This window comes from Haliotis asinina, chromosome 14 (genome assembly GCF_037392515.1).
Source record: "Haliotis asinina isolate JCU_RB_2024 chromosome 14, JCU_Hal_asi_v2, whole genome shotgun sequence".
Lineage (NCBI taxonomy): Eukaryota > Metazoa > Mollusca > Gastropoda > Lepetellida > Haliotidae > Haliotis > Haliotis asinina.
The window spans coordinates 1651575-1795568 of NC_090293.1; the positions used below are offsets into that span (position 1 = coordinate 1651575).

General features: G+C 42.1%; 4 protein-coding genes across 4 annotated transcripts; 3 read left to right on the plus strand and 1 right to left on the minus strand.

Annotated features, from left to right (window-relative positions):
* Positions 1–8082: 8082 nt before the first annotated feature.
* Positions 8083–10204, plus strand: LOC137261505 (acetylcholine receptor subunit alpha-L1-like). The gene is made up of 4 exons (XM_067799260.1): positions 8083–8214; positions 8892–9025; positions 9143–9297; positions 9597–10204. Exons 1-4 carry the CDS (start codon positions 8088–8090, stop codon positions 9958–9960), a joined length of 780 nt encoding a protein of 259 aa, XP_067655361.1. The 5' UTR covers positions 8083–8087; the 3' UTR covers positions 9961–10204.
* Positions 10205–20189: 9985 nt separating this feature from the next.
* Positions 20190–47849, plus strand: LOC137261874 (atrial natriuretic peptide receptor 2-like). Its single transcript, XM_067799682.1, has 25 exons — positions 20190–20636; positions 29013–29122; positions 29761–29895; positions 30048–30251; positions 30454–30560; positions 30698–30805; positions 31046–31153; positions 31509–31647; positions 32052–32188; positions 32294–32402; positions 32641–32743; positions 32864–32960; positions 33634–33799; positions 34102–34178; positions 34491–34595; positions 35122–35193; positions 35851–36013; positions 36232–36378; positions 36708–36888; positions 37353–37493; positions 39419–39542; positions 40143–40211; positions 41960–42122; positions 42879–42989; positions 43755–47849. Exons 1-25 carry the CDS (start codon positions 20434–20436, stop codon positions 44801–44803), a joined length of 4128 nt encoding a protein of 1375 aa, XP_067655783.1. The 5' UTR covers positions 20190–20433; the 3' UTR covers positions 44804–47849.
* Positions 47850–52018: 4169 nt separating this feature from the next.
* On the minus strand, positions 52019–106076 carry LOC137261110 (1,5-anhydro-D-fructose reductase-like). The gene is made up of 10 exons (XM_067798791.1): positions 105891–106076; positions 90489–90653; positions 89503–89619; positions 82820–82900; positions 58637–58753; positions 57320–57426; positions 55802–55880; positions 54460–54543; positions 54267–54349; positions 52019–53181 (listed from the first exon to the last, which is right to left on the minus strand). Exons 1-10 carry the CDS (start codon positions 105975–105977, stop codon positions 53139–53141), a joined length of 963 nt encoding a protein of 320 aa, XP_067654892.1. The 5' UTR covers positions 105978–106076; the 3' UTR covers positions 52019–53138.
* Positions 106077–133293: 27217 nt separating this feature from the next.
* On the plus strand, positions 133294–142327 carry LOC137261216 (uncharacterized). The gene is made up of 8 exons (XM_067798926.1): positions 133294–133678; positions 134839–134894; positions 136014–137153; positions 137884–138037; positions 138242–138352; positions 138673–138813; positions 139725–139874; positions 140244–142327. Exons 1-8 carry the CDS (start codon positions 133603–133605, stop codon positions 140546–140548), a joined length of 2133 nt encoding a protein of 710 aa, XP_067655027.1. The 5' UTR covers positions 133294–133602; the 3' UTR covers positions 140549–142327.
* Positions 142328–143994: the final 1667 nt, after the last annotated feature.

A 143994-nucleotide genomic window follows, 5' to 3' on the forward strand; every position in this document is an offset into this window, starting at 1 on the left:
AGAAATTCGTGGTCTATGCTGTCCCAATATCGGACCACCTCTTGTTTCCTTTAGGCATTATTTGTCATATTTTTTTCCTATTGACACTTTCCTTCATGGGTCCCCAGACATCTTCTATTGGATTTAGGTCAGGGTTTGTAGTTTAGACAATCTAATAATGTCATATTTTGGGTTCGTCACCAGGCCTGTGAATACTTTGAACGGTCAAACAATTTCCATAGAACACGTGAGCAGGTGGAAGTAAACGTCCCTCGAGAATATCTGGGTACCTCTTACTGTTCATGTTCGTTGCCCCTAACACAGAACACAGACTGTACTTAGGGCACTGATACAAAGGCTTTTCACTTTGTTTGGTCCAGAATTTCAGTTTATTTGGAAACAGACACACAGAACCTTCATTTTGAGAAAATCACAATGTCCCAGTTAAATGTTGTATGCTTTAAGCACCACTTGAGCCGTCGCTCCTTTTGTTCAGGTTTCATGATCGATGAAGGAATTCCTCGACTTTTCTGCCAAACCATTACATGCAGCTTAGTTCTAATGGTTTCCACAGTTCCCCTGTCAATCATATCCAGCCTTAGGTTTTCTAAACTGAATCGTCTGTTTTAAGAAGGAAGAATATCAAGCCGCCTTCTATCACCGACTGTCAATTTTCTGGGCCTACCTGCGCCTCGTGTGCTCAATGTCATATCCATTAGAAATATTTTTTCAAAGAACGATAAACAGTGGACAAAGGGATGCCTGTTCTACCTGAAATCACTATAGCTGATCTCATGCCCATGTCATACTCTAAAATCAACCTCCTCTTCTCTAAATCATCCATAATGAAGATCATTGAAAATGTCGTCTGCTAACAAGTAAACAAAAAAGGCATAACTCTTCACAAACTAATGACAAATTATTCACGGATGAAACCAAGCACTTGATAGCTGGTCAAGATTGTTTATACTAGAATTCCAATTAAACATTTTCCTAAAATTCGCAATAGTTTCTGGCCATGCTATAACATTGTACGCCGTGACAAGCAGGTATCTGAGAGGCATGCAGACTTTGGTATGCAAGTATTAGACAACATATCTTCATGTCAGCTTATTCTTTATTGTATACACGAATAAACAATAAGGATGAAGTTGACATCCACCTTTATCTGGCTTACAAACATGTCACTGAAAAATAGGCGTACATAATTGGAAGAGGCCAGGGATTAAGTAGAAACAACAAAACACGTCACAAGTTAGTTCTTGACTTACAGAAGTCCAGAACCTCTACCCATTGTGACCACCTTCTGGCACGGGACGTGACAACATGCAGCAGCGGTGTGGTTTACTCTCACTTTGTCAGTAGTTACTCCAACTATAGTTAACGAATTATAATTAACGCCCTCATTAACGCAAGGCCACACCTGTCTGGTTATTGCCAGTTTCTGAGCGTTCTGAAATACGTTGTTCACCACATGCAAAACAATTTTAATCAATATGTGTTCACAATTTCAATGTGCTCAACTTCAATGGTCAGTTTCTAATGGTGTCTCCCCTTTGTGGGGTTGTCAATACATGCACATGTATTGTGTTTGTATTTGATTAAAATGACATGACATGATCATAAGTTACATATGTATCATTCATTTATCTGTATGTTTTAACACTAATCATCTGCTTAAAATGATAAAAATGTTAAAGAAAAACGTGACTGTAAGTTATATATGAATAATTTATTTTGGTATATATGTAGCTTTACTTATAGCATGTTTGTAAAGTTTTAAAGTTTGTAAAATGAAATAAACTGGCAAAGTTTTGAAATAACGAGAGTTTTAATCCCCTATTCCTTACTAATCCCCTTTGTTGCACCATTAACTAAAACTTTAATTGCTTGACAGTGAAACTGGCAAAGGGGAGGACACCATAAATATATGCAAAGGATGAAAAAATTAAGCAAATTTCTTTTTTGAAAACTCAAACTTTAAACTCGCTCACCCATTGGCCAAAAATGTTCATTTTGCTCAGACTTCATGCGTTTGGGGTTCACTTTTTTGAGTCCAGAAATAAAATGTGATGTGTGTGGAGGTTTGTTGGGGGTGAGGGGAAGGATTGCTTTTTGGATGGTGGGCCTTCCTCTTACCATCCAGGATAACTTCCTTCACACTCGCAATCGCCCCAAACAAATTTCCTAGGGTAAATGTTAGTATGTAATATCTACTATAACACGTATATGCAAAGACTGGTTAACACCTTGTTATTGAATGAACTGCCTTGGCACAAATAGCATCATATTGACTCACACCATGGTGTGTGTTGCCATCCTCGCCATGCTCGAGCTCCAACACAAGTCCGCGCTTAAAGGGAGAAGTCCCATTTGCTGAGTGGGCTGCTTTCACAGAGGGGCAGGGAACAGAAGAGCGGACAACGGAACATAAACATGATGAGCCTAACCAGCTTGTGAAAAGTGAAACATACGATACCCCAGTATCTGTCCTGTCCTGTATTATTGTATCTACGAAACAGAGCAATAATAATGCACACATTAACTTCAGTCACAGTTTTTAATGAACATCCCTTGTGCTTTCCCAGCTCCCTGTCTCAAAATGGCACTGACAACATTCTCTTGGCGGCATCATCGTTAAAAGCATACATTAGATGACCAGTGAGATTCAGGGACATGACACATCATGTCATCGCATATCGTAATATAACTGGACATACGAGATAACTTTGTTATGGTGTCATGTACAATCCAAGGACGATAACTCAGTTTTGTCTCCGGCCATACTCACACCAGTCTGAAGTCACCGACGAAGGAAGGAAGATGGTGCTAACAGTGGCAATGCTATTTATGGCGCTCCTTGCTGCAGGTATGTATGTATTAAACAACTCCGTCATGTTATTCCGTCATGTTGCGTTCCTTGGTGCAGGCATGTAGGTATAAAGCAGCTCCGTCACGTAGTTGGATATGGCGTTTTTGCTGCAGGTATGTACGCAATAAAGCAATACCGTCAGGTAGACGAATGTGGAGTTCCTTGCTGCAAGTATCCATGTATAGGGCAACTCCGGCAGGTAGCTGAATGTGGCGTTCTTTGCAGCAGGTATGTACGTATAAAGCAACCCCGGCATGTAGTTGAATGTGGCGTCCCTTGCTGAAATCATGAGACACGAAAAACACCATCCCCATTAGCTCTAAAGGCGACACACTCAGCGTAACAATCATTTAAGCCTATTGAAGATATCATCTCTGGTAAGTGTCCATTATGACGAGGGTGGTTTGTTTGGATTCAGTTGTATGCCAGATAAAGCATGTTTTGTTTTTGGATAAATCCAGTTTCCATTCAATAATTGTGTCATTGTTTCCAGGACTTGAGATCTGGGGACATTGAACTTGACATGTGGACCTTTTTATGAGTGGTTCGACAACAGGTTGACTTGGGAGCCCTCGGAATATGGTCTTATATCCACCTCCCTCCCTCCGACATATGGCGTCCTGACATTGTTTCCTGACAATGTCCTGACATTGTGAGTATATTAGTCAAGACAGAGTTCAACTGATGACATAAATCACATATTGATACGATTATGTTCGACATTACAATCAAAAAGTGTAAAGAAAAGCCTTTCTTGTTATTACTTTTATCTATAAGTGTAGGTAGGTATGTGACGTGTCTTTCAGTGGATCCCCAACACGTCTTGATGAGTGAGTTATTTGTCTTTCAGTGGATCCCCAATACATCCAAGATGGTTGGATTCCTTGTCTTTCATTGGAACCCCAGCACATCCATGATCAGTGAGTTCCTCGTCTTACATTAGATTCCGAATACTTACATGATGAGTGGTTTCAGTGTCTTTCACTGGATCCCCACTACAGGATGGGTTGGTAACAGGTCCTTCATCGAGACCCAAATACATCCATGATGAGTTGGTTCCTTGTCTTTCATTCGACCACCAATACATCCACGATGAGTGGGTTGTTATATATTGCATCCCCAGTACATGCATCATAGGTTGGTTCCTGGTCATATGTGTGCCCGATACACTCACGATGACCCCCTTCCTTGCCTTTTATCGTGTCCCTAGAACAGACGATACATCCACGCTGCGTGTGTTCCTTGTCTCTGGTTCAGACATGCTGATGTCAAAGATGCCCCTGTGGTTTTGTTCAACACCGGACATGTGTACTTCATACCAGCTACCAACATCACGACACGGTGTGACGTATCCAAGTACACCACTGACAGCACAGTCAGCTGTTCACTGAAGATTGGGTCCTGGACGTTTAATGGGAACATCATGGACGTCCAGAACAAACCCCCCGAAATCAGCGTGTCCGTGTTTCCTCGATGGCCAATGGGAAATGATCGAACATTCGATGCGGAAATTGATGTCTACTATTAATGTTGTCCCGAACCCTATCCTGCTATCATTGCCACCATGACATTGAAGGCTAAAAGACATGGTCTACTGGGCTGGAGCCTGTTTCACTGGATACAGTGGTTTTACAAACGGAACATAGATGTGATTAACTTGGTTCTATTTTAAAGAGACCCTATGTTCTGGGTTATAGCAGAGGTGGTTTATGTGGCTTTGGCAGTTATACAAATACAAATGTTGTGAACTCACCCAGAATCGAGTCTGTCTTTCTTGAAAGACAAAAACTAAATAATGTCCATCAAATCTACCTTTAATTGGGTTTGAAAGAACACATGTAGAAGATTATATGACATCACAGTGACCTGTCTTCACTACAATTGGTTGTTTTGTGTTTTGGCTCGAATTTGGTTTTCTCTTGAGTCTATGAGTGCGCGCGCGCGTTTGTGTATTTGTTTATCAGCGTGTATGGTTGAGTATATTCATGTGTGTATGTTTGATTAATGTTTGTATGTGTGTTTCAGAACGTATGTGTGTGTATGTCTGAGTGTTTATATGTGTGTGGGCGTTTAACTGTGTTTGCGTATGTGTGTGTGTGTTTGCATGTGTATGTTTGACTGTGTTCATGCGTGTGTTTGTTTGTGTGCATGTGTTTGTGGGTGTGTGCGTTTGTTCAAAGTTTCTGAAGAGGAGAGTGCATCGTCATTTGAGGAATTGGTCCCCACTGACCTTAACTCATTGTGGAAATCGTCACCTGGTGTGTGCGTCCGCTGCTGATGCCGTCAACAACTCATTGATGAATCACAGAATTGCCTCATCCACAGACACTGTAGTTTACCACGCTTTAACCAGTCACCACGAAACAGGTCAGTGTCTGGGTGAGCTCAAAATACAGGTATGGGGTTACAGTGAAACTCTCGCGATGAGACTGAAGCTAAAAGAGCAAGGCCGAATGCCGAAGTCCACCGTCAGGCAGATAGTGGACACCACGTCTGGGAGACGTGACAAATGGGAAATACGAGTTGATTTGACACAGCAGTGGTTGATATGGGGGTTATTGATGAAGCCCCTTTGTCCCTTAACGTGATACCGCTAAACGCGGCTTATAAACATATTCAATCACTAGACGAAGACGACTGATAACGACATGTTTTATTGATGTGATATCTGTACGTGTGGCATCTTGTCGACATCGGTGACAGTACACAAACAGTCTGATACCGTCTCCTGATTGTGGAACGTCACCTCTAGACTGTGTCTCCACAAAGAGTCTGATAATGTGTCCTGATTGTATGACATCACCTCCCTCTAGACGTTATTTACATTAAACATTAAAATAAAAAATAAAAACAATGGTGGCTAAAATTGAACAAAATGTTAACAATACCAAACGTTTTGAATACACAATGCCTTTCAGACACGGATAGAACTCATTCCCATTGTTACGGTTAAGAATTTACCGTGGCAAACAATGTAAGAAATCCCCTGTGAACCACCAAAACAGAACAAAGAAAAGTTTATAACATTCAGATATTATATTATTTAGCAACGAGAGAGCAAGTTATACAAAGTCACAAGTCAATTTCACAATATCGATTGCAAATACAATAGAATGCCCTCGAAACAATGTCTCCCAGACGTAAAGAAACAGGAAGTCAGGGGCAGATAATTCCCGGAAAACCTGAATCCTAAAAATACGGATCATCTATCATACGAAATGCGACCCACCAAATTTATTATTCAAAACACTAAACATTGTGACCCAATAATAATTATTACTGAATTGATAACAATATATACAAAAATACACACTCGTAACACCATTTACTGCCAGAACCTGTACGTTACTGGAAAAGCGTTATCCCATCAACAGTGTGTGGTGCACTGGGTCGCTTTCTTGAAGGCATTTTTCTCTTGCCTTGGAAATAAGTGTGCACTCAATATTTCTTCTCAGGCTTTATTCTTTCTTTAACGTGCAACATGTTACACACATGGAGTCTGTTCATAACATGCATTGGGGATGATTTTCTTGCATGATTACCAACATTCCGAGGAGCTATTTGATTGCAATGAAAAGGACAAGAGCATTCCAGTATGTACACCTCGGCCACTTTTGAAAACATTTTACAACGGTCTGATGTATACTAGCCACAAAAAAACAAACTGTGCATTGTCAAAATATTATCCCAGTTCGTTAGCACGATAAGAATGTCAAAAGAACATACACACTTTAATATAGGGATCACGAGACCATAACCAGTCCGGAGAATTTCCGTTGAAAAGTCGATCACAATCACGTCACGAGTCCACAAGCGGGACGACGTGAGACAACGTTGTGGTGTTGCAAGAAATCCATACCACCCCTTGCTGTGTGAGTGCGGGCATTGTCCTGTTCCAATGTTAACCCAGGGCCATGACGTTGCAGAAAAGGAATTGCCACAAGTCGAAGGATCTTATCCCAGTGGCCAACACCAGTGACGTTGCCCTGACCAATCACCAAAGGAGTTCTTTGGCGTGCTGTTAATCCACCCCAAATCGTGACGGAAGCACCACCAAAGCGATTCCCTCCAAGACACAGGCCTGTGCATTACGTTCTCCCACACGTCTATGGGCACGCTGACGCCCATAACTATGGGAAATGTTAAACCTGCACTCATCTGTAAAAACATTTCTCCACCAAAATATGATTTCGGCATAACACATCGAGCTTGTCGATGACGTTCTGTGAGGATAAGTCGTAGAGCGGGACGTCGTAGTCTGATCCCCTGATGACGCAGACGTTGTCGAACTGTCGAACCTTTCCTGGGATGGTCCGGGCAATCATCACTGCAGTCTGAAACCTGTGGCGAAGATGGGACACCCTTATCCCTTTGTCCTGTCTTGGCGTTGTTACACGTGGACGTCCAGAACGTAGTCGATCGATAATGTCATTTATGTTCTGATAGCGTCTCACCAGAGCAGAAATGGTGTTCCTGTTGCATTGGAAATGTGCAGCCACTTGTCGTTGAGACATTCCCCTACGGATCATCCCAATTGCCTAATGACGTAGTGCAGACGTTAGCCTTGACATGCCATGCGTTTCAATAGCCGTTTAATTTTTTAACGATCGCAAGGGCAGGGGTTGAGCTTTCCAAGTGACAGTATTGTGTGGTATTCATTTGATGTTTCTCTTTCCCGAAATGCACGTGCAACAACTTATTATACGTCTCAAGGACGAAACTACTGACGTCACGGAACGTGGCACTTGCATGTATGATGGATACATGTCACAAATCTCTGAGTTTAAATTCTTATGTGTCTACATAGGTTTGATAAATATAGATTTTAAATTTGTGCATGCACAGTTTCCTAGTTTCCTGCTTAGTATATATATAATAATGAAACATACGACTGGACTGACAACTTCTTCTTTACGGTATTGAGAAACGTTTCGATATAGATTATCAAGCTAATTTTCATAATCCAAGTTCATGCACAACCTTTACCGTTTCACTGGTAATTAAAGCGTGCTGTTCGAACAACAACAGAAAGCATAAAAGGTTAAATATAAATAATAATCTATTTAAAATGAATAACCTAAAAAGCAACAATCGTTTGCATTGTTTATACACAAGCATCTGCGTTAATGAACATTCCTTGTGCTTTCCCAGCTCCCTGTTTTAAAATGGCCCTGAAAACATTCTCTTGACAACATCAGATAACTAGAACATATGACATAACCTTTGTTATGGCGTCATGTGCAATCCAAGTACGATAACTCAATTTTGCCTCCCACCATACTCACACCAGTCAGAAGTCGACGACGAAGGAAGGAAGATGGCGTTAGCAGTGGCAATGCTATTTATGGCGCTCCTTGCTGCAGGTATGTAGGTATAAAGTAACGTCGTCAGGTAGTTGAATGTGTCGTTCCTTGCTACAGGTATGTATGTATAAGGCAACTCCGTCAGGTAGATAAATGTGGCGTGTGTATGCAATAAAGCACCTCCGTCAGGCAGTTGAATGTGGCGTTCCTTGATGGAAGGATGTATGTGTAAAGCAACTCAGTCAGGTTGCTGATTGTGGCGTACATTGCTGCAGGTATGTAGGTATATTGCAACTAATTCAGGTTGTTGAATGAGGTCAGGCACTGGATTGTCAGATACAGAGTCACGTCTGTACAGACTGCAGCGACATGGCTTCGTGGAATACTGCCGAGTAGTAAATGTTACTGTTAATTCTAAAACACCGACGTTTGCAAATAGACAGGTATGCTTGTTTCTTATTTCACACTTCATGAATGAATACATGTTGAACCTGACAAAGAATCGTCACACTTCAACTGCATTGCTTGCGAAGACTGTTTCCGATTGTTCATTAAGGTAGTTTGTGAGGAGTTAATATCGAGGGATGGACAGATTGGAAAGAGTTCAAATTCCACGAAGCCCCTTCAAGATGTTTCATTTGCCTTTGCCTCTTTGTGTTACATATGTTTCTCAGTCCAGTGATCAAATATACGTTTTAAGGGAAATGATGGAACATGATCTAATATGTGTGTTACAGCCCAAAGTCAGCTGTACGATCCTCTGTACAAAGAACTGAAATCACGAGACACGAAAAACACCATCCCCATTAGCTCTACAGGTGACACACTCAACGTAACAATCAGCTTAACCCTACTGAAGATATCATCTCTGGTAAGTGTCCATTATAGTGAGGGTGGTGTGTTTGGATTCAGCTCTATGCCTGATAAAACAAGTCTTGATTTTTGTATAATCCCAGTTTCCATTCAACGAATATGTCAATGTTTCCAGAACCTGAGAACAGGGGACGCTGAACTTGACACGTGGCCCAGCTATGAGTGGTTCGACAACAGGTTGACCTGGGAGCCCTCGGAATACGGAAACGTGTCCTTGATCAACCTTCCTCCCTCAGATATATGGCGTCCTGACATTGTTCCCTACCGAGGGTGAGTATATTCATCAAAACGAAGTTTGACCAGCACTCGCCTTAACCATCCACCTTTCTTATCTTTTCAATTGATAACATGAAAGATCCATGATGAGTGAGTTCATTGTCTTTCATTGGAACCTCAATACATCCATGATGGGTGCTTTCCTTGTCTTTTATCGAGTCCCAAATACATCCACGATGAACCCCTTTCTTGTCTTTCTTAGAATCCCCAGTATATCCACGATAAGCCCTTTCCACGAGTCCTTAGTACATCCAATACATCCACAATGAGTGTGTAGCTCGTCTCTGTTTCAGACATGCTGATGTCGAAGATGTCCCTGCGGTTTTGTTCAACACCGGACACATATACTATATTCCACCAACAAGCATGAAGGTTCGATGTGACGTATCCAAGTACACCACCGACGGCACAGTGACATGTTCACTAAAGATTGGGTCCTGGACGTTTAATGGGAACATCATGGATGTCCAGAACAAAACCTCCGAGATCGACGTGTCCGAGTACTACCACGATGACCAATGGGATATCATCGAACATTCCATGCAGAGAGTTGTTGCCCACTACTCATGTTGTCCCGAACCCTATCCCTCTATCATTGCCACCATGACTTTGAAGGCTAAAAGACATGGTCTACTGGGCTGGAGCTTGTTTCACTGAATAGAATGCAGTTGTTTTACAAACCGGGCGTGGATGTGATTCTATTTTGAAGAAGCCCTGGCTTATGCAATTATACAAATACATTTGTAGTGGGCTTACTTAGAGTCGACAGTCTGTCTTTCTTGAAAGACCAAACCTGGAATTTCTTTCACTGAATCGGGATGCAGTATGTTTAGAAATAAGGAATGAATGAGCTTAAAGTTAAAAGAAGGAGATTATTAAAAATACTTCTCTTTGCTACAAATGTTCCTGTTGGTTTTTGCTCGGATTTAGTTTTCGCATCATTCTATGACATTCAGTGTCACCCGGAGTACTGATCCACTGCTGATGCCTTCACCTACTCACTCATCTGTCACGTAATTACTTGGCCCAGACACAATAATTTACAGGCTGTTAAGCTAAAGCTGGGACCTTAGTGTGCCATTTCACAACACTCAGTCTCTCTCTCTCTCTCTTGACTCCTTAACAGTTACGACCCGTGAAGGTCCCGGGGTAGAATAGGCCTTCAGCAACCCATGCTTGCCATAAAGGGCGACTCAGCTTGTCGTAAGAGGCGACTAACGGGATCGGGTGGTCAGGCTCGCTGACTTGGTTGACGCGTGTCATCGGTTCCCAATTGCGCAGATCGATGCTCATGTTGTTGATCACTGGATTGTCTGGTCCAGACTCGATTATTTACAGACCGTCGCCATATAGCTGGAATATTGCTAAGTGCGACGTAAAACTAAACTCACTCACTCACTCCTTAACAGTTACACAAATGGAGAATATCTGACTATGGAATAATGAAACGCTCACTGGTCAGGAAGGTAGTGAACACCAGGGGCCGCAGGGTGCAACAGGCACTGACCGCAGGGAATTATGGCATACGCTTTCATTGAGATGGCTTCTTTGAGTGGCATTTTAGAAGTTAGGGAGTACAAGATTGGCAAACTTCATGGATAACAACTTCTTTATTACGGTAGCGCGACGTTTAGGTACAGATTCTTGCACCGTTGTGAAGCAGGAGTGTAACATACAAGTGGTGCCAAACGTATATATAATGGGGCTAACAATGATAACAAGATACCAAAGTAATTAACACAATAGGGTGGGGACTTAGGTGATGAAGATAGTGGGTAGACAATGGGGGAGGGGGTAGGGGGGTGGTTTAATAAGGCAGAGATGTTTATAGAGCTGATTGGAGAAGTGTATCATAAGCTGATTTAATGAAACACCCTTGATCTGGGTTGATGGTAGGCTTTTGACGTTTGATATAGATGGCTTCGGTGAGTTTGCGTTTGGTGAAGTCCTTTTGGTTGTTGACCAGGATGGTGATGTCAGTCCAGTTAATGAGATGATTGGATTAGACTGGATGTAATCATCGATGGCTGAATTGCTGTTGGACTTTGTGACTAATGTCTGGTGTTCTTTCACACGGGTGTTGATCGGTCGTGATGTTTCGCCTATATACCTCTGTTCATAATCACAGTTTATTTTGTAAATCACACATTTCGGGATTTTGTTGTCGACAGTTGCAGATCTTCTTCTGTTAGCACGGAGAAGGTTGTTGAGGTTGGATGATGACGTAAAAGTGATATCGATGCCTGCTTGCTGTTTCGGGATGTGATTGATGGTTTGCCAATATAGGGGATGGTGATCTTGATAGGGGCTGACTCAGGTTTGGGCTTTTCAGAGGGAGGTGAAAGGGTAGCATCTTTGGTTCTGTGGACTATTTGGGCTGGATAGTTGTTCGGTTCTACGAAGGTTGTCTTCAGGTGTTGAATTCCGTCATGCAGGTTTTTTGAGCATATAGTTTTCGCTCTTCTAGTAAGTGTAGATATGATGGCAGTCTTAACTTTGGGAGGATGAATAGAGTTGTAGTTGATGTACTGATCCGTATGGGTGGATTGTCTGTACACGGTGGTCTTGGAGATGGTTGGAGGAGGTGCGGGTTACAAGAACGCCTAGGAAGGGTAGTTGGTTGTTCTGCTCTGTCTCCATTTGATGCGGGGATGCTGGATGTTGAGGTGGGTGAGGAGTTGGGTGGGGTCATGTTCAGGCTGGAGGATGGTGAATGCATCGTCTACTTTGCGGTACCAGCAGGTTGGTTTCACGGGTGAAGTTTGTAGTGCTTTGACCTCTAGTTCAGTGATGTAAATTTCAGTTAGAATAGGGGTTGCAGCCTCTTTTTCTAGCCTCATGTAAGAATGTCGAGTTTTGATTGGTCCACGTGACTCTGATAAAATACCATGTACATCCATCACGATCCGCCAGCGGGAGTATAAAAGTCGTTTATCGGGCGTCGACACAATTTCAGTTTCTTACTCGTTCATTCTGGTGCCGTCCTTGTCCATGCTTATGGTGTTGACACAGCAGGGCAATCTATGGTACGACCCAGAATATAGGGAAAGCGTCTATAAATGATGACAAATACCATATTTTGGGGAACAGCCCCATACACAGCTTCTGATGTATCCAAGTCAACAAACATGATAATGTCGTTTTAAAACCTGACAAATTATTTAAATCATTGCATTTTCTGCAATGCTCTGCATTCAAGTGATCAGAGTAGGTCCGCACAAACTTACTCTTGACATCCGATTGGTGTGAAATACAATATATTGTTAGATTCTATATGTTTACTAATGAACCTTGCAATATACATTCTATTTGAAGTATGGAACTGTAAATTGGTACGAACAGTTTTAGAGGTTATAAAAGGCATTTGATGTTGATTCATTTTCAGGAAATAATATTCATAAGTATTTAACCTCTAATATTATTCTTACCATTTTACCGCTCAGATCACTTGAATGTCAAAGCCATCTATGGCCGACAAGAGATAATGATTGCCGATGATATTGGATAAAATGTCTGTTTACTGTCAGGGAAATGCTATGCAGATATTGCAATAAGTTTTTAGACCCGTGAAATGTTGCTGCCGATCGAATATAGCCCTGCATATGTGCTGAAATTAATACACGAGTTTAAAAGGCGAGTTTACGCTGTCTTGGGTTATCCATGATTTTGTCGAGGAATTGCGGGAGTAGCTGTTTCCGGTGTCGGCCCGGCGTCTTTATTATTGAAGGCAGCTTGTAACTGAACTATTAGCACCTTGAATTTAAAATTGTTTTTGACATGTTTGCTTCTCGAATAAACTGCAGTTTCACGTTCTCTTGGCGTTAAAACGTTACATAATGTTGAGGGTCATTTTGTCTACATAGCACGTTATACTGAAATCGTGCCTTTGTTAATATGAATGTTAATGTTGCTAGGAAAAACATGGGATGATGCGATAGTTTTCACTTTGTACGCATATTTGAATATAATTTATGATCTTGTAATTTAACCCCAGAATTCATTCATTCATTCATTCATTCATTCATTCATTCACAATTGCAAATCTAAAGCAATAAATGCCGACACAATTTGTTTTGAAAACTAAAAGCATTTACTTTTCTTAACAAAATAAGATATTGTATAAAATAAAAGTAATTTGAAAATATTCTGACAGTGTATGGAAAAAGGCGCGAATTCATTCCAAAAAAAACCCAAACAAAAACAAACAAACAAAACAAAACGAAAATGGATCAGTGGTGACAAGCATCACTCTCCAAACCATTGTAGCGGTAGGACACTGCTGAAACAGAAACCAGTAGCTATAATGTTATTGTGAATAGGGTGTTGTTGCGGCAAGCCTGTGACTAATATTGGATCTATGACCCGCATCAGTGTGACAAGATAACACAGTGTCACTAGACCAGACAACGCATCTCTTCAAACCTTACAATCAGCACAAGGTTCAGGGTCCAGTTGTAGTGTTATCGCCCGAATCCACTCGGCTCATATACACAATAGCAACTTCGGTTCTTTTCCATAGGTAAATCCTGAAAGGATACTGATATTCTGTACATTATGAAAATTGTAGAGCAAAGTTTCAATACAAGTAGTTGCACGAAAAGCATGAAAAATTGCGAACAGACAACTCGGGCCAGTTGTATCTGATCACAAAGTAAGCTAAACTGTGTATATTAGAACTATGGGATAAACACAGACAAACGTTAGGAATTACATTTTCGTGAGTATAAAGTATAAAGTATAAAGTCTATATTGTCCTGCCTAACGTCTAAAATGCCACTCGAAAATGGAGAAGGTGTACGGGTGTTGGTGATCGTGGCAGCCAGGCGATAAGATGTTATCAGAATCTATCAAGTAATGTCTTGGATGTATTTGAACAGCAGTTGACAACGGCGAATTTTACCGAACTGTTTTGTGTTAACTTTAGGATGATTCGTTCACGATCTGATCATTCAAGAAGATTTTTCAATGCATTTTTATCACTGGTTATGGACACAAACAGTAATTGTCAATGACAATCTGACGGATGATTTGCTTGAGTGGCATTCACGGTGGTAGGCGCACACTATAAGATTTGGTGAAATGACTTTTTTACACGACATCTCTTTATGGGCCTGTCGCCATGCCTATATACAGTTCGACATTTTCCTGTGAACAGTAGCTCAGTGATTTAGGAGGGCTCCACAAAATATGTTATTATGTTTTACAGATTAAGATTGATATGCAGCAGAGAGGGTTCGGGTGATCCTGACACAGTCAGGCTGGTACAGCTCATCATCAGCTGAGGGTCCTCGCCCCCTCTACACGCAGCCCAGACAGCGAATGGGACTACTCTCAGGAAACACTACCTAGTCGAACCCACCAACAACTTTCCGGAGAATATGATGGCTCCCCAACACTGCAGCCTTCTACACTACCAAGATTGTCAGAAGAGCTGTGCTCCCGGTGGAGAACCCGGGCACTCTCCTCATCTGCGTCAAGAGATCAGGAGGTACCAAACCAAGGGCACCGAGAACAATGGGGAGCATGACGACTGTGTACTTGGGATGCAAGCGAGACATTTCAAAGGCGAGGTCCGCATATTAATCATGCTTTTCCTGAATCTTGCCAATAACATTGCTGTCAAAAGGGACAGAAAATTCAATGATATATGATAATAATGGGTCAAAGCCACAGTCATGGCGGAGACGAAAGTAAAAGCAGCGAGCCATGCCATCATGTCTTTTAAGGTATGCTGTTTGTGCAAAGGAAGGGAATCCACTAACAAGGTGTTGGACAGTCTCTGTAAATTCATTGCAAAGACGACATTTCATGTTCACATTTTGGTTAAGAATCACATCCTGGCGACTGCGAGTGGGAAGTGACTGGTCCTGAGCAGCAAAAAGGAAGCCCTCAATTTCACATTTGAGACCAGCCGACTTCATCCAGGCGAAGGAGTCGGTTGGATTGCTGTTCTGTTCCACATACTGCATGTACACGCGATGCAATGGCTTCTCAGACAACTTCTCCACAAAGGACCGACTCTGGGCAGATTTGGTAAAGGACTTCACCTGGTTTACTCCCATCGCCGTACCGTCCAGCAGTACATCACCATCAACAAAATCACAATTTCCAATTGTGTCCAACAACCTTGGCACGCCTAAAATAGCTGTGGAATTCCTTCACGTGCATCACCAGAGGATCATCCGATAAATAGATATGTGCAAAAGCACACAATAAAATTCTATCACGAAGAGCCTCCACATTAATCAAACCCCGACCTCCAGGGTAGATTGGCATACATAAACGAATAAGAGCGGAACGAGGGTGGTGTGCTCTGTTATCAGACATGATCCTTCTGGTCAGGCGGTCAAGACTCTGGATGTCTTGTTTTGTCCAATCAACTACTCCAAAGGAATAGGAGAGGACTAGCACAGCAAAAGTATTGGTGGCTTTGACTTTATTTCGTACAGTTAGCTCTAGATCTGAGATCCAGATACGCTTTAAACGAGATTTATACTCAGCCTTCGAATAACATTTTATCTGTTCCTCCAAAGTGCGACACGCGACATAGCGACACTTTTCAGGGTCAAAATATGTCGCGTTGTCGCATTGTAGCCCTATCTAAGATATGTAAGAATTCACTAAAACGAGACACGCTACAATGCGACATTTCATCAAAATGTCGCGTTGTCGCACTGTCGCATGTCGCGTGTCGCATGTCGCGTGTCGCGTGTCGCGCTTTATTAAAATATTGACCATAGTATGCATTTAACAAATTGACTAAAACGCAACACGCGACAATACCGGTTTCGAATGCCATCAGGCCCTGGAGCTGTATCAGATTTGGACTTTTTAATGACACTTTTCAGGCAGTCTGGTGAGATGTAACAGACAAACGACCTAGTTATTATGTTTTACAGATTAGGACTGACATGCAGCAGACAGGGTTTGGGTGATCCTGACACAGTCAGGCTGGTCAAGCTCATCATCAGCTGAGGGCCCTCTCCCCCTCTGCACGCAGCTCAGACAGCGAATGGGACTTCTCCCAGGAAACACTGCCTAGTTGAACCCACCAAGAACTTTCCGGAGAATATATTGTTATTATTATCATGCATTAAAATGACAGTTACTTTTCCAGTAGTATATGTGATGTTGCTTGGGTTCAAGCCCAAGATCTAGCAGGCTCGAGACACTGGCAGGGAGGTGTGGAATAATGAACGGATATTCTGTAAACAGGCCACAGGCTCAGAATACAATTACATCATCAATTAACATCGCAACGCATCGCTAGCGTCATAGTGAGTACGTGCAAACATGCATCTATACATTGTCACGACACTGGAAGAACTTACTGCGCATCATACAATCCAGGAAAATGTACTTGGGTAAAAGTTTGACGATACATGCTTTTGCTGATATCATAACTTGAATAAATTTTGCTCCTCGTGGGTTATCATTGTAGTATCTTAGACCTTGATCATGATAGGACAGTGAGGAATATGTTGAGAAATGCTTGGAAATGTTTAGAGACACGCAGAGTTACTTGACTACATGGTTATGAGGGTATACGTTAGTGCAAACGTGTGTTATAGTGGACAACCAGAGATCAGAAGCATTCCATACCTCACGTAGGACTAAGCGAGGATGCATTCTAAGTCCATTACTATTTCTTCTGTTCATTAATGAACTTGCAACTGAACTGTGTAAGTCATGTCATCATGGGATATTCGTCTCTCTAGGAATAGAGGATCTTCTTCTTCGATGAAGACGACATCGTTCTGTTCTCAAATAGTGTCATTGGTTTTCAGAGTCCATTTTATGTCGTAGAACAGTTCTGCCTCAAATGGGGACTGGAAGTGAATAAATCCAATATCGTCGTGTTTAGTAACGGAGGAATCCTCACCCAGTTTCAAAAATGGACATATGGCAAAAAGCCAATAAAACGTGTGAGGTGTTACAAATACCTCGAGACAAAGTTTTCTTTAAGACTGCAAACAAAGAACTGACGTATTCCCCCGCGTCAATCGTATTTGATAGGAAAACAACACCGATATTTCTGTAGGGATCTCACATAAGGGTTTCAGACTGAGCGGATCCAAACAACGTATTTCAAAAGGTTCCTAAAATTTAGAAAATTTGCATCAAACAAGGCCATTCTTGGTAAACTAGCACGCCTTCCTATGTTCGTGCTCACACAGGCTAAAGTAATAAAATGCTCGTTCAAATTGCTACACATGGAGAACAATAGATACCCTTTACAGTCTTATAAGATGCTTAAAACTCTCGACGATATGGGCAAGAACAGCTGGGTGTCGAATGTAAGAACCACTCTGTTCCAGAACAGATTTTCACACGTAAGTTATTCATGGGAACCTTTCAACAACGACTCGCAGATATAGGACACAAAAACTGACATAACAGTATCACCACATCAAAATATCTATTTACAGTTAAAATTGGAACTTCACCTGCCCTCCTACATCACAGAACTAAAAAGTAAAGACCTTACTCGAGTTCTCGGCAAATTTTGAATTGTCCATAACGATTTTAAGATAACATCTCCTGTCATCAGCATGTGCCTGTTAATGAGCTCTTCTGTACACTTATATTCATTGCTGCTTTATTCATACACCAAACATGTCCTTGCAATATAAAGCTAGGTAAAGTGAATGACCACTGTCCATCTATATCCGATATAATATAGCTGTATTATGGGCCACTAAGCCGACATAACAAAATAAAATCTGCAGATCTGCAAAATAAAATCTAGCACAATTTTTAATGAGTTGTTAATGGCAAATGAACACATGTTTATTTACGTATATAAATAAGGTAAAACTTTGGCAGGCATGAGTGTTTCATGCTAAATCTATGCGGAGGGGTAGCCTAATAGTTAAGCGTGTGCTCGTCACTCCGAGCACCTGGGTTCGATTCCCCCAAATTTATTAATCCTATTTCTGATGTGACCTGCCATAGCGTTGCCGTAATTTTGCTACAAGCGCCGTATGACCATACTCATTCACTCACTCACTGATGTTGAATTTTTCATGTCTCTTACTATTCTACTTACGCGAGCATGCAAGTTGCATCTGTCATTTGACATTCAGCACCTTATGGAAATGAATATTGTCATAGACTTATAAGATGCTTTATAATTTTAACAGCTTTCAAATGGTGCAAATATTGTCAATGCGACGTTCGGTTTTAACCCAATATGTCAAACTTATAACAAAAATATGCACCTTGGTAAAAGTCTAGAAACCATTAATCACCTATAAATTGTTGGTGTTTGTGAGTGGCAGCCTGGTGCCGTGTCAGATCTATTCCAGTTTATATGTCACTTTGAGGACAGCATTGATTGATTGTTGTTTCAAAGTTGGAAGTGTGAAGAGGAATGTACTCGGTAATGGATTTCATTCCGTTTTAATTGTCTAACCTACAATTTCAGTCCAACCCGGGTTTCAGAAACGAAAACAGGGTGGAACCTTAGTGATATTTGAAAACAGGATAGACTTTTTGTGATGCTGAATTGAAGGAAATAGTTGGATATAATACCGTACAAATTTCCACACTGAGTTTTTATCACTCATTGAATGTTTGTTTTTTTTTTGTATATTTATAACTATTACTCCTGACACCGCGGGATTAACATTGGTCCTCAGTTGCCTATACTTATCTTACTTGGCAACAGAAATGAGCACGTGATTTGGTACATTCAGTATACAGGAAGAGAATTTTCCATAAAAATGTAAAATAATTCACAGAACGTGTCCGGTTAACAAATGAACGCCTACTCCTTTGTGCGAATATATATTTTTTCGCTAATCATGATCCCAGCCCAGGTGCCCGTGCATGTTTGTGCTTGGTTCCATTCTTCACTCCGCCATATAGCTGGAGTATCAGTGTGTCATTACGTAACATACAACTACAACGGCAAAAGTTTTGTGGTGGTAACATCCCCTTGTAATTACATTTTGTCCGGATAACTGGAATCTCAGTGTATTGGGGTTTCCATCAACAACACAGATGTGTGTGATCAAATCCCCATGGCCCAACACTTCACGTGCTCATAAGTCCCATATTTCCCTCTTATCTTGATTATAGTTCAATGTTGACCAAGATTAGTTGATCAGCAATTTGACACGTTTGCAGTTTGACTCCTGAGAGTTTCTAGGACGTCGGTCCTGCCCCACAACGAAGCACATGTGAAACACGTGGCCTCACCTTAGGCAAGTGAATTTGTTCAAGAATTGCCTCTGTTCACCCAGCAGAAAATGTGTACCCGGTGAAATAAAGTCATGTGACTATAACCAACTAGCGCCTAACAGTTCAGTATGTTATGCGCTTAGAGCATGTCCCTTAGTAATATGAATGAGGCGCCATATAAGTACTCTTATTATATAATGACGGTACTGGGCGTTGCTCACATCAATCACTGTTTTTTTCTGGTTCACATGTATTTACTGGTTGCCATGAGACCGTGAACATGAAGTAATACTGTAAAATATAGCGCTGCCAACACTTCACACTCGGTAAAAATTTAAACATGTACATACCTAACTACACGCAGCTATGCGAATAATGTAGGCGATATTTCATAAAAGTAGACATCGTTTAATTTCGCTTGCGCGAAAAGATCGTCCTGGGGCCTAATAGCTGCCAGTCGCACGATATGATTTCTTCAGTAATACCTGCAAATGTCCTACACCCTTAACTTAATAATAATCCAGAATGTCTCGGTGTATTCCAAACATGAACACACCAAATATTCCAAAGTGTCATTTTTATCTCTCCAGGCAATGAAAGTGTCATGGTTGTACGCCTAAGTGGCCCTCCATTTCCTTTCCTGATTGGTCCACTCGATCTGACGTCATCAGGTAGATGCAGAAACGGAAACGGTAGTGTGCCATTTTTGGACCACTGTCCGAAATTCCTAGACCATACATATAGTGGTCACTACGTCTGGTGTCATCCCTGGGGCCATAGGGCTGTAACAATCCTGAATTAGCTGGTTTGTCACCCTTCCCGCCAGGAGTGATGAATGAGAACAAGCAGACGACTTGTCATCATTGCGCTAGAAGCATCTACTGTTGTGTGTTACCTGCCAGATGAACAGTGAACAGCCAGGCTCAGGCTGGTAGACCAGGGACAATGTACACCTGGGGAGTGTTCCTTCTTCTCCCCACTCTCCTGCTACACACCCCCAGTGTCCAGGGGGACAAGCGAGAGTTCAGGATTGCCTGGATGGCACCAAAGAGGGAGTACAACAAGTTCAGTGCTGCCACTACTGTGAATGCTTTAAAGTTGGCTTTGTATTCCATTGGGCAAAAATATCTTAAAGGACATCCTATAAGGTAAGTCGGGCGATTTGACTTCTATCTACGTAATAGCCAGCAGTCAATACACTCTATGGTAGCCCATGGCGTCATTATTTCGGCTCGTCTAATTTTCTCTTTAGGAAATACTCTCAGGTTAAACCAACAATGCATAACCTGTTTTAATTTTTCCATATTGCCAACAAGGTACATGAATTATTTGTTTACTGTATGATCTTGTTGGAGACAAAACATCAATTGAAATCCCATTCCTTTATTCGTTTATACAGGAGAACAATATATATCAAATTTTAAGAAGACAGTAGAAACATTATTATATGATTTTTTCCTCAAAAGGCAAAATAACAAATAACTAATCAAATTTTAATTTTGAAAACAATACAGTCTTTTTTTAAATACAAATTTGTGTTTTATGAGTGAACATGTTGTGCATCGATTATTTGAACATAAGGTGTATTTCTTTTCTTCTTTTAACGCGTCACAATTTTTTGAATTGGTCTATCTTTCCTAAGAAACTCTTTGATTGTAAGGTAAATGTTATGATGTCGGATGGGAAAAAAACCAAATCAAGCAAAAAATCAAAAAACACCAAAACAAATATAAATCCTAACGGATATGTCTTTAACATTAAAAAAAACCATATCCTCTGTGGTTTTTGAAACGAAGAATATGTTAAATAATTCCCACACATTTTCTTACGTCCCGCTGAAGAAAATCATGTAGGAAACCGTCGTTACACAGATGTTCACACAAACCACAACAGTCTGTATCTAAAATATTCCTGACTAAGTTTATTCTCCCATGCCATACCTTACACATGAACGTCGATTCATCATGGTGAGACACCTGCAGTGTCTTACGCTGACCGATTATGTAACCGACTCCCACACAATACATAGGCGATGACTGTACCACGACTACGGCTGTAGAAAAACGTAATGACGATCTCAAATATTTGTGTCATAAGCAATTCCATACGAATGTTCTAGTTACAGGGCGTGTCAGTATCCTCCTAGCGCTTGCTATCGGTATAAGATAATGGTTAGACCTGTAGGTGTGGCAGATCATGTATTTTGGAATGAAGATTTCGTAGTTTGTGACGACGGAGTGGCAGTGTTTTTTTCCAAAGAGAATTAACGTATGTATTACTGTCATAGGCATGTAAAGCACCCAGTCATAAAGTATTCCGGGATAGCTTAAATGGAATGAAAAATGGGGAAACGACAGGGTTGTATATTTAGTCCTATTTTTTTCACTCGTAGTTGATAATTTTCTTCTCGATCCTAAACAACACAGAGACGCGTGCATATTATGTAAACAAACAAACAAGCAAGCAATAAATCACTTGTCCTTCAGAGTAAAGATTACTGTTAGTGTCTTAATTCACTCAAGTGCCCGTAGGGTGCATGGACAAGGGCGATCAACACTGTTCAGCTCTGCATCTCACAGGTCTCGCACACAAACACCCTTCAGCCATTTACCCTCAAGAATAAACCGTCTCAGTGGCCAAGACAGCTGAAAGCCTTGTTTGACAGTCTAATGTTCAAGTTTGAACGATTAATTGCACATTGTACTAACCCATATTTCATATGCCTCTTAATTTGGAATTTTTATTGCCCCAAGAATCCAAGTACAAGGCACTCGGGCTGTTTTCTAATAAGACGAGGCGAATCTATTGTTCTTGCTCACACATTAGCGTGCCGACCTGCTCAAGATTAATGAGTTACCTGCTCATACGTTTTTGTAATCATGGCGTGACGAATCTTCCTATTATTTCGTGTGTATTCTGTCCTCACAATCACTGATGCAGAAAGTCTGTATTATCAACAAAACAAATTCAAACATGGCAATATTTTTAATATCCGCTACTACTTCTTAAAATATTATGGTTAAATATCTTAACATGTAAACAAAACATTATTACCCGAACAAGCTTCATGAAACGTTGATTTATGACACTGACTAAGTCTTTTCATATCCCGAAGTAACTGATACTTTATTTCTTCATAACAACGTATGTTTGAAAAAAAAGAGTCACTTGCAATTAATTGAACGGAATTGTGGAACAGAGTCGTTTGTCAAATTTAACATTAAGTGTGGACAAAAAAGAATCGATTTTTACGACATTGTTCAAAGTGCACAATTCTGAAAAAAATGGAAGTTCATTGTTATTTAAAGGAAACATGATGTCTTTTAGCGGCATTTCGGGGCCATTTTGGGGTCATTTCAGACCACTTCAGATCATTTCAGGATCAGTCCATCTGATGAAGTGGTCTGAAATGACCCCGAAACATTGTGTGTCAAAGAATTAAATAGAAGATTTATCCATAAAAGATCTTGGCCTTAGAGGAATAATATGAACACTGCAGGTTTCGGTTTTCTTGAGTAGTCAACATTCACAATAATACTAATGCTTAAATCCAACTACTGAACTGTTTGTGATCAGTGATTTGTCAATATCATACCTGTGTTTTTAGGTTTCATCGGTAATTATTGTATTTATTTACATCTTCATCACCTTGGACATCATCAAAGAAAATTCGAAACTAAGGTTTTCAGTAGAAATTCATCAGCAACCATGCTGTCACACGATGGTAACATAAGTAAAAAAGTAAAATAATGCTTCAAAACGGTATAACATTTTAATCGCTCTTTTCATGAGATGAATACTAGTGTATGATAGAGAACTTGAGTTTTTGCTGTTTTCACGAGCAAGAACAGCTTCATGACCACAGATCCTGGCTATCAGGTATGCTCGGATCAGTGTAAAGAAAACATTATTCCATTTTTCCAAATGTCCATTTCACACTGGAAGTTCTGTTTTCGGGCAATTACCGTTATAAAGGTTTCATAACTGATGTTACTCTTCACTCTTAATCCGGACTGGAGTCGGTGACGGAACTGTCCTATGAACAAGCTTTCACTAGGATGACATCGGGTAATATGTTTGTTGACCTGTGTCGCCCAGGTGACAGACACGTTGTCCTGGCAACAGGAAGGCCAGGAGGAGGAAGATGTTTACATGTCTATATATATTCTAGTGTACATCATGTCAGTGTGGCGACCCCTCGCCTTCGCCCACGGCCATGTTGAATTGACGCCCATGGCCACATATTGTCTGTTTATAAACCTGAAACAAGGATCTGTCAGTGAATGCAGCGCTTTTTCTTTGTCTGGAGGGGAATATTTCTTAATTTTGTGTCTGTCGTGTAATGATGTGACTGCATTGTATGCACATTAACAATACTGTTCCGTGTTTCGAAAATTTTCCACAGGGAGAAATATTCAACTGGGATCGGTCACCTTTGTCTTAGGGTGCTACCATCTATTGTATCGTTAAGAGAATGAACCGATAAATCCACGTTTCTGTGTTATAGTTATACTCGGCCTCATCTCAAAAACCCACTTTAACCAGGAAACAAAGGTGAAAAATGTGAAATAAGAGATACATACACGACTGAAACAAATGTTAGTGTTGACTTATAACAAGCGGGTGTTTTGTCCGTTAAGGACAGGAATGTAGAATATTTAGGGGCGGACGTATTTCACAGTGTATATGTGTAAACAAAACATACGAGATGACATGAGAGTAGGGTCATTTTTAAAATGAATCTTTCTCAACATGGATTAACCACTAGTACAGGTTATGACTAAGGTGACCCACATACTCTTCCCTTCACGTGCATAATTACACATAACCTTCGGTTAAAATTCTGGCTATGAACTATTCATTGCGAGCGTTTTGAAGACTCACCTTTCTTGGGGGTGATGACCTGACAGTAAAACGAAAATATGGTAACAGTACATGCGTTGCATGCAACCAGAAATATTATGTTGTGGTTCCCTACATATATCATACGTTTGCCATACGTGAAACACTTGTATGACAGTGCGTGCTGGTTGTGCCAAGATGTGTGTACAGTTACTGTTGTTTTCCTGCATTGCTGGCCTAAAGGAGAGGCAGGTTAAAGGTCACACTGCTGCATGTCAAGGGAGATAACACTAATGCGAGAAAACCGTTTCCCTCGAAGGGAATTTATGTAGATCCTGGTGTTACCTTGACGACACAAACTCACTCACTCACTCACACACATACATTTACACACAAGCACACACACATACACACACTCACACACAAGCGCGCGCACACACACACACACACACACGCACACACTATGACGCTCCCTCCCCTCCCCCGATTTTATAAACATTTATAGATGTTCATTGATGTCTACACATGTTTGCAGATGTTTATGCTTTGTCTTGTTATGGATATTTTGTACGTGGGTGGGTAAGGGGACGTAGGGGCAGGAAAGTTTAAACCAGCACTCCCCAAAATTCACTTGGTAATGTTTTTAGCTGCGTGAAAACAACCAAGTCTTGTCCAGCTTGCGCTGCAGCCTGACGATACAGTCCCTCTTATTACCAACGTTCATTGGTGCGTTTCCACTCTCTAATCATGGCAACCCAAAGGTTGATATCGAGAACACCACTTACAGCGTCGTGGTGCAATAGTTGCATTCAAACAGGGCCTGGGGTCCTGTCCTACTGCTGACATAAAAAGACAAAGCAACACGTCTTATGTCATTTAACGACGTGACCGTGTATGTCGCCCTCACCATAACCTGAGGAATACTACTACAGAAGAATATATCAATCCGGCAAACTTGTTCTACAAGAGGAGCCGTTGACGTGAGGGGCGTACACCCTCGACTTCAGTGTCCTGCTCATCTCACTGGAGCCCCTCGGTCTCGCGTTCATCTCCTGATGTGACCTGTTTGATGTTGAGTTGACTGGGTACATGACTGCTATAACTGGTGATGTGACGTTACGGAGATACGCCAAAAGATGGATTGGGTGAATACTTCCAAGCGGATGATGCTGTACCTGTGGGCGAAGAAATGCAGGAACATGTACATGTTGCATGTGATTTATGTAATCTAGTCCTAAATGGTTATTTATACCACACCCTTCCCAGATGTATAGCTCTATCTATCCATCTCCTAACACGTCAGTTCTCCAAGGAGCCGCATCACAGACGCCACAGGAGACCTTATCAGATTGTTATCTTATCTTATGTTGTTCATTGTCGGTGCGATTTTGATGTTAACGTTTTGCTTGCTGAGCAGTCTGTTTTCTTTTACAAATAATATTAATTTAGGCCATACGCTCCGTGTCTAGGAATGTGTCTGAAAGTAACCAAGAAGATGAAACCAGGCCCTCTCCTACCTGTGTCCCAACTGTCCCACCCTCATTCTCCTACCTTTGTCCCCACTACCCAACCGCCAGTCTTCTACCTGTGTTCCCACTACCCCACCCGAACCTGGTATCCGTGTCCCCATCCCCACACACTTCCACCTCTCAACCTGCTACTTGTGCCCCAAATGCCCCATCACCTACAGACTCCTATCTGCCTCCCAGCTGCCTCACCTGCAGCTTCGTATTCATCTCTCCTAGCCCCTCTTCCCTTCCACCAACTGACACTTCAGTTTCTCCTTCAGCTACCGGCCTGGGTCCCTAGTGCCTTGGTGAAGGGTCAACGTGTCAAACTATTTGCACATTACCGTATATCCTATCATATATGTGTTCATACACGACATTGCCCCTATATCCTACCACTTAACCAGCCGTTGTCACTTCAGTGTGCGCATCTCTGGCGTCTACATCGTCTAGATGACACTGATTGCACAAATAACCAAAAACAACAAACAGAAAATGAGGAAGGCTAGAAGTCCCAGTCCGCATACTTTCTCACAAAGACGCATTCTCTAAACTTCTAGTAAACAACCCCATTAAACCTTTCAGGAAAGAAAGTGACGCATTTGAAATAAATTTCACCATAAACATGTTATTTCATGAATAATACGTGACACTGTGTATATGATGTGGCCCTTTACGCGGACACCACCACGAGGCCTGTGGTACTATAACTTTACGTCCTACACACTGAGCAAGCATGACGGGATGACGAGCGCCACATGCTGAGCTAAAAAGTCCCATGTGGAAAGTCGTACACGTGAAACTCCTTGTTTCATGTTAATGTTGTCTTTAGGTATATATCACTGCCATAATGCCTGCTCGACAGATGAAGTACCAGGTGCGCGTTCTTCCAATCTATCACGTAATGAGACTTAATGGATATTTTCAGCTATGTATGTATGTATGTATGTATGTATGTATGTATGTATGTATGTATGTATGTATGTATGTATGTATGTATGTATGTATGTATGTATGTATGTATGTATGTATGTATGTATTGTGTGTGTCTGTCTGTCTGTCTGTGTGTGTGTATGCACGAACGTACGTATGTAAGTGTGCACTCATAGTTTCAGAAACGTGGTATGTCGTGTTTGTCTCAGATAGGTATGAACATTTCTTTTGGAAGTATTTATGTGTATTTTTTCTGTTTAATTCCCTACCAGCAATGAGATGTCGGACCAACCTTGAATGTGACATGTTAGCCTGACACTTACGGCGTGTGTTTGACAAGCAGTACACAGAGAGGAGTTGAACGGCTTCTCAGAAGTGTGTCGTTTATGCGACTTTTCCCAGTTAGACGCTCATTTTGTTTTTTATGGCTGCTGTCTTGGACCTAGCTGATCAGTGACAACATTATGAAACAGCACTTTGAAACTTGAGTCACGACATTCTATTATATCTTTTCGATTTGTATTTGGAACTACACACTCAAAACGACTGCGTGCAATCAGAGCTGGGATTCACGCATTGTACCCATGTGGGGAATCGAACCCGTGACTCGGAGAAGGGTCTGTCCTGCTAGACATAGTCGTAGAACCCCATAGCTTGATGCCACTAAGATCACAAAGATCCTCAAGGAAATGGCCGCTTGAAAATTTCCTTTCACCGCTCCCCATGCAAAGGCCCGGTTCGAATCTGCCATAGCCATGAACCATATGGCAGTGCCACTTTGGTTTCGTGAAGTACCATAAACGATTTTCAAATCTTTGCTAAGGCCTTTTATGATCGAAAAACGTTTGAGCAAGATTCCACCGCTCTTTGAAATATCGCAAGTAGCTCCGTTGTCTCGTTGTCCTGGTCATGTCAAACTCCACCCATCGTAATAACAACAGAAGGTCAATCTCCAGTAGCAGTTCACACATTCGGACGACATGTGGGCCATCCAGTGTCCACTTTACTTTCATCGAGGAAATGCCACTCGTGGTACATACAGGAACAAAGTAGGCCTGGGAGGAAAACAATATGCAGATGACAGAGGTCTTGGCAGTTGTGTTGGCAATGACTGCAGACCTCATTGTATGTTTCCAATAAAACAGTCAAAATGTCAGCTACGCCCAGCTGATACTTACACGTAACCTGTTGAAACTTCTGACAACAACTGCCTTTTCCGCTCCGCGCTAGTCCGCTACGAATGTGATATCTGTCATGTCCCGTGAAGGCCACATGAAGTTTATGTCTCATTAACAGTCATACAATGGCAATATATTGCAAAAATGAAATAAAGATTCAGAATTCCATGAAATCTTTCAAAATGGAAACCAATGAAAGCATTTGTTTTCAAGTATTTTATTGAACGTAAATTATAATAAATTGAAAAGTTAGTTGTGATCCAGTACTGTGACCTGTAACAATAGAATGAAGCAGCAAAAAAATCAAATGTAAATAAATGTTCAGACACCTTAACCAACAAGGCTGCCCTTGTCCATCACACTGTGGGTCAGCAGAGACATCAAAAAGCTAATAATTACAGGGAGGAACGATTCGGGTTGGGTGATAACCACAAAGTAAGTCAATAAGATTTTGAAATAGTATAGTGTGTAGCTTTAGGTAATTAAGACAAGAATTAAGTTTGTAAAATTGACAATCATTTTGTGAGTCAGTATGACATGAAGTAAAAACCGTAAACTGATGTAAGTAGGAAAGAATAATGGCGGGCTGTGAGGATACAAAGTAGTAAGTTTGGACGTAACATAAAGTGTACGTGTAGGGGAACAGGGACACATTTAACATATGAAGTTTCACTGAAGTGCAGTGCAAAGAAATGAGCCGTGCAAGGAAATGAAAATATTCATTAAACCTCATTACGTGATGAGAGGGTTGGAAGAACGCACACCTGGTACTTCATCTGTCGAGCAGGCATTATGGCAGTGATACATACGCCATAGTTTGACAACAGTTGCACACCCTGTACACATCAAGCATGTGAGGACTGGTGTGGGGGAGTCAACATTTATCTGTTTACTGTACGCAGGCCAACAGTAAGTCCAGGGCTTTCATCTGAGCGACTGATTGTCCTAAAATATCAGTTGTGTAAGCTGGCGTTGATGTATCACGGATAATTCATACATACGATTCTATTTGGGAGGTCATTGTTCGTATTTAATGACCAAACATCTATTTTTGTGTGTCCAGGGTGAAATGGTACGACAGTGACTGCAACTCCAAGGCCGCTCTCACCTCCGCCGTCGACGCCAAGAGCACGTTTGACCCACATCTTTTCCTCGGACCTCCGTGTTCCGCAGGTAGTTTGAGTTGTATATAATAAGATAATCATGTTTTACAGGTCTGTATTTCTGTAAACTGTCGCAGGACGATCCCTGTGGTAAACATTCAGAATGGTGGCATTGCATTTTCACTTTTTCTTCTGATTCTCTAATTATTATATTTCCATAAAGGTAAGAATGGAACAATGTGAAGTATGCATTAAAAACTTCAGTGCATTGCCAACATTTTCCCGATCACGTACTCGTCATGTGGCCTATGATATGTGAGAGCAGAGCCCATTCACTGATACCAGCTGGGAGGCTACAATGATGCGGAATATATCTGAATTAACATTACCACCGTACGGGAGTACATTCTTTCAACTCGAAATACAACAAAACCCCAAACTGTTAAGGCATTTAGAAACGAGGAGTTTCACTGTAACATACAATCTGAATTTTCAAATTTACACTTGACAGAATAGAACACTAGAAATGATGTCAAATGTTGCATGTAGTGCTCCAAGCTATTTTTGGGTGGACATCGTATTTTCCTGTGTTGTCAGTGTGTACTTGGTTAACTAGTACTGTGTACAGTAAAAGCAACGATTTAGGCCGTATTCTCAGACCATGTTGTCTCAGACCATGTTTACATTTATTGCCCTCTTTACATATAGGCATGCGTCCCGTCGCGCAGCTGGCGTCTCACTGGAACATCCCCGTCTTCGGCTGGGTCTCCAACGACCACGACCTGAGAGACAGGAGCATCTACTCCACTCTCATCAGACTTCTCGGACCCCTGAACCAGTTCTGTAAGTACACAACTCTCTATATGTCTGTCTCTTGTTTTGTTTGCCAGTCATTCATTCATCATTTCGTTTCCAGTATGTTTGTGACTCAGCGTTCTTTCCGCAGACATGTAAGAATGTCCATTTCCCTTGCTTACCCAACGTTTTGTGCTCAGCCACAACAATGCGCTACGTCTCTAGCGTATTCAACTGGAAGCGGTACGCCATGATCCACGACAAAGACGAATCCTACAAGTCAGTGTATGAAGCATTGGCTGGTGACACAACCAACTTCTTCACGTCTACGCACTCTGTGACCCCGACCATGGACGACGAAGAAATCAAAGAAATCTTCCTTCAGGTCAAGAAGTACGCCCGAAGTAAGTGATTCTTAAAGTTATGAACATTATTGAAGAATCCAAACAGGCTTTATTGTTTGAACATTAACGAACTGTCAGCGAAACAGCAAGGAGATACGTTCAGGAGGGTCTCAGAGGAGCACCCTTCACTCCCGTGGACGTGACTAGTGTAGGTGTACCTGATGTAGGACGTATACTGATGCATGACCCTTTGTCTTCCCAGTCATCATCTTCGCTGTGCCGTGGTTGACGATGAGGAAGTACATCCTGGTGGCTCACCGCCTGGGGCTCACGACGGGGGAGTTCGCCTTCATCTGCATCAACGGAGATGTGAGTCTATCTCTCATTCACTGGGAGTACGACGAGGCACTTAAAACAACAACGTTTATTTTGATAAGTACAATAGTCAAAATTATTAGTGCAGGGAGAACAGAAGATTATTTCACTGAGATTTTAATTTTGTTCAGGTGTATTCTGGCGAGACGCTGGAGGCAGATGTTTTATCAGACCGTGTGTGGCGACGAAACGATTCCTTTGATGAAGAGGCGAAGTTTGCGTTTGAGTCTGTCATTCACGTAAGTAACTAACAGACAGTTATGTATATCAACGTTATGAAAACATTTGCAAATTGCTGATTACAATACCTCCGAGAAACAAGATTCCGAGATAGCATATTTTACACGTCAGGTCATGTTTGTAATCCTTGTTTTGTCAGTACCATGGCACCATTGATAAATTTGTCCCATGTAGAAATGTCTAAGCATCCACGGCATCACGCCATTGTTCAATTGTTACTCACTCAATCTTCCCTCCAGGTTATTTTGGTGGGTCAAGAACAACAGACGTACAAAAAGTTCAAAAACCATGTACAGAAGATGAACACACTGACTGACGAACTGTGGGACATCCCTCAAGGATCAGACGTAAGTGCCTGCAGGAATGGAACAACCCTGTCTTTCCGTCAGCCATAATCAATACATTTTTTCATGTTGACGTTTGAATATTACCAACACATTTCGTCCAAAACCTTTCAATAGAACGTTTCAAAGTTTCAGTGCTACTATTCGGATTAATTAGAATGTGTTTTTTGCGAATTTGCAATATCTGGTTCAACGATAAAGTGTGTGGGTTGTTCACTGGTTGAAATGTTGGCCCGCACAACTAAGGGTTTGATTACAATATCGAAACAATAAATGAAATCCTCTTGCTTTCTCCCTTCAAATGTTAACCAGCCTAACGCCATAATTCGTATTCATAACCAAACCTTCATCTCCACAGCAACTTGACGCCTATGCCCCGTTTCTGTACGACGCTACTCTGCTGTGGGCGATTCTAGTCAACAAGTCAATGGTAGCGGGGGAGAATCCGACAAACGGCACCCACATGTTCTCCATGGCGCAGGGGGTGCAAACAACAGGTAAGACGTCAATGTTTGTAGCTTGGTGTAATTATCCCGGAACTCACAAGTCTGGAATAGGGACAATATTTCCAGTTTTCGGTATTCCTTATGTATCCTCTGTATCTGATAACCCCACTTACGATATAAAATATCAAGCAATGTCTCTGCCTTTCCCAGAAAAGTGCACCCGAGTGTCTGTTCTTATGACATATACACACTCGTTAAACGTGTGTATATCGTTCACATCTCCGAGACTTGTAGAATTTAATGTTAAAAATTCTGTCAGTATCCCTTCTTAAGGGTGAAAACACAACAAAATACCCCTGACAGCCAGGAACTCGGCGACACGTGCCTTGTTGATAGAGCTGTCCACTATGCACACGTGGAGAATACTTATAGTGACATGAAACTTTTGTCGACAGGTGTGACGGCTAATTTGGTTCTAGACACCTTCTGTGACCGTCTCGTCAATATCTGGTTGCTAGACATGCAGGAAGATGGCAACTTTACCACCATCACCAAGATCTACAACACCCTTACAGGGGGGATGGTCTACTCGGTAAGTGATGTACCCGTTTGTAAAACTGTCATACTCTATTGTTTCCCCTGTGAATTCTCTTTGTATTTAACAATTTCACAAATGATGCTAGTCTTCTTTTTGCAGCAAATGGAGAAGAAGATCAGTGCCCGATGGCCGGACGGGAAGGTTGGACAGGAGAACGCTCCACCAGATATACCCAAGTGTGGCTTTGAAGGAGAGAAGTGCAAGATAGGTAAAACAACACCCTAGTTAACAAGCTAGCCTTGGACTTGAAGAAGGATTGCGTAGTTTCTTAATTAGGTTGTTTATACAATCATTCGTTGAAATAACTTTGTTATTTAACTTTGGCATTGGTACCTTCCTCCAATGGATTGTTGCTGATGTTGCAGACAGCATTATTCAGTTTTAACCCCAGTGTAATTTACTTGATTTATCACGCGGTATTACAACACAACTATATGTCTACACAGAGCCTGAAACCCACGACCTCGGCTACGCGGACACTATCACGGGGGCGGCGGCAGGGTCGTCAGTCGTCCTTATCATCGCCATCGCCGTGCAGGTGTCTCTCAGGTGAGTCACATCTCTTACTGTACTCATTTACAGAAATATCCTTCTCGTTTGAAGGGGTTCCGCATGTGTGTGTACTTGTTAATACATTTGTGACGTACGTATTTTGTCATGGGGTTTCAGACGTTACCGACGTCGCCGACAGCTGGAGAGTATGCTGTGGCAGGTGAAGTTTGAAGAGATCGACTTCGTCACGGCCATTCTCTGTGGCAGCGTCAGGGTAGGTAACTCCTGTTGTTAGTACATATGCCATGTATGTAGGGACATTCTAAGAGTATCGCAGACTCTACCATCCACCTCAACCACCCACAAACAGTATAAGAATACTGCAGACCCTACCATCCACCTCAACCACTCACACACATTGTAAGAGCACCACAGACCCTACCATCCACCTCAACCACCCACACACAGTGTAAGAATACCGCAGACCCTACCATTCACCTCAACCACCTACACACATTGTAAGAGTACCGCAGACCCTACCATCCACCTCAACCACCTACACACATTGTAAGAATACCGCAGACCCTACCATCCACCTCAACCACCCACACACATTGTTTCAAACAGTTATACACAGACACACACTGACATCGTTAGTGGTCCACTCGCACCCAGTGTAGTGTAGGGACGGTGGGGTAGCCTAGCGGTTAAAGCGTTCGCTCATCACTTCGTAGACCCGGGTCTGATTCTGCACATGGGTGCAATGTGTGAATGCCAATTTGTGGTGTTCGGCTCCGTGATATTATTGGAATATTGCTACAAAGCTAAGTAAAGCTAGACTCACGAACTCGCTCACTAGGATAGTCAACCACGCATTTATTTGTGTATACGATACCTTTTCTACATTAGAATATCGCTAAAAGCACTAACATCCATTACGTCCTCAGTCCAGCTTCAAGAACCTCGCACGACGTCGCAGCTCCAAGAACGTGAAGGCAGTAACCAAGCCACGCAATGTTGGGAGTACAGACGATTCCTACACAGACTCGCCAAGGTCACATCACTGCACGGAGACTGGGACTACTATGTTTGGATCTGTGGCATATATCAGAGGTAAAGCATGAGGCATCGGTGATGGTGTATAATGACAGTGTACCATAACAGTACATCAGGGTAGTGTACAATGGTAGTGAGACGTGACAGTATACCAGGACAGTGTAAGCTAACAGTGTACCATGTTGCTGTACTGTAATTCAGTGCCGTGACAGAATACAGTGAAAGTGCTTGGCATATAGGCGTACATGTGAATGTTCTGAAATGGAATACGTTTCAAGCAGTTCATGAGAAACCAGTAATAAATAATGACTCCCAGTATAGAGGTGAAGGGTACTAACAACATGACGGCTTGTGTTCAGGGAGCCTGGTGTCCGTCAAGAGGATGTCCAAGAACAGCGTCAGTCTGACTAAGGAGGTACTGCAGGAACTCAACCAAGTAAGAACATATCTTCAAGCAGCCTCGTGGGTAACGTTTACTTTACCACAACAACCCCTATTCCTAGTTCACCTTGTAGCACTATTTTCAGTGTAAAATTGCTGGGACATTGCTGAAAACAATATAAACCGGCGTTCACATAAACAATCATCCATTCACTCTTGCTATGTTTCATCTGAATCAGAATACTTTGGTAAATTGCCTTCACACAGCAGAGAGGAAAGTTGAGTCATGATGGATAACCCTTCTTTCCACCCACTACCTCCAGGGAGTTCTCCAGGGAGTTCTCTAGCTATACACATTGTCTTGCAGTTGATGGAACTCAAGAACCAGAACGTCTGTGCCTTTGTTGGCGCATGCGTAGATCCAGGAAGGATTCTCCTGTTGTGGGAGTATTGTCCAAAGGGCAGTTTACAGGTAGGTCATAAACATGACCCAATATTGATTATGCCCAAAGCGTCAAGATGATTAATCACTATCCCTTGTCGTGATTAATCCTTGACATCAGGGCCAGAAAAGATGTGAAATTGCTGTAAAATAACTTCTGTAAATAAAAATCATAGAAAATCTGTCCGCGAAACGAGTCAGTATATGCTCGGTATCCTCCACTCTCACAAACGGCAAATCTACACCGATCTGGGTTGTCATCCTCCACTCTCACAAACGGCAAATCTACACCGATCTGGGTTGTCATGGTTCTCAGTGAAGCATTTCCGACCTAACCTTTCCCCCTTCCTGGTCACAATCAGCATCATTTCAGTTCACAGTTAACCTGGCTAGACCAACTAAACTTTGATTCCCGCCCGGTTGATATAATCTTTCTGCATCACGTTCATTCTCCTGAGGTAAGACTCGGGTACGTTTCTCAGTCAAAGAACAATGCTACATATTCAGCGGATTTTGATCGTTTTCTCTTTTTCACGGCAACTCTTCATGTTCACAGGATATCATCTGGAATACCAACATCAAGTTGGATCAACTCTTCAAGTTCGCCCTATGTCAAGACGTCGCCAAGGTAGGATGTTCAGTTGGGGTCACTTTGTAGCACTTTGAAACTAGTAAACCTGGTCAGAACAATGAAGGAGACTTCAAAACCATAAGTGCTGAACACTTGTCTGGGTCGTGATTAGGTATATATGCCACGAGGTTTGACCTCCGGTGGAAGAGACATAGACAAAATTCAATGTATTCTATAGGGGTGAATATTGAAAGGGTAACAGCTTTTGCGATAGTCTATTGTAACATACTATTGCTACCAACTTTAGAAATATTATTTGAATAGTTTTTTTCTTTTCTTGAAATGTATCATTTGAAGTCATTTCCAAAATAAATATATACACGTTGAGATAGTTTCAGTCTCTGTTAATAACTAACAAGACACTTAAAAGGAAACTATGAAATACAAAATAGGATAAATATCTAATAAAAGTCAGTTACTAAACTATCGATAGTCACACATACAGTAGATGCATCGATAGTTTTTGGTTTCTACCATCGATTATTTCCTATCAGAGACTCAGCAATTGCAATCCATCGATACTTCGATACGTTGTTCCAACCCTGTTATTCGACATAGATGGTATGTAATGGTTCAGCTCATGATACCACCTTACGGTTCAGGGGAGAACAATGATTTGTCGCCAGTACATATTCAAATGTTATTTAATTTCAGGGACTGGAATATATCCACAAGAGTTCAGTCAATTACCATGGCAACCTGAAAAGTTCCAACTGTGTTGTGGACAGTCGGTGGACATGTAAGCTCACGGACTTCGGTGTCCCTAAAATTAGATCGATGGACAAGGCGTCTATACCTTTCGAGGAGAACGCAGACAGTAAGTGTACCGGAAGTGACACATTGCGGTAACTGGTTGTCGTTTTGGAGAACTGTTCAGCCGAAATGAAATCGTCTAGTCCCATTTAATGAAACAAACTAAAGAAAATCTTAATGACAAGAAGTATTTTGTGATGGCTATTACAAAACGAGTCCATGATGGAAATGATGTGGAGTAAATAGGTCTGGTATTTAACTGTTGCACAAAACACCTTGCAGAGGAATTGTGGACGGCCCCTGAGATTCTGCGTGCAGAGAGGAATGTTGAGTTCCAGAAAGCGGATATATATGCCGTGGGCATCATTTTAAAGGAAGTGTTCACTCGGTCCGGACCGTACACTGAGTACCCCTTCTACTGTTCCTCAGGTAGGTAACGAGTACCAACTCTCTTGCTCCTCAGGTAGGTAACGAGTACCAAGTCTACTGCTCCTCAGGTAGGTAGAGTACCAAGTCTACTGCTCCTCAGGTAGGTAACGAGTACCAACTCTACTACTCATCAGGTAGGTACCGAGAACGTCTTCTTGTGTTCCTCAGGTAGGTCCTTTCACAAAGAACGCCCTCCATCTGTTCCTCGGTTAGATCAATACATCGACTCCACTGATAGGATGGATTTGCTTTTGTTAAGTGCATTGTTGGTTCCCCTCACATTTACCCACAAAGGAAAGTATCTCACGTTGTTGTTTTTCTTCCCTCAGAAATCATCAGTAAAGTTCGGGAATCATCGCTACAGACGCGGTTCCGTCCGTCAGTTGCACGTGAGCTTCGTCAACATCCGGATTTAGCAGCCCTGATCGAGGATTGCTGGAGTGAGGACCCCAGTGCCCGTCCCTCCGCGCCGAGGGTGGTCAAGTCGCTCACTAGGATCAACCCGTCCAAGTATGTACACTCACTTCAGAGGACTATTATTGGTCATTTGTCATCTTCATTATGTGTAAGACATATGGTTAGCATTTCCTGTGTTGCAAAGATGAGACATGTACTAAGTCAGACAATAAGCTGTCGTTATGAAACATACGAATATACTGACATACTGGCTGTCCAGATAGGTTACTTCTTGGCTCGATTTCAATGATGCATGATGATGCCTTATGATGTATCTAAGATTGTACAGACGCATAACTTGTGATATATGTTGTGATCGTACAGACACATGGCTTGCTGTGTCATGATGTATGCTGTGGTTGTACAGTCACATGCGTTAAGGTGAATACTGTGGTTGTACAGTCACATGACTTGAGATGAATACTGTGATTGTACAGACACATGAGGATGGGTTGACTTAAGATGTATGCTGTGGTTGTACAGAGACATGAGTTAAGATGCATGCTGTGGTTGTACAGACACATGACGATGATCGACAACATGATCGCCATGTTGGAGAAGTACGCCAACCATCTGGAGGAGCTTGTAGCGGAGAGGACGAGTGAGTTGGACGCGGAGAAGAGGAAGACGGAGAACCTCCTGTACCGGATGCTGCCTCAGTGAGTGACACGTGTAGCTAGTGTTCTGTTGGGTAACTTTGGAATCCAGTACAAAGATGAAACAATGGCCCTTGAGTCAAGAGTAAAGTTCCATCTGCTGGTTGAGTAACGTGCCACCTTCTGGTTGAGTAACGTGCCACCTTCTGGTTGAGTAACGTGCCACCTGCTGGTTGAGTAACGTGCCACCTTCTGGTTGAGTAACGTGCCACCTGCTGGTTGAGTAACGTGCCACCTTCTGGTTGAGTAACGTGCCACCTTCTGGTTGAGTAACGTGCCACCTTCTGGTTGAGTAACGTGCCACCTGCTGGTTGAGTAACGTGCCACTTGCTGGATGTGTAACGTGCCACCTGCTGGTTGAGTAACGTGCCACCTGCTGGTTGAGTAACGTTCCACCTGCTGGTTGAGTAACGTTCCACCTGCTGGTTGAGTAAAGTTCCACCTGCTGGTTGAGTAACGTGCCACCTGCTGGTTGAGTAAAGTTCCACCTGCTGGTTGAGTAACGTGCCACCTGCTGGTTGAGTAAAGTTCCACCTGCTGGTTGAGTAACGTGCCACCTGCTGGTTGAGTAACGTTCCACCTGCTGGTTGAGTAACGTGCCACCTGCTGGTTGCGGAACGTGCCACCTGCTGGTTGAGTAACGTGCCACCTGCTGGTTGAGTAACGTGCCACCTTCTGGTTGAGTAACGTGCCACCTTCTGGTTGAGTAACGTGCCACCTTCTGGTTGAGTAACGTGCCACCTTCTGGTTGAGTAACGTGCCACCTGCTGGTTGAGTAAAGTTCCACCTGCTGGTTGAGTAACGTGCCACCTGCTGGTTACGGAACGTGCCACCTTCTGGTTGAGTAACGTGCCACCTGCTGGTTGAGTAACGTTCCACCTTCTGGTTGAGTAACGTGCCACCTTCTGGTTGAGTAACGTGCCACCTTCTGGTTGAGTAACGTGCCACCTGCTGGTTGAGTAACGTGCCACTTGCTGGATGTGTAACGTGCCACCTGCTGGTTGAGTAACGTGCCACCTGCTGGTTGAGTAACGTTCCACCTGCTGGTTGAGTAACGTTCCACCTGCTGGTTGAGTAAAGTTCCACCTGCTGGTTGAGTAACGTGCCACCTGCTGGTTGAGTAACGTTCCACCTGCTGGTTGAGTAACGTGCCACCTGTTGGTTGAGTAAAGTTCCACCTGCTGGTTGAGTAACGTTCCACCTGCTGGTTGCGGAACGTGCCACCTGCTGGTTGAGTAACGTGCCACCTGCTGGTTGAGTAACGTGCCACCTGCTGGTTGAGTAACGTGCCACCTGCTGGTTGAGTAAAGTTCCACCTGCTGGTTGAGTAAAGTTCCACCTGCTGGTTGAGTAAAGTTCCACCTGCTGGTTGAGTAACATGCCACCTGCTGGTTGAGTAACGTTCCACCTGCTGGTTGAGTAACGTTCCACCTGCTGGTTGAGTAACGTTCCACCTGCTGGTTGAGTAACGTGCCACCTTCTGGTTGAGTAAAGTTCCACCTGCTGGTTGAGTAACGTGCCACCTGCTGGTTGAGTAACGTGCCACCTGCTGGTTGAGTAACGTGCCACCTGCTGGTTGAGTAACGTGCCACCTGCTGGTTGAGTAACGTGCCACCTGCTGGTTGAGTAAAGTTCCACCTGCTGGTTGAGTAACGTGCCACCTGCTGGTTGAGTAACGTGCCACCTGCTGGTTGAGTAACGTGCCACCTGCTGGTTGAGTAACGTGCCACCTGCTGGTTGAGTAACGTGCCACCTGCTGGTTGAGTAACGTGCCACTTGCTGGTTGAGTAACGTGCCACCTGCTGGTTGAGTAACGTGCCACCTGCTGGTTGAGTAACGTGCCACTTGCCGGTTGAGTAACGTTCCACCTGCTGTTGAGTAACGTTCCACCTTGAGACAGTGGTTAATGTTTACTGTTATACCCCCAGATCTGTGGCAGAGGACCTGAAGTTGGGTAAACCAGTGAAGGCCGAGATGTTTGACCAGGCTACAATATACTTCTCCGATATCGTGGGCTTCACCAAGATCTGTGGCGAGAGCACACCAATTGAGGTAACAGCATCCGCATCTTGTTATATGCCATCATTATGTCGTATTTACCAAAGTCTGGAGCAATCGGAGGTGCGATGTATCGGGACCAGCCAGACCAAGTGTACACATGAAGAGAGACCATGGAACCTGACTTAACAAACACGGTCTAAGGACATTTAACGGATTTCATGTCATCGGAAATATAACGAATTATGTTGTATGAAGTTTGTTTATTTTATGAACATGAATTGGTAAATCTGTAAAGAGACAAGGAATTACAGTATTAAAACATGACGAGGATACGACAAGGATGTTCTTTTTCAGTGTCCAGTGGTACCTCCTTTAGTCGTAGTCCTAGCTGTAATTGGAATTTTCACTATTTGGCCACGTAAGGAGATGTCAGGCCATAAACAGTCAGTCTATGAAACGAAGGTATACGCAGACAGACCATGTACGCACGACTATATTGTTAGTTGAAAATTATGGCATGCCGTCAAACATTGGTACCTGCAGGTCCCTGCTGACATCTGTTTGAACTCAGTACGGTGATGCTGGGCTCATGTCAAGCCTTCGCACAAAGGTATCACCCAATCTCCACCCACTGTCCCGATTCTGTTACAGGTTGTGAATCTCCTGAACTGTCTGTACACGTTGTTTGATGACATCATCACGCGCTATGACGTGTACAAGGTACGTCCATTACTTTCCATGTGTCAAACATTCCACCAAGAAATGAGGAGTTGGCATATGTTCTTCCCGGTCACTTCACTAAACCCACCAGCCTTATTGAATGCTATAACGTAAACCCACCAGTCACTGCCGTGCCCCGCCAAATTCTGCATGGTTATGTCGGAATATCCAACAATAGCTAGACAATAGTTTAGTGGCGTAATACGTTTCCATCCTGGAAGTACATGACAATTACTGGTGTGTATATATATATGTCGTATTTACCAAAGTATTTATAAATATGAACAATATTCATAGATACTTGTCATGTACTTCCAGGATGGAGACGTATTACGCCACTAAACTATTGTCTAGCTATTGTTGGATATTCCGACATAACCATGCAGAATTACAAAAAGTTAAGCACGTTAAGCTTAAGACTAAGATGTGAAGCTGTGAAAATGTTATGCTGAAGGCCAATCCATATTTACAGAAGGTTCACCTGGTAACTGTTTTGGTGATGTCATAATCATTTGTATTTACAATTAAAGGACATATTGTTACAGATATGATGACACTGCTTTTTAAATCAAAATAGCTATTCCTGTTCTGCTTATGCAGCACTATTAAATTTGTTTAAAGTGACAATCATGTGACCATATAACAGTGATTGCTGATTTTTCACTTTTCAAAAGAACGTAACCCTTTGGGGGAAAGCAAAATGCATGTTTTCCAAAAGCGCATACATCCTTTTGAAAGTAAAAGATAATTTACATTATGAGTTTGTAAGAGTACTAAACCAAATGACGATAGCTCGTTATTTTCTGAAAGATTTCCTAAGTGGCAGCCTATATTTTTGCAAAATATACTGGATGGCGCTTAACTTTTTATTCATTGTATATGATGAGATTCGAACCCGAACCTTATGATTAACAAACGTGATAACTACCACCTATAAGATACTAGTGATTTCTGGCTGCCTCCATAGCACCTTGGTCGAAATGGGCAGGGGCACTTCATACCGTCCTCGAGCTGGACGCCAGCTCAGGTTTGATTCCATAACCATCGGCGAAATGGAGAACGACACATATGGGAACCACGTGTAACTATCAGTTTCATTATTGTTCCCTGCCATATGAAACCCATTCCAACATGGGTTAAGGATAGATGAGCAGGTCCTATTGGACTGAGTCGAGTCGGGTGATCTGTGGTCGAGGTTTTGTGCTTATGAAAGGTTTTAGCACACAACACTAATGATCCTACTAGAGACAATACTACGTAGGACGAAGACGCGTTGTGTCGAAGCCAGCATATGTCTAAGGGCTCTAGTATATCAGCAGACGTAGGCATTCCTGTTCTCGGGGATTCCTGTCCAACCAGAAATTATGTTGTAATTAAGTCGTAAAACTTAATATTAAAATATAATGAATAATATTTGCATATACAATGCACGAAGCTTTCGTTAAGCTGAGAATACCGCGACATTAAAACGTGAAGACAGCTGAGTAATAAAACGAGAATGCAAAAATAAAACATTTATGTGGCCAAATTCTGAAGCCTGATTACAAATGAAAACCTTGGCTGGTCATGTGTGCTTGCCGCGTGGTGATTCCAAATTAGAAGTGGTAACCAGCAATCTACGGATGTCGTCAGGGGTGGGGTTACGCCTGAAGGCTTGGTGACTTTGTTGATTGTATGTCACCTTGTCTTGACGATGGCCCTGGTATCAGTCTCGATCATATTCAGGCAAGCAGAAACATTCCTTTCAGGTGGAGACAATCGGAGACGCCTACATGATAGCTAGCGGTCTGCCGATGAGGAACGGAGACAACCACATCAAGGAGATCGCCGACTGCGCCATGGACATCCTTGCCTCCACCGCCACCTTCACCATACCTCATCTACCAGACAGACCCCTCAAGATACGTATAGGTCAGTCGGGGACTCACTGCCTGTTACAGAAAATAGTTAATAGATTCAGCGAAATCTCGTTTGTCCAGAACTCCCGGGAGGTTTGTGCGTGTCTCTATGTACATCAGTATACCGTTCATGTGTTGGTTACACATCCTCCAGAAAATTCCGTTGCCGCAGAAATCAGAGAGACGTTCCAGCTTCCAGACACTCAACATTCTCTTTTTCAGACACACTTGCAACGTTTTCCCTTCCAAACACTCATGCAACATTCTTCCAGACACACATGCAACATTCCTTCTTACCGACATACAAGCAACACTGTCTCTCTTCCAGACACACATGCAACATTCTCTCTTCCTCCTTACGCGTTTGTGAAATGCTGTATTAACCCGGGAGTAACGGGATTTTGCTGTTTGATCTCAGATGAATTGCGTGTATGTGTGTATGCGTGCGGCGCGCGGGCACGTGTATGTTAGAGTAGATGTGGACCCACCCGACCTTTTGTCCTTAACGTTTATTCTATTACCATTGTAACTCGAGAAACGAACTGTGCACCTCCCCCAACACCTCCTTTCTCAAAAAGCTGTATCCGGCCCTGATGGATGAAGAATCCAGTAACCTTACAAGAATTATAAAGAAACTGATACATAAGACGCCCAGTCTGTACGCAGTAGTTGCAGCGTTAGGATACAAGCCGTCCCTTTAAATAGGCAAACTTCGTATAGTCTTCACAGAACAGAGTGACATCTAAACAACTGTGTTGTCTCTCTTCAGGAATCCACACAGGGTCGGTGGTTGCCGGAGTTGTGGGTCTGGCGATGCCTCGGTACTGTTTGTTTGGAGACACGGTCAACGTAGCTTCCAGAATGGAGTCCACAGGATTCCGTAAGTACCACTGACTATGTTTCCCTAGGACCGAGACAGACAGGGACGTCTGTAAAACTGTTCGTGCAGATTTTATTGCAGTAATTTGAATGATATACGAGTTATACAATGAAGAAAATAAAAGTGTCCAGGACAATGCATTACTCTTTCACATCCAAGTTAAACACTGAGAGTAGTACTGCTCGAAAATGTTACACTAGATCCAGATTTCTCCTAGTAGAACTGCTTATGTTAGAGAGAGAAAGTTGAGAGTAGAGTGGACCCCATCCAGTCCATTGTTTGCCGTAAGAGGCAGCAAGGAGCGAGCGGTAAGGCTCAGCAGTAAGGTCCTGACAACATGGGGCGCTGCTCATGACATCAATCACACTGCAGCAGTTCACTTCTAAACAACAACTACATAAACAATACTAACCATTTTTCAGTAAACTCTAGTTAATCGCTCATGTGACAGTTAAGACATTAGGAATATTGTTAGGCAAGATGCCCGGTTCTCTCAGCAGACCTGAAGAAGGGCCGATGATAGAATGGACCCCTCACACTGTTTGCCGTAAGAGGCGTCTTAGAGTGAAGTGAGTGGCGCGGCTCAACAGTGGCACTCTGTCCCCCAACGCATGGGACATTGTTCAGAAAGCAACCATTAGATTGTCTGGTCCGGCAGCAGTCCACCGATAAATAACAATTAAATAAACAATACAAGCTAATCGTAAACTAATTAATGTGACATGTGACCCTGAGACATTCATTTGTATCTATCCCAATCTCTAGCGTTGAAGATACACATGAGCTCAGTCGCCCACGACAAGCTGGTGTCCCGGTTCGCTGGCTACCACTTCTACGACCGGGGCGAGATACCCGTGAAGGGTAAGGGCACCATGAACACCTTCTTCCTGACTGGGAGGGACGGCTTCACCAAGGTCCTGCCCCATGCTGACCAGGACTCACCGGGGTCCCCCACAGTCAAATTCTCCATGCTGACCAGCATCCCGGACTGCGGGACACACACCAGGGAGGGTAGCCATTCAGCCCTCCTTCCAAGTCTCGCCTACTGTGAGACTCACGTGCGAGAAGAGAGACTCTCAGCTCTGAAACCGATGCCAGCTGCGACGTCAACGCCTTGCAGAGAAGCTTCTAGGGATATTGAAGACAGTGGTTACCTTGGTGACTGCACACCGAGGTCTCGCATGACGTCAGATTCCGGGGAGTGTTCGACGAGCGTTACGGTGAAGGGGAAACGTCTGAAGCTTGATCCCCATGAGTTGCTTGGTTCTCGTGTGAATAGATCAACAGAACCTGTTTGTCCATCACTGAGAAGAGTTGCGTCAGAGAGTTATGGACCAACAAACGTTTCCCCACTTGTGAACAAGTTGCCCCAACGAGTTCTTTGTGGAAGCAGCCGTGTAACGTCTGAGACGTGTGAATCGTCAAACACTGACTATCATGTTGCCATGGTTGCAGAACCAAGCCATGGTAGCAATGTGTGCAGACTGACGCCCGAACAGTCGAACATTGCCTCACATGTGAATACATTACGTGAACCAACGCACACCACGCATATAAACCGAGTGACTTCAGATCCGAGGGAACTGTCAAATTCAATTATCGCTCACGTGAACAGAGCGTATGAACATGACCGTGACAACTCGATCGTAGGTTTCACAAAGAACTCACTCATTAGGAGTGCCACGATCCCGCGCTGTACCGCCAGCAGGCCCAGCGTGCTGGTGCCCAGCGGGGCATTGAAGGAAGGCGCGGACTTCAGGGAGAATAATCGTAATCGAAGGGTAACTCGCATTTTGGAAATAACGCCATTATGACTAGCGGCCCCCAAAACGTTGGTATGTGAGCTTGAAGGGGGAAGAATCTAGCACATGTGCCTGGAACAGAGAATGTCGTATTTATGGAGGCGAGAATGTTGCACGTTTGTCTGGAACAGTTAATGATGCATATGTGTCTGGAACAATGTGTGTTGCACGTGTGTATGAAAGAAAGAATGCTGCACGTTTGTCTGGAACAGAGAGTGTTACACAGGTATTTAGAAGAGAGAATGTTGCACATGCGTCTGGAACACAGAAAGTTGCATATGCATGTGGAGGGGAGAATGTTGCAAGTGTGTCTGGAAAAGAGAATGTTACATGTGTATCTCGAAGGGAGTTAACAACACGTGTATCTGGAAGAGAGAATGTTGCACGTGTGCATGGAAGAAAGAATGTAGCACGTGTGTGTCCTGAAGACAGAATGCAAAACATGTATCTGTAAGAGAGAATGTTGCACGTGTGTTTGGAACACAGATCGTTGCATGTGCGTTCGGAGTAGAGAAAGCTGCACGTATGTCCGGAAGAGAGAATGTTACTTGTGCGTCTGGAAGACAGAATGTTGTGTGCGTCTGGAAGAGAGAATGTTGCGCGTATGTTTGAAAGAGAAAATGCTGCATGTTTGTCTGGAAGATAGAATGTTAGTGTGCGTTTGGAAGAGAGAATGCAACACATATATCTGTAAAAGAGAATGTTGCACGTGTGTCTGAAACACAGAATGGTGCATGTGCGTAAGGAGGAAGAGAGAATGTTGCGTGTGGGTCTAGAAGAGAGAATGTTGCACGTGTGTTTGGAAGAGAGAATATGGCATGTGTGTCTGGAAGAGAGAATGCAACACATGTATCTGTAAGAGAGAGTGTTGCATGTATGTCTGTAAGATGGAATGTTGCATGTGTGTCTGGAAGAATGTTGCATGAGTGTTTGGAAGAGAAAACGTTGCACGTGTGTCTGAAAAAGAGAATGTTGAGTGTCTGGAAGCTGGAACGTCTCTCTGATTTCTGCGGCAACGGAATTTTCTGGAGGATGTGTAACCAACGTTGAGGGACACGATTTTCTGACTATAAGTGATTTATGTGCCTTGAGGTGAAGATTCAAGCATGAAAAATTTGTTGATTTTACTCATAGAGACTCGACACGGGAAATATTTCTAGACTCAAGACTGTGTTATTGGCTGTGGGAATGTGCTTCACTGGTACCCACTGACATGGTTATACACCTGTTGGTCATTCCATCTGCCCGAGGTGACATCATCGGAAACTGTTTCTGATACAGCAGGAATGGGACTGGGATGTGAAGGTTTCCTGCCATATTTGTATCAGGGTGCGTGCAGCGACACAAATGTCTCATAGCTTTAATTTCCATCTTGCCAATAAAAAGTGTTCATGAAGAAAAAAAACATTTCAGAACGCTGAACATCTGAACTGTGGGATGTCAAGACTAACACACACGTACGTTAGTGATATTCATGCTAATACTAATGTTATGCCAGGCTCATGTCACTGTATGGGAACATGGGCTGAGGTACCCTCGATGTTTGTTTATGTTCCCTGAGCCCGAATATTAACCTCAATGTTAATATTTTAAACTGTTTGAAGAATGAGTCTTGGATCGTACACTTAAGCCAGCCTGTGTGAATCTTGCTGTTTCCCCAGTCTCATTTAAGCAGCCTCTTCTTAATATTCACAGGGACTACTCTTCAACATTATTATTGAAACGAGGCAAATATTTTCGTAGCCATCGCGAGAGAGAGAGAGAGAAAGAGAGAGAGAGAGAGAGAGAGAGAGTGACTGAGTTATCTCACTATCATTGATTTCCATTCGCAAAATATCGGTAATTTCCGCGCAGCATGCATCATTTAATGTTGAAAAAAGATGAAACAAAGTAACTAACACGAAGTATCCAATGAGTTGCTATTGGCAACGGGATGTAATGCAATGCACCACGCTTGTACACAAGGTACATTGAAAATAACAGAGCGCTCAGCCAATCAGACAACATTTATGCGTGAGGTAAGATAAGTTGATCTATGTTATGTCAGGTCCAAGTCACTGTACATGTAGATCTATGTTATGTCAGGTTCAAGTCACTGTACATGTAGATCTATGTTATGTCAGGTTCAAGTCACTGTACATGCAGATCTATGTTATGTCAGGTTCAAGTCACTGTACATGTAGATCTATGTTATGTCAGGTTCAAGTCACTGTACATGTAGATCTATGTTATGTCAGGTTCAAGTCACTGTACATGTAGATCTATGTTATGTCAGGTTCAAGTCACTGTACATGTAGATCTATGTTATGTCAGGTTCAAGTCACTGTATATGTAGATCTATGTTATGTCAGGTCCAAGTCACTGTACATGTAGATCTATGTTATGTCAGGTTCAGGTCACTGTATATGTAGATCTATGTTATGTCAGGTTCAAGTCACTGTACATGTAGATCTATGTTATGTCAGGTTCAAGTCACTGTACATGTAGATCTATGTTATGTCAGGTTCAAGTCACTGTACATGTAGATCTATGTTATGTCAGGTCCAAGTCACTGTATATGTAGATCTATGTTATGTCAGGTCCAAGTCACTGTACATGTAGATCTATGTTATGTCAGGTTCAAGTCACTGTACATGTAGATCTATGTTATGTCAGGTCCAAGTCACTGTACATGTAGATCTATGTTGTGTCAGGTTCAGGTCACTGTATATGTAGATCTATGTTATGTCAGGTCCAAGTCACTGTATATGTAGATCTATGTTGTGTCAGGTTCAGGTCACTGTATATGTAGATCTATGTTGTGTCAGGTTCAGGTCACTGTATATGTAGATCTATGTTGTGGCCATGTGGGTATGCAGTCTATAATATGCCCAGTATGATCATGTACCATGGGTATGCCATAGGAATCTGATACTAGAGGGACTCTGTCGCTATAGTTGCTTGGTCAAACGAGGATCTGGCCCCTTCCTAATACAGGACAAAGAGTTATTCAGCGTGACCAGTATTTGCCAAGCCAGCTTTATGACAAATCTCACAATAAAACAAAGGTCTACAGTGACCCCATAAATTCCGTTTCCTCTCAGGTCTTGCGACCGGGCCACCATCCGTCCGCCACCTATACCACCGTGACATTTATGGACTCGCGTGTCATCATAACACACGTGTTTACGTCACACTGGTTAAAGATTAACTGTTTTTTATCTCGCATTTCTGAAAAAGTTGTACAAAAAACATTCTCGGCGCTATTGACGTGTCAAGGAACACCTCTGTCGACTGTACTTTTCCATGAGTCACAGATCCGCACTGATAGGTGAGTGCAAGGTTGAACTACACAGTTCCTTCTGTTGTAGTTGTGTTCTGAGAGGAAACTGCAGATCGAAAAGTTTGTCAAAGATTCTGAAGATCCCATTTACTCGCATAAAGCAATATTGGTCGGTGAGATAAGGTTTATGAAGAAACGAACAATTCTCGATTCTTCGAACTAAACTACACACCACCTTGGCGAATTCTTCGCTAAACTTTACACCAACAGGCAGCTCTTCACATTCACGATTTCTGAACATGCTTTTCCGCAATATGATACACGATCCTCGTGCAAGTCATCAGCGTAAGGTTTCCATTTGGTTCCCCCAAGTTAGTGAAGAAATTAACAACTTATCGTTCAAGTCAGTGAAAGCGGTGGGGTAGCCTAGTGGTTGAAGCATTCATAGAATCCACGGATTCGATTTACAATATAGGTAAAATGTGTGACGCCTATTTCTGGTGTCTCCGCCATGATGGTGCTGGAATATTGCATAAGGCGGCGTGAAAGTACAGTCACTCACCGGATTAAATCATTCCACAATTGTGATGCTTGAAGTAGAGGGAGTGAGAGGAAGAATGGGCTGTTGAGCGAGCGAGAGTGACAATATACACAAATATCGCTTATTAACCCATCACGGAAGGCCTCCACAAGAGTACGCATGTACCACCTGATAGCACAACATTGTATCTGCTCGTGCCTTTATCGCGCAACATATCATAGACACTCTTGACAACGTCCTATCAAGTAGCCTCTTGTTCGGCGTGATGACTGTATACGTAAGTACAAAGGGCATAAGCGAATGTAATAAAGAAGTCACAAACAACAAAGTCACAGTTTCTTATCATACAAAAATAATCCTTATGGCAGCAATTTATGTGTGTATTTTTCCCGTAAGCTTCTTGGCAACAGTATGGTTGTACAGAATACACACACATGGTTCTACAGAAGAAACATGGTTGTACTGAACACACACACATGGTTGTATAGAATACACACACATGGTTGTACAGAATACACACACATGGTTATACAGAACACACACACATGGTTGCACAGAATACACACACGTGGTTGTACAGTAGACACACACAACGTGAACTGATGTCAAGGGGATTTCGTCTCAAAACATTATCTATTCGAGCTTAGTATACATAACAAAGTTATGATTCATTGTTCCATCGAACATTCAATAAGTGTTTAATTGCCGTGTTCATCTTTCATGAATAAACCAATACATTTATTAGTTGTACCTTCTGAAGCTAAGGTATAGGGCCCGTGATGAAGTTATGGTGAAGAGCAACGTTCCTACTGCTACGTGCACTGAATGTGAGTGAGTTAGAAAAAAGGTCGCATTCAGCAATATTCCAGCGGTCTGTAAATAACAGAGTCTGGACACCAGACAATCCAATGATCAACAGCATGGGAATCTATCTGCGCAGTTGGTATTCGATGACATGTGTCAACCCAGTCGACGTGTCTGACCACACTATCGCCTCTTTTGGTATGCATTGGTTACTGAAGATCAATTCTGACCAGGATCTCCACAAGATCATTTCTAACACGTCTTCCCTGAGCGTTTACACAAAACAAAGAATGTATTCCCAGTAGAATTTGCCTCCTGTGACATGCGTGTGATACGTTACTAAAGACGGTTCAGTGACAAGTAAATGTTGATACCACAGAGAACAAAGAGAACCCCATAGCATGCAGATCGATCCAGAAAGATGTACATGTATATCAAATACCGTATGTTGGCCATGTGTTGTTTCTGATTCCTGATCATAAGACTCCCCACTGATCTTCAAACAATACGGCCTCTACTGAATAAACCATAATGTTATATTGCTCAGTGATTTGACATTTACCCAAGATAATAACGTTGATTGTTGTTTACTACGCAGAAACGGGTGGTCTGGGCATAGGTAAAGCATGTAGTCATTGGTCAAGAATGTCCTGGTTCGAATCCCACCACGGGACTAGGGAATTCCAGTCACTGCATGAGTTCACAACGCTACCTTGGTGACGGAATCAGGAAGGTCAGCGAGCTTGATGTCTAGGATATGTTGTGAGCAACTTCTAGTCAGGTGCCTAACGGGTTAACAAAAGGTATAGGGGCAGAAACAGCTATCTCTGGCAACCATTGAAATTATATACCCCAACAAAAATGTGTGTAGTTCGTGTGCCTGACCGGAAGTCAAGATGGTTTGCAGTGGCCTTAACATACTTGCTGCCATTACGTAACCAGTTAATATGGGTGTATTTGACATGGAGGAACTCGAAAGCTGGAATTAGGATTGGGACTCTTTACTTCTGTATGATGCATGTTAACTGAATGGGGATTTAAAAGAGCGCGGTTTCTGAGTGAACTCCGCGGACAATGTGCGTTGGCTTCTAGTATGTGGATAGTGCATGAAGCCAGGCCTGAGTTCCTTCCTGATGTGAGTTACCTTCTACAGTGTGAGTTAGAGAGTCAGTGCGTGGGTGTGGTTTTACGCCGCTTTTGGCAATATTTCAGAAAATATCACGGCGGGGGACACCAGAAATGAGCTCCACACATTGTACCCATTTGGGGAATTGAACCCGGGCCTTCAGCGAGACCAGCCAACGCTTTAACCACTAGGCTTCCCCGCCGCCCTTGCTACAAAATGAAAATATGGGAATGAAACAATGAACGTAGATGTAATATGTGCACTGGGTTTGGAAAATCCCTTTAACAGATTCAGTTGTGCAATCTAACGTCAGAGAAACGCAGATAAGGGAAGAGTTTCAGGTTTTCATGCAACGTGACATAAACAAACAAGTCGCAAATTCACTGTTTCAACATTTCTCTATCATTTAAAAATCCTTCTTCTGGTAGTAATTTAGGAGTTTTTTCCTTCAACTTCTTGGCCACATTAGCAACACCGCAAACGTACGTCTAGACAAACGTGATGGCTTGCGATCATGTTTTAACACAGTGAACCGCCTTCACTAACCACAGGCACTATCAGTATTTAGCAGGAGCGATGGGATGAAGTGCACTGATATAAAAATACAGATAACAGCTGAATACATAACTGTGTTTATGCCATCCTGCTAACATTCCCTTTGTCAGGGAGCAGATGTCTTAGTAACGGCTTCACTTAAAACCCCATCCACAACCGCAATCAGTATACGACCTAGCTACAACAGCAGCATGTGTTTATGAGTCACTGTCAAATTATAATGACGCCTGGTGTTCATGTACAGGTGTATGTACACCTGCCTATTGAGTGGGGCCTGCGACGATTGTCCCATGGTTCACTTATGACAACGCCAGATAGAGGTTGATCTTGTGAAAGAGATGACCCTTGCACCTTAGTTTGTCTGGCCTTGTGGAGCAACCTTGACTTTTTCCCTGTGTGACCAGCCCATGCAAGATACCCAGTTAGGCGTTAGTTCCCGTTCCATCAAAATATCCTTGTTATTCAACACATCCCATGTTTCTGTGCACAGTAACTTCTATTTTATCTTTAGCTTTCTCTTCCAACAGAGGCCATCTGTCCCAGGTCATCCCAGACTCCACTTGTCACATCTTACAACAGCTGCAGCCTTTCCTCTGCCGACACAGGACGTACGGACGGGAGGGACAGATGATCTGTGTACTTTCCTCCTGGAGACTGCAGAGACACAGTACGGACGGGCGGACACATGATCTGTGTACTTTCCTCCTGGAGACTGCAGAGACACAGGATGGACGGTCGGACAGATGATCTGTGTACTTTCCTCCTGGAGATTGCAGAGACAGAGGACGGATGGACGGACAGATGATCTGTGTACTTTCTTCCTGGAGACTGCAGAGACAGAGGACGGATGGACGGACAGATGATCTGTGTAGTGTTGAACGCTAATGTTTGTAGCAAACTAAGGTCACTCTACATTCTGAAATTCTACAAACAAATAACTCATAGACAACAATGATTTATTTCTGAAGTATGAAATATACCAGATATCACACTGTCATCACTCCCTGGAGGAATCAAATGAGTCTTAAGTAAAACATACAGGAACTTTGTGTATATCATATAAGTATATATGGCACAAATGAGTAATAATATATACACATGCTGATAAGTACAGATCAGTATGTGGCATAGATTTCCTAATACATTTTGTCATAATAATACGTATAAAGACCAAAGCACAACAATAATCTTATTGCCCAACTAAAGCAAGGTAGGATGACCCGGAGGGAGGTTTATGACTTTCATTGTCAGATAGTTAATAATTTATATGAGCACCAACAACCTTAATATGGACAGACCTTTTCACTCCATAATCAGCTTGGTATTTTTTTTTTTTTTTTGAGTTTTTAAAACAAAATTATTTATGTAAATGTATTTCAATTTTCTCACATAGGGATGGGGACACATTGCAAATACTGCCTTTGAAAATATGACTGTAAATCAAGGGATGGCTGTGATAATAAGCAGGGCCAATGAGGTAGTCTAATGGTTGCAGAATCCACTCATCACGCTTAAGTCCCAGGTTTTACATCCCCTCACCAGTTATTGCGGAAATATTGCGAAAAGTGTCATAAAACCATACTCACTCACTTACTCATAATGACAATGGCTACAGATTTTGGAGGGTCCCTACAATTTCAGAACCTGAGGTCATTTTGAATGCTGTAATATATGTGGATACAGTTATATATCTGAGCAAGACTCTGCTACAAGATAAAGTAGACCCCTAGTACAATGACATCACTTGGTAGACTGAACTGGGGATCAGGCTGGTAGCATGCCATCATGCCAGGATAGCTAGTCTTCACTCTAAGTAATCTTGTTTTCACACTCTCACAGGTTGTAATTTAGCCTTGAAGTGTGCCATCACACTATGTTTACAGGATCTCTTTGTCATCCTTAAATCACCGGATTGTCAGGTTTATGAGAATGCTGGAATAATTCTTACTGCGCTGTTGTGCAGCAACCATCCTCTAACGTCAGTTCACATGGAAAAACTTGTCTGGGGAATATGGTTGAAAAGGATTCTGAGATTGGTAGAGTTGTCTCCCCTGCTTCTCTAAAACTCCTCATGAAATGGGTAGTACTTGTGTTCTTTGGCACTGGAAGAAAATTTGAACATGGTGCATTACTTTTATGACTAAATAGAAAAATATCTAGCATCAATCTGACTAATTGTTGAAGCATAAGAATACTTCAAACTGGTAAAGAATGTAGTTGTTGGAAGTAGTACATAGAGATCATCAAACTCATTTAATAATACCCTACATTTCCTGTCTCTACAACAATGCCTCTATGCTCCTATCTTTAAAACAATGCCTCAGTGACTGTCTCTTCAATAATGCCCCTCAGTGACTGTCTCTTCAATAATGCCCTCATTGACTATCTCTTCAAAACCACCCCACAGTTACTGTCTTTACAATGCCCCACAGTGACTGTCTCTTCAGTAATGCCCCGCAGTGACTGTCTTTTCAATAATGCCCCACAGTGACTGTCTCTTCAATAATGCCCCACAATGACTGTCTTTACAACAATGCCCCACAATGACTGTCTTTACAACAATGCTCCACAGTGACTGTCTTTACAACAATGCCCCACAGTGACTGTCTCTTCAATAATGCCCCACAGTGACTGTCTCTTCAATAATGCCCCACAATGACTGTCTTTACAACAATGCCCCACAATGACTGTCTTTACAACAATGCTCCACAGTGACTGTCTCTTCAATAATGCCCCACAATGACTGTCTTTACAACAATGCCCCACAATGACTGTCTTTACAACAATGCTCCACAGTGACTGTCTTTACAACAATGCCCCACAGTGACTGTCTCTTCAATAATGCCCCACAGTGACTGTCTCTTCAATAATGCCCCACAATGACTGTCTTTACAACAATGCCCCACAATGACTGTCTTTACAACAATGCTCCACAGTGACTGTCTTTACAACAATGCCCCACAGTGACTGTCTCTTCAATAATGCCCCACAGTGACTGTCTCTTCAATAATGCCCCACAATGACTGTCTTTACAACAATGCTCCACAGTGACTGTCTTTACAATAATGCCCCACAGTGACTGTCTCTTCAATAATGCACAGTCTGTTCAACAATGAACACAAATACTGCCTCAGCAATGATGCCAGTAAGCCCTTACAAACGTACCATACAATATGTATCAACTTACATGTCCTCTGCATATGTTCTATAGTTGATGTTCAGTGATGAAAGTTTCTGCATTTCCTCTTCAGATAAGTCAAAGTCAAATATCTACAAATTGACCAAAACAGTAATAAGTTCCCCCATCCATAATTATTACAAGCACAATTCATTGTACAAGCCTTCAAGTTATACTTAAAGTGACCTATTTCCAACTTTACCTGAATGTTTTGAGCTATCCGAGCTGCATTGACACTTTTTGGCACAACCCCAATCCCGAGCTGCAGTAGAAATCTTAGACACACCTGAAGACAAAAGGAGAACCATTTAGTGGTTCAGGGTCCTCACATATAGCATCCACAGACCATTGTCTAACATTCCAAAGACAATGCCATCATGGTATTTGCAGCCATCCAGATCAGATGGGAACTTTACATCCATAGATACATATATATCTACATAAATCAGCATTTCAATCATAATTATTTGTATAAACTATTCTCATATTAGTGTGAAAATGCTCAAACGACTGGATCCATAATGCTAAAATATGCTGAAAAAAGAAGCTAAATACGAGTACTCAATGTGAGAAAATATGCTTGAACAAATATACAATGTCTCAAAGAACATGGATGCAACTGAAAGTGACATGCATCAATCAGCAAGCCATCTGTCTGATTGTCAGAAGCTCTATCCTCATCAAAACTGCTGCCATAGTGATGACATACTTCATGCATTCTTAGACCATTAGAGTTGAACAGTCTTCATCTTCAGATCACTTCACAATAGCCCTGCTAGAACTCAACCTATGCTAACGCGGTGAGTTACAATGTTGCTGGGTGACATACTGACTGACTGTCATGCTTCATGGGGGTACCTCACTGTGCCCCCTGCCTTTGTTTCAGGGTGTCGATCAGTCACCCGTAGTTAACTAACTGACAATGGGGGCATTAACACAGGATTAAGTGCAGCCTGTTCTGAAATTTATTGTACCACATCATATAACATTCACACATGAAACATGATACTCAACCCATTTAAATTATAATATAAAAAAACATCATACATGATATATGGCATTTTCGTCTCCATTTCTCTAATACACCAAGAAACTGAACAATGCATGTAATATTCACACATGATACATGACACCTTTAAATTATAATGCAAAAAATATCACTAAACACAGTTCACTGTCAGCTGAAGACACAAACTAGCTGCTAGGGCTCAGAGCCAGTTAATACCTTGTAACAACACACCCCCACTAAATCCCCTGTCACACCATTTAGCTGAAGGGCACATTGAGGTTAAACCTGCTTCATTTTGACAGCATCACAACATCATCCATACACTCATGTGTTTGTCTGGTCCACACTGTTTTACAGAACACAAAAAACAATGATGAAAAGAGAATACATCTTATCAACCGTTACACATAATTTCCACTGATCCTTTACTAATGTTGAAGTTCAAGTTGAAGTTCACAAGTCCAGGGAACCCATGACATATCATACACAGGGTGGTGATCTCTTCCTTGTGTTAATTAACTCCCCACACACTTACCTGGCCTGGTGACCGGTTTTTCGTTGCTGCAATTTCTTTCACAACTGGTTCATCAAGCAAGGAGACTTTCTTGTCTGACCTAAGTATCATAGAAACAAACTGGTGACAGTTACAAAAAAACTCGTCCTATAAGACTTGAAAACAAACACTGCAAAAATTTGAATGTTTCTGAACATTTGGGACAGGTTCAATATTTGGAAACAAGTGAGTACAATATTTGCTCAGCAATACCAACAAAATACTACTGGTAAACAGATATAAGATGATCCATGACCTGACAAATGACCCCAATTTGCATACTTGGGAACGCCCCACAGAACGATCCACTTGAAACAAGAGGGAGACAGGTTGTCTGATAAATATCGAGAAGTTCATTTACCCCGTGCGTTTCACGCATGAATTGTTGTAGCACACTCAATTTGGGAACAGGTACAATCCTAACGAATTGAATCAACACAATATACTGAGCAAATATGTTTAGGACCACCGATCCATTTCACGAAGCAAATGACATTTTCCTGGGGTTTTTATAAGAAAATTGTTGAATATCTAAAATGCTTGTCAATGCCCCAATCATCTATTTGTCTTAACTAAAGGTTAGCGTGGAATATCAGTATCTTATGCCTGAAATTGCAGTCTTATCATTCGAAGGAATATGCGGTGTTGATTTCATGTCACGGTTAGCATGTATTGCACATGCATAATCGTCAAACTACCTGTAGCAGCCAAGGGTACTCGCCCAATTCGTTGTACCGCCTCTCTTGTCACAAATGCATGTAGTGCGCAGGATCATCTAATATGGCAGTAGGACCATTTTCACTAACAAGAAATGAATCTATGTTTTTTCCCTACAACCTGATGTTCAGTCAGTTATTCAAAATTAAATAGAATGACATCTTCCTCAGAATACCATAATTGGAAAATTGGAATAAATTTTGGCAGGACATAATATCCTGGTTCATATAATCAAAGGGAGGCCAGAGGTCTGAGACAAACTGACACTACAATGTCTGAACTGGCTTAACATTGCCTTAACTGCATGCACCATGATCAGTGTCAGGTTCCTCAAGAAGCACTAACTGAGATACAATACTGGCTCCTCAATACCATGTGTGACAGCTAACATGTTCTTCTCTGAGAGTGATACTTGGGTGAGTTCTATCACTGTCTGTCAGATACACGTGTAAGAGAAACATGGGTATGGATGGAGATGTCAAGTCTAGGCATTTGAACCCATGCTGCTTGTACACCTAAGGGACATAACTCCGTTAGCCAGTGGTGTGCCTATGATGACGGTTGACCCATGACATTCTCACACTTACAACTGATTGAAGTACAACATTGATAAATTAATGACAATCTCATATGTCCACTCAGTGTAACAGGGACTATGATTTTGTTGGCAGTTTTTATAAAACAAACACTGTATTACGATGATGCAGATCACATCATGACACCATGTTACAATAGTGCCATCTGCAGGAAGCTGACAAGGGACTGACATCATCATATACTCACGGGCTGCTGCTAGGAGTTCCAAGAGGTGCAAATGCCACCACAGGAACTCCCTGTGACTGACAAAACTCTACCAGCTTCCTGTTGGTATTATGACAATTCACTTCAATCTGTAAAAAAATCAGTTATTCAAGCAAGATGCACAAAGGATCCCAGTTCAGACGAACATCTTCAGAGACAATAGTAATGATGTTTGTGGAGCATTTAAAGGCATTTATACATCATGAATGACAAAAATCAATGAGGACTTATTCTGAGCTTAGACAGGCCCCCCTAAGTAATTGAAGGAATTACAGCAAATTTGAAGGAATTGCATCTCAAATGTAAACAAACGCAGCCCACTCGCGAAACAATTGCAGCGATATCGGTAGTTTAGCGGTAATAACAGAAACACATCGGCCCTATCGGAAGCAATGTCGGTAATACTGGAAACACGATCGGCCATCTTCGGAGATTTTTCGGTCACGAGCGGAAACTCACGCAGCAAAACATGGCGTCGTTGGAAGAAGCACCCGTCTCGGTGAGATTTGTTTTTAGTTCCTACTATTACATTTTCATACTTATCCATCTTTGACCACCCGCGTTGAATGCGTTTAGGTATGAGGTGTTGTCGGGGCAATAGCTTATGTTTTTAGGAAAAGATTGTCACTGCAGAAGAGTGTCACAAGTCATGCCCCTGTAGTTTGTTTACATCTGAACATCGAAGTCGTGCCGATGATTACGAACGTGCGCCAGATATAACATCATTTTTTGTAAAACGTGTTTAAATTTGTCAATTGCACTTCGTAGCAAGAAAAATTATGGCTCATAAACTTCTTCATGGCGCACGTTCATGATGTTCGTAATCATCGGCACGACTTCGATGTTCAGATGTAAACAATCTCCAGGGGCATGACTTGTGACACTCTTCTGCAGTGACAATCTTTTCCTAAAAACATAAGCTATTGCCCCGACAACACCTCATACCTAAACGCATTCAACGCGGGTGGTCAAAGATGGATAAGTATGAAAATGTAATAGTAGGAACTAAAAACAAATCTCACCGAGACGGGTGCTTCTTCCAACGACGCCATGTTTTGCTGCGTGAGTTTCCGCTCGCGACCGAAAAATCTCCGAAGATGGCTGATCGTGTTTCCAGTATTACCGACATTGCTTCCGATAGGGCCGATGTGTTTCTGTTATTACAGCTAAACTACCGATATCGCTGCAATTGTTTCGCGAGTGGGCTGCGTTTGTTTACATTTGAGATGCAATTCCTTCAAATTTGCTGTATTTCCTTCAATTACTTAGGGGGGCCTGTTAGAGTTGAGGTTGTCTCACCTGGTTCATACTGGGCTGTATTCTGGCTTCATTCAAGATTCTCTGAAGCTGTTTGCTGTTGAAGTTGGACATCCCAATGTCCAGTGTCAGACCCTCATCTACACAGTCTTCTAGCACCTGTCAGATAGACCCATGTTACAGTATTAGAAGCCAGAACAACATTCGCATCTACACAGTCTTCTAGCACCTGTCAGACAGACCCATGTTACAGTATTAGAAGCCAGAACAACAAACTCATCTACACAGTCTTCTAGTGCCTGTCAGATAGACCCATGTTACAGTATTAGAAGCCAGAACAACAAACTCATCTACACAGTCTTCTAGTGCCTGTCAGATAGACCCATGTTACAGTATTAGAAGCCAGAATAACAAACTCATCTACACAGTCTTCTAGTGCCTGTCAGATAGACCCATGTTACAGTATTAGAAGCCAGAAAAACATTCGCATATACACAGTCTTCTAGCACCTGTCAGACAGACGCATGTTACAGTCTTAGACGCCAGAATAACAAACTCATCTACACAGTCTTCTAGTGCCTGTCAGATAGACCCATGTTACAGTCTTAGAAGCCAGAACAACATTCGCATATACACAGTCTTCTAGCACCTGTCAGACAGACGCATGTTACAGTCTTAGACGCCAGAATAACACACTCATCTACACAGTCTTCTAGTGCCTGTCAGATAGACCCATGTTACAGTATTAGAAGCCAGAACAACATTCGCATATACACAGTCTTCTAGCACCTGTCAGACAGGCGCATGTTACAGTATTAGAAGCCAGAACAACATTCGCATATACACAGTCTTCTAGCACCTGTCAGACAGACGCATGTTACAGTCTTAGACGCCAGAACAACATTCGCATATACACAGTCTTCTAGCACCTGTCAGACAGACGCATGTTACAGTCTTAGAAGCCAGAACAACATTCGCATATACACAGTCTTCTAGCACCTGTCAGACAGATGCATGCTACAGTCTTAGAAGCCAGAACAACATTCGCATATACACAGTCTTCTAGCACCTGTCAGACAGACGCATGTTACAGTCTTAGAAGCCAGAACAACATTCGCATATACACAGTCTTCTAGCACCTGTCAGACAGACGCATGTTACAGTCTTAGAACCCAGAACAACATTCGCATATACACAGTCTTCTAGCACCTGTCAGATAAACGCATGTTACAGTATTAGACGCCAGAAAAACATTCGCATATACACAGTCTTCTAGTGCCTGTCAGATAGACGCATGTTACAGTATTAGAAGCCAGAACAACATTCGCATATACACAGTCTTCTAGCACCTGTCAGACAGACCCATGTTACAGTCGTAGAAGCCAGAACAACAAACTCATCTACACAGTCTTCTAGTGCCTGTCAGACAGACGCATGTAAAAGTCTTAGAAGCCAGAACAACAAACTCATCTACACAGTCTTCTAGTGCCTGTCAGACAGACGCATGTTACAGTCTTAGAAGCCAGAACAACAAACTCATCTACACAGTCTTCTAGTGCCTGTCAGACAGACCCATGTTACAGTCTTAGAAGCCAGAACAACAAACTCATCTACACAGTCTTCTAGTGCCTGTCAGACAGACGCATGTTACAGTCTTAGAAGCCAGAACAACAAACTCATCTACACAGTCTTCTAGTGCCTGTCAGACAGACGCATGTTACAGTCTTAGACGCCAGAATAACAAACTCATCTACACAGTCTTCTAGTGCCTGTCAGATAGACCCATGTTACAGTATTAGAAGCCAGAACAACAGTCGCATATACACAGTCTTCTAGCACCTGTCAGACAGACGCATGTTACAGTCTTAGAAGCTAGAACAACAAACTCATCTACACAGTCTTCTAGTGCCTGTCAGACAGACGCATGTTACAGTCTCAGAAGCCAGAACAACAAACTCATCTACACAGTCTTCTAGCACCTGTCAGACAGACGCATGTTACAGTCTTAGACGCCAGAATAACAAACTCATCTACACAGTCTTCTAGTGCCTGTCAGATAGACCCATGTTACAGTATTAGAAGCCAGAACAACATTCGCATATACACAGTCTTCTAGCACCTGTCAGACAGACGCATGTTACAGTCTTAGACGCCAGAATAACACACTCATCTACACAGTCTTCTAGTGCCTGTCAGATAGACCCATGTTACAGTATTAGAAGCCAGAACAACATTCGCATATACACAGTCTTCTAGCACCTGTCAGACAGGCGCATGTTACAGTATTAGAAGCCAGAACAACAAACTCATCTACACAGTCTTCTAGTGCCTGTCAGACAGACGCATGTTACAGTCTTAGACGCCAGAATAACAAACTCATCTACACAGTCTTCTAGTGCCTGTCAGATAGACCCATGTTACAGTTTTAGAAGCCAGAACAACATTCGCATATACACAGTCTTCTAGTGCCTGTCAGATAGACCCATGTTACAGTCTTAGAAGCCAGAACAACATTCGCATATACACAGTCTTCTAGCACCTGTCAGACAGACGCATGTTACAGTCTTAGACGCCAGAATAACAAACTCATCTACACAGTCTTCTAGTGCCTGTCAGATAGACCCATGTTACAGTATTAGAAGCCAGAACAACATTCGCATATACACAGTCTTCTAGCACCTGTCAGACAGACGCATGTTACAGTCTTAGACGCCAGAATAACAAACTCATCTACACAGTCTTCTAGTGCCTGTCAGATAGACCCATGTTACAGTCTTAGAAGCCAGAACAACATTCGCATATACACAGTCTTCTAGCACCTGTCAGACAGACGCATGTTACAGTCTTAGACGCCAGAATAACAAACTCATCTACACAGTCTTCTAGTGCCTGTCAGATAGACCCATGTTACAGTATTAGAAGCCAGAACAACTTTCGCATATACACAGTCTTCTAGCACCTGTCAGACAGACGCATGTTACAGTCTTAGACGCCAGAATAACAAACTCATCTACACAGTCTTCTAGTGCCTGTCAGATAGACCCATGTTACAGTCTTAGAAGCCAGAACAACATTCGCATATACACAGTCTTCTAGCACCTGTCAGACAGACGCATGTTACAGTCTTAGACGCCAGAATAACAAACTCATCTACACAGTCTTCTAGTGCCTGTCAGATAGACCCATGTTACAGTATTAGAAGCCAGAACAACATTCGCATATACACAGTCTTCTAGTGCCTGTGAGACAGACCCATGTTACAGTCTTAGAAGCCAGAACAACATTCGCATATACACAGTCTTCTAGCACCTGTCAGACAGACGCATGTTACAGCCTTAGACGCCAGAACAACAAACTCATCTACACAGTCTTCTAGTGCCTGTCAGATAGACCCATGTTACAGTATTAGAAGCCAGAACAACATTCGCATATACACAGTCTTCTAGTGCCTGTCAGACAGACCCATGTTACAGTATTAGAAGCCAGAACAACATTCGCATATACACAGTCTTCTAGCACCTGTCAGACAGACGCATGTTACAGTCTTAGACGCCAGAATAACAAACTCATCTACACAGTCTTCTAGTGCCTGTCAGACAGACCCATGTTACAGTATTAGAAGCCAGAACAACATTCGCATATACACAGTCTTCTAGTGCCTGTCAGACAGACCCATGTTACAGTATTAGAAGCCAGAACAACATTCGCATATACACAGTCTTCTAGCACCTGTCAGACAGACGCATGTTACAGTCTTAGACGCCAGAATAACAAACTCATCTACACAGTCTTCTAGTGCCTGTCAGATAGACCCATGTTACAGTATTAGAAGCCAGAACAACATTCGCATATACACAGTCTTCTAGCACCTGTCAGACAGACGCATGTTACAGTCTTAGACGCCAGAATTACACACTCATCTACACAGTCTTCTAGTGCCTGTCAGACAGACGCATGTTACAGTCTTAGACGCCAGAATAACAAACTCATCTACACAGTCTTCTAGTGCCTGTCAGATAGACCCATGTTACAGTTTTAGAAGCCAGAACAACATTCGCATATACACAGTCTTCTAGTGCCTGTCAGATAGACCCATGTTACAGTATTAGAAGCCAGAACAACATTCGCATATACACAGTCTTCTAGCACCTGTCAGACAGACGCATGTTACAGTCTTAGACGCCAGAATAACAAACTCATCTACACAGTCTTCTAGCACCTGTCAGATAGACCCATGTTACAGTATTAGAAGCCAGAACAACATTCGCATATACACAGTCTTCTAGCACCTGTCAGATAGACCCATGTTACAGTCTTAGAAGCCAGAATAAGATTCGCATATACACAGTCTTCTAGCACCTGTCAGATAGACCCATGTTACAGTATTAGAAGCCAGAACAACATTCGCATATACACAGTCTTCTAGCACCTGTCAGACAGACGCATGTTACAGTCTTAGACGCCAGAATAACAAACTCATCTACACAGTCTTCTAGCACCTGTCAGATAGACCCATGTTACAGTATTAGAAGCCAGAACAACATTCGCATATACACAGTCTTCTAGCACCTGTCAGACAGACGCATGTTACAGTCTTAGACGCCAGAATAACAAACTCATCTACACAGTCTTCTAGTGCCTGTCAGATAGACCCATGTTACAGTATTAGAAGCCAGAACAACATTCGCATATAGACAGACGCATGTTACAGTCTTAGACGCCAGAATAACACACTCATCTACACAGTCTTCTAGTGCCTGTCAGATAGACCCATGTTACAGTATTAGAAGCCAGAACAACAAACTCATCTACACAGTCTTCTAGCACCTGTCAGATAGACCCATGTTACAGTCTTAGAAGCCAGAACAACAAACTCATCTACACAGTCTTCTAGCACCTGTCAGATAGACCCATGTTACAGTATTAGACGCCAGAACAACATTCGCATATACACAGTCTTCTAGCACCTGTCAGACAGACGCATGTTACAGTCTTAGACGCCAGAACAACATTCGCATATACACAGTCTTCTAGCACCTGTCAGACAGACCCATGTTACAGGATTAGACGCCAGAACAACATTCGCATATACACAGTCTTCTAGCACCTGTCAGACAGACGCATGTTACAGTCTTAGACGCCAGAACAACATTCGCATATACACAGTCTTCTAGCACCTGTCAGACAGACCCATGTTACAGTATTAGACGCCAGAACAACATTCGCATATACACAGTCTTCTAGCACCTGTCAGACAGACGCATGTTACAGTCTTAGACGCCAGAACAACATTCGCATATACACAGTCTTCTAGCACCTGTCAGACAGACCCATGTTACAGTATTAGACACCAGAATAACAAACTCATCTACACAGTCTTCTAGCACCTGTCAGACAGACCCATGTTACAGTACTAGACGCCAGAACAACATTCGCATATACACAGTCTTCTAGCACCTGTCAGATAGACCCATGTTACAGTATTAGACGCCAGAACAATATTCGCATATACACAGTCTTCTAGCACCTGTCAGACAGACGCATGTTACAGTCTTAGACGCCAGAACAACATTCGCATATACACAGTCTTCTAGCACCTGTCAGACAGATGCATGTTACAGTCTTAGACGCCAGAACAACATTCGCATATACACAGTCTTCTAGCACCTGTCAGACAGATGCATGTTACAGTCTTAGAAGCCAGAACAACATTCGCATATACACAGTCTTCTAGCACCTGTCAGACAGACGCATGTTACAGTCTTAGACGCCAGAATAACAAACTCATCTACACAGTCTTCTAGCACCTGTCAGATAGACCCATGTTACAGTATTAGAAGCCAGAACAACATTCGCATATACACAGTCTTCTAGCACCTGTCAGATAGACCCATGTTACAGTATTAGAAGCCAGAATAAGATTCGCATATACACAGTCTTCTAGCACCTGTCAGATAGACCCATGTTACAGTATTAGAAGCCAGAACAACATTCGCATATACACAGTCTTCTAGCACCTGTCAGACAGACGCATGTTACAGTCTTAGACGCCAGAATAACAAACTCATCTACACAGTCTTCTAGCACCTGTCAGATAGACCCATGTTACAGTATTAGAAGCCAGAACAACATTCGCATATACACAGTCTTCTAGCACCTGTCAGACAGACGCATGTTACAGTCTTAGACGCCAGAATAACAAACTCATCTACACAGTCTTCTAGTGCCTGTCAGATACCCCCATGTTACAGTATTAGAAGCCAGAACAACATTCGCATATAGACAGACGCATGTTACAGTCTTAGACGCCAGAAGAACACACTGATCTACACAGTCTTCTAGTGCCTGTCAGATAGACCCATGTTACAGTATTAGAAGCCAGAACAACAAACTCATCTACACAGTCTTCTAGCACCTGTCAGATAGACCCATGTTACAGTCTTAGAAGCCAGAACAACAAACTCATCTACACAGTCTTCTAGCACCTGTCAGATAGACCCATGTTACAGTATTAGACGCCAGAACAACATTCGCATATACACAGTCTTCTAGCACCTGTCAGACAGACGCATGTTACAGTCTTAGACGCCAGAACAACATTCGCATATACACAGTCTTCTAGCACCTGTCAGACAGACCCATGTTACAGGATTAGAAGCCAGAACAACATTCGCATATACACAGTCTTCTAGCACCTGTCAGACAGACGCATGTTACAGTCTTAGACGCCAGAACAACATTCGCATATACACAGTCTTCTAGCACCTGTCAGACAGACCCATGTTACAGTATTAGACGCCAGAACAACATTCGCATATACACAGTCTTCTAGCACCTGTCAGACAGACGCATGTTACAGTCTTAGACGCCAGAACAACATTCGCATATACACAGTCTTCTAGCACCTGTCAGACAGACCCATGTTACAGTATTAGACACCAGAATAACAAACTCATCTACACAGTCTTCTAGCACCTGTCAGACAGACCCATGTTACAGTACTAGACGCCAGAACAACATTCGCATATACACAGTCTTCTAGCACCTGTCAGATAGACCCATGTTACAGTATTAGACGCCAGAACAATATTCGCATATACACAGTCTTCTAGCACCTGTCAGACAGACGCATGTTACAGTCTTAGACGCCAGAACAACATTCGCATATACACAGTCTTCTAGCACCTGTCAGACAGATGCATGTTACAGTCTTAGACGCCAGAACAACATTCGCATATACACAGTCTTCTAGCACCTGTCAGACAGATGCATGTTACAGTCTTAGAAGCCAGAACAACATTCGCATATACACAGTCTTCTAGCACCTGTCAGACAGACGCATGTTACAGTCTTAGAAGCCAGAACAACATTCGCATATACACAGTCTTCTAGCACCTGTCAGACAGACGCATGTTACAGTCTTAGAACCCAGAACAACATTCGCATATACACAGTCTTCTAGCACCTGTCAGATAGACCCATGTTACAGTACTAGACGCCAGAATAACATTCGCATATACACAGTCTTCTAGCACCTGTCAGATAGACCCATGTTACAGTATTAGAAGCCAGAATAACATTTGCATATACACAGTCTTCTAGTGCCTGTCAGACAGACCCATGTTACAGTATTAGAAGCCAGAACAACATTCGCATATACACAGTCTTGTAGCACCTGTCAGATAGACCCATGTTACAGTATAAGACGCCAGAATAACATTCGCATATACACAGTCTTCTAGTGCCTGTCAGATAGACGCATGTTACAGTATTAGAAGCCAGAACAACATTCGCATATACACAGTCTTCTAGCACCAGTCAGACAGACCCATGTTACAGTCTTAGAAGCCAGAACAACAAACTCATCTACACAGTCTTCTAGTGCCTGTCAGACAGACCCATGTTACAGTATTAGACGCCAGAACAACATTCGCATATACACAGTCTTCTAGCACCTGTCAGATAAACGCATGTTACAGTCTTAGACGCCAGAATAACATTCGCATATACACAGTCTTCTAGTGCCTGTCAGATAGACGCATGTTACAGTATTAGAAGCCAGAACAACATTCGCATATACACAGTCTTCTAGCACCTGTCAGACAGACCCATGTTACAGTCTTAGAAGCCAGAACAACAAACTCATCTACACAGTCTTCTAGTGCCTGTCAGACAGACGCATGTTACAGTATTAGAAGCCAGAACAACAAACTCATCTACACAGTCTTCTAGTGCCTGTCAGACAGACGCATGTTACAGTCTTAGAAGCCAGAACAACAAACTCATCTACACAGTCTTCTAGTGCCTGTCAGATAGACCCATGTTACAGTCTTAGAAGCCAGAACAACATTCGCATATACACAGTCTTCTAGCACCTGTCAGACAGACGCATGTTACAGTCTTAGACGCCAGAATAACACACTCATCTACACAGTCTTCTAGTGCCTGTCAGATAGACCCATGTTACAGTATTAGAAGCCAGAACAACATTCGCATATACACAGTCTTCTAGCACCTGTCAGACAGACGCATGTTACAGTCTTAGAAGCCAGAACAACAAACTCATCTACACAGTCTTCTAGTGCCTGTCAGACAGACGCATGTTACAGTCTTAGACGCCAGAATAACAAACTCATCTACACAGTCTTCTAGTGCCTGTCAGATAGACCCATGTTACAGTTTTAGAAGCCAGAACAACATTCGCATATACACAGTCTTCTAGTGCCTGTCAGATAGACCCATGTTACAGTCTTAGAAGCCAGAACAACATTCGCATATACACAGTCTTCTAGCACCTGTCAGACAGACGCATGTTACAGTCTTAGACGCCAGAATAACAAACTCATCTACACAGTCTTCTAGTGCCTGTCAGATAGACCCATGTTACAGTATTAGAAGCCAGAACAACATTCGCATATACACAGTCTTCTAGCACCTGTCAGACAGACGCATGTTACAGTCTTAGACGCCAGAATAACAAACTCATCTACACAGTCTTCTAGTGCCTGTCAGATAGACCCATGTTACAGTCTTAGAAGCCTGAACAACATTCGCATACACACAGTCTTCTAGCACCTGTCAGACAGACGCATGTTACAGTCTTAGACGCCAGAATAACAAACCCATCTACACAGTCTTCTAGTGCCTGTCAGATAGACCCATGTTACAGTACTAGAAGCCAGAACAACATTCGCATATACACAGTCTTCTAGTGCCTGTCAGACAGACCCATGTTACAGTCTTAGAAGCCAGAACAACATTCGCATATACACAGTCTTCTAGCACCTGTCAGACAGACGCATGTTACAGCCTTAGACGCCAGAATAACAAACTCATCTACACAGTCTTCTAGTGCCTGTCAGATAGACCCATGTTACAGTATTAGAAGCCAGAACAACATTCGCATATACACAGTCTTCTAGTGCCTGTCAGACAGACCCATGTTACAGTATTAGAAGCCAGAACAACATTCGCATATACACAGTCTTCTAGCACCTGTCAGACAGACGCATGTTACAGTCTTAGACGCCAGAATAACAAACTCATCTACACAGTCTTCTAGTGCCTGTCAGACAGACCCATGTTACAGTATTAGAAGCCAGAACAACATTCGCATATACACAGTCTTCTAGTGCCTGTCAGATAGACCCATGTTACAGTATTAGAAGCCAGAACAACATTCGCATATACACAGTCTTCTAGCACCTGTCAGACAGACGCATGTTACAGTCTTAGACGCCAGAATAACAAACTCATCTACACAGTCTTCTAGTGCCTGTCAGATAGACCCATGTTACAGTATTAGAAGCCAGAACAACATTCGCATATACACAGTCTTCTAGCACCTGTCAGACAGACGCATGTTACAGTCTTAGACGCCAGAATAACACACTCATCTACACAGTCTTCTAGTGCCTGTCAGACAGACGCATGTTACAGTCTTAGACGCCAGAATAACAAACTCATCTACACAGTCTTCTAGTGCCTGTCAGATAGACCCATGTTACAGTTTTAGAAGCCAGAACAACATTCGCATATACACAGTCTTCTAGTGCCTGTCAGATAGACCCATGTTACAGTATTAGAAGCCAGAACAACTTTCGCATATACACAGTCTTCTAGCACCTGTCAGACAGACGCATGTTACAGTCTTAGACGCCAGAATAACAAACTCATCTACACAGTCTTCTAGTGCCTGTCAGATAGACCCATGTTACAGTATTAGAAGCCAGAACAACATTCGCATATACACAGTCTTCTAGCACCTGTCAGACAGACGCATGTTACAGTCTTAGACGCCAGAATAACAAACTCATCTACACAGTCTTCTAGTGCCTGTCAGATAGACCCATGTTACAGTATTAGAAGCCAGAACAACATTCGCATATACACAGTCTTCTAGCACCTGTCAGACAGACGCATGTTACAGTCTTAGACGCCAGAATAACAAACTCATCTACACAGTCTTCTAGTGCCTGTCAGATAGACCCATGTTACAGTCTTAGAGGCCAGAACAACATTCGCATATACACAGTCTTCTAGCACCTGTCAGACAGACGCATGTTACAGTCTTAGACGCCAGAATAACAAACTCATCTACACAGTCTTCTAGTGCCTGTCAGATAGACCCATGTTACAGTATTAGAAGCCAGAACAACATTCGCATATACACAGTCTTCTAGAGCCTGTCAGACAGACCCATGTTACAGTCTTAGAAGCCAGAACAACATTCGCATATACACAGTCTTCTAGCACCTGTCAGACAGACGCATGTTACAGTCTTAGACGCCAGAATAACAAACTCATCTACACAGTCTTCTAGTGCCTGTCAGATAGACCCATGTTACAGTATTAGAAGCCAGAACAACATTCGCATATACACAGTCTTCTAGTGCCTGTCAGACAGACCCATGTTACAGTATTAGAAGCCAGAACAACATTCGCATATACACAGTCTTCTAGCACCTGTCAGACAGACGCATGTTACAGTCTTAGACGCCAGAATAACAAACTCATCTACACAGTCTTCTAGTGCCTGTCAGATAGACCCATGTTACAGTATTAGAAGCCAGAACAACATTCGCATATACACAGTCTTCTAGTGCCTGTCAGACAGACCCATGTTACAGTATTAGAAGCCAGAACAACATTCGCATATACACAGTCTTCTAGCACCTGTCAGACAGACGCATGTTACAGTCTTAGACGCCAGAATAACAAACTCATCTACACAGTCTTCTAGTGCCTGTCAGATAGACCCATGTTACAGTATTAGAAGCCAGAACAACATTCGCATATACACAGTCTTCTAGCACCTGTCAGACAGACGCATGTTACAGTCTTAGACGCCAGAATAACACACTCATCTACACAGTCTTCTAGTGCCTGTCAGATAGACCCATGTTACAGTATTAGAAGCCAGAACAACATTCGCATATACACAGTCTTCTAGCACCTGTCAGACTGACGCATGTTACAGTCTTAGACGCCAGAATAACACACTCATCTACACAGTCTTCTAGTGCCTGTCAGATAGACCCATGTTACAGTATTAGAAGCCAGAACAACATTCGCATATACACAGTCTTCCAGTGCCTGTCAGATAGACCCATGTTACAGTATTAGAAGCCAGAACAACATTCGCATATACACAGTCTTCTAGCACCTGTCAGACAGACGCATGTTGCAGTCTTAGACGCCAGAATAACAAACTCATCTACACAGTCTTCTAGTGCCTGTCAGATAGACCCATGTTACAGTATTAGAAGCCAGAACAACATTCGCATATACACAGTCTTCTAGCACCTGTCAGACAGACGCATGTTACAGTCTTAGAAGCCAGAACAACAAACTCATCTACACAGTCTTCTAGTGCCTGTCAGACAGACGCATGTTACAGTCTTAGAAGCCAGAACAACAAACTCATCTACACAGTTTCTAGTGCCTGTCAGACAGACCCATGTTACAGTCTTAGACGCCAGAATAACAAACTCATCTACACAGTCTTCTAGTGCCTGTCAGATAGACCCATGTTACAGTATTAGAAGCCAGAACAACATTCGCATATACACAGTCTTCTAGCACCTGTCAGACAGCCGCATGTTACAGTCTTAGACGCCAGAATAACAAACTCATCTACACAGTCTTCTAGTGCCTGTCAGATAGACCCATGTTACAGTCTTAGAAGCCAGAACAACATTCGCATATACACAGTCTTCTAGCACCTGTCAGACAGACGCATGTTACAGTCTTAGACGCCAGAATAACAAACTCATCTACACAGTCTTCTAGTGCCTGTCAGATAGACCCATGTTACAGTATTAGAAGCCAGAACAACATTCGCATATACACAGTCTTCTAGTGCCTGTCAGACAGACCCATGTTACAGTCTTAGAAGCCAGAACAACATTCGCATATACACAGTCTTCTAGCACCTGTCAGACAGACGCATGTTGCAGTCTTAGACGCCAGAATAACAAACTCATCTACACAGTCTTCTAGTGCCTGTCAGATAGACCCATGTTACAGTATTAGAAGCCAGAACAACATTCGCATATACACAGTCTTCTAGCACCTGTCAGACAGACGCATGTTACAGTCTTAGAAGCCAGAACAACAAACTCATCTACACAGTCTTCTAGTGCCTGTCAGACAGACGCATGTTACAGTCTTAGAAGCCAGAACAACAAACTCATCTACACAGTTTCTAGTGCCTGTCAGACAGACCCATGTTACAGTCTTAGACGCCAGAATAACAAACTCATCTACACAGTCTTCTAGTGCCTGTCAGATAGACCCATGTTACAGTATTAGAAGCCAGAACAACATTCGCATATACACAGTCTTCTAGCACCTGTCAGACAGCCGCATGTTACAGTCTTAGACGCCAGAATAACAAACTCATCTACACAGTCTTCTAGTGCCTGTCAGATAGACCCATGTTACAGTCTTAGAAGCCAGAACAACATTCGCATATACACAGTCTTCTAGCACCTGTCAGACAGACGCATGTTACAGTCTTAGACGCCAGAATAACAAACTCATCTACACAGTCTTCTAGTGCCTGTCAGATAGACCCATGTTACAGTATTAGAAGCCAGAACAACATTCGCATATACACAGTCTTCTAGTGCCTGTCAGACAGACCCATGTTACAGTCTTAGAAGCCAGAACAACATTCGCATATACACAGTCTTCTAGCACCTGTCTGACAGACGCATGGTACAGTCTTAGACGCCAGAATAACAAACTCATCTACACAGTCTTCTAGTGCCTGTCAGATAGACCCATGTTACAGTATTAGAAGCCAGAACAACATTCGCATATACACAGTCTTCTAGTGCCTGTCAGACAGACCCATGTTACAGTATTAGAAGCCAGAACAACATTCGCATATACACAGTCTTCTAGCACCTGTCAGACAGACGCATGTTACAGTCTTAGACGCCAGAATAACAAACTCATCTACACAGTCTTCTAGTGCCTGTCAGACAGACCCATGTTACAGTATTAGAAGCCAGAACAACATTCGCATATACACAGTCTTCTAGTGCCTGTCAGACAGACCCATGTTACAGTATTAGAAGCCAGAACAACATTCGCATATACACAGTCTTCTAGCACCTGTCAGACAGACGCATGTTACAGTCTTAGACGCCAGAATAACAAACTCATCTACACAGTCTTCTAGTGCCTGTCAGATAGACCCATGTTACAGTATTAGAAGCCAGAACAACATTCGCATATACACAGTCTTCCAGCACCTGTCAGACAGACGCATGTTACAGTCTTAGACGCCAGAATAACACACTCATCTACACAGTCTTCTAGTGCCTGTCAGATAGACCCATGTTACAGTCTTAGAAGCCAGAACAACATTCGCATATACACAGTCTTCTAGCACCTGTCAGACAGACGCATGTTACAGTCTTAGAAGCCAGAATAACAAACTCATCTACACAGTCTTCTAGTGCCTGTCAGATAGACCCATGTCACAGTATTAGAAGCCAGAACAACATTCGCATATACACAGTCTTCTAGTGCCTGTCAGACAGACCCATGTTACAGTCTTAGAAGCCAGAACAACATTCGCATATACACAGTCTTCTAGCACCTGTCTGACAGACGCATGGTACAGTCTTAGACGCCAGAATAACAAACTCATCTACACAGTCTTCTAGTGCCTGTCAGATAGACCCATGTTACAGTATTAGAAGCCAGAACAACATTCGCATATACACAGTCTTCTAGTGCCTGTCAGACAGACCCATGTTACAGTCTTAGAAGCCAGAACAACATTCGCATATACACAGTCTTCTAGCACCTGTCAGACAGATGCATGTTACAGTCTTAGAAGCCAGAACAACATTCGCATATACACAGTCTTCTAGCACCTGTCAGACAGACGCATGTTACAGTCTTAGAAGCCAGAACAACATTCGCATATACACAGTCTTCTAGTGCCTGTCAGACAGACCCATGTTACAGTCTTAGAAGCCAGAACAACATTCGCATATACACAGTCTTCTAGCACCTGTCTGACAGACGCATGGTACAGTCTTAGACGCCAGAATAACAAACTCATCTACACAGTCTTCTAGTGCCTGTCAGATAGACCCATGTTACAGTATTAGAAGCCAGAACAACATTCGCATATACACAGTCTTCTAGTGCATGTCAGACAGACCCATGTTACAGTATTAGAAGCCAGAACAACATTCGCATATACACAGTCTTCTAGCACCTGTCAGACAGACGCATGTTACAGTCTTAGACGCCAGAATAACAAACTCATCTACACAGTCTTCTAGTGCCTGTCAGACAGACCCATGTTACAGTATTAGAAGCCAGAACAACATTCGCATATACACAGTCTTCTAGTGCCTGTCAGACAGACCCATGTTACAGTATTAGAAGCCAGAACAACATTCGCATATACACAGTCTTCTAGCACCTGTCAGACAGACGCATGTTACAGTCTTAGACGCCAGAATAACAAACTCATCTACACAGTCTTCTAGTGCCTGTCAGATAGACCCATGTTACAGTCTTAGAAGCCAGAACAACATTCGCATATACACAGTCTTCTAGCACCTGTCTGACAGACGCATGGTACAGTCTTAGACGCCAGAATAACAAACTCATCTACACAGTCTTCTAGTGCCTGTCAGATAGACCCATGTTACAGTATTAGAAGCCAGAACAACATTCGCATATACACAGTCTTCTAGTGCCTGTCAGACAGACCCATGTTACAGTATTAGAAGCCAGAACAACATTCGCATATACACAGTCTTCTAGCACCTGTCAGACAGACGCATGTTACAGTCATAGACGCCAGAATAACAAACTCATCTACACAGTCTTCTAGTGCCTGTCAGATAGACCCATGTTACAGTATTAGAAGCCAGAACAACATTCGCATATACACAGTCTTCTAGTGCCTGTCAGACAGACCCATGCTACAGTATTAGAAGCCAGAACAACATTCGCATATACACAGTCTTCTAGCACCTGTCAGACAGACGCATGTTACAGTCTTAGACGCCAGAATAACAAACTCATCTACACAGTCTTCTAGTGCCTGTCAGACAGACCCATGTTACAGTATTAGAAGCCAGAACAACATTCGCATATACACAGTCTTCTAGTGCCTGTCAGACAGACCCATGTTACAGTATTAGAAGCCAGAACAACATTCGCATATACACAGTCTTCTAGCACCTGTCAGACAGACGCATGTTACAGTCTTAGACGCCAGAATAACAAACTCATCTACACAGTCTTCTAGTGCCTGTCAGATAGACCCATGTTACAGTATTAGAAGCCAGAACAACATTCGCATATACACAGTCTTCCAGCACCTGTCAGACAGATGCATGTTACAGTCTTAGACGCCAGAATAACACACTCATCTACACAGTCTTCTAGTGCCTGTCAGATAGACCCATGTTACAGTATTAGAAGCCAGAACAACATTCGCATATACACAGTCTTCTAGCACCTGTCAGACAGACGCATGTTACAGTCTTAGACGCCAGAATAACAAACTCATCTACACAGTCTTCTAGTGCCTGTCAGATAGACCCATGTTACAGTATTAGAAGCCAGAACAACATTCGCATATACACAGTCTTCTAGTGCCTGTCAGATAGACCCATGTTACAGTATTAGAAGCCAGAACAACATTCGCATATACACAGTCTTCTAGTGCCTGTCAGACAGACCCATGTTACAGTATTAGAAGCCAGAACAACATTCGCATATACACAGTCTTCTAGCACCTGTCAGACAGACTCATGTTACAGTCTTAGACGCCAGAATAACAAACTCATCTACACAGTCTTCTAGTGCCTGTCAGATAGACCCATGTTACAGTATTAGAAGCCAGAACAACATTCGCATATACACAGTCTTCTAGTGCCTGTCAGACAGACCCATGTTACAGTCTTAGAAGCCAGAACAACATTCGCATATACACAGTCTTCTAGCACCTGTCTGACAGACGCATGGTACAGTCTTAGACGCCAGAATAACAAACTCATCTACACAGTCTTCTAGTGCCTGTCAGATAGACCCATGTTACAGTATTAGAAGCCAGAACAACATTCGCATATACACAGTCTTCTAGTGCCTGTCAGACAGACGCATGTTACAGTCTTAGAAGCCAGAACAACAAACTCATCTACACAGTTTGTAGTGCCTGTCAGACAGACCCATGTTACAGTCTTAGACGCCAGAATAACAAACTCATCTACACAGTCTTCTAGTGCCTGTCAGATAGACCCATGTTACAGTATTAGAAGCCAGAACAACATTCGCATATACACAGTCTTCTAGCACCTGTCAGACAGACGCATGTTACAGTCTTAGACGCCAGAATAACACACTCATCTACACAGTCTTCTAGTGCCTGTCAGATAGACCCTTGTTACAGTATTAGAAGCCAGAACAACATTCGCATAAACACAGTCTTCTAGCACCTGTCAGACAGACGCATGTTACAGTCTTAGAAGCCAGAACAACAAACTCATCTACACAGTCTTCTAGTGCCTGTCAGACAGACGCATGTTACAGTCTTAGACGCCAGAATAACAAACTCATCTACACAGTCTTCTAGTGCCTGTCAGATAGACCCATGTTACAGTTTTAGAAGCCAGAACAACATTCGCATATACACAGTCTTCTAGTGCCTGTCAGATAGACCCATGTTACAGTATTAGAAGCCAGAACAACATTCGCATATACACAGTCTTCTAGCACCTGTCAGACAGCCGCATGTTACAGTCTTAGACGCCAGAATAACAAACTCATCTACACAGTCTTCTAGTGCCTGTCAGATAGACCCATGTTACAGTCTTAGAAGCCAGAACAACATTCGCATATACACAGTCTTCTAGCACCTGTCAGACAGACGCATGTTACAGTCTTAGACGCCAGAATAACAAACTCATCTACACAGTCTTCTAGTGCCTGTCAGATAGACCCATGTTACAGTATTAGAAGCCAGAACAACATTCGCATATACACAGTCTTCTAGTGCCTGTCAGACAGACCCATGTTACAGTCTTAGAAGCCAGAACAACATTCGCATATACACAGTCTTCTAGCACCTGTCTGACAGACGCATGGTACAGTCTTAGACGCCAGAATAACAAACTCATCTACACAGTCTTCTAGTGCCTGTCAGATAGACCCATGTTACAGTATTAGAAGCCAGAACAACATTCGCATATACACAGTCTTCTAGTGCCTGTCAGACAGACCCATGTTACAGTATTAGAAGCCAGAACAACATTCGCATATACACAGTCTTCTAGCACCTGTCAGACAGACGCATGTTACAGTCTTAGACGCCAGAATAACAAACTCATCTACACAGTCTTCTAGTGCCTGTCAGACAGACCCATGTTACAGTATTAGAAGCCAGAACAACATTCGCATATACACAGTCTTCTAGTGCCTGTCAGACAGACCCATGTTACAGTATTAGAAGCCAGAACAACATTCGCATATACACAGTCTTCTAGCACCTGTCAGACAGACGCATGTTACAGTCTTAGACGCCAGAATAACAAACTCATCTACACAGTCTTCTAGTGCCTGTCAGATAGACCCATGTTACAGTATTAGAAGCCAGAACAACATTCGCATATACACAGTCTTCCAGCACCTGTCAGACAGACGCATGTTACAGTCTTAGACGCCAGAATAACACACTCATCTACACAGTCTTCTAGTGCCTGTCAGATAGACCCATGTTACAGTCTTAGAAGCCAGAACAACATTCGCATATACACAGTCTTCTAGCACCTGTCAGACAGACGCATGTTACAGTCTTAGAAGCCAGAATAACAAACTCATCTACACAGTCTTCTAGTGCCTGTCAGATAGACCCATGTCACAGTATTAGAAGCCAGAACAACATTCGCATATACACAGTCTTCTAGTGCCTGTCAGACAGACCCATGTTACAGTCTTAGAAGCCAGAACAACATTCGCATATACACAGTCTTCTAGCACCTGTCTGACAGACGCATGGTACAGTCTTAGACGCCAGAATAACAAACTCATCTACACAGTCTTCTAGTGCCTGTCAGATAGACCCATGTTACAGTATTAGAAGCCAGAACAACATTCGCATATACACAGTCTTCTAGTGCCTGTCAGACAGACCCATGTTACAGTCTTAGAAGCCAGAACAACATTCGCATATACACAGTCTTCTAGCACCTGTCAGACAGATGCATGTTACAGTCTTAGAAGCCAGAACAACATTCGCATATACACAGTCTTCTAGCACCTGTCAGACAGACGCATGTTACAGTCTTAGAAGCCAGAACAACATTCGCATATACACAGTCTTCTAGTGCCTGTCAGACAGACCCATGTTACAGTCTTAGAAGCCAGAACAACATTCGCATATACACAGTCTTCTAGCACCTGTCTGACAGACGCATGGTACAGTCTTAGACGCCAGAATAACAAACTCATCTACACAGTCTTCTAGTGCCTGTCAGATAGACCCATGTTACAGTATTAGAAGCCAGAACAACATTCGCATATACACAGTCTTCTAGTGCCTGTCAGACAGACCCATGTTACAGTATTAGAAGCCAGAACAACATTCGCATATACACAGTCTTCTAGCACCTGTCAGACAGACGCATGTTACAGTCTTAGACGCCAGAATAACAAACTCATCTACACAGTCTTCTAGTGCCTGTCAGACAGACCCATGTTACAGTATTAGAAGCCAGAACAACATTCGCATATACACAGTCTTCTAGTGCCTGTCAGACAGACCCATGTTACAGTATTAGAAGCCAGAACAACATTCGCATATACACAGTCTTCTAGCACCTGTCAGACAGACGCATGTTACAGTCTTAGACGCCAGAATAACAAACTCATCTACACAGTCTTCTAGTGCCTGTCAGATAGACCCATGTTACAGTATTAGAAGCCAGAACAACATTCGCATATACACAGTCTTCCAGCACCTGTCAGACAGACGCATGTTACAGTCTTAGACGCCAGAATAACACACTCATCTACACAGTCTTCTAGTGCCTGTCAGATAGACCCATGTTACAGTCTTAGAAGCCAGAACAACATTCGCATATACACAGTCTTCTAGCACCTGTCAGACAGACGCATGTTACAGTCTTAGAAGCCAGAATAACAAACTCATCTACACAGTCTTCTAGTGCCTGTCAGATAGACCCATGTTACAGTATTAGAAGCCAGAACAACATTCGCATATACACAGTCTTCTAGTGCCTGTCAGACAGACCCATGTTACAGTCTTAGAAGCCAGAACAACATTCGCATATACACAGTCTTCTAGCACCTGTCTGACAGACGCATGGTACAGTCTTAGACGCCAGAATAACAAACTCATCTACACAGTCTTCTAGTGCCTGTCAGATAGACCCATGTTACAGTATTAGAAGCCAGAACAACATTCGCATATACACAGTCTTCTAGTGCCTGTCAGACAGACCCATGTTACAGTATTAGAAGCCAGAACAACATTCGCATATACACAGTCTTCTAGCACCTGTCAGACAGACGCATGTTACAGTCATAGACGCCAGAATAACAAACTCATCTACACAGTCTTCTAGTGCCTGTCAGATAGACCCATGTTACAGTATTAGAAGCCAGAACAACATTCGCATATACACAGTCTTCTAGTGCCTGTCAGACAGACCCATGCTACAGTATTAGAAGCCAGAACAACATTCGCATATACACAGTCTTCTAGCACCTGTCAGACAGACGCATGTTACAGTCTTAGACGCCAGAATAACAAACTCATCTACACAGTCTTCTAGTGCCTGTCAGACAGACCCATGTTACAGTATTAGAAGCCAGAACAACATTCGCATATACACAGTCTTCTAGTGCCTGTCAGACAGACCCATGTTACAGTATTAGAAGCCAGAACAACATTCGCATATACACAGTCTTCTAGCACCTGTCAGACAGACGCATGTTACAGTCTTAGACGCCAGAATAACAAACTCATCTACACAGTCTTCTAGTGCCTGTCAGATAGACCCATGTTACAGTATTAGAAGCCAGAACAACATTCGCATATACACAGTCTTCCAGCACCTGTCAGACAGATGCATGTTACAGTCTTAGACGCCAGAATAACACACTCATCTACACAGTCTTCTAGTGCCTGTCAGATAGACCCATGTTACAGTATTAGAAGCCAGAACAACATTCGCATATACACAGTCTTCTAGCACCTGTCAGACAGACGCATGTTACAGTCTTAGACGCCAGAATAACAAACTCATCTACACAGTCTTCTAGTGCCTGTCAGATAGACCCATGTTACAGTATTAGAAGCCAGAACAACATTCGCATATACACAGTCTTCTAGTGCCTGTCAGATAGACCCATGTTACAGTATTAGAAGCCAGAACAACATTCGCATATACACAGTCTTCTAGTGCCTGTCAGACAGACCCATGTTACAGTATTAGAAGCCAGAACAACATTCGCATATACACAGTCTTCTAGCACCTGTCAGACAGACTCATGTTACAGTCTTAGACGCCAGAATAACAAACTCATCTACACAGTCTTCTAGTGCCTGTCAGATAGACCCATGTTACAGTATTAGAAGCCAGAACAACATTCGCATATACACAGTCTTCTAGTGCCTGTCAGACAGACCCATGTTACAGTCTTAGAAGCCAGAACAACATTCGCATATACACAGTCTTCTAGCACCTGTCTGACAGACGCATGGTACAGTCTTAGACGCCAGAATAACAAACTCATCTACACAGTCTTCTAGTGCCTGTCAGATAGACCCATGTTACAGTATTAGAAGCCAGAACAACATTCGCATATACACAGTCTTCTAGTGCCTGTCAGACAGACCCATGTTACAGTATTAGAAGCCAGAACAACATTCGCATATACACAGTCTTCTAGCACCTGTCAGACAGACGCATGTTACAGTCTTAGACGCCAGAATAACAAACTCATCTACACAGTCTTCTAGTGCCTGTCAGACAGACCCATGTTACAGTATTAGAAGCCAGAACAACATTCGCATATACACAGTCTTCTAGTGCCTGTCAGACAGACCCATGTTACAGTATTAGAAGCCAGAACAACATTCGCATATACACAGTCTTCTAGCACCTGTCAGACAGACGCATGTTACAGTCTTAGACGCCAGAATAACAAACTCATCTACACAGTCTTCTAGTGCCTGTCAGATAGACCCATGTTACAGTATTAGAAGCCAGAACAACATTCGCATATACACAGTCTTCCAGCACCTGTCAGACAGACGCATGTTACAGTCTTAGACGCCAGAATAACACACTCATCTACACAGTCTTCTAGTGCCTGTCAGATAGACCCATGTTACAGTATTAGAAGCCAGAACAACATTCGCATATACACAGTCTTCTAGCACCTGTCAGACAGACGCATGTTACAGTCTTAGACGCCAGAATAACAAACTCATCTACACAGTCTTCTAGTGCCTGTCAGATAGACCCATGTTACAGTATTAGAAGCCAGAACAACATTCGCATATACACAGTCTTCTAGTGCCTGTCAGATAGACCCATGTTACAGTATTAGAAGCCAGAACAACATTCGCATATACACAGTCTTCTAGTGCCTGTCAGACAGACCCATGTTACAGTATTAGAAGCCAGAACAACATTCGCATATACACAGTCTTCTAGCACCTGTCAGACAGACGCATGTTACAGTCTTAGACGCCAGAATAACAAACTCATCTACACAGTCTTCTAGTGCCTGTCAGATAGACCCATGTTACAGTCTTAGAAGCCAGAACAACATTCGCATATACACAGTCTTCTAGCACCTGTCAGACAGACGCATGTTACAGTCTTAGACGCCAGAATAACAAACTCATCTACACAGTCTTCTAGTGCCTGTCAGATAGACCCATGTTACAGTATTAGAAGCCAGAACAACATTCGCATATACACAGTCTTCTAGTGCCTGTCAGACAGACCCATGTTACAGTCTTAGAAGCCAGAACAACATTCGCATATACACAGTCTTCTAGCACCTGTCTGACAGACGCATGGTACAGTCTTAGACGCCAGAATAACAAACTCATCTACACAGTCTTCTAGTGCCTGTCAGATAGACCCATGTTACAGTATTAGAAGCCAGAACAACATTCGCATATACACAGTCTTCTAGTGCCTGTCAGACAGACCCATGTTACAGTATTAGAAGCCAGAACAACATTCGCATATACACAGTCTTCTAGCACCTGTCAGACAGACGCATGTTACAGTCTTAGACGCCAGAATAACAAACTCATCTACACAGTCTTCTAGTGCCTGTCAGACAGACCCATGTTACAGTAGTAGAAGCCAGAACAACATTCGCATATACACAGTCTTCTAGTGCCTGTCAGACAGACCCATGTTACAGTATTAGAAGCCAGAACAACATTCGCATATACACAGTCTTCTAGCACCTGTCAGACAGACGCATGTTACAGTCTTAGACGCCAGAAGAACAAACTCATCTACACAGTCTTCTAGTGCCTGTCAGATAGACCCATGTTACAGTATTAGAAGCCAGAACAACATTCGCATATACACAGTCTTCCAGCACCTGTCAGACAGACGCATGTTACAGTCTTAGACGCCAGAATAACACACTCATCTACACAGTCTTCTAGTGCCTGTCAGACAGACCCATGTTACAGTATTAGAAGCCAGAACAACATTCGCATATACACAGTCTTCTAGCACCTGTCAGACAGACGCATGTTACAGTCTTAGACGCCAGAATAACACACTCATCTACACAGTCTTCTAGTGCCTGTCAGATAGACCCATGTTACAGTATTAGAAGCCAGAACAACATTCGCATATACACAGTCTTCTAGTGCCTGTCAGACAGACCCATGTTGCAGTATTAGAAGCCAGAACAACATTCGCATATACACAGTCTTCTAGCACCTGTCAGACAGACGCATGTTACAGTCTTAGACGCCAGAATAACAAACTCATCTACACAGTCTTCTAGCACCTGTCAGACAGACCCATGTTACAGTATTAGAAGCCAGAACAACATTCGCATATACACAGTCTTCTAGTGCCTGTCAGACAGACCCATGTTACAGTCTTAGAAGCCAGAACAACATTCGCATATACACAGTCTTCTAGCACCTGTCAGACAGACGCATGTTACAGTCTTAGACGCCAGAATAACAAACTCATCTACACAGTCTTCTAGTGCCTGTCAGATAGACCCATGTTACAGTATTAGAAGCCAGAACAACATTCGCATATACACAGTCTTCTAGCACCTGTCAGACAGACGCATGTTACAGTCTTAGACGCCAGAATAACACACTCATCTACACAGTCTTCTAGTGCCTGTCAGATAGACCCATGTTACAGTATTAGAAGCCAGAACAACATTCGCATATACACAGTCTTCTAGCACCTGTCAGACAGACGCATGTTACAGTCTTAGACGCCAGAATAACACACTCATCTACACAGTCTTCTAGTGCCTGTCAGATAGACCCATGTTACAGTATTAGAAGCCAGAACAACATTCGCATATACACAGTCTTCTAGCACCTGTCAGACAGACGCATGTTACAGTCTTAGACGCCAGAATAACAAACTCATCTACACAGTCTTCTAGTGCCTGTCAGACAGAAGCCAGAATAAGTGCTGTTACCTTCCACGTCTCCAAGTAATCCACATCCGAAAACAGAACCTTCCCAGTGTCTCCATCCCAGGGGTGGAAGGCTCCACCCTCCTGATGAAAAGACAAACAGATTAAGTTGAGTGCTGTAAATATGGTGTTATATTGCACTGAGGATGTTATATTTCATACTAAAATCCTTACAACTTCAAATAGATGAAGCAACACGCCACACTCCTCAGAGAAAATAGATTTGGGAAAAACTATAACTGATAAAACATTTTGTCCTAGTACTTTGGGGAATTAACAGTTTGTAGAATTTGTACATTTGTAGTAAATGATAGTTCAATCAGAGATCATTAGTCCACATTTGATTTGTTAATGGATGGTGATCCATTAACCATGGTTACATGAACATTAGCAACAAGGGCTTAGCAACAGCTGTGATAAAGTGTCACAAGACTTCCTTCACCTGCCTCTACAGGCAGCAAGTGGAGAGAATGTTAGTAAGTTGGCACTTTGCCAGGTATACGTGGGAACCAGACACGAAGCAGTGCATCTACATCCAGCTCAGTCTGAATCTTACTGACCACCTCAACACATGGCCTGATAATGTCCGACTCTCCCCAGCATTTCTTAGTTAATTAACAGCTCCAGCTCCTCATCCACTGTAACTGATAACTGATAACTGATACTGTTTTCATGCACATCCAATATCCCATACTTTATACGTTGTCCATCAATACATTATACATTTAGTATCTGTAAGACATTGTCCATACATACATTATACATTTAGTATCTGTAAGACATTGTCCATACATACATTATACATTTAGTATCTGTAAGACATTGTCCATACATACATTATACATTTAGCATCTGTAAGACATTGTCCATACATACATTATACATTTAGTATCTGTAAGACATTGTCCATCAATACATTATACATTTAGTATCTGTAAGACATTGTCCATCAATACATTATACATTTAGTATCTGTAAGACATTGTCCATCAATACATTATACATTTAGTATCTGTAAGACATTGTCCATACATACATTATACATTTAGTATCTGTAAGACATTGTCCATACATACATTATACATTTAGTATCTGTAAGACATTGTCCATCGATACATTATACATTTAGTATCTGTAAGACATTGTCCATCAATACATTATACATTTAGTATCTGCAAGACATTGTCCATCAATACATTATACATTTAGTATCTGTAAGACATTGTCCATCAATACATTATACATTTAGTATCTGTAAGACATTGTCCATCAATACATTATACATTTAGTATTTGTAAGACATTGTCCATCAATACATTATACATTTAGTATCTGTAAGACATTGTCCATCAATACATTATACATTTAGTATCTGTAAGACATTGTCCATCAATACATTATACATTTAGTATCTGTAAGACATTGTCAATACATACATTATACATTTAGTATCTGTAAGACATTGTCCATACATACATTATACATTTAGTATCTGTAAGACATTGTCCATCAATACATTATACATTTAGTATCTGTAAGACATTGTCCATCAATACATTATACATTTAGTATCTGTAAGACATTGTCCATCAATACATTATACATTCAGTATCTGTAAGACATTGTCCATCAATACATTATACATTTAGTATCTGTAAGACATTGTCCATCAATACATTATACATTTAGTATCTGTAAGACATTGTCCATACATACATTATACATTTAGTATCTGTAAGACATTGTCCATACATACATTATACAGTTAGTATCTGTAAGACATTGTCCATACATACATTATACATTTAGTATCTGTAAGACATTGTCCATCAATACATTATACATTTAGTATCTGTAAGACATTGTCCATCAATACATTATACATTCAGTATCTGTAAGACATTGTCCATACATACATTATACATTTAGTATCTGTAAGACATTGTCCATCAATACATTATACATTTAGTATTTGTAAGACATTGTCCATACATACATTATACATTTAGTATCTGTAAGACATTGTCCATACATACATTATACATTTAGTATCTGTAAGACATTGTCCATCAATACATTATACATTTAGTATCTGTAAGACATTGTCCATACATACATTATACATTTAGTATCTGTAAGACATTGTCCATCAATACATTATACATTTAGTATCTGTAAGACATTGTCCATACATACATTATACATTTAGTATCTGTAAGACATTGTCCATACATACATTATACATTTAGTATTTGTAAGACATTCTCCATCAATACATTATACATTTAGTATCTGTAAGACATTGTCCATACATACATTATACATTTAGTATCTGTAAGACATTGTCCATACATACATTATACATTTAGTATCTGTAGGACATTGACCATCAATACATTATACATTTAGTATCTGTAAGACATTGTCCATACATACATTATACATTTAGTATTTGCAAGACATTGTCCATCAATACATTATACATTTAGTATTTGTAAGACATTGTCCATCAATACATTATACATTTAGTATTTGTAAGACATTGTCCATCAATACATTATACATTTAGTATTTGTAAAACATTGTCCATCAATACATTATACATTTAGTATCTGTAAGACATTGTCCATCAATACATTATACATTTAGTATCTGTAAGACATTGTCCATACATACATTATACATTTAGTATCTGTAAGACATTGTCCATCAATACATTATACATTTAGTATCTGTAAGACATTGTCCATACATACATTATACATTTAGTATTTGTAAGACATTATCCATCAATACATTATACATTTAGTATCTGTAAGACATTGTCCATACATACATTATACATTTAGTATCTGTAAGACATTGTCCATACATACATTATACATTTAGTATCTGTAAGACATTGTCCATACATACATTATACATTTAGTATCTGTAAGACATTGTCCATACATACATTATACATTTAGTATCTGTAAGACATTGTCCATACATACATTATACATTTAGTATCTGTAAGACATTGTCCATACATACATTATACATTTAGTATCTGTAAGACATTGTCCATACATACATTATACATTCAGTATCTGTAAGACATTGTCCATCAATACATTTTACATTTAGTATCTGTAAGACATTGTCCATACATACATTATACATTTAGTATCTGTAAGACATTGTCCATACATACATTATACATTTAGTATCTGTAAGACATTGTCCATACATACATTATACATTTAGTATCTGTAAGACATTGTCCATACATACATTATACATTTAGTATCTGTAAGACATTGTCCATACATACATTATACATTTAGTATCTGTAAGACATTGTCCATCAATACATTATACATTTAGTATCTGTAAGACATTGTCCATACATACATTATACATTTAGTATCTGTAAGACATTGTCCATCAATACATTTTACATTTAGTATCTGTAAGACATTGTCCATACATACATTATACATTTAGTATCTGTAAGACATTGTCCATCAATACATTATACATGTAGTATCTGTAAGACATTGTCCTTCAATACATTATACATTTAGTATCTGTAAGACATTGTCCATCAATACATTATACATGTAGTATCTGTAAGACATTGTCCATACATACATTATACATTTAGTATCTGTAAGACATTGTCCATACATACATTATACATTTAGTATCTGTAAGACATTGTCCATACATACATTATACATTTAGTATCTGTAAGACATTGTCCATCAATACATTATACATTTAGTATCTGTAAGACATTGTCCATACATACATTATACATTTAGTATCTGTAAGACATTGTCCATACATACATTATACATTTAGTATCTGTAAGACATTGTCCATACATACATTATACATTTAGTATTTGTAAGACATTGTCCATCAATACATTATACATTTAGTATTTGTAAGACATTGTCCATCAATACATTATACATTTAGTATCTGTAAGACATTGTCCATACATACATTATACATCTAGTATCTGTAAGACATTGTCCATCAATACATTATACATTTAGTGTTTGTAAGACATTGTCCATCAATACATTATACATTTAGTATTTGTAAGACATTGTCCATACATACATTATACATTTAGTATCTGTAGGACATTGACCATCAATACATTATACATTTAGTATCTGTAAGACATTGTCCATACATACATTATACATTTAGTATTTGCAAGACATTGTCCATCAATACATTATACATTTAGTATTTGTAAGACATTGTCCATCAATACATTATACATTTAGTATTTGTAAGACATTGTCCATCAATACATTATACATTTAGTATTTGTAAAACATTGTCCATCAATACATTATACATTTAGTATCTGTAAGACATTGTCCATCAATACATTATACATTTAGTATCTGTAAGACATTGTCCATACATACATTATACATTTAGTATCTGTAAGACATTGTCCATCAATACATTATACATTTAGTATCTGTAAGACATTGTCCATACATACATTATACATTTAGTATTTGTAAGACATTGTCCATCAATACATTATACATTTAGTATCTGTAAGACATTGTCCATACATACATTATACATTTAGTATCTGTAAGACATTGTCCATACATACATTATACATTTAGTATCTGTAAGACATTGTCCATACATACATTATACATTTAGTATCTGTAAGACATTGTCCATACATACATTATACATTTAGTATCTGTAAGACATTGTCCATACATACATTATACATTTAGTATCTGTAAGACATTGTCCATACATACATTATACATTTAGTATCTGTAAGACATTGTCCATACATACATTATACATTCAGTATCTGTAAGACATTGTCCATCAATACATTTTACATTTAGTATCTGTAAGACATTGTCCATACATACATTATACATTTAGTATCTGTAAGACATTGTCCATACATACATTATACATTTAGTATCTGTAAGACATTGTCCATACATACATTATACATTTAGTATCTGTAAGACATTGTCCATACATACATTATACATTTAGTATCTGTAAGACATTGTCCATACATACATTATACATTTAGTATCTGTAAGACATTGTCCATCAATACATTATACATTTAGTATCTGTAAGACATTGTCCATACATACATTATACATTTAGTATCTGTAAGACATTGTCCATCAATACATTTTACATTTAGTATCTGTAAGACATTGTCCATACATACATTATACATTTAGTATCTGTAAGACATTGTCCATCAATACATTATACATGTAGTATCTGTAAGACATTGTCCTTCAATACATTATACATTTAGTATCTGTAAGACATTGTCCATCAATACATTATACATGTAGTATCTGTAAGACATTGTCCATACATACATTATACATTTAGTATCTGTAAGACATTGTCCATACATACATTATACATTTAGTATCTGTAAGACATTGTCCATCAATACATTATACATTTAGTATCTGTAAGACATTGTCCATCAATACATTATACATTTAGTATCTGTAAGACATTGTCCATACATACATTATACATTTAGTATCTGTAAGACATTGTCCATACATACATTATACATTTAGTATCTGTAAGACATTGTCCATACATACATTATACATTTAGTATTTGTAAGACATTGTCCATCAATACATTATACATTTAGTATTTGTAAGACATTGTCCATCAATACATTATACATTTAGTATCTGTAAGACATTGTCCATACATACATTATACATCTAGTATCTGTAAGACATTGTCCATCAATACATTATACATTTAGTGTTTGTAAGACATTGTCCATACATACATTATACATTTAGTATCTGTAAGACATTGTCCATACATACATTATACATTTAGTATCTGTAAGACATTGTCCATACATACATTATACATTTAGTATTTGTAAGACATTGTCCATCAATACATTATACATTTAGTATTTGTAAGACACTGTCCATCTGTGTAATATACTCTTCAAAAAAAGTAGGGGAACTGTACTTTCAATGTACATTGTCAAAATTGGGAGATATATGGGATTGAATCAATGTTGATACAGTAATAATGGATGTTTTGAGAATGAATCACCACATGGACTTCATTCAAAGCAAAACTGTTCATTCAGTTATCCCCTTGTTAGACTGGGTATGGCATGAAAATTTCAGGTTTACAATTTTCAGTCAGTAGTGTGTGATTTGACATTGAAAACCCTGACCATGCACAGATGCAAGAAAATTATCGAAAAAAAAGGTCTACAGTGATTTATCGACCTGCTTGAAAAACATCAAGATTCATAATGACACCACATGCATGTGCAGGAGGCTCCCACGTTGTGCACATGCTCTATCTGTGATATACAGTGTCCATGTGTGTTATACATTGTCTGTGCTAGATGCAGTATAGCATAAGTATAAACCCTGGTCATACAACATCCAAACACAAGACACAGCTACCAACTTACATGTTATACATTGTCTGTGATATTGTAGCCCATCTGTGTTATGCATTGTCCATCTGTGTCATAAACAGTCTGTCTGTGTTATACATTGTCCATCTCTTATACATTGTCCGTCTGTGTTATACATTATCCATCTCTGTTATACATTGTATATATGTGCTACACAAACTCCAGACACTAGACACAGCTGCCAACTTACCCTGTATGCTACAGGCCAGTGCATCAAGTACAGGTCCAGGTACTTTAAGCCAAGGTCCTCCAGAGACTTACGGAGACTCGGACCAACCAGATCTCCTCGATGACAGGTATTCCATAACTGACAAAATTACAGAAGCTGTTACAGTTAGAAATACCCCACAGATATACATATAGTTCTGGGGTAATTCCAAGTCACACTCAGACACAGATATACATATAGTTCTGGGGTAATTCCAAGTCACACTCAGACACAACTATTGACCTTACATTTTATGAAAGTTACATGGACAACCCTGCATCTTGCCTTGACAAAGTAATTTTAGAACTGCCTTCACTCTGAGATCAGAATTGATCATAATAGCAATTAACATTTCATGTTCACTGTCTCCCTCCTTCACTTACATCCCCCCCCAGCAAAAACATAACCCACCCCTTACACTCACTACCTCCAGTAAATCCAGGGACATATCCTGATAAAGGATTTATGTATGATTCTATAATCTCCGAACAGTGATCCATAAGCATTGGTGTTATCATTCTCAAGTTCCTTGGCAGTACACAACTTCAAATACCTCTTTTAGAGGATATCAACTCCCTATCCACTGAATAGAGTCACAAAACACCTGAGTTGCTTGACCAGGGTGGCCATCATTTTGACACTTTGTGTTCATCCACGTTTCCACCATCTGGTCATGTTCTGTCCAGTGTGTGGGTTCTGTCAAGTACACACAGGGTAAATTTACCGTACACTACAGGGGCCGATGATACAGATATTATCCGTCAATGCTGTTGATCAGTGGGCTGAATAACAATCAGATTACTGCTTAAATACATTCTCAGTGCCTGGTGCTGCCAACACTTGGTTACTCAGCCCCACAAGATGGGAAATTAGTCATTCTCATTCAGCAACTTCTACTGACCCAACCGTGATCTTATGATAAACCGTGACATATCCCAAATATCCCCCAACTGAAATAATCTGTGTACCTTACTGGTGATGAAGAGATCTTCTCGTCGGACGATCCCCTCTACTATCAACTGCTTAATGGCATGTCCCACCGCACGTTCGTTTCGGTAGATGGCAGCACAGTCAATATGGCGGTAGCCAGCACGGACAGCAGTCTTCACAGCAGCGATCACGTCTTCCTCAGACTGCAGAGACAGACATCACTTTTACTGCTCACATTTAATGATTTCCTTACAACCAAAAGCAAGATAGCCTGGTTGTTAAGCATTCGGTCATAAAGCCAAAGACCTGGGTTCGATTTCCCACGTGGTTACAATGTGTGAAGTTCAATTAGGTGTGCCTTGCCATGATATTCTTGTAATATTGCCAAAAGCGTCGTAAAGCTAAACTCACTCACTACAACCCAAAAGCAAGTACAAAAGCTCCCTACTTCTGACAGCCTTACAAGTGAACCACAAGTCACAGGTCCACAGCTGATCCACAGATCATGATGATGATGCTACGATGACGATTATGATTATGTGTCAAGTATAAAGCCACCTGTGTTTGCTGGCTGATCACAAAGCTCTTCTTGGTGTAAAGAAATACCATATCAACAAAACATTCTGATAAAACATGGAATTTTCGCCCTGAATGGGGATAAATTGATAATTCAATCATTTGAACCAACAGTGTCATCACATCGCAATTTAGTTCTGTTTTCCTCCAAGATGTACACAGAGTATTTGTTCAGCTCACACTTCAAGCAGGACCACTTATTAATAGTTTTGACTGTTGCTTAAAGAGGCTGCATATCTTTCTTTGTGTGCATACCATATGCTACAGGAAGTGACAGCAGGAGCGCGCATACCATATGCTACAGGATGTGACAGCAGGAGTGTGCATACCATATGCTACGGGATGTGACAGTAGGAGTGTGCATACCATGTGCAACAGGATGTGACAGCAGGAGTGTGCATACCACATGCTAGGGGATGTGACAGCAGGAGTTTGCATACCATGTGCAACAGGATGTGACAGCAGGAAAGTGCATACCACATGCTACGGGATGTGACAGCAGGAGTGTGCATACCACATGCTAGGGGATGTGACAGCAGGAGTTTGCATACCATGTGCAACAGGATGTGACAGCAGGAGTGTGCATACCACATGCTACGGGATGTGACAGCAGGAGTGTGCATACCATATGCTATGGGATGTGACAGCAAGAGGGTGCAATCCATATGCTACAGGATGTGACAGCAGGAGTGTGCATACAATGTGCTACGGGATGTGATAGCAGGAGCGTGCATTATGTTACACAGTTATTTCCCTTTATCTTGCATCTAATCATTTTTCATATTTTGGCCTCACAAGCATTTATCCTGAGGTAAACATGGGCAAGATTTATCTCCCCTTATCCAATTGGGTTTGCTGTTTAACTGGAGATAAGGTTAATATCCTAAGGTGACATATTAATTTTATTTTTGAATATTAACCTAGTATGAATTTACTATATAAAAATTCATTTTATAAAAAAATCTTGTTAGCATAAAAAAACTTTTTTCAATGATGAATTACCACTTTTATTAAATTCTTGTTTTATTTCAGAAGTTAACTGATGTGTCAAAAAATTCTTGTTTCCAAAATGATGACCGCTTGGTTCGTCCAGCTGTGAGAAAGTCCAAAAATACCTGCCCATTCATTTTGCTATGGTTTTCATCATCAGATTTTTTGGCCTCAAAAACAAAGTTACATCCCCCAATCAGTCCCTTGCTATGGGTACCAGAATGCAAAATGATCAGGTGTCATCTACCATTGTTTGATGGTAACACTGGTGTCATTGAACAATCTGAAGGAAGTCACACCTATCAGTTAAGTGATATTTAGTACACCAGGTTTCATCATGGTACATAATTTGAAACCCAGAGTTGCAGTATTCTTCAACAGGATTGAGAACTTCAGTCTAAACACAGCTCTATCATTTACCCTCTTGGTGCACCTGAACCACATATCTACCACAGCAAGAATAAGTGTTAGTTTGCATTTTTGATCTCATTTTGTATTTCAGTACATGTCAGAGGGAATTTGCATTCATACTGTTATTAAACTGCACAGTGTATGACAATTTTATCAAAGCTATCCAGTTCATGTTTCCTAAACTGGTTTTGATTTTGACATGACCTGAGGTAACCGATTTGTTTACAACTTTGTACTCCTGACTGTATGTCAAATCAAGGGCTTTACACATTCTATAGTAAACCCTGGATATAGGAGACAAGCGTTTTACCCCTTAGTTTCTCCAGTGAGAAATAATGGCATATTTGCAAATAACTGTTCAGCAGAGATATCTCTATGATTTGAATTATTTATTATTAAGACTTATTTATTATGTAATTATTTGGAACATTACTTCTACAGGAGTTTTATCTTTTTCACTAATAGATGTTCAGAAAAAACCCAAAACTTTTTACAATCATCCATGAAATTTAATTAGTTGAGGCTATATGAATAATTATAGCCTGTATAAGAACAGCTTGTAATTAGCATATTTACAAGTGTTGTTAAAACATCAAAATTTCCTCCTGTGAAATCACCCCTCAAGTATATTTTCTTATCAGAACTTTGATATCCTACTAGCTAGTGTTGTACATGTATCATGTATGTGCTCTTATCATGGGTCAGATTCATCATACTGATATTAAACTGAACCAATACACATTGTCCAAGCATTTCCAGCATTACCCTATCAGTAATAGTCCTTTCTGTGTGAAAATTTGAAGACTGCACCCACATAACGATGTGCATGCATCTGCTTGTGCACAGTGTCTGACCACTGTGACGTACATGAGACTACAGTTTCCATTCAGTACTGTAAATGTACTCCTTAAAAGTCACATGCAACCAAAAATCACACAATTAAAACACAATTATCACTTCTTCATGAGATATAATATACATTGCTGCTTGTCAAAACACAAATAAACAAAATTATAAGTGTACAATCGCAATTCAAAAGTGCAATATTTTGTACTTGGGCTTATTTCCCCCGAAACGAAGCCCTTGGGACACCAAACAGAGTCATAGCAGGTGGGTGTGCACTCAAGTGTAACGACGGCTTCCAATTGGCTGGTTCATTTGCTGATACACAGAGGGTTCGTGTGTACAGAAAGATGATCTGTTTGATGGGCATTTTACAAGTGTATGTCGAGTCACAAGAAAGTAAGATTCTTTATGGATAACAACTTTGTATTGTATTTGATGTGTCGTTTCAGTATGGATCCATGTACCGTAGAGATGTTTGTTTTTTGTAAATACATGTTCTCTGAATTTGTGTTCGATCTAATAAAAAATCATCTCAATAGAGATGGTGAACTACTCCATGGCAGGAAACATCCAGGTACAAAGCAGGACTTGAAACTGACAAGCATTTGCACCAGTTTCCGTCAGATCCAGTCATCAGCAAAAAATGGATGTAGTTTGTTTGCAACCTACAGACATAAAAACATGTCATGTGTACAAGTATCACACCTGCCTAAATACATAATATGGCAGAGACAGGACTCGGGTGCACAAGTCATAAATAAATTTATTTTGTTTATGGCTTATAGCCTGATAGGCGTTAACTTCAAGTTGCATGTGGTCAATGACTGAAGCTGTGTATTGCATACTGTCTTTAGCAGACAGGCAGGCAGACATATAGGTGTGAATAAACCAGACAATGAGCTTTCTCTGTGACAGAGGCTGCTTACCACAATCAACAAGTTTTTTTTATGTAATGAGTAGATTATTTACTTGTTTGTGTACACAACCAAGATTAGACTACTGCTCACAACCTCATACTCTGGGCATGCATACTGTTTCAAGCTCCGCGAAGATATTCAATGCGCATGCATAACAGGCGCAGCGCAACACAGCTGTTGAAACCAGTTTTTTCCCAGCGCTGGGGGAAATAGGCCATTTTCCAGTTTTGCGATTTAGAGTTATCTGCCCTTTGTGACACATGCCCACGGACATGACAACACGTAAACAGCTGTCCGGTTGACGTTCCTTTTGTTTCGTCGACACACGATTTTGTTTATCTTTGGCCTGTGATTATTATTTGAAGATAATATCAAGTATGTTCTCGTCCAAGACTGTACCACAGTTGAAAATGTATTTGAAAGATCGTGGTGTGACATTTACAGGCTACATTCGTGACGAATTGATCACCTTGTGCAAGTGTGTCGCCAGCTTGAATTTGCCTGTCTTGCATGATGTTTCTGATGTAAGCTGCACATCCTAAACACTCTCACACCTGAACATTAATTCTGATCCCTTCCTTATACCCGGGTACTCTAACAATTTGTCACAATCCCCGGAAATTGGAATATATGACATATTTAATTACTTGGTGTCGTTCAGGCCTGAATACAACAGAAGGAAGTTACGTGCTTACAAATCTTTTCAAGACTATCGCTTGTATGCTGATGGGCATGTCAACAGTGTAGAGTATGTTGATGCTACTGACACCATTGGAACTTTTAAAGCATCTGTGAAGCCAACACAATGGGACAAGACCTACTTAAAGTCCGAGTTCTACAACCTATGGACATTAAGACCGCTTACTTTCAGTGTCCAGGAACAGTGATCTTGGTAGCCTTAAACACTGGAAAGGTCTAAATCTCATAATGATCCTTAAAATTAAATGGACTGCCTGTCTTTAACTACATAGCATAAAATATAAACAAGATTAAATACCATTAAAGCCAAATTTTCCAACTGTCTTCAGTTCGCAAAAGAAACAACCAGTCCCAAACTCTTGGAAACAATGTGTATTTAAATCCATGTTTCAGTGGATCATAGCCAATATTTATAAGTTCCTAATATTTGTGTAGACGTCAGAATACTGTGAAAGTAGTTATTGATGTTGATCATGAAGATTACATATACAATATTTGTTGAAGTAACCCTTATCCTGAAAAGAAAACCTTTACGAATATTCTTTTCACATATTTCAGTCCTGATGGAGCCTGCACCAACACTTTTTGATATTGAAACTTTTGAGAAAAAGAGCGTCACTGATGGCCCTTCCCTTTGGACCAAAAGACCAAGACCTCATGATGAGTCTATGTCACTGGGTCACCTAAAAGTCAAGAAAATCAGGTACAAAAAGAAAAACATGAGAATATATTGTGATTTTCAATACATTAGTCTGTAAGTGGTCAATAATCTACAACATAGTCTGGTTTTAAATAAATCAAAAACAACTGGAAATAAATGGAGATATTTTTTATTTTGCTATAAACATAACCAATCTGTACTGTGTTGCTGTTATGGACAAACACTTGCAGACACAAGCAGATAATTTTGATCGTCGACCAATGAGTGACAGATCAAATCCATCACTTAAACAGGTGACCAATCCTCCCTGCACCAGGTTAGAATGACTGAACTACTCCTATTTCAGTTTGCAACATGCAACATGAAGCTAAAGCATGAAATGTTAAGTATTCATGTAAATGGTTTTGGAAAAGGTTAAATCAGTGAATATCTATCTGTAACACAATGCACTTAATGCATACATGCCTTCATAAGAAAACACTTTGAACTTGGAATCATGACAGGAAAGGACAGTTTTCAGTGTTCAGCGCCAGATGTAAGTCAAATGAAATATATTATATATCTGTTATATAACTTATCCAAAAGTTTCACATTTTCAGATCAATCCTAATGCTTGTGCCTTGGAGAGCCTCCCTGATCCTACTGACACAGAGATTCAAGCAATGAAAATTACTGAGGAAAGTGTTGCTATGTCCCTACTCAAGAAGCTAGAGGCCCTTGAGTTGCCTCCTGGTTCTGTCATCTCTGAGGATATTATTGATAGGCTGAAATATTGTCCTGATGACATTGGTTACATTGAACATAAAACATTGGTCAGTTATGAGAAAAGGCATGGTGACCACTTGAAATTTTAACGTGTTTGCACCAGGGCAAACATTATCATTAGCTCGCTGTAGATGCATCAGGGTGATGATGAATTCCTCATACAGAGAGAGCAGTCTTGAGGGGCCTCTGCTGGATATTTGCTGTAATACAAAGTAGGAAATAGTTAACATTTACTGTGCTGTACCATTTACTGTGCTGTACCATTTACATTCTGCACTGATGTCAGAGACAATTCAGGAAATAATGCACTGGTTACCAGCTAAAATTCAGAGTTGTAGTAATTAGAAACCTTGTTTATTATTAAGAATATGTCTTTATGTTCTGACCACAATGTAATTTTCTGAATAAAACTGATATTTTATACTTATCCTGACTCATGCTCAATTGCTTATCTCCTCTTCCTGGCAAAGGTAGTGAACACCTGAAATCCCTTGAAGTTCCCTTCTAAAAGAAGTAGACATAAAATTCACACTCACCTATGAGTTACCTCCCCTCCCGTGCACATGGTCAGCTGATCGCCATGATACTCACTCTCTCCAATAATCGCCCGACACGAGAATATGAGAATTCAGTGTCTGTGAGGGGCGGCTTTCGTCATGAGTTAGGAGAAGTATAAAATATCAATTTTATTCAGAAAATTACACATTTTTCCTTATCCTGACTCATGCTGAATTGCTTACAAAATCCGACGGAAATGGTGGTGGGTCAGACAACGCTGGATTCTGCTGGCTGTACAAAATTAAGCCCAATAATTTCCACCTCAACCGGAACTTGTAAAGGCGATAATTCGGTCCTGTCCTTTCTAATATTCATTGTAAATTCTGGGGGGGGATCACATCCAGTTGAACTTGTCTTCCGTAGATGACTTTGTTGACTGGCACGTAATGACGTAAAAAGTAACTTGCCTCCTGCTAGTTTCTGATGCAACTGAATGTCAAGATATAAAAATTGAGACTAGTTGCAACCCCTCTTCGTGTACAAGTATCTTCATTGCAAGTACAGAGTCATAATCACTCATGTTAGTCTGTTTAAGATGTGTGCATGCACTTTCCACCATTATACTTAGCAGAGTGTCTGGCTTCCACAAGTCACGTGATAGAACGGGTGAGTGAGCTCAGCGTCTTTGGGGAACTGTTAGTTGCCTAGCAACGACAAGAGGCCCAAACTGATGAATGCCAGAAACGTCCTTCGTGGCTATGTCTCATAGGTAGTGGTTGGCAAACACTGTGTTTGACTCCCAAAAGCATCCATCCATTGACAGAGAGCAATTCCCATGTAGAGCTAGTGTAGAGGTCTAGGCTCGGACTTCATGTCGGATGGAGGCTCGCAGAGGTTCCAATCCTTAAAAGGCTCTCAATGTAACAGCTCTTATCCACACTGACATAGTGTTGCAGGATACCTCCGAAAGTGTTTCAATAGATACAGGGATAAACAGGCGCTTGAAACTTTGCCCTCTAGACCTGGTACTTGCGATGTATATCTTCAATACTCTGAGTGGACATAATGATAAATCTTGAGTATCATGGGGTCTAGGGACTGAAGATAGTGCAGGTATGTGGAATTGTCTATCCGGTTGACCTGGCAGTTGATTTTTCCCAATAAAATCCCATCGCAGATCCAGATGAGCTGTCTGATGATGACTCGCATCAAAGCTCATGTGGTTGAAGTCTAGAGCATGAATTTCTGACATTCATGCAGCTGCACCCAAGGCAAGTAAAAAACAGCGTCTTCTGAGTTAGCAGTTCAAATGAGGTCCGATCAAGCGTCTAGTACACACTTGTGTGATGTTGGAGTACGATGTTTAGATCCCATGCTGGAGCTCTAAATCTACGTTGTTGATCTTCCAACTTGAAGGAGCGTAGCAAGGCAAGTAACTCGGGTACTTTAGTCAGCTTGGTCCCTGTTTCCAAGGTGACAGCTAAGAGCTGCCAAATATGAAGACAATGTAGAACTTTCCAGCTTTTTCAGACCTCTTGGAGAGATGTGTCTACATAGAGACAGTTGCGAATTGTTGAATGCTGACTGTAAGATATAAGTTCTTACGCAGAGATTTGACTGGCAAGTTCCCCATAGTGGGTGTGGTTTCAAGATGTCCAGCATCGTAAAACGGTCAGGACGTGACATCATGACACAGGAATCGCTGCCATAGACATAGTTGTAGGTATCTTCTTCTGGTCATATCCTGAGAAGACGTGAGCAGACCGAGTAGACATTGGCACTGCCGCAATGGCAGCGGAGAGAGTAGAACTTGCTCTAACATCAACTTGAACTTTGACCCACCGATTCTCTGGGACATCCTTGTATTTCCATGTAGTGATGAATCAAATGCCGAGGAATTTAGATTCATATTCCCTCCGAGCTTAGTTAGTCGCCTGATAGTGAAGTCCAACTGTAGACTGAGTTGACTTCTTCTCTGCATGCCATGAAGATACGTCATTCTTGGTTTCCAGATCGTTAATACTATTCATTATGAGCATGTTGACATTTGAAGGAAGTCTATTTATAGCTGGCTGCCTGTCCAATCAGGAGCTGTCATTCATTGCTGCAATCCTCGTGATAGGCCACGTTGAGTCTGCTGTTGGAAGACCTCTACTGGAACAATAACACCACATTCTGCACAGGGCTTTGTCTCTCAAAGACCAATTAGATTGTAGATGTGACGTCCCCCGCTTTCTTTGCAGGGCGTTGTCTCTTGGGGACCAATGCGATCGTAGACGTGACATCACCAGTGTAGCAGACAACTGATCATCATGAAATCTTGTTCAAACGGTGATACCCTTGCTAGCATTTATGTTGGTCCACAACCATGCTGTCTAAATGAGTAAAGTGCGTGAAAAAACTTCCGCTGCTTGAAGCAGGTAGATGTGTCAGAATTTTTCCCCAAAGATAATACCGTCATCTCTTGTGATCGGAGGTGTAGTTTGCAGTGGTATGTTGTAGTCGTCTCCAAAAAATCTTCATAACGTAATCATCATTGAGAATTCCTCAGTTCTTCCAGTAGAGTTGAAAACATCCACCCACTGGAGACGGCTGTATTGGGGACGGCTGAGGGTGGAAAACTCCAGTCCTTCCGACCCTGATCTTCAATGTTAGCCTCCTGGATGCTCCGGTATTAAACTTCTTATCTCTCATTCTCTGGACTCTTTAGTGTAACCCTGACTTGTCTGCTTGAGCACCGTTGTCAAGAAGACAATGGGCTTGGTCATCATGACTTCTCTGAGGTCTTGGCCAATAATCCTTACTACCTCTTCAATCTTGTTGAGGACGTAGATTCAGACCTGCAGTAGTTGAGACGAGGTGTTTGGACGTAAACTACTGAACCTTCTTCTGAGTGACGAAAGTTGATAGGATCATTCACTCTTCCTCATTCGCAGTTGTCTCTCACCCGAAGAAGGTGTGTCTCGTAGAGGTGTCTCGTAGAGGTGTCTCTCTGATGGAGGGCTCCATAAGGTGAAGATGGAAGCGACGAGCGCTGAAAGGTGGCAAAGGTTGTTGTTGAAACTTGGTTGCTGACTTGAATGCTGTAAATAACTTCCCAGAAATCATAGATATTGGAGCTATCGGCAGAAACGTCAACGCATGTCTTCCTTCTTCCTCCTGTAAGTGTTGGGTTCATTGGAATCCTTGCATGGTGATTCACGATGTGACTTCCAATTGAGAGACGAGAACTTCCTTCGGAGAAAACAATCAGTAATATCTGTCTTCATCCTTCGGTGAGTGCGATGCATTCAACGGATGCCGACGATCCTTCTTATGTGAGTCCTGAAGGGGACGACAAGTACTGACGGCACCTTCGACGATTTGAGGAGACTGCTGAAGATCTTCTCCGTTGACGAGTTGACCTGTGAGTGCACTCACCCACGTGAGCATCCCCGCTCACACGAGCATATTCACATACACGAGTGCACTCACTCAACATAGGAGGATCTCTCTCTGGACTGCAATGGGACGATAACGACAGTGACAATCTTCCTGAATATATATATATGCATATATACGCCTCCTCTTCATCCTCTTCTTACCAAGCTCATGTTGCATGAAGGCGTCTGCGTCGAACGGTTGTGTTGAGCATAACCCCCAGAGACACGCCATGAACCGTGATGTGACTTCTGGTAAGACGAATTCATAGATCGCCGACGGTCCCGTCTGTGTGAGTCTAAGTCCGAAGGGGAGGATGACTGCATACAGCATCTTCTATGAATAGGGGAGACTGAAGGAGACCTTCTCCGCTGACAAGTCAATCAGCGAGTGCACTCACGCAAGCGCGTGACGTCACTCACCCGAGTATAACTACTCGTGCAAGTGCACTCACTCGGAGTGGGTGTGGCCTTTTCTGCACTGCGACCCGATGACTGGGACCTGGATCTTCTGGAGTGCGTACATGCATGCACCTCTTCTTCATCACCAGATGTGAGTGCAGGTCTTGATGAATGCTCTTGCTGATTCGCAGTCGACATCAGTGACGAGTGCAGTCATCTTTCCTCTTCCAACCGTCACTCCATAAGATTCATCATCTTCGTTGTGAATTGTTGCATGAAGGCGCCTGCGTCGAATGCATGCAGTGCTTGCATTGACGTCTATGTTGAAAAGGTTGCAGTCTACATCTGTGATGTCTCAGGGTTCTGAGGCGTTGATGATGCCGTCATTGTCGATCTAGTTGCCAATGTCCGTTGACTGATGTCTTCACTTCGTATTATCAAAGGAGACTCGTAAAAAAATTGACGTTCTTCTAAGGTGGCGATCTCTTCCCTGAACAATTTCTTCATCAAAGAGGGATGATTCTGCAATGATCTTACAGATGAAGACTTCAACTTTGAAGACTTAAACTTCTTGGACTGTGACAGCCCTGCCTCAACAGACAGTCTCTTCTGAGTCTTGGGAGGGGACTCGCTCAACCCTGGACACAACCTCGGAGATACGGTTGGCATATCGCTGGAATGAATCTCAGTATGAATAATTAAACGGTTACCTGATTTTATTTCACCAGATTTAGACATGGCAAATGTGACCTGACGTTGCTTATCTCTAGCATGTCAGCTAGAGAGAATTCTAAGAATTCTGCTTCAGACAAATTAATACAAAATTTACAACGGGTATGAGCAGAACATAAAGGTTTACACACTGGGCAAACTAAATGCTGGTCATCCGCCGACAGCTGTAACGTTCACTGAAAACACAAGACTAAGTCTCAGTTTATGAAATACGTGACAGGAAATAGGCACAATAATCACGAATTTGTATAATAATAATATACAAGCCAAAAACAACACAAATTTAGTTAGAAAAACCAAAAGAATGAAAGACTTATCACCGTATGGGGGACCCCCTGTGCTTCCAGCCGCCCTCATTGGGCGATAGGGAGAGAGTGATTATCATGGCAATTAGCTGACCATGTACACGGGAGGTTAGGTAACTTATGGGTGAGTGTGAATTTTACATCCGCTTCTTTTAGAAGGGAACTTCAAGGGATTTCAGGTGTTCCACTACCTTCGCCAGGAAGAGGAGATAAGCAATTAAGCATGAGTCAGGATAAGGTAAAATATAAACTGAATATTTCTGAAAAAGTAACCAGTATAGAATGGTGTATATAGTATGTAATATCCTTTGATATGTTCTGACATGAGCACTGATGACAAACACACCCCATCCTGCTTTGTCTTGCTTTGTCCTCTCCAGTAGGTCATCCTGGCAGCCTTGTCCTTTAGTCAGCTAAACGCCAACATGAGCATGGCAATACTGATCCCTGATATAAATGTGTAAAACTGACCATCTATCTTCACTGACTATGTGAAATTGAATAATAAATGAAACTTTTATTGCTTTTGTTGTCGTGATCACCAAGAGCTGTCATTGGGCCAACAATGTCCATGCCCGTTTGAATTTCACCTGTTAAATAATATACTGAACATCATTGAAAACGCACCACCTGTAAATTTTGAAATAAGGCAATAGAATCTTTTGGAAATGGAAAATTAATGGTGGGAATTTTGATAAAAACACACTAGATCGTAAATAACGCTCTACAGTAAAAAACGGATCGTTCGAACACATCATCGAACACATCACATGAAAACAACAAAATTCATGCACATCACACACGAAGGGCACAAATTGCATGCAGAAAGCATGCTGTTCAGGGGTATAAATGACCTTCGGCACAAAACTGTTCTCATTTTCGCAGTACTTTCGTAAGTAAAGTTTTTTCGCCATGCCAAGATTGTCACCAGAGGAACGAGAACAGGCCTTGGGTATGTTGCAGGTCGGCGCTTCAAGCAGAAACATTGCACGATGATTTGGGTGTCATCATTCGACCATTCTGAGGCTTGCTAACAGATACCAACAAACAGGAACCAGCAGGGACCGGCAACGCCCAGGTCAGGCACGTGTTACCACCCCTCGTCAAGATCGAGACATTGTACGGCGCCATATTCGGGATCGAACCTTGCCCGCTGCCAGAACCGCCAACGCTGTCCAGGGTTGACGTGGTTTGATCAGCGCTTCCACCGTCCGACGCCGTCTCCGTGCGGCAGGGTTACGTTGTCGACGCCCTTACGTTGGACCCATCCTGACTGACAGGCATCGCCGTGAACGCCGACAATGGGCTGAACAGCATCGTGTGTGGTTGTTACGACATTGGCATGGTGTGGTGTTCTCCGACGAGTCGCGTTTTCACTTGCGAAATGCTGACGGGCGTCTACGGGTATGGCGTCGACGGGGTGAACGTTATCATCAGGATTGTGTTGTGCAAACCGATCGGTGGGGTGAAGGCAGCATTATGGTGTGGGGAGGGATAAGTTATCACCACAGAACCGCTCTGATTGTTTGTCGTGGCAGAGTGAATGCCGTTTACTACCGTAACAACATTCTTCAGAATAACGTCGTTCCCTTCTTTCACCAGCATCAAGATCTGCACACATTTCAACATGACAATGCACGAGCCCACACTGCACGTGTTTCGATACAGTATCTGGCTAACAACAACATTCCTCTACTTCACTGGCCTGCATTGTCACCAGATTTGTCACCCATCGAACACTTGTGGGATTACATCGGCCAACGCCTCGCGCGTCGTCCGCAGATCAACAACCTTGGGGAACTCGACAATGCCTTGCAGCAAGAGTGGAATGCAGTGCCTCAGGACTTTATTCAGAGACTTATCCGTTCAATGAGGAGACGTTGCACAGCTTGTGTTGCTGCTAACGGGGGTCATACACGCTACTGACTTTCCATTTTGACCCCATCTTTATTTCATTGTCAGCTGCATTAAATCTTCACTGTTTTGCTTGATTGTTTTTTGCTTCTTTTCTTTATCAAACATTGGTCTACACAAATATGTAAAATTTACACAGATTGCTCACTTCTGCTCTTAGAAATCCACAATTTTAGGGGTGGTGCGTTTTCAATGATGTTCAGTATATGAACATAATTAGACCGAAAGAATATTAACATACAGCATATACGAGTATGTAAAATTATCAATCCAAAACAAGAGAATGCATTAATTGACAGGATATTTATAAATCAGTTGCAGTTAACACAAGCACTGAAACAGCAGTTTAAAACTATGCATAGGTGCATTATTTTACAGCATATAACCACTTATAGATCTGTGACTCATGTTTTTTTTTGTTTTGTTTTTGTTAATCATTTGCATTGACGATACATTCACAATTTTCACTTTCAACTGATGCAAATAAACACAGCACTGTAGCATATTCATAGAAAACTCACCTACAAAGTGTTTGGAACAAATGTAGACGTGTCTTGTGATGCTTTTCACATCAAATCCCTCTTGACCACAGGTCCTCGTCCACCTCAAACATTTCTCTGGTTGACTCTTTGGCTTCGAAAAAGGAATGAAAAATATCTCATGGCAATCCTTGTACCTGTTGTCAGACTTGCACAAGCCATAGCAACAGTGGTGGTAAGGCATCTTCAACTTCTCTCGGTGTGCACGTCAGATAGTGGTTGGTGCACAGTCAAACGCATTACAAAATTTGACAGCCGCTTGTTTTGACAGTTTGCTCACGGTCCTGTGGTTTTGCAAAGGGACATCACTCTAAATGAACTTGGAAAATAGATTATTTAGTGAATCGTTTGAACTCTGATTTCGCGGAGGTTTTTTTCATTGTGCTTTTTTTCATCTTTATAGCTTGAATTGGCATTTTCGATAATTTGTTTCGGGAAGTGCATACCAAAAGGTATCTGAATCTGCAAAGTTGTGTTTTATGTTGCATCATCATAGTGACCTTTAAGTTATTACAGTAATCCTATTTTGAAAATATATGCAGTACATACTCATGTTCACTTTTTGTCTGGAGCCCTGCCTTGATATACAGATACCATGTCCTCAGATCCACAGAATAACAGTATAGCTATATTAGTTGGTATTTGGAACATCCTGATATTAAACATTTAGGACAATTAGTTGTTTGCAGTACTGATTAACACATATACTATCTGAATGGCCCACTCATTGCTATTATATACTCAGACATCCTGACACTGAAAACTCTGATTGCCTCCAACGGAGAGGTTCCCAGATCTCCAAGCAGAGATGCTATCATATCTGGGTAAAGGTCTCACTATAACGAGATTGAGTAGATCATGATGGATACAGCTTTGTCTTGTTGTGCCTGTCTTTAAGGGCTTGCTAGTGATGTATTCTCCTATCAACAGTATCAATCTGTGTCAGTGTGTGTGCATGTGGCTGTGTGCGTGAGCGTACATGCATGCATGTTTCTGTTGGTTTTGTTTGTTTGCTGTGTAAAATTAAGTGTCATATTCAAGTACTTGGTCAGCTGTGTTTTAATAACTGATATGAACCAGATATTCCAGTGGTCAACATCATGAACATCAATCTACCTATATGGGAAACACTGACATGTATCAACAATTTCTAAGAGCATCACCACCCTTTTCCGTATATAGTGCCCTCAGACAAGAATTGGCTGCTGACTTCATTGATGCATGTAACAGCATGCAAGCTTAAAGTCAAACACAACACCTTATACCAATTTAAGTCTCCAGCATTCAAGATTCATTAAATGTTTTCTGTTAAGATCCCTAAACATCTTAAAGCTGATAGAAGGAATTTATCACTATCAGACCACAATCAAACATAGCGCGTTCCTGATGCGCAATGCGTTATCTTGCATTACAAACGTAGTATACAATAAATTCAAGTCATTAAAAATTATCTATCGGCGCTGAGCTAAAGTATTGATTCTATTTCAACCTCAAATGGGCCCCTGTTATCATATCGCTATTATCAGCTGTTCGCCATTTGCTGTGTTAGATAACTCTTCTCCGGACCCATGCACCCTTAGTGCACACGCTGCCTAGATACACGCAACCAGTTGATATATCTTCAGTCGAACGTATAGTAATTCACTTAATCAATTGCATTGATATTTTCGTCAAAATATTGAAATCCAGCCAGCGTAACCCATACGGGCCTCGGAACCTGGCCAGTTCCGCTGGCCGGCATTATTTCATGCAGTTTCGTACATTACCTCTTTCGGGGCTAAGGTCCCGAGTCCAACTGCTGGCATTATCCTTCCGCTTCTCATTTTCAGTGCATATTTGTCCATCGCTGACATGATCGTCGTTTGTAAGAGTGCACAGAGCAAACGACGCGGTCACAACGCGCTCTTGACAGTGACCCCCAAAACATACGTGACCTGACCTGACCTTCAAGTGAGAGAATAGGGTCATGGTCACAGATCACCTGCAGATTACGTGCCGCTTACAACACCGAAGGTGAACATTTGATGTAGCGTTTGTAAAAGGAAATTGTTTAATACCATCAATTAGAAAGTGATAGTCTATGCAACTCATCACAGTAACCTATGTAAAATCTGTATCAACGTAGAGTACTTTAACAACTTCGTCGCAACCTTTTTCAATTACATATTAATTTGTCGTTACTGGAAATAGGATACAGCTGCGCATATTCGTCAGTGAAAAAACAGTATTTTTACAATTTTTCCAAATCATGTTTAAAAAATTCGGTCTCATCTTACTTTTTGTAACGTGTGTACTCACCATATGATATACCTTATGTATATTTTAAAGACCTAACATTAGCTGTACGAGTATTTTGAGATTAGCGAGAGCAAAGATGTAAAGGAAAGTATCTGGGTAAAGAAACGTAATATTACCACACTCATAGCAGTGAAAATATTCTTGTCATGTCACAGTTTGCTTCATGCAGACTGTCAGGCCATAGTTTTCATTGTGTCCGTGGAGGTCGATATAACATTATAACGCCTAGTCATTAAATAGTCGCAACAAAGAAAATTTCATCCATTGTTCGTGACGTCACAAAGATGATTCTACCTACGTGTCTAAAGTGATAAAGTATACTTTTGCCCCGAACTAATTATAGTTAGAGCACGAGGAAAATCCGGTAAGATATAACTGCCACAACCCTAGCTGTCATATATTCCTTCACAGGTGATAAAACAGCATCATGTTTGTGTCCGGTTTACAAGAATACAAACAGCTGTGGGTTGTGAGGCTGACGTGTTTATTACCACTCTATGCATTAAACAGCCCGAAAGAACACAGGAAATGTATTAAATACAATTAAATAAATAAATAATGTATGTACACATTCATCTGATCAAATACATCTGAACTATGCCACAAGTTATAATGTTACATAACATCGATACAAATATGCATCAATCATAAAAACTATAGGTGTCTTTAGGAAATATTATAATTAATACATCTATGATGTACAATTAGGTATTACTTACCAGGTTGGTTAAATACCCAAGCTGATGTATCAGGAAATCCGTCTGAGTGACCACAGATCAAAGAGCCTATATGCAAGTGATATGCCATAAAATGGGGTTTAAAGGTACAATTGCATCCGCCACACAAATCAAACATGGAACTACAGATAATATGGTAAGAGTTCCACCCGTAACCCTCTCTTGAAATGTATTCTATTTTTAGAGTTAGTTAATAATCTTAGGGTTAGGGTACTGGTTAGCGTTCAAGAGTTTTGACAAATAAATATTTGTTCTTATTTGTGAAATGATAAAAGTAAACGGGGGTTACGTACGGAAATCTTTCCGATAATATTACATGTATGCATCAACTAGCCACACGTATCAAACATACATTCATGCATTCAAACGAACTAGTGATTACTTTTATAAGCTGCCAGAGATTTAGTTCATGTACATTTAGCCTTGCGTTCAATACTTAAACATTACACATATTGCTATAACACAGTGACCTGATAGCTCATCTATTACACATATTAATAGGATATGTTATATTCCAAGTATATCAAGTCTGAATTACGTGCTACCGCAAGTCATATTTCTGATTATAATAAACGAGAAATTATCCATATGTACTGTATTTTATACAATATGGACCAACCTTAAATCATCATAAACTTCCCACGACCATAGCTATGTGTTGCCTTCAACAAAACAAAGCAGCATCTGAGTTTAAAATCTGAACTTTGTAGCGAAGCAGTGGTCACCTTGGCCGATCAGTGAACAATAGAAATGACTGGGCCAAAGAATGCCAAAAACATGCAGTGTGTGACAACTACTGGGGGTTAGACTGAGTGTTATAAGGCTTACTATGCAGAGCTGTGGACTGAGAGCAAAATTAAGCATCAAACACAAGTGAGATTCTTATAAGTGTTCTTAATGTTTAATAGAGTAAGTTATTAAATGGCCATTTACCTTGATACTTAATAAGAACTGTATACAAATATATACAAACATTTGGATCTGCCGTAGTGATTCACTCAGTCATGTAATACATATAAAGCAACTATTTCACGGAATGGTGACGTTAATCGATGTGATGGTTATGAACGGACGACGTTACCGAGGACATGCTAGATCACGGGGAGGTAATTTAACCAGCCGATAATGACTGACTGCAACCTATATTGAAGAAAATGATAGTTTATCACCGGCTCTGGAAATCCATGTCTACACATATCTACATGTGTTATCATGGAATCCACATATATATCACCCAACTCTCTCCCTCGCAACACCCGTTAATTGATTATCTGGTTACACTGTATAAAATCAGAACAATACGAAGGTCGTATATAACAATAGGCCGTGTCTCCTGCAGGGATTGTGTCAAAACGTGTTGATATCAGGCTCTGTCCAAAAGCGTAGCTATGTGTGCTGGTGTAGTTAATGATTCCACTGGTCAGCCAAGATCAGCCAGATTAATTCAGATCGATGCTTGAGAGTGCGTTGTAAAGTAGGGTTCTTTTGGGGAAATACACTTGCACCCTAATTCCTGGAAATAATAGTCTTTTCAAGCTTTACCCTGAATAAATGTTGGACTGGCGCTAGACGCTTCTGAGTAAATATGGTAAAACTTTACGATAAGAATTTAATGTTTATGTCAGTGAGCGATGCTTCTATGCACATTCTTGTTATTACGATTTTGTTTGCTGTTGGCTGAATGTTGTTTTACGCCGCAATATTCTCACCATGTGGTGGAGTTCTAGATATCATCGAATCTGGACCAGACAATGTAGTGATCAACAACATCAACACTGATATATGCAACCGAGCTACGATGACATGTGTCAACCAAGTCAGCGAGCCTGGCCACCTGATCCCGTTATCACATCTTAGCACAAACATGAGTTACTGAACATTGATCTTCACGGGTTTCTCGTTAACAAGCTCAAATGACTACAACGAAGCAATTAGGGGTATGTATGTATCGTAAGTTGTGGCAAACAAACCTTGTTACAATGCATATGTATCGCAGTAGAGGGGAATATATACTATAACCATTCATTAAATCAGTCAGTCTTTATCTACAGTACTGAAACTACTATACAGCTGTATTGCATTTTTTCATATAGTAACAGAGGGTGCAACACACATGGATATATCGTAGAAAATACCAGCGTATCACATCTGTAATGCAGAGAATCTGTCCGATACACACACACACACACACACACACACACACACACACACACACACACACACACACACACACACACACACACACACACACACACACACACACACACACACACACACACACACACACACACACACACACACACACACACACACACACACACACACACACACACACACACACACACACACACACACACACACACACACACACACACACACACACACACACACACACACACACATTGCAAGGTGTATACTTTGTGACAGTATGATTTGGGGATGACATGAGGATATAGAATTTGCATTTTCGGGAATCAAATAGAAATATTTCTTTATGTATTCTTTTCTGAAATTCACATTCAGTGGACAAACGGGCTAGAAATGGTGTTCATCTTCTGCCGTCTGATAACTACAATATTTACACAATCTGCCTCTCCGTGGTATCCCTATATGTCTACATTTTTCTGTTAGAAGATTATTGGAACAACGGGCTAGTTCTGTCCGGTATTTCTTAACATTAATGTCTAGAGGATATTCATCTGCAAGAATGACTGATTTAAAACAAGAGTAATGGTTTAGGGTACCACTTTTGAAAATACACATATTTTAGCCTTTGAGCTATATCATATATAAAATGTTCTGGTGTGTTACATATTGTTTTCTCCAGGTGTAATCACCCCCAGCAGACTATGCTGTATCTTTCTGATCATCGTATCATCCCCACCAGACTGAAGCATCTTTCTGATCATCGTATCACCCCCACCAGACCGAAGTATCTTTCTCATCATCGTATCATCCCCACCAGACTGAAGTATCTTTCTGATCATCGTATCATCACCGGCAGACTGAAGTATCTTTCTGATCATCGTATCATCCCCACCAGACTGAAGTATCTTTCTGATCATCGTATCATCACCGGCAGACTGAAGTATCTTTCTGATCATCGTATCATCACCGGCAGACTGAAGTATCTTTCTGATCATCGTATCATCACCGGCAGACTGAAGTATCTCTCTGATCATCGTATCATCACCGGCAGACTGAAGTATCTTTCTGATCATCGTATCATCCCCACCAGACTGAAGTATCTTTCTGATCATCGTATCATCCCCACCAGACTGAAGTATCTTTCTGATCATCGTATCACCACCGGCAGACTGAAGTATCTTTCTGATCATCGTATCATCACCGGCAGACTGAAGTATCTTTCTGATCATCGTATCATCCCCACCAGACTAAAGTATCTTTCTGATCATCGTATCATCACCGGCAGACTGAATAATCTTTCTGATCATCATATCATCACCGGCAGACTGAAGTATCTTTCTGATCATCGTATCATCACCGGCACACTGAAGTATCTTTCTGAACATCGCATCATCACCGGCAGATTGAAGTATCTCTCTCATCATCGTATCATCACCGGCAGACTGAAGTATCTTTCTGATCATCGTATCATCCCCACCAGACTGAAGTATCTTTCTGATCATCGTATCATCCCCAAAGGACTGAAGCATCTTTCTGATCATCGTATCACCCCCACCAGACTGAAGTATCTTTCTCATCATCGTATCATCACCACCAGACTGAAGTATCTTTCTGCTCATCGTATCATCACCGGCAGACTGAAGCATCTTTCTGATCATCGTATCATCCCCACCAGACTGAAGTATCTTTCTGCTCATCGTATCATCACCGGCAGACTGAAGTATCTTTCTGATCATCGTATCATCACCGGCAGACTGAAGTACCTTTCTGATCATCGTATCATCACCGGCAGACTGAAGTATCTTTCTGATCATCGTATCATCACCGGCAGACTGAAGTATCTCTCTGATCATCGTATCATCACCGGCAGACTGAAGTATCTTTCTGATCATCGTATCATCCCCACCAGACTGAAGTATCTTTCTGATCACCGTATCATCCCCACCAGACTGAAGTATCTTTCTGATCATCGTATCATCACCGGCAGACTGAAGTATCTTTCTGATCATCGTATCATCCCCACCAGACTGAAGTATCTTTCTGCTCATCGTATCATCACCGGCAGACTGAAGTATCTTTCTGATCATCGTATCATCACCGGCAGACTGAAGTACCTTTCTGATCATCGTATCATCACCGGCAGACTGAAGTATCTTTCTCATCATCGTATCATCACCGGCAGACTGAAGTATCTCTCTGATCATCGTATCATCACCGGCAGACTGAAGTATCTTTCTGACAATCGTATCATCCCCACCAGACTGAAGTAGCTTTCTGATCATCGTATCATCCCCACCAGACTGAAGTATCTTTCTGATCATCGTATCATGACCGGCAGACTAAAGTATCTTTCTGATCATCGTATCATCCCCACCAGACTGAAGTATCTTTCTGATCATCGTATCATCACCGGCAGACTGAAGTATCTTTCTGATCATCGTATCATCACCGGCAGACTGAAGTATCTTTCTGATCATCGCATCATCCCCACCAGACTAAAGTATCTTTCTGATCATCGTATCATCACCGGCAGACTGAATAATCTTTCTGATCATCATATCATCACCGGCAGACTGAAGTATCTTTCTGATCATCGTATCATCACCGGCAGACTGAAGTATCTTTCTGATCATCGCATCATCACCGGCAGATTGAAATATCTTTCTCATCATCGTATCATCACCGGCAGACTGAAGTATCTTTCTGATCATCGTATCATCCCCACCAGACTGAAGTATCTTTCTGATCATCGTATCATCACCGGCAGACTAAAGTATCTTTCTGATCATCGTATCATCACCGACAGACTGAAGTATCTTTCTGATCATCGTATCATCACCGGCAGACTGAAGTATCTTTCTGATCATCGTATCATCACCGGCAGACTGAAGTATCTTTCTGATCATCGTATCATCACCGGCAGACTGAAGTATCTTTCTGATCATCGTATCATCCCCACCAGACTGAAGTATCTTTCTGATCATCGTATCATCACCGGCAGACTGAAGCATCTTTCTGATCATCGTATCATCCCCACCAGACTGAAGCATCTTTCTGATCATCGTATCATCACCGGCAGACTGAAGTATCTTTCTGATCATCGTATCATCCCCACCAGACTGAAGTATCTTTCTGATCGTCGTATCATCACCGGCAGACTGAAGTATCTTTCAGATCATCGTATCATCCCCACCAGACTGAAGTATCTTTCTGATCATCGTATCATCACTGACAGACTGAAGTATCTTTCTGATCATCGTATCATCACCGGCAGACTGAAGTATCTCTCTGCTCATCGTATTATCACCGGCAGACTGAAGTATCTCTCTGCTCATCGTATCATCCCTACCAGACTGAAGTATCTTTCTGATCATCGTATCATGCCCACCAGACTGAAGTATCTTTCTGCTCATCGTATCATCCCCACCAGACTGAAGTATCTTTCTGCTCATCGTATCATCACCGGCAGACTGAAGTATCTTTCTGATCATCGCATCATCACCGGCAGACTGAAGTACCTTTCTGATCATCGTATCATCACCGGCAGACTGAAGTATCTTTCTGATCATCGTATCATCCCTACCAGACTGAAGTATCTTTCTGATCATCGTATCATCACCGGCAGACTGAAGTATCTCTCTGATCATCGCATCATCACCGGCAGACTGAAGTATCTTTCTGATCATCGTATCATCACCGGCACACTGAAGTATCTCTCTGCTCATCGTATCATCCCCACCAGACTGAAGTATCTTTCTCATCATCGTATCATCCCCACCAGACTGAAGTATCTTTCTGCTCATCGTATCATCCCCACCAGACTGAAGTATCTTTCTGATCATCGTATCATCCCCAAAGGACTGAAGCATCTTTCTGATCATCGTATCACCCCCACCAGACTGAAGTATCTTTCTCATCATCGTATCATCACCACCAGACTGAAGTATCTTTCTGATCATCGTATCATCACCGGCAGACTGAAGTATCTTTCTGATCATCGTATCATCCCCACCAGACTGAAGTATCTTTCTGCTCATCGCATCATCCCCACCAGACTGAAGTATCTTTCTGATCATCGTATCATCCCCAAAGGACTGAAGCATCTTTCTGATCATCGTATCACCCCCACCAGACTGAAGTATCTTTCTCATCATCGTATCATCACCACCAGACTGAAGTATCTTTCTGATCATCGTATCATCACCGGCAGACTGAAGTATCTTTCTGATCATCGTATCATCCCCACCAGACTGAAGTATCTTTCTGATCATCGTATCATCACCGGCAGACTGAAGTATCTTTCTGCTCATCGTATCATCACCGGCAGACTGAAGTATCTTTCTGATCATCGCATCATCACCGGTAGACTGAAGTACCTTTCTGATCATCGTATCATCACCGGCAGACTGAAGTATCTTTCTGATCATCGTATCATCCCTACCAGACTGAAGTATCTTTCTGATCATCGTATCATCACCGGCAGACTGAAGTATCTCTCTGATCATCGCATCATCACCGGCAGACTGAAGTATCTTTCTGATCATCGTATCATCACCGGCAGACTGAAGTATCTCTCTGCTTATCGTATCATCCCCACCAGACTGAAGTATCTTTCTGATCATCGTATCATCCCCACCAGACTGAAGTATCTTTCTGCTCATCGTATCATCCCCACCAGACTGAAGTATCTTTCTGATCATCGTATCATCCCCAAAGGACTGAAGCATCTTTCTGATCATCGTATCACCCCCACCAGACTGAAGTATCTTTCTCATCATCGTATCATCACCACCAGACTGAAGTATCTTTCTGATCATCGTATCATCACCGGCAGACTGAAGTATCTTTCTGATCATCGTATCATCCCCACCAGACTGAAGTATCTTTCTGCTCATCGTATCATCCCCACCAGACTGAAGTATCTTTCTGATCATCGTATCATCCCCAAAGGACTGAAGCATCTTTCTGATCATCGTATCACCCCCACCAGACTGAAGTATCTTTCTCATCATCGATATCATCACCACCAGACTGAAGTATCTTTCTGATCATCGTATCATCACCGGCAGACTGAAGTATCTTTCTGATCATCGTATCATCCCCACCAGACTGAAGTATCTTTCTGCTCATCGTATCATCACCGGCAGACTGAAGTATCTTTCTGATCATCGTATCATCACCGGCAGACTGAAGTATCTTTCTGATCATCGTATCATCACCGGCAGACTGAAGTACCTCTCTGATCATCGTATCATCACCGGCAGACTGAAGTATCTTTCTGATCATCGTATCATCACCGGCAGACTGAAGTATCTCTCTGATCATCGTATCATCACCGGCAGACTGAAGTATCTTTCTGATCATCGTATCATCCCCACCAGACTGAAGTATCTTTCTCATCATCGTATCATCCCCACCAGACTGAAGTATCTTTCTGATCATCGTATCATCACCGGCAGACTGAAGTATCTTTCTGATCATCGTATCATCCCCACCAGACTGAAGTATCTTTCTGATCATCGTATCATCACCGGCAGACTGAAGTATCTTTCTGATCATCGTATCATCACCGGCAGACTGAAGTACCTTTGTGATCATCGTATCATCACCGGCAGACTGAAGTATCTTTCTGATCATCGTATCATCACCGGCAGACTGAAGTATCTTTCTGATCATCGTATCATCACCGGCAGACTGAAGCATCTTTCTGATCATCGTATCATCCTCACCAGACTGAAGTATCTTTCTGATCATCGTATCATCCCCACCAGACTGAAGAATCTTTCTGATCATCGTATCATCCCCAAAGGACTGAAGCATCTTTCTGATCATCGTATCATCCTCACCAGACTGAAGTATCTTTCTGATCATCGTATCATCCCTACCAGACTGAAGTATCTTTCTGATCATCGTATCATCACCGGCAGACTGAAGTATCTTTCTGATCATCGCATCATCACCGGCAGACTGAAGTATCTTTCTGATCATCGTATCATCACCGGCACACTGAAGTATCTCTCTGCTCATCGTATCATCCCCACCAGACTGAAGTATCTTTCTCATCATCGTATCATCCCCACCAGACTGAAGTATCTTTCTGCTCATCGTATCATCCCCACCAGACTGAAGTATCTTTCTGATCATCGTATCATCCCCAAAGGACTGAAGCATCTTTCTGATCATCGTATCACCCCCACCAGACTGAAGTATCTTTCTCATCATCGTATCATCACCACCAGACTGAAGTATCTTTCTGATCATCGTATCATCACCGGCAGACTGAAGTATCTTTCTGATCATCGTATCATCCCCACCAGACTGAAGTATCTTTCTGCTCATCGTATCATCCCCACCAGACTGAAGTATCTTTCTGATCATCGTATCATCCCCAAAGGACTGAAGCATCTTTCTGATCATCGTATCACCCCCACCAGACTGAAGTATCTTTCTCATCATCGTATCATCACCACCAGACTGAAGTATCTTTCTGATCATCGTATCATCACCGGCAGACTGAAGTATCTTTCTGATCATCGTATCATCCCCACCAGACTGAAGTATCTTTCTGATCATCGTATCATCACCGGCAGACTGAAGTATCTTTCTGCTCATCGTATCATCACCGGCAGACTGAAGTATCTTTCTGATCATCGCATCATCACCGGTAGACTGAAGTACCTTTCTGATCATCGTATCATCACCGGCAGACTGAAGTATCTTTCTGATCATCGTATCATCCCTACCAGACTGAAGTATCTTTCTGATCATCGTATCATCACCGGCAGACTGAAGTATCTCTCTGATCATCGCATCATCACCGGCAGACTGAAGTATCTTTCTGATCATCGTATCATCACCGGCAGACTGAAGTATCTCTCTGCTCATCGTATCATCCCCACCAGACTGAAGTATCTTTCTGATCATCGTATCATCCCCACCAGACTGAAGTATCTTTCTGCTCATCGTATCATCCCCACCAGACTGAAGTATCTTTCTGATCATCGTATCATCCCCAAAGGACTGAAGCATCTTTCTGATCATCGTATCACCCCCACCAGACTGAAGTATCTTTCTCATCATCGTATCATCACCACCAGACTGAAGTATCTTTCTGATCATCGTATCATCACCGGCAGACTGAAGTATCTTTCTGATCATCGTATCATCCCCACCAGACTGAAGTATCTTTCTGCTCATCGTATCATCCCCACCAGACTGAAGTATCTTTCTGATCATCGTATCATCCCCAAAGGACTGAAGCATCTTTCTGATCATCGTATCACCCCCACCAGACTGAAGTATCTTTCTCATCATCGATATCATCACCACCAGACTGAAGTATCTTTCTGATCATCGTATCATCACCGGCAGACTGAAGTATCTTTCTGATCATCGTATCATCCCCACCAGACTGAAGTATCTTTCTGCTCATCGTATCATCACCGGCAGACTGAAGTATCTGTCTGATCATCGTATCATCACCGGCAGACTGAAGTATCTGTCTGATCATCGTATCATCACCGGCAGACTGAAGTACCTCTCTGATCATCGTATCATCACCGGCAGACTGAAGTATCTTTCTGATCATCGTATCATCACCGGCAGACTGAAGTATCTCTCTGATCATCGTATCATCACCGGCAGACTGAAGTATCTTTCTGATCATCGTATCATCCCCACCAGACTGAAGTATCTTTCTCATCATCGTATCATCCCCACCAGACTGAAGTATCTTTCTGATCATCGTATCATCACCGGCAGACTGAAGTATCTTTCTGATCATCGTATCATCCCCACCAGACTGAAGTATCTTTCTGATCATCGTATCATCACCGGCAGACTGAAGTATCTTTCTGATCATCGTATCATCACCGGCAGACTGAAGTACCTTTGTGATCATCGTATCATCACCGGCAGACTGAAGTATCTTTCTGATCATCGTATCATCACCGGCAGACTGAAGTATCTTTCTGATCATCGTATCATCACCGGCAGACTGAAGCATCTTTCTGATCATCGTATCATCCTCACCAGACTGAAGTATCTTTCTGATCATCGTATCATCCCCACCAGACTGAAGAATCTTTCTGATCATCGTATCATCCCCAAAGGACTGAAGCATCTTTCTGATCATCGTATCACCCCCACCAGACTGAAGTATCTTTCTGATCATCGTATCATCCCCACCAGACGGAAGTATCTTTCTGATCATCGTATCATCACCGGCAGACTGAAGTATCTTTCTGATCATCGTATCATCACCGGCAGACTGAAGTATCTTTCTGATCATCGTATCATCCCCACCAGACTGAAGTATCTTTCTGCTCATCGTATCATCACCGGCAGACTGAAGTATCTTTCTGATCATCGTATCATTACCGGCAGACTGAAGTACCTTTCTGATCATCGCATCATCACCGGCAGACTGAAGTATCTTTCTGATCATCGTATCATCACCGGCAGACTGAAGTATCTCTCTGATCATCGTATCATCACCGGCAGACTGAAGTATCTTTCTGATCATCGTATCATCCCCACCAGACTGAAGTATCTTTCTGATCATCGTATCATCCCCACCAGACTGAAGTATCTTTCTGATCATCGTATCATCACCGGCAGACTGAAGTATCTTTCTGATCATCGTATCATCCGCACCAGACTGAAGTATCTTTCTGCTCATCGTATCATCACCGGCAGACTGAAGTATCTTTCTGATCATCGTATCATCACCGGCAGACTGAAGTACCTTTCTGATCATCGTATCATCACCGGCAGATTGAATAATCTTTCTGATCATCACATCATCACCGGCAGACTGAAGTATCTTTCTGATCATCGTATCATCACCGGCAGACTGAAGTATCTTTCTGATCATCGCATCATCACCGGCAGATTGAAGTATCTTTCTGATCATCGTATCATCACCGGCAGACTGAAGTACCTCTCTGATCATCGTATCATCACCGGCAGACTGAAGTATCTTTCTGATCATCGTATCATCACCGGCAGACTGAAGTATCTCTCTGATCATCGTATCATCACCGGCAGACTGAAGTATCTTTCTGATCATCGTATCATCCCCACCAGACTGAAGTATCTTTCTCATCATCGTATCATCCCCACCAGACTGAAGTATCTTTCTGATCATCGTATCATCACCGGCAGACTGAAGTATCTTTCTGATCATCGTATCATCCCCACCAGACTGAAGTATCTTTCTGATCATCGTATCATCACCGGCAGACTGAAGTATCTTTCTGATCATCGTATCATCACCGGCAGACTGAAGTACCTTTGTGATCATCGTATCATCACCGGCAGACTGAAGTATCTTTCTGATCATCGTATCATCACCGGCAGACTGAAGTATCTTTCTGATCATCGTATCATCACCGGCAGACTGAAGCATCTTTCTGATCATCGTATCATCCTCACCAGACTGAAGTATCTTTCAGATCATCGTATCATCCCCACCAGACTGAAGAATCTTTCTGATCATCGTATCATCCCCAAAGGACTGAAGCATCTTTCTGATCATCGTATCACCCCCACCAGACTGAAGTATCTTTCTGATCATCGTATCATCCCCACCAGACGGAAGTATCTTTCTGATCATCGTATCATCAACGGCAGACTGAAGTATCTTTCTGATCATCGTATCATCACCGGCAGACTGAAGTATCTTTCTGATCATCGTATCATCCCCACCAGACTGAAGTATCTTTCTGCTCATCGTATCATCACCGGCAGACTGAAGTATCTTTCTGATCATCGTATCATTACCGGCAGACTGAAGTACCTTTCTGATCATCGCATCATCACCGGCAGACTGAAGTATCTTTCTGATCATCGTATCATCACCGGCAGACTGAAGTATCTCTCTGATCATCGTATCATCACCGGCAGACTGAAGTATCTTTCTGATCATCGTATCATCCCCACCAGACTGAAGTATCTTTCTGATCATCGTATCATCCCCACCAGACTGAAGTATCTTTCTGATCATCGTATCATCACCGGCAGACTGAAGTATCTTTCTGATCATCGTATCATCCGCACCAGACTGAAGTATCTTTCTGCTCATCGTATCATCACCGGCAGACTGAAGTATCTTTCTGATCATCGTATCATCACCGGCAGACTGAAGTACCTTTCTGATCATCGTATCATCACCGGCAGATTGAATAATCTTTCTGATCATCACATCATCAGCGGCAGACTGAAGTATCTTTCTGATCATCGTATCATCACCGGCAGACTGAAGTATCTTTCTGATCATCGCATCATCACCGGCAGATTGAAGTATCTTTCTCATCATCGTATCATCACCGGCAGACTGAAGTATCTTTCTGATCATCGTATCATCCCCACCAGACTGAAGTATCTTTCTGATCATCGTATCATCCCCACCAGACTGAAGTATCTTTCTGATCATCGTATCATCACCGGCAGACTAAAGTATCTTTCTGATCATCGTATCATCACCGACAGACTGAAGTATCTTTCTGATCATCGTATCATCACCGGCAGACTGAAGTATCTTTCTGATCATCGTATCATCACCGGCAGACTGAAGTATCTTTCTGATCATCGTATCATCACCGGCAGACTGAAGTATCTTTCTGATCATCGTATCATCCCCACCAGACTGAAGTATCTTTCTGATCATCGTATCATCACCGGCAGACTGAAGTATCTTTCTGATCATCGTATCATCACCGGCAGACTGAAGTATCTTTCTGATCATCGTATCATCCCCACCAGACTGAAGTATCTTTCTGCTCATCGTATCATCACCGGCAGACTGAAGTATCTTTCTGATCATCGTATCATTACCGGCAGACTGAAGTACCTTTCTGATCATCGCATCATCACCGGCAGACTGAAGTATCTTTCTGATCATCGTATCATCACCGGCAGACTGAAGTATCTCTCTGATCATCGTATCATCACCGGCAGACTGAAGTATCTTTCTGATCATCGTATCATCCCCACCAGACTGAAGTATCTTTCTGATCATCGTATCATCCCCACCAGACTGAAGTATCTTTCTGATCATCGTATCATCACCGGCAGACTGAAGTATCTTTCTGATCATCGTATCATCCGCACCAGACTGAAGTATCTTTCTGCTCATCGTATCATCACCGGCAGACTGAAGTATCTTTCTGATCATCGTATCATCACCGGCAGACTGAAGTACCTTTCTGATCATCGTATCATCACCGGCAGATTGAATAATCTTTCTGATCATCACATCATCACCGGCAGACTGAAGTATCTTTCTGATCATCGTATCATCACCGGCAGACTGAAGTATCTTTCTGATCATCGCATCATCACCGGCAGATTGAAGTATCTTTCTGATCATCGTATCATCACCGGCAGACTGAAGTACCTCTCTGATCATCGTATCATCACCGGCAGACTGAAGTATCTTTCTGATCATCGTATCATCACCGGCAGACTGAAGTATCTCTCTGATCATCGTATCATCACCGGCAGACTGAAGTATCTTTCTGATCATCGTATCATCCCCACCAGACTGAAGTATCTTTCTCATCATCGTATCATCCCCACCAGACTGAAGTATCTTTCTGATCATCGTATCATCACCGGCAGACTGAAGTATCTTTCTGATCATCGTATCATCCCCACCAGACTGAAGTATCTTTCTGATCATCGTATCATCACCGGCAGACTGAAGTATCTTTCTGATCATCGTATCATCACCGGCAGACTGAAGTACCTTTGTGATCATCGTATCATCACCGGCAGACTGAAGTATCTTTCTGATCATCGTATCATCACCGGCAGACTGAAGTATCTTTCTGATCATCGTATCATCACCGGCAGACTGAAGCATCTTTCTGATCATCGTATCATCCTCACCAGACTGAAGTATCTTTCAGATCATCGTATCATCCCCACCAGACTGAAGAATCTTTCTGATCATCGTATCATCCCCAAAGGACTGAAGCATCTTTCTGATCATCGTATCACCCCCACCAGACTGAAGTATCTTTCTGATCATCGTATCATCCCCACCAGACGGAAGTATCTTTCTGATCATCGTATCATCAACGGCAGACTGAAGTATCTTTCTGATCATCGTATCATCACCGGCAGACTGAAGTATCTTTCTGATCATCGTATCATCCCCACCAGACTGAAGTATCTTTCTGCTCATCGTATCATCACCGGCAGACTGAAGTATCTTTCTGATCATCGTATCATTACCGGCAGACTGAAGTACCTTTCTGATCATCGCATCATCACCGGCAGACTGAAGTATCTTTCTGATCATCGTATCATCACCGGCAGACTGAAGTATCTCTCTGATCATCGTATCATCACCGGCAGACTGAAGTATCTTTCTGATCATCGTATCATCCCCACCAGACGGAAGTATCTTTCTGATCATCGTATCATCCCCACCAGACTGAAGTATCTTTCTGATCATCGTATCATCACCGGCAGACTGAAGTATCTTTCTGATCATCGTATCATCCGCACCAGACTGAAGTATCTTTCTGCTCATCGTATCATCACCGGCAGACTGAAGTATCTTTCTGATCATCGTATCATCACCGGCAGACTGAAGTACCTTTCTGATCATCGTATCATCACCGGCAGATTGAATAATCTTTCTGATCATCACATCATCAGCGGCAGACTGAAGTATCTTTCTGATCATCGTATCATCACCGGCAGACTGAAGTATCTTTCTGATCATCGCATCATCACCGGCAGATTGAAGTATCTTTCTCATCATCGTATCATCACCGGCAGACTGAAGTATCTTTCTGATCATCGTATCATCCCCACCAGACTGAAGTATCTTTCTGATCATCGTATCATCCCCACCAGACTGAAGTATCTTTCTGATCATCGTATCATCACCGGCAGACTAAAGTATCTTTCTGATCATCGTATCATCACCGACAGACTGAAGTATCTTTCTGATCATCGTATCATCACCGGCAGACTGAAGTATCTTTCTGATCATCGTATCATCACCGGCAGACTGAAGTATCTTTCTGATCATCGTATCATCACCGGCAGACTGAAGTATCTTTCTGATCATCGTATCATCCCCACCAGACTGAAGTATCTTTCTGATCATCGTATCATCACCGGCAGACTGAAGTATCTTTCTGATCATCGTATCATCCCCACCAGACTGAAGCATCTTTCTGATCATCGTATCATCACCGGCAGACTGAAGTATCTTTCTGATCATCGTATCATCACCGGCAGACTGAAGTGTCTTTCTGATCGTCGTATCATCACCGGCAGACTGAAGTATCTTTCAGATCATCGTATCATCCCCACCAGACTGAAGTATCTTTCTGATCATCGTATCATCACTGACAGACTGAAGTATCTTTCTGATCATCGTATCATCACCGGCAGACTGAAGTATCTCTCTGCTCATCGTATCATCACCGGCAGACTGAAGTATCTCTCTGCTCATCGTATTATCACCGGCAGACTGAAGTATCTCTCTGCTCATCGTATCATCCCTACCAGACTGAAGTATCTTTCTGATCATCGTATCATCCCCACCAGACTGAAGTATCTTTCTGCTCATCGTATCATCCCCACCAGACTGAAGTATCTTTCTGCTCATCGTATCATCACCGGCAGACTGAAGTATCTTTCTGATCATCGCATCATCACCGGCAGACTGAAGTACCTTTCTGATCATCGTATCATCACCGGCAGACTGAAGTATCTTTCTGATCATCGTATCATCCCTACCAGACTGAAGTATCTTTCTGATCATCGTATCATCACCGGCAGACTGAAGTATCTTTCTGATCATCGTATCATCACCGGCAGACTGAAGTATCTTTCTGATCATCGTATCATCACCGGCAGACTGAAGTATCTCTCTGCTCATCGTATCATCCCCACCAGAATGAAGTATCTTTCTCATCATCGTATCATCCCCACCAGACTGAAGTATCTTTCTGCTCATCGTATCATCCCCACCAGACTGAAGTATCTTTCTGATCATCGTATCATCCCCAAAGGACTGAAGCATCTTTCTGATCATCGTATCACCCCCACCAGACTGAAGTATCTTTCTCATCATCGTATCATCACCACCAGACTGAAGTATCTCTCTGATCATCGTATCATCACCGGCAGACTGAAGTATCTTTCTGATCATCGTATCATCCCCACCAGACTAAAGTATCTTTCTGATCATCGTATCATCCCCACCAGACTGAAGTATCTTTCTGATCATCGTATCATCCCCAAAGGACTGAAGCATCTTTCTGATCATCGTATCACCCCCACCAGACTGAAGTATCTTTCTCATCATCGTATCATCACCACCAGACTGAAGTATCTTTCTGATCATCGTATCATCACCGGCAGACTGAAGTATCTTTCTGATCATCGTATCATCCCCACCAGACTGAAGTATCTTTCTGCTCATCGTATCATCACCGGCAGACTGAAGTATCTTTCTGATCATCGTATCATCACCGGCAGACTGAAGTACCTTTCTGATCATCGTATCATCACCGGCAGACTGAAGTATCTTTCTGATCATCGTATCATCACCGGCAGACTGAAGTACCTTTCTGATCATCGTATCATCACCGGCAGACTGAAGTATCTTTCTGATCATCGTATCATCACCGGCAGACTGAAGTATCTCTCTGATCATCGTATCATCACCGGCAGACTGAAGTATCTTTCTGATCATCGTATCATCCCCACCAGACTGAAGTATCTTTCTGATCATCGTATCATCCCCACCAGACTGAAGTATCTTTCTGATCATCGTATCATCACCGGCAGACTGAAGTATCTTTCTGATCATCGTATCATCCCCACCAGACTGAAGTATCTTTCTGCTCATCGTATCATCACCGGCAGACTGAAGTATCTTTCTGATCATCGTATCATCACCGGCAGACTGAAGTACCTTTCTGATCATCGTATCATCACCGGCAGACTGAAGTATCTTTCTCATCATCGTATCATCACCGGCAGACTGAAGTATCTCTCTGATCATCGTATCATCACCGGCAGACTGAAGTATCTTTCTGATCATCGTATCATCCCCACCAGACTGAAGTATCTTTCTGATCATCGTATCATCCCCACCAGACTGAAGTATCTTTCTGATCATCGTATCATGACCGGCAGACTAAAGTATCTTTCTCATCATCGTATCATCCCCACCAGACTGAAGTATCTTTCTGATCATCGTATCATCACCGGCAGACTGAAGTATCTTTCTGATCATCGTATCATCACCGGCAGACTGAAGTATCTTTCTGATCATCGTATCATCCCCACCAGACTGAAGTATCTTTCTGATCATCATATCATCACCGGCAGACTGAAGTATCTTTCTGATCATCGTATCATCACCGGCAGACTGAAGTATCTTTCTGATCATCGCATCATCACCGGCAGATTGAAGTATCTTTCTCATCATCGTATCATCACCGGCAGACTGAAGTATCTTTCTGATCATCGTATCATCCCCACCAGACTGAAGTATCTTTCTGATCATCGTATCATCACCGGCAGACTAAAGTATCTTTCTGATCATCGTATCATCACCGACAGACTGAAGTATCTTTCTGATCATCGTATCATCACCGGCAGACTGAAGTATCTTTCTGATCATCGTATCATCACCGGCAGACTGAAGTATCTTTCTGATCATCGTATCATCACCGGCAGACTGAAGTATCTTTCTGATCATCGTATCATCCCCACCAGACTGAAGTATCTTTCTGATCATCGTATCATCACCGGCAGACTGAAGTATCTTTCTGATCATCGTATCATCCCCACCAGACTGAAGTATCTTTCTGATCATCGTATCATCACCGGCAGACTGAAGTATCTTTCTGATCATCGTATCATCCCCACCAGACTGAAGCATCTTTCTGATCATCGTATCATCACCGGCAGACTGAAGTATCTTTCTGATCATCGTATCATCACCGGCAGACTGAAGTATCTTTCTGATCGTCGTATCATCACCGGCAGACTGAAGTATCTTTCAGATCATCGCATCATCCCCACCAGACTGAAGTATCTTTCTGCTCATCGTATCATCCCCACCAGACTGAAGTATCTTTCTGATCATCGTATCATCACCGGCAGACTAAAGTATCTTTCTGATCATCGTATCATCACCGACAGACTGAAGTATCTTTCTGATCATCGTATCATCACCGGCAGACTGAAGTATCTTTCTGATCATCGTATCATCACCACCAGACTGAAGTATCTTTCTGATCATCGTATCATCACCGGCAGACTGAAGTATCTTTCTGATCATCGTATCATCCCCACCAGACTGAAGTATCTTTCTGATCATCGTATCATCACCGGCAGACTGAAGTATCTTTCTGATCATCGTATCATCCCCACCAGACTGAAGCATCTTTCTGATCATCGTATCATCACCGGCAGACTGAAGTATCTTTCTGATCATCGTATCATCACCGGCAGACTGAAGTATCTTTCTGATCATCGCATCATCACCGGCAGACTGAAGTACCTTTCTGATCATCGTATCATCACCGGCAGACTGAAGTATCTTTCTGATCATCGTATCATCCCTACCAGACTGAAGTATCTTTCTGATCATCGTATCATCACCGGCAGACTGAAGTATCTTTCTGATCATCGTATCATCACCGGCAGACTGAAGTATCTTTCTGATCATCGTATCATCACCGGCAGACTGAAGTATCTCTCTGCTCATCGTATCATCCCCACCAGAATGAAGTATCTTTCTGATCATCGTATCATCCCCACCAGACTGAAGTATCTTTCTGCTCATCGTATCATCCCCACCAGACTGAAGTATCTTTCTGATCATCGTATCATCCCCAAAGGACTGAAGCATCTTTCTGATCATCGTATCACCCCCACCAGACTGAAGTATCTTTCTCATCATCGTATCATCACCACCAGACTGAAGTATCTCTCTGATCATCGTATCATCACCGGCAGACTGAAGTATCTTTCTGATCATCGTATCATCCCCACCAGACTAAAGTATCTTTCTGATCATCGTATCATCCCCACCAGACTGAAGTATCTTTCTGATCATCGTATCATCCCCAAAGGACTGAAGCATCTTTCTGATCATCGTATCACCCCCACCAGACTGAAGTATCTTTCTCATCATCGTATCATCACCACCAGACTGAAGTATCTTTCTGATCATCGTATCATCACCGGCAGACTGAAGTATCTTTCTGATCATCGTATCATCCCCACCAGACTGAAGTATCTTTCTGCTCATCGTATCATCACCGGCAGACTGAAGTATCTTTCTGATCATCGTATCATCACCGGCAGACTGAAGTACCTTTCTGATCATCGTATCATCACCGGCAGACTGAAGTATCTTTCTGATCATCGTATCATCACCGGCAGACTGAAGTACCTTTCTGATCATCGTATCATCACCGGCAGACTGAAGTATCTTTCTGATCATCGTATCATCACCGGCAGACTGAAGTATCTCTCTGATCATCGTATCATCACCGGCAGACTGAAGTATCTTTCTGATCATCGTATCATCCCCACCAGACTGAAGTATCTTTCTGATCATCGTATCATCCCCACCAGACTGAAGTATCTTTCTGATCATCGTATCATCACCGGCAGACTGAAGTATCTTTCTGATCATCGTATCATCCCCACCAGACTGAAGTATCTTTCTGCTCATCGTATCATCACCGGCAGACTGAAGTATCTTTCTGATCATCGTATCATCACCGGCAGACTGAAGTACCTTTCTGATCATCGCATCATCACCGGCAGACTGAAGTATCTTTCTCATCATCGTATCATCACCGGCAGACTGAAGTATCTCTCTGATCATCGTATCATCACCGGCAGACTGAAGTATCTTTCTGATCATCGTATCATCCCCACCAGACTGAAGTATCTTTCTGATCATCGTATCATCCCCACCAGACTGAAGTATCTTTCTGATCATCGTATCATGACCGGCAGACTAAAGTATCTTTCTCATCATCGTATCATCCCCACCAGACTGAAGTATCTTTCTGATCATCGTATCATCACCGGCAGACTGAAGTATCTTTCTGATCATCGTATCATCACCGGCAGACTGAAGTATCTTTCTGATCATCGTATCATCCCCACCAGATTAAAGTATCTTTCTGATCATCGTATCATCACCGGCAGACTGAATAATCTTTCTGATCATCATATCATCACCGGCAGACTGAAGTATCTTTCTGAACATCGTATCATCACCGGCAGACTGAAGTATCTTTCTGATCATCGTATCATCCCCACCAGACTGAAGTATCTTTCTGCTCATCGTATCATCCCCACCAGACTGAAGTATCTTTCTGATCATCGTATCATCCCCAAAGGACTGAAGCATCTTTCTGATCATCGTATCACCCCCACCAGACTGAAGTATCTTTCTCATCATCGTATCATCACCACCAGACTGAAGTATCTTTCTGATCATCGTATCATCACCGGCAGACTGAAGTATCTTTCTGATCATCGTATCATCCCCACCAGACTGAAGTATCTTTCTGCTCATCGTATCATCACCGGCAGACTGAAGTATCTTTCTGATCATCGTATCATCACCGGCAGACTGAAGTACCTTTCTGATCATCGTATCATCACCGGCAGACTGAAGTATCTTTCTGATCATCGTATCATCACCGGCAGACTGAAGTATCTCTCTGATCATCGTATCATCACCGGCAGACTGAAGTATCTTTCTGATCATCGTATCATCCCCACCAGATTGAAGTATCTTTCTGATCATCGTATCATCCCCACCAGACTGAAGTATCTTTCTGATCATCGTATCATCACCGGCAGACTGAAGTATCTTTCTGATCATCGTATCATCCCCACCAGACTGAAGTATCTTTCTGCTCATCGTATCATCACCGGCAGACTGAAGTATCTTTCTGATCATCGTATCATCACCGGCAGACTGAAGTACCTTTCTGATCATCGTATCATCACCGGCAGACTGAAGTATCTTTCTGATCATCGTATCATCACCGGCAGACTGAAGTATCTCTCTGATCATCGTATCATCACCGGCAGACTGAAGTATCTTTCTGCTCATCGTATCATCCCCACCAGACTGAAGTATCTTTCTGATCATCGTATCATCCCCACCAGACTGAAGTATCTTTCTGATCATCGTATCATGACCGGCAGACTAAAGTATCTTTCTCATCATCGTATCATCCCCACTAGACTGAAGTATCTTTCTGATCATCGTATCATCACCGGCAGACTGAAGTATCTTTCTGATCATCGTATCATCACCGGCAGACTGAAGTATCTTTCTGATCATCGTATCATCCCCACCAGACTAAAGTATCTTTCTGATCATCGTATCATCACCGGCAGACTGAATAATCTTTCTGATCATCATATCATCACCGGCAGACTGAAGTATCTTTCTGATCATCGTATCATCACCGGCAGACTGAAGTATCTTTCTGATCATCGCATCATCACCGGCAGATTGAAGTATCTTTCTCATCATCGTATCATCACCGGCAGACTGAAGTATCTTTCTGATCATCGTATCATCCCCACCAGACTGAAGTATCTTTCTGATCATCGTATCATCACCGGCAGACTAAAGTATCTTTCTGATCATCGTATCATCACCGACAGACTGAAGTATCTTTCTGATCATCGTATCATCACCGGCAGACTGAAGTATCTTTCTGATCATCGTATCATCACCGGCAGACTGAAGTATCTTTCTGATCATCGTATCATCACCGGCAGACTGAAGTATCTTTCTGATCATCGTATCATCCCCACCAGACTGAAGTATCTTTCTGATCATCGTATCATCACCGGCAGACTGAAGTATCTTTCTGATCATCGTATCATCCCCACCAGACTGAAGTATCTTTCTGATCATCGTATCATCACCGGCAGACTGAAGTATCTTTCTGATCATCGTATCATCCCCACCAGACTGAAGCATCTTTCTGATCATCGTATCATCACCGGCAGACTGAAGTATCTTTCTGATCATCGTATCATCACCGGCAGACTGAAGTATCTTTCTGATCGTCGTATCATCACCGGCAGACTGAAGTATCTTTCAGATCATCGTATCATCCCCACCAGACTGAAGTATCTTTCTGCTCATCGTATCATCCCCACCAGACTGAAGTATCTTTCTGATCATCGTATCATCACCGGCAGACTAAAGTATCTTTCTGATCATCGTATCATCACCGACAGACTGAAGTATCTTTCTGATCATCGTATCATCACCGGCAGACTGAAGTATCTTTCTGATCATCGTATCATCACCACCAGACTGAAGTATCTTTCTGATCATCGTATCATCACCGGCAGACTGAAGTATCTTTCTGATCATCGTATCATCCCCACCAGACTGAAGTATCTTTCTGATCATCGTATCATCACCGGCAGACTGAAGTATCTTTCTGATCATCGTATCATCCCCACCAGACTGAAGCATCTTTCTGATCATCGTATCATCACCGGCAGACTGAAGTATCTTTCTGATCATCGTATCATCACCGGCAGACTGAAGTATCTTTCTGATCGTCGTATCATCACCGGCAGACTGAAGTATCTTTCAGATCATCGTATCATCCCCACCAGACTGAAGTATCTTTCTGCTCATCGTATCATCCCCACCAGACTGAAGTATCTTTCTGCTCATCGTATCATCACCGGCAGACTGAAGTATCTTTCTGATCATGGCATCATCACCGGCAGACTGAAGTACCTTTCTGATCATCGTATCATCACCGGCAGACTGAAGTATCTTTCTGATCATCGTATCATCCCTACCAGACTGAAGTATCTTTCTGATCATCGTATCATCACCGTCAGACTGAAGTATCTCTCTGATCATCGCATCATCACCGGCAGACTGAAGTATCTTTCTGATCATCGTATCATCCCCGGCAGACTGAAGTATCTCTCTGCTCATCGTATCATCCCCACCAGACTGAAGTATCTTTCTCATCATCGTATCATCCCCACCAGACTGAAGTATCTTTCTGCTCATCGTATCATCACCGGCAGACTGAAGTATCTTTCTGTTCATCGTATCATCACCGGCAGACTGAAGTATCTTTCTGATCTTTATCATAGTTAAGAATCATCAGATCATATTTTTGGAAATCTGATACTTAGCATTTTAAGCATTGTTATCCAATATTTTAATACGTTTATGTAGCTTTATATACACATAGGGTATCCCCCACATTCACTATAACTGTAGACCCGTGAAGGTCCCGGGGTAGAATAGACCTTCACCAACCCATTCTTGCCATAAAAGGTGACTATGCTTGTCGTAAGAGGCGACTAACGGGATCGAGTGGTCAGGCTCGCTGACTTGGTTGACACATGTCATCGGTTCCCAATGGCGCAGATCGATGTTCATGTTGTTGATCACTGGATTGTCTGGTCCACACTCGATTATTTACAGACCGCCGCCATATAGCTGGAATATTGCTGAGTGCGGCGTAAAACTAAACTCACTCACGCACTCACTCACCATAAACTGTAACATTTGGGGTGTTGGAATTTACTCCTAAATTCTTTCCCTTGCATACAGATGTACTTTCTCAAGTGAGTCATAGATCTCTGGCCCCATACTTTTGCACCATAGAATAGGACTAATCTTAGTGTCAAAGATCTTGAAAAAGGTGCCAAAGCTAATGTCACGTTTACCTCAAAGCACCCTATGCTTATATATTTCTCTCTGGCGTGCCAACATCCCGGAACTGGAGCTATGAAAGCGCAGTAAAATCCCCTCTCCCTGCGTGAGCCATGCACGGTAGAGAAGTGGCGACAATGATATCATCCGATCAACTAATTAGCCACGACGTAGGCAAATATCAGAGCAAAGAGTTTCCGTTTTAAATCGGTTTTCTTTTGTAAACGAAAGTGTCCCAATGAGTGAGAGTCAATGTATATCTAATATACAGGTGTTCAGGTTTATAGTTTCTAATCATCAGTATAGCGCTCTTGCTTCTATAGCCTAGCCTTTGTACCTGCTGCAGTTGGATGTTGTCATTTGATATGACTGTGAAGGTTGAACCATTAAGGTAAAACTGTTATCTTGCAGAATGGATTACACTGAGGGATGGCCTCTTTCTCTCTCCACAGCTACTTCCTGAGAACGAATGGTATTTCTTACTTCAACATGTCCTCCGGTTTTGAATGAAGGCGGTGGTGATTGCGGACAATGCGTCATTATGAACAATACCGTTCTCTTTTCTGTTGTAAATTTGTGACAGGATGCTGTCGAGTTTCAAGGATTTAGTTGCTGTATTTCCTTGTGAATGTAACTGTACACGATATACTAGATATTGTTACAACAGAAACAGAAAAGTGTGGTGAGGTAAAGCCATAGGTTAGAAATAAATGGTACATACCGCTGACCCTATTTGTGTTCAATAACAGGCATGTCGAGGAAACGTCGCGCCGCCGTTTTGATGTAAACCGTTCAAAATGGAGGATATAATTGGCACGTCCATACCGTACGGCGGCCTTGGTTAGTATGGAGTGGTCATGTGTGTAATCAGCTACTGGTTTGAATGTATACACGTGCAGCATATGGCTTGTTGTGAAACACGTGGAATAGTGTTGGCTGCGCATAAAACTAACGGAATCAAGTTGGCTGTGGACGCTTGATCAGGAGAGTGACTTCCAGAATTGTTCTGAGAATACAGGTGCACACACGCGTTATCAACGAGCTTGACTTTTCACGATTCTTTTTTTTTAAATTTGTTATTTAAACCGCACTCAGCAGTTTTCAGCAGTATACGGTTGCGGTCAATAAGTAATCGAGTCTGGACCAGACAATCCAGTGATCAGCATCATTAGCGTTGGTCTGTATAATTGTGATAGTCAACCAAGTCAACGATCCTCACTACCCGATCTCGGTAGTCGCGTCTTCCGATCGCGACAAGCATGGCTGACTAGAGACCAATTGTAACCCGGATGTTCACGGGTGACGTCATGGCAAATGAGGGATAGTGTGACGCTATGGCCAAACTGTAACACAGTCTATGGTAATCTGACGTTCACCGGCCCAAGCAAATCTCTGAGAGAGTATTTATCTCATTAATCATACAAAATACGAAAAGTTGTGCCATATATATTTCTACTGAAATTCCCCCACTTCTTTTGATTAGTATATTTACCATGACAGAATGAACTGTCAGACCCTGGAAGGCCGGGGATGTACACAAGCCAATGCACCGATTTTTTCCTGTTGCAAGCGGAAAGCGGCGTTCACTTATACATTCCTCACCATGCCTCCTATAACGTTCCTTTTTAGTTTTTGAAAGACTTCGAGATTCTCTTCGTTGGAAGACATTACTCATACAGTAGATGGGTCTAGCACCTGGGCTTCTCCAAGTGTTTCAGGTAAATATGCTTGGTTACAAAGCCGTGCACCGTTCTACTGTTATTCAAGTATCTAGCCTATACATAGTTCCACTGAAGCTGTTATGTACCTCTGTAACAGACACACGAATATCTGCAGTGGAGATAAAGATAAAACGTATTCTCATTGATATGTTCAAACAACCTATTATGTGTATTTCTGGAAACGAGGGAAGATTTACATCCAACAAGTGTCTATAAAGCTTGCTATCAATTCCTGATAGTTTTACAACACTCTTGCTGGTTTATAGGCGAGCTTCTCGCTTTAGTTTCAGAGAATGTTTCTCCACAAAGTCATCAGGAAGAAGAACTTTGTCAAAAGTTGATTTCCAGAAACAGCCGATGTGTCAAAAACGTGGATGTAAGTTTAAACAAACCGCAATAACAGCCGTTGAAAAACATATGCGAAATTTATGGAATTCGTGAAAACGTTCAAAAGGACGTTATATTTAGACCATGTTAGTCATTGCAAACGATTTGCTCCAGAAAAAGCCAAGAAGATCTGATCCCTTCACCGGTATTTTCATCAGTACTATCTCTGGCTGCTTCACTGAATTCTCAGCTGATAAGGGCTACATCCCTGGACAGTTGCGCGTGCAAATTAACGCGGCGCTGAGTCTCTTGTGGTCGGCAGCATCGCTGAGGGGGTCGGGAATAGCGGTTATTATCGGGGTTAGACACAGGTAACACTAGACGGCACGGGGGCGTAAGGAAAGTCAGTGATATAATTCCTGGCACAGAATTCCTTGTGGCTGTAATTCTTCAGTACCATGCGGTAGTGTGAAGTAGCAGTTAGAAAATTCAGGATACTACCTGTTCCACCATGTTGATGCTGGGATATATAGCGGTGCTGTGTGTCGTCGTGCACGTCCACTCCAGCAGACATCCAGACTCTAAAGGTAAGATGATAGTGTCGGACACATACCTGCATGTACACGGTGGTGCACGGTGGTGCACGGTGGTGCATGGTGTTGCACGGTGGTACACCACGAACTTACATGCAATGGCGTGTGGCGACGTTTACCAGTATAGTGGCGGCTATAATTGTGTGACCGGACCACAGATGTGTGATATTTACCAGTATATTGGCGTCTATAATTGTGACCTGACCATAGATGTGTGATATAGACCAATATATCTGAGTATATCATCAACTAACAAGCTGTTGTATCTTTCGGCTATTGCCATTTAGCGAACGGCTGTATCTCACTGCTATCATCATCCCAAAGCGTGGATCGTCTACTCTCACACAGTCAGGTGCACAGCTCTCAGGTCTCAGGTTGTTAGGTCAGCTTGTCCCTTCTGTCTGAATAGTTCACTGGTCCATGGGTGTATTACATGGCGTACATGTAAAGGATAAAGCATGACCCACGGGCATTAGGATAAAGTATAAGGATATTTGGCCACCATGTTGGGCAATACATTTGCGACACCTTGATGACATACTGTTGACTAAATTCCGGATGGTTGCCCGTGGTATTGCCCGCTATACCTCCTGAAGAGCTGCACAAAGCTGGGCCAGGTTGACGGGTGCGGGTCCCTGGTGTACACCCTTCAACCGAGAATGTCCCATAGATGTGGGGACAGGTCTGGGGACTTAGAATGCCAGTCCAATGTCTGTATGCCCTCTTGTAGGAGATAAACTGTGACAATTTAGACACGACGCTGTCTGTCATTATCATCCTGGAATTCAAAATTCCTGCCGATGTTTTTAGGCAGTGGAGCCATGACAGGACGCAAAATTTTCACCAGCGTGTCGCGGACCAGTCAAGGATCCATTAAGGATGACCAGATCTGATCGCCTGTCATGTGTAACCTCACTCCACATTATCATACTACATTGATTCATCTGAGAACATGGTGTAACGCCAATGGCGCAAAGCCCGTCCCTGTGACAACAAGCTGTGTCGCCTTTTACATCCTTTCTGTAATACAAATTATACGGTACATACACAATACGGTATATTGTTCTAAATATTACAAGGCGTATCTATCTATTGTTTTGGACAACGATTCTCATCCATATGACAGTAACACACGATCAACTTGTCTGTTGCAGATGAGTCTGTCCTACTTCATACGTTGAAAAAGCGAGATCTTGCTGACCAGACTGGAGTAAGTGGTGATACAGTCCTCCTTGTTACTCACACTAAGTACGGTTAGCTTGCTTTATGACATTTCATGTCCAACCATATGTACACCACCCGCTTATCAAACTGTATTATTCAGTATTTATGAAGATACTTGATATAATATGTGATCCCGATGGCTGAAAACAAATTTCTGCCTAATGGAAAACAACAAAGCAGTCAAGCTATATTGTGACTGAGGTCATTTGTGAAGACTATAAATTGTGTGGATAAAAACGTTCAGTTCCTTGTTTTGTACCGCTGTTCGTATGTATCCCTCTAAATGTATTAAATAAGTGGCGCAAGTTAAGATAATTATTGTCAGTCCCCATTAGAATATCGTTTTCAAAACCGTGATCATGAGTATGTATGTTCAGTACAATTGACAAAGTCATGTATGATCTATGCATAATAATAGATGTTATTTACTGCATGGTACCAAATCGCATGGGGTGCATAACTGGGTACCACCTAGGGTCGGGTATCACATGGTATCACCAAGGGCCTGTCTGTATCACATGGTATCACCCAGGGCCTGGTGTATATCACATGGTATCACCAAGGGCCTGGTGTATATCACATGGTATCACCCACGACCTGGTGTATATCACATGGTATCACCCAGGGCCTGGGTGTATATCGCATGTTATCACCCAGTGCCTGGTGTATATCACATGGTATCACCCAGGGCCTGTGTGTATCACATGGTATCACCCAGGACCTGGTGTGTACCACATGGTATCACCAAGGTCTTCTGTGTATCACATGCTATCACCCAGAGCCTGGTGTGTATCACATGGTATCACCCAGTGCCTAGTGTGTATCACATGGTATCACTCAGGGCCAGGTGTGTATCGCACGGTATTACTCAGGGCCTGGTGTGTATCGCATGGTATTACCCAGGGCCTGGGGTGTATCGCTTAGTTCCACTTATGGCTGATATGAATCGCATGTTGCCACCTAGGACCAAGTATGTATCACATGGTATTACATGGAGCCAGGAGTGTATCGCTTGGTACAACATACGGTTGCTGTATGCAAATCCATAATACATGTCATGTAATACTCTTGTTGGTGTCATTGCTCTACTGCCTTCACATTGCAGCCCATTCCATACACACAGCAAGATGAACATCAGACTCAACCTATTTCAGAAGCGTCTCATAACTCCGGGGACTCATTCCACGGTCACACAGCCATCCTGAACCCAAACCTAAACCATGACCCAAATCAGAGAGACCAGCAATCTTATGGGGCACCTTACTCCACACGTGCCCCTTTGTACCGACAATATACGCCTGAACTTGGAGGGACATCTGGAAGGGCGTCACGTGACTACTCCAGCAGTCAGACTGGCAGTCGCTCACCGACACGCACTCGGCCAACAGACACAGAGGGCAGTCAAACCGGCAACACAGGGGGATACGATGACCCGAATGTTCGGGCCAATAACCAACAGACCAACAACAATCAAGATGATGTTGATGATGCTCAAGGCAACCCAACGCAGACTGGTCAAAGCCAGGGAACACAGACTGATCCAAGATACACCGGTTATGTGTATAATCCATCGGCTTCAGGAGGTGCAACAGCAACATACAGTCCAACCGGAACACGCAGGCAGGCGTCAGGGCGGTCAACAAACACAGGGACGTACTACAGCAATACTGGCGGCAGCGGACCAACCGGAAGACGTCCTACTCTTGCTGCTAGTTATCCGCTGGGTCCTATACTGTCCACTGGTGGTGGGCAGTCGCTGGACAGGCGACAGATGAATACTGGGCAGCAAATGACCCGAGAGACGCCGGGCTACAGAACATACACAGTTCAAGGACAACGACCGTTCTACTCCAGGAGGAATCAGTACACATATAGCACAAGGCAACAACAACCGTCATATACAGTTAGACAGCAACAGCCGAGCTATACTGGTGGCCAGCCAACATACACTGGTGGCCAGTCGAGCTATACTGGTAGTCAGCCGACATACACTGGTGGCCAGCCGACATATACTGGTGGCCAGCCGACATACACTAGGGGTCAGCCGACATATACTGCTGGACAGCCGACATATACAGGAGGACAACCGACTTACACTGGAGGTCAGCCGACATATACAGGAGGACAGCCGACATATACAGGAGGACAGCCGACATATACAGGAGGACAACCCAGTGGTCAGGGATATACACCATATGGATATAATCCATCTGGACAACAGTATCCATACAATCCTAATCAAGGGGTGAGTCATTTATAATGTATTTCGTGGGTTTTCAAGAGAACTGTCACAACGCTAGTTAAATGAAACGATTAATGGATCGGTTTGTCAATCTTGATAATCTGTTTGGTCCCCTGTTCTCGGCGTTCGACGTCTCTAAATTATATCATATCGATGGTTTGTCTGACCTAGGTTTTTTTATTGATAAGTTGCCATCATGTAGCGGGAAAACTGCTTCAGACGAAACCAAATCTATCCCTAGTTACTGTGCAGAAACCACGAAGTCTACACAATGTGTCCCCATGTGAACCACGAAGTCTACACAATGTGTCCCCATGTGAACCACGAAGTCGACACAATGTGTCCCCATGTGAACCACGAAGTCGACACAATGCGTCCCCATGTGAACCACAAAGTCTACACAATGTGTCCCCATGTGACCCAACGAATATGAAGTGGAAGCGACTTCATGAAATTGATAAACTAACTCTGGTGACGCTTCTTCGAATTGTAAGATTTCTAAATGATATATGACATTAATCAGAGGACCTGGAATTAGTGCCAGACAAACCAGACATCGGTCCCTTCTTAAAGGCATATTATAGCTAGTTGAAACAGTTATTTGGAAAGCCACAACACATAGTATATTCAGGACATCTAGTATGCCAATGATCCATATTCTTTGTGAAGATAAATCCCGAGACAAAGCTGTCTGTATAACAATATCACCCCTATCTGACTTCTATTTAACTAGAATTGTCCGGAGACTGGTATCCGGATGCGCATCAACGGCATGGACTGTGCCAGGGCTGTTGACTTCTACGGGTCTTTTCTTTGCTATCGACATGAATTCACATCTAGGGAGTGCTGTGAGAAGTGTCGCCCACTCAAGAATCCCTCCAATGTTGGTATGTCAATAGTTTCACAGCACTATAACTACATCGGTTCTTGGTTTACTGCCATGCTAAGATATCGATAAAAACGCTACAAATCGTAGACACTCATCCAAAGGGACTGAAACACATCTTGTAGCATTACTTGTAAAACAATTTACGTTTTGAGTGACTGTAGCCTCCATCTGTGTTTGATGTCACTGTTTTCGGCTGTTTAAGGATGCGAGTTTGGGGACCATTCTTACCAGTGTCGCCAGATACAGCCCCACGACTGTTACGACCTGAGGAACAGACAGAGTTGCTGTGATACCTGTAACAGGCACATGTCAGGTAGGTCTGTGTGAAGGTAGGTACAGGTAAGGTAGGCGGAAGAGTGGAGGATTTGTACTTACGTTAATTTGTCCACGGGTATTCCACCTGGCGTTAGTGTTAAGAACTATCAGACTCCAAATATAGTGGTTACCAGACCTGGGTGACTGTGGAAGGGCCGTACATGACTGCTTGTGTTGTCTATCATTGGTTTGCCAAGCAAGCATAGTGCTTCGATACATTTGCTCTATGTATTCTCGACAATGAACGTGAAGTTCCCAAAGGTTATAAATAACGACAACCCTGTAAACATTTTTTGAATTTTCCCGTATTGTTTGCAGGAGAGACTGGGTGTGAGTATGGCGACATGACCCCCAGGTGTGACAGGATCACACAGAATCCCAGTCTGTGCTACATCCCGGAGAACCAACGTCTCTGCTGCCACACGTGCAGAAGGTTGCGGGGGAACGCAGAAAATCAGGGTGAGTATCATCTTCATCATAAAGGCTTCACAAAAACACTTCTGTGCCGTTCTGCTTGCAATTTTATATAGGGTCAATGAATTGACAGATTGATGAACCCAGGGAGCCAAATGAATCTTCTCACAGAAATGCGTCAGACAATTTCAAGCATTTCGTACTCCTTGGGTGGTAGTTTAGACAATATGTTACAGGCGTGTTTTCCACCTGGTAACATTTAACCTTTTCCATGTAAGGAGCTCTGGGGTAGGATTACAGACCGTCATCGTCTACCCACGATTATATACATACAGCAATAGCAAATGTATGTGTAATTAAATATTAAATCTTAAAATTTCAATGACCCTGGTTCCACCCCCTGTGGTGAAAATATATTCCAGTGAAAGCACACACTGGCACTCTTGGTGAGTGGTTAGTACGGAATTAATATAGAAACTGGCAGTCATACAGAAAATATTGCCCAGCAGTGGCAAGTATGTTGTCGTACTAACATACCTTCATCTCGCGTGTACATAACACATCTGTCCCTGTACCTGTACAGTGTATCTTGATACTAACATACCTTCATCGCGCGTGTACAAAACACATCTGTCCCTGCACCTGTACAGTGTGTCTTGATACTTACATACCTTCACCGCGAGTGTACAAAAACACATCTGTCGCTGTACCTGTACAGTGTGTCCTTATACTATCATGCATACCATACTTTCACCACTGCTGTATACATTGAATAACACATATTTTATACCGTCGGTGACGTCACTCTATTGTTCTCGTTAGGCAATATTTCTGTCTATAACAGCTGTGTATAACACATATTTACCTACTCCTGTACAGTGTATCCTGTTACTAACATACATTATATACCTTCACCACAGCTGTATCTAGCCCATAATTACCTATATCCTGTACAGTATGTCCGTGGGGTGACCAGAACGCCAACCTATGCCGACCGTTTGACCAGTACGGCGGGGTGCGCATCAACTGCTATGCTGAACAGATACGAAGACTCTGTTGTCAGACTTGCGAACGGCTCAGAGCCCGGATGCCTAACAATCTTGTCGGTAAGAGTTGTCTCCCATACATCAACGCCTGAAATGTTCGCAATGATAATATGAAATGCTGTGGAAATATATCTTGCGTCCTATATCGGTGGGATGGCCCACTGGTGTTCGTTCATCAACACAGATTACCCACATGGGTACAATGTGTGAGACACAGTGCAAGCATAACCACTGGCGCCAGAGGGTCAACTATAACTATCGACCAGAGAGAGCCCCGTTACAGCATAATCATCATGCACGTCATTATTTTAATGCAATGACCTTTCAACACGACGTTCAACCCCCTCGGCAATCCTAACTCTTTTTTTTGTAAGAACTTTCCGTTGTAGGTTTCCCACGATGTACACGTAACTTGTGGCTGTGTTTCAGGATGTGAATTCGGAGACCGCCCTGTTATCTTCAACACGCGGGAGTTTGGCAGTCTGAACTGCACGTCATTCTTCCGTCATTTTCCTGTAGAACAGTGCGAAGTCAACCAAGCCGTGTCCATCAACTGCTGCTTCACATGTCACCGTTACCAGGATGGGAGCAGCTACCAGGGTAGGGACAGGCAGGGTGGGGGTAGGGGCAGCTATCAGAGTGGTAGTAGCTACCAGGGTAGGGACAGGCAGGGTGGTGGCAGGCAGGATGTGGAGCGACAGAGGGCAGGATACGATGCATCGGGGAGATCGTAAAAGAGGAGGGTTATAGTCATCAATATCGCTGTCGAAGGCAACTACAGGCACGAATTGTCCTGGCTTCTCCAGATGTAGATCCGCTCAGGGTCAGGTGGTGATGAATGACTACTTGACTCGCACGTCAAGGCCTTGAAATGATAATCTGAATTGTATGTACAACCATCTCAATGAAGAACACAAGTCGACTTGTAGATAGCCACTTCAGACTGGAGTTTTGTACTTGTTACCACGTCGGTGTCCCCATAACATGTCTAACTGTGTATTTTCAACCGTCTGATTGAGTCCGAGTATTTCTATTCATTCTACGTTAATCGCTGTATGTCATACTGCTAATCACTCTCAACTTTGTTGTAACATGTAGATGCATCTGGGCTGATATGATCGGTGTCGACAACGAGAAAGCTATTTTCCACCTTCCGAGTTTAAATCCATATCGCCAGCCCCGACGGAATTATGGACATCGCCCACACATTTGTCATATTTCATTATTTCAACAAGTAATATTTTGTGTTCAGATTAGACAAATTACACAGGTGTATTTAACTCGAGTACTCAAAGATGATAAAAGCAGATGGCCACAATCGGAAACGACTCATCATGTATAGCGCAAGAAGCAAATGACTTGCACGTTCACTGAGAGGGTTTTGACTCTCGACTGCATGTTCTATGTGTTTGTAGACTATTGACCATCTTCAGGTTGCTAGCTCGATCATCTCGGTATCATACGATGTCAGTCTATCAACAGTTCTATCGTTGGAAAACATATTCTCATCGCTCACAAACCGTATCTACACATTAAAAGTAGTCATCACGAATGTGCATCCACATTGTCAAAAAGTGATTTGTCAGTCAAACATTGGAAGCCGTCGGAACTAAACAGTGTTATAAAAGTTGATTTTCAATATTTTAGATTATGGATTTGATAATGAGTACAAAGACATGGAACGAGTAAAGACAATTGTTGAGCGTTCTATAGTAAAGGATATGTTGTTTGTAAACCCCGAAAGTAGTACCCACCTGACCTAATACGATATTTTGGGTAAATATTCTGTTGATTTTATACTGACACGAACGCACTCTTTGTATGATGATTGTAAATATGTTCTTAAATCAATAAATGTGGTATTGTCTGTGAAGGATATCAATTTAAGACCGTTAATATACAAATATTACATGCAATACAACAGGGACGGAAAACAAATTATGCATGAATATACATAGAGTACACACGATTCAGCTACGTCAGAGGTATTTAAAATTTTCAGTCAGACTAACTGTCAATCACTGTACCATAATGTGTGAACATTGATCACCATTTCTGAATTACTAACTTCCGGGTGCGTGATACACGGCCAAGTGTAGCGAGTTGGGGTAGCAAGTGTTGTAGAGTCAGTTCAGAAACCGAGCAGAGATATCATCGCTCCTCCAGAGACAGAAACGAACCACCGTTATGGCAATACTATCCACTTTATATTGTACATCACCTTCACAACGTAGACATATCGAACACATGCAAATCTCGGACGAACGAATGTTTCCGACCCTTCACATGATTCACTATTTCCTTTGTGATATTATGTGGATGCTATAATTGTTGGTTTACGTAATCCATTGTCTTGTTAAATAATGGTTGTAATGCTGATTTTATATTTTCACCTATTAATCATTAGACAAACTGGATGGCACTTGTATAGTCGTTTGAGGCATATATTAGCTTATTGTTGGTGTATTCTCATTTACATACATTTTCGGAATAAACTGTTTGTGGATGTTTCATTTAGATTTCGTATTGTCCTGTGTCCCTGAGAATGTAAACTGACATGGTATTGCCAGGACCGGATTCTCCGGCCTGACATATATCGTCTGTGTATGGAATCATAAAGACAGACAAAAATATACACAGTGTTAACTCACAACATAGTAGACTGGTATCCAGTAATCAGCACAACGTGGCGTTATCCTGGTGCCATCAGAGTTTGAGAGATCCAGTCAAACAACATCCCCTTTGTTGCAAGACGAATGTGTTGTATCGGATAATCGAGACTGGTCAGTTTCTGGAGTTGAGGTAAAGAGTTCCCCCGGCACATCCGCACACACGGTGTCAAGAGTCCGCTGTTCTCGTGCCGTGCGGGACTGGCCAGATTCCAGCCATAGTGGGACCTAGCCATATAGTCGCAATACTTTTCTTCAACATCCTGGGCTCATGGGTGTCATCATGTAGCACACATCCAAGACATGCATCATTTCTGACTTCTGTCATCATTAAACTGGCATGTCCTATAATAACTGAATTGGCGTTTAACTGTTCTGTGCATGTACAGACATCACGAAGCAACACCTTTAGATTAACGAACTAGACAAGTGCCAGGCAACCTACAATCGAAATATTCCAACAGCTACTGACATCTGTTACAGTACCTAGAACAGGATCACATACAGATGAACGGTGCCGAGTTGGAATACAAGCAGGCCAGGACAGCGACACTGTAGTTGTATGAAAGCATCCTTTACTTCTTTTGTCCAGTATATAATAATTTAACAGTTACCTATATCCATAGTGAATAACCCCCAGTTCATATGTAAGATAGACAACAGGCCGTAGAGTATTATACTCTTTTAAGAACCACTTTTTGCATGGTATAATGACTATTATCATTTTGTCCATTCGGTTTGAACTAATGGTTACGTCACTACGAGTGGCATTTGTAGATGGGTGTGACGCTAGATGGAGACGGATGTGTCAGGAGGGGGAAACCGATACGCATTAGTTCTCCTCAATCTTCTCTCTGCCTCCAGCAAAGTATGTAGGCATTAATGTTTTATGATTTACAACAAATAACTCAAAGCCCTTGGCATAAGTAGGGCAGTAATAATATCACGCATTACACGGTTTTTCCCGTGGCTATAGCCCGAGTGTGATGCAGTAGATATGTAACAGTCAGATTGAAATGGCTGAAACATTTCAGTCACTTCGTAAAATGACTAAGAGGTTCTACCATTTCGTTTCATTTTGTGTAATAACAATCAATATGCTTAAGTCATTTCATGACATTCTATTTCATCCATATGTGGTGGACATGGGTTTGTTAGATGAGGCTGCTCTGGACACAGCAAGAGCCAAACAAACAGGTGTAAATGCTTCAAAGCCAAGCTGAAGTTCTATAGTCGCTACCACAATAGTTTCAAATAAGTGTTGTTGAAATTGTTATCCATTTTGTAGATTAAGTTGTTTGGTGGAATTTCGTGAAAAGACTAAGTATATTGATTCTTGTTACGCAAAACAAAACGAAGTGGCTGCCCCTCTTGATCATTTTACTGAATGACTGGATGTTTTACTCAGTTCACGAAGTCTGATTTCACAGTCTGACTGCAACATACATATGACTGACTTTGGGGGACTATTTCGGTGACCTACACTCAGCTGGTAAGGGAGACACTGGATG

What these genes read in the sequence shown, in the direction of transcription:
- LOC137261874 (XM_067799682.1), top strand. Translation starts at nt 20,434, where the DNA reads ATGTACACCTGGGGAGTGTTCCTTCTTCTCCCCACTCTCCTGCTACAC. An exon ending in TTCTCTGTGGCAGCGTCAGG is followed by an intron (nt 32,961 to 33,633) that starts GTAGGTAACTCC and finishes TTACGTCCTCAG; the next exon opens with TCCAGCTTCAAGAACCTCGC. An exon ending in CGCGCTATGACGTGTACAAG is followed by an intron (nt 40,212 to 41,959) that starts GTACGTCCATTA and finishes CATTCCTTTCAG; the next exon opens with GTGGAGACAATCGGAGACGC.
- LOC137261110 (XM_067798791.1), bottom strand. Translation starts at nt 105,977, where the DNA reads ATGTCAGCGATGGACAAATATGCACTGAAAATGAGAAGCGGAAGGATA. An exon ending in ATCTCTTCATCACCAGTAAG is followed by an intron (nt 89,620 to 90,488) that starts GTACACAGATTA and finishes TAATTTTGTCAG; the next exon opens with TTATGGAATACCTGTCATCG. An exon ending in TACAGCCCAGTATGAACCAG is followed by an intron (nt 57,427 to 58,636) that starts GTGAGACAACCT and finishes ATTTTTTTACAG; the next exon opens with ATTGAAGTGAATTGTCATAA.
- LOC137261216 (XM_067798926.1), top strand. Translation starts at nt 133,603, where the DNA reads ATGTTGATGCTGGGATATATAGCGGTGCTGTGTGTCGTCGTGCACGTC. An exon ending in CATACAATCCTAATCAAGGG is followed by an intron (nt 137,154 to 137,883) that starts GTGAGTCATTTA and finishes CTATTTAACTAG; the next exon opens with AATTGTCCGGAGACTGGTAT. An exon ending in GGGGAACGCAGAAAATCAGG is followed by an intron (nt 138,814 to 139,724) that starts GTGAGTATCATC and finishes TATCCTGTACAG; the next exon opens with TATGTCCGTGGGGTGACCAG.
- LOC137261505 (XM_067799260.1), top strand. Translation starts at nt 8,088, where the DNA reads ATGTGCAATCCAAGTACGATAACTCAATTTTGCCTCCCACCATACTCA. An exon ending in TATGGCGCTCCTTGCTGCAG is followed by an intron (nt 8,215 to 8,891) that starts GTATGTAGGTAT and finishes TGTGTGTTACAG; the next exon opens with CCCAAAGTCAGCTGTACGAT. An exon ending in TACTGAAGATATCATCTCTG is followed by an intron (nt 9,026 to 9,142) that starts GTAAGTGTCCAT and finishes CAATGTTTCCAG; the next exon opens with AACCTGAGAACAGGGGACGC.